Consider the following 112,911-nt stretch of genomic DNA (forward strand, 5'->3'; position numbering starts at 1 on the left):
CATATTTAACATTGCTTAATTTCTCAGTTGCTTACATTTGAATCAATGAACAACAAACTGTACTACAGTTGGCTTTGTATTGAAAAGATGTATAATCTACATGTAAGTACAGAAGTACTATGCAGGTTAAAACTGTGTCTATAAAATGTTCCAGACATGTTTGTTTTGAGGCTCGTTATGTTTTACTTGTCTTCTTATTTCTGTTGCAGAGCGGTGGTTTCTTAACCATGTTGTCACATACTTCCTAGGTTCAAGAAGATTAACAGGAGGCCCATTTATACTGATCATCATGAGATGACTTATATTCAACAACAACAGAGAAGATCTTTTATCTGTACAGATATTGTTCATTAAGCTGAACCCTCTTTCACACTCAGCTGTGCTACATGGAATGGTTTGCATGCAAGTGATCAGTGGTTTAAGGTTTTCAGGCTCCCTGCTTTGGTCCTCGACCAAATCTCTCATGTCATTAACAGCTTGATTTGCACAAATATTAAATCTCTTACAAAGTCTCTTTACCTCTGTCTCACCATATCTTATGGTAGGTTTAGATGGCCAGTTGCTTGTATCAAGTATGCTTAAATCACGTAACATTTCCCCTTTGAATGAGAAACGCTTCTCAATGTTATTTATCAAACTTTGCAGGAACTGATTTGGATTTATTGATATTAGTTTGGGATTTGATTCTAGGGGAACAGTTCCAAAATGTCCTGCAGCCTGTGCTTCAATGGCTTCCACTGATTTTTCTCCTGGAGAATCTTTGAAGGACCTCAGCACACGGATTGTACGTTTTAGGAGCTGTTCTGCTTTTAAAAGCGTGACAGACTGTGCTTGGAGCTGTTGGGACAGGTTTGATAGTTCAGAAAGCGCATCATACATTAGTCCTAGGTCAGAAAGAAATTCTTTGCTTTGCAAACGACGTGCAAGTCCTCTGTAAGTTTGCCTCTCTTTTGTGCTCCTTGTTTTGTCTCCTGCAGCATTTTCAAAGTGTTTGTTCAGGGCACCATAGGATCTCCACACTGCTTTTACAGCACGGAAGCTGCTTGCCACCCATCGTGTGTTCAAAACTCTGCCAATTTGTTGGACATGTGAGCCTACCTCTTGTGCAGCTTCCAAAAGTTCTCTGGAATTTTTGTTGGACTGGCTGTACAGATTATGAATCTTTTCCATGAATGTTTTAAAATGGTTTACAGATGCAACCTGATCTACAGCATCTCCTACAGCAAGCTCTAAACGATGGTTCATACAGTGCCAGGTGAAAATGTTACTTTGCAGTCAGCCTGGTTGCCACACCTGAGTTTCTGCCTAGCATAACACTAGCTCCATCAGAAACAAATGCAATCCAGTTTTTTTTAAGCCACTCGTCACTGAAGCCTGCAGTCTCCAAACAGTTTAACAAAGCTTTTTCTACACTTTCTGCTGTTTGGCTCTCTAACTCAACTAGCTCCAGAAACAAAAATTCAGGAGTAGCTCCATCAATAGAGGCTTTAACACTATCATAGCAGTTTTGTGACACTATCATAGCAGTTTTGTGACTGGCAGATGTAGCCTCATCAATGAGGACAGACAGCTTGCTTGAAGAAAACACTATGCTGTTCACAATTCTTGTCTGCATTTCTTTTGCAATATGTTCGACAATTTTTGTAGAACTGTACCTTGAGTGGAGACTAGTTCCCATGTGAACACCATTTTTTTCTTGAAGTTCAATCAGATCATCATGATCAGTAAAAGGTCTATTCATCTTTGCAATATAGTATGCTGTTCTAAAAACAGCATCTGTCTCAGCCAGCACAGTGTCTGATAGAGATCTCGCCATATGTCCAAGCAAATCTTGACCACATTTTTGTTTGAGCTCCTGGGCTATTTCATGAGCCCTGGACATCTCATGCCGCCGAATCTTGTTCCGAAGGGAAGACAGAGCTGCTTCTCTGTTCTCAATAGAGCCAGATGACTGGATCTTGAAGGAGATCCATTCCTCAGATATGGAAACCCTCTTCTCTGTCAGGACACCAGTCGACTTTATGGTTCTGCAAACAGTACATCCTGCAAGTAAATAAAAAATTATCATACTCATATCACTTTAAAATTTTCCTAAGACCTGTATTACTAATAGCATCTACTGGTGGATCAATACATCCACAATAACATTCATAATTAACTGCTTACACTTTTGCACTATGACTAACTAAAACTTGACAATTAAACTATCAGACTTTAATATGTATTATACTAATAAACTTTTTAATTGATGTTTAATGTAAAATGTTTACCATGCATATATTTTGCTAAACTTTTCTGCACAGATTGATTTGATGAACTAATCTTTATAACTGCTCCAGTGTTTATCTGGCATTTACCTAACTTTATCTCCCTCCATTCTAACCAAGGATGTCCGTTTTTAAATTCCATAGCCTGGCTGTCACTCCACACTGCGGGCCAGGAGGAGCTCACATCTAAAAAAGGAAACAAGCATTTTCACAACAGTACAAAAGAGCATTGCACCTTGTTAAATGTTTAAAGGATAAGTTTCTTTTTTTTTCAACGTGGACCTTATTTCTAGGAGTTTATATGTACACTAATACCCCAGTAACAATGGGTGTTATGCACAGCTCCAGTACTTCCTGAACTTAATACTGCACCTTTGTTTCCGGTCTTTCAAGATTGGATGAACTGATTAATCCAGGTGTGTCTGATTATTTGCTGAGATCAGAAACACCTGGATTAATACTGGCTCGTTTGTTCATTCATTAGTAAGTTTTGATGAAATTAAACGAGTTTTGCGGCAGATAATACCTTATATAGAGGCCCGCTCTGGCTGCCCCGCTTCCTCCCATTATATGGACATAGGCGCTGATCGCGAAAAAAAAAAATCGAAATCTCTCATGTAGGAGTCAGAGTGATACTGTAATGAATCACGGCAGCGGACCCAGAATTCAGCCAGACCAGCAGAGGTTCTTAAAAAAGGGATTTATTTAACAAAAGGCAAAGCAATGCAAAAAGGACTGAATAATCAAAAAGACTAATAAAAAACATCCAGAACTTCATAGGAACAGAAACTGACTGGTAACATGACAAAATAACTCTGGAAGGGAAAAACAAACATCAGATCAGGATTGACTCACCCAAAAACATGACAAGACCAACAAGACGACCTGGCACTGATGTCTGGTCTCAACAGTATATATGGAGGTGGAGGCAGGTGAAACTGGTGAGAGGTGATTGCAGCAGGGGTGGAGTTAGGCAGGTGTGCAGAGTAAGTAATTAGACCAGACATCAATGCTGAGGCTCAAAACAAGAACAGATCAGAAACCAAACCTAAAAAGCTGAGAGGACAAGTGGACAGAAACAAACTACACCAGACCTTATAAGAAACAAAACAATCCCGAAGTATAAAACTAAAACAGAAGATAAAGCCAAGACTAACACGGATGTCCAAAACAGGGTAAACTAACTGTAAACAAGCAAACAGGAACCTAGACAAGACAAAACTCAAAGCAGCCAGAGAACCTAAGGCAGGAGAGTAAACAAACCAAAACAGAACCTAGAATATTACAGATACAGAATTGTTACTGTAAAATTAGTGTACGTATATACTCCTAGAAATAAGGTCCAGGTTGAAAAAAAGAAACTTATCCTTTTAAGCAATGACACACTGACTCAAAGATATTTTTTTAAAATAGTCATTGATTTAATGTTAGTCCTGCAAACTTGCACTCAATAAAATACTGTCCTATTACTGCAAATAGCGGGACTGCCCGATGACGCAGTTGCTGCTTAAGCTAGCTTCGGCTAACTTTTAAACAAACTACTTTCACTTACCAGGGGTAACGCTGTCATGCGCCTTACTGTCGATGATTTCGCTCGTCAAACTGGCAGGTTCCTCTGAGGCTGCCTCTATGACTTCGGTGGCAGCTGATTTATAAAAACATTCGAAAAGTGTAGCTTGTTTTCGCTTAATTTTCGTAACATAACTGCTGCTGCGTCTCTCGACTAGTGGTGTGTCTGTCTAAGCTGCTCCCGCCTACATCCCCAGCCAATCTAAGATGCTCCCGCCTACATCCCCAGCCAATCGTAAAGAAGCAGCGGAATAAGAAACCAATCACAGAGCAGAGAGATTTTGGTAAAGGGAAGTGAATGTCATCAGGTAGCGGCATAGGAGAGGAGCAATGATGAGTTTATAAGCGAATTTAATAAAGAAATTGGCGCAGGATATAGACACGATGTCACGTATTATTGGGCACTTTTAAGTGGTTATACGGAAATTCACAAGCTTTTCTAGTGGGTATACGGCGTATACCCGCGTATCACATAGACTACACCACTGCGTAGGACCAATGAAGCTTTGGACCAATAGTGTCCCTACCAAAGTTCAAATCAAACCTATGCCCTTGATTCCATGTTACATTCATTATAGTATGGGTTGGTACATTTCAACCGGCTGTATAGCAAGGTATGTTCTGTATCGTGTTTTAAAACCTTGCCCCATGTACCCTCTTTTAACTTTGAGCATCTGCCCCTCCAACGATCTCTGCACGGCCCTGCTCTATAAACTGGTCTAAATCTATGGTACTGCCAATTAATTGCTCTTTTCAGAACCCCCTAGATTTACATTTGCAATCAGGAAATATTAAATATTTGGGTATTACTGTGTCGTCTACACTAGCGGATTTGGTCAAATTTAACCACATCCCCCTTTTGAAAAAGATAGAAGAGGACCTTGAAAGATGGAAATCACTTCTAATTTCACTTATGGGTAGGATAGCTTCAATAAAAATCATGGTCTTACCTAGAATTAATGACTTATTTTCAATTAACCCTAATAAACCATCATCCGACTGGTTCAAACCTCTAGACTCTTCTATCTCTAAATTTATTTGGAAAGATAAACCCCCCGTATCAGCTTAAAGACACTACAGAAAACTAAAGACAGAGGGGGCGAGATGGATAAAACATAATCCTTTAGACGAGCCCTGGATAGACATAGAACAGAAAATATGCAATAATATCACAATTTCAGACTTGCCGTTTATTAGCTCAAATATAAAACGGCATGCGTGCTTTAAAAATATTAACATTAGCTCCACTATGACAACATGGTGGGAGTTTCTTAAAATAACTAAGTCGTCACTTATCCCATGCAGTCGTACACCCATCTGGAACAACCCTGACATCCTACAAAATAATAATATGATAAACTTTACATACTGGAAGAATAAAAGTATTGAATACCTGGAACATTTACTTGACGGAACGGAGTTTATCACTTTTTCCAAACTAAATATGCAAAATGGCATTAGTAAAAATAAATTCTTAGAATATGAACAAATTAAATCTATAATTAGAAATAAATTTAAGCATATTAAAGGTGGTTTACAAATCCCAACTAATATATTAGAGTTCCTAGATTTAAACCCCAAAAAACTACTGTCTAAATCATGGTTTCCCAAAGTGTGGTGCGCGAGCTGCCACTAGGGGGTGCGCGAGGCGAAAACTGTAATGGCGTCTGACCGTGTTTTTTCCCTACACACAATAAAGATGTGTAAATAAGCATTTTTTTGTAAAGCTAAAAAAACTTAATTTAATCAATAAATAAAAATGTATTGTAATGATCCTTATTAGAGTTTATTACTATATGCTGTTGCACACTGTTATTGTTTCACCGTGTCCCGTCTACGGTGAAGCACCCTCGGTGGACCCAGCTCGTTTTACCCAGTCAGGCGACCCCCACTTACTTATTACCTTGAATGTAGGACGCATAAAACAGACAAGTATGCTTTTAGTTATATTTTATCTACGTAAAGACAGAGTAATAGTTAGTCACACCAGCGCTGATGGGCTCCTGATCGGCAGGAAGCCTCGATTGCTCATCACACAAACATTATATAGTTATCTAGGTACACACCCATACAAGGGCGGTACACATCCAAACTGTGACATCAGCAGGGAAACTGTCACCTCCGGGGTGGTATCTGATAGATATGTGCCAATCTTTTGGGTCAGTGCCATCTAAGTGTGCCATGCAGTTCTGAGATAAACAGCTCGTTCCACTTGACCTCGTTGATATCCTAACAGACCCCCTGATGATGTGTCATTATGGCACATCACCAAAGATGATCAACCAGTGGAACGACAGCTCTCAGTCTGTCCCTCTCCCAGAACAGTCGGTCATTCCGTCCAGTCCAAGCAATCCAAGCACGTCAGCTTCCGGCTTCCAGAGTCCATCCATCCGTGATCTCCATGGCAGTTGATAGTGCGGCTCAGTCTCTGGGGTCACACAGTCTCTGCTGGTGTGCCCGAAAGGCACTTTGGAAAAAACAGTCCAGTTGTCCGTTAGCCCCCCCCTGTTGGTGTGCCCCAAAGGCACATCACAACGAAAACAGTTCCAAGGAATGGGCCGGACAAACCACAATGGAAACATCTTAGCATCAATCAGCATGAATACTTTATAATTCAGCATTTTTTACTCAACACCACAGTCCAAGCTTTTTAACTACAATTTAGGGTTCAACTATTAGAGCTAGGCCTGTTTTAGGTTCCTATGCGCACATTATTTTAAGTTTACTTTAGACTAGATAAGCTAAAGATGTACCTTAATCAAGGCCAAATTCGTCTACTCTACCCCCACCCCAAGAAACCTCCTACTCGGTCCTCCACTCTCCATTCCTATGGACAAACATCCATCACTTTCAAACCTCACAAATCCAAGAGTACCAGTAGGGGGCATCAGAGGGCAGGCTGAGCCTCCAGCAGAAAAACCCCATCTCTCTAAGAAATGGTAAAAAACCCGATAGAGCCCAGTCTAGGGGAATCCCACTCTGGGCCAATCTGAGCGAGAAGACACCCTGTATTGAATCTAAAAATTAGCCTTACCAAGTAATTTATGGATCTGTGATAGCCATCAGATCCTGGCTCTCTATATAACAAAGGCACAAAGATTGCAAGAACTGCAGGTCTAGGTGTGTGTGTCTGTAACAGAGAGTTCTCATTCTTAATCATAAAACCATAGCAATCAACTTAAGGCAACATCACAGTATAAACGTCATAACAGATAAAATCAAACATGGTGATGGAAGTCAGTGGAGAAGAGAAAGGAAAAAATCAGTTTTGTGATATAAAAAAGAGTCTGTACGTCAATAACGCAAGTAAAAAACCGTCAAGCCAGTCTGAGCACGTGGTAGAGATTAATCTATTCGCGCATAAGTGGTCAGCTCAGAGTTCTCAGGCAACTGCTCCTTCATGGCAAACAGAAAGAAGAAAACATAAAAAAAATCATAGGTCTCTGGCATGTTACTCCCAAACTCCTTAAGTCCTCTTCTTGTTCCTCAGCATGGACAAAAACGATTTAGTTGGATGGTAATGAGTGTTCTGTCCTTTTTCAGGCAATAAGCATTTTATCCCCAGTAAAATGCTCTGTTGAGATGGTTGGCAGACACCAGGCCTTGTTTACTGTTGAATAACAGAAACAAGATGTAATTAAAACCGCAAGCGGTGATGAGCGGCCCTCGCAGCAAAGCGCCGCTCCGGCCTTGGCCACCGCTGGGATTTGCGCACCGCCGGCCGCCTGCCACCGCAGATGCTGTCACGCATTTTGCCCGCCCGTCCACTGGGCGATTTACACGAACGTGTTCGGCAGCGCTCCCCCACGACTCACAAAAAATCTGGTGCAGATTCACCACAACGGACCGGTATAGCGCCCGCTTCACAGCAGACGCCGCACCAATCCGCCTGTCGATCTCCCGCTCCATCTTCCCCTCATTCGTGAACAAGACCCCAAGATACTTGAACTTCTCCACTAGAAGCTGGCCCTTGGGACTTTCCTTTTTTAAAAAGCTTATAGTTAGAGTGGCTCATGTTACCCTGAGCTACCTCTATAGTTATGCTGCTATAGGTTTAGGCTACTGCAGGACATCAGGGTCTATTGTTCTTCAATTTTGAATGACTGTTGTAATTTCAGCTTTTAACTTTTTGATTTTTCTTTTTTCTTCATAGTAGGCACACCTGGTCTGGCGTTCTGTTAGCTGTGGCTTCATCCAGGGAAGACAGATCACCCGCTACTACCATCTAATGTAGAACTTCTGTGCTTTTTTGTCTGTCTTGTTGTGTCTCTGCTCTGTCTTCTGTAACCCCCAGTCTGTCGAGGCAGATGACCGTTCATACTGAGCCCGGTTCTGCTGGAGGTTTTTCCTTCCCGTTAATGGGGAGTTTTTTTCCCGCTGTTGCTTCATGCTTGCTCAGTAGGTAGGATTGCTGCAAAGCCATGGACAATGCAGACGACACTCCCTGTGGCTCTACGCTTCTTCAAGAGAGAGTGCTACTTGTCAAGACTTTGATGCAATGAACTTGTTCCCTTATATAGGAATTCTTTTGACCAATCTGTATAATCTGATTGATTTTGACTTTGTAAAGTGCCTTGAGATGATATATTTCATGAATTGGCGCTATATAAATAACATTGAATTGAATCATCTCTTTAGACCAAGTAAACTATCACATTTTATGAGACAGTTATCTCATTTTAAAGATATAATCATCTAACGTTATTACTCTTAGCAAATTAAAGCTCCATAAAAATTTCAGCTCCAGCCTATTGGCCACCGCAGGGGTTCGCGCACCGCCAGCTGCCAGCCACGGCAGAAGCTGTCACACATTTTCCCCGCCTGTCCACTGGGCAATACACACGAAGGCATTGAGCAGCGCTCCCCCACTACTCGCAAAAAATCTGGTGCAGATCAGTTGATGCAGAGATGCATTTGGCCACCAGAGGCAGTGGCGACCCACCAGCTTAAAATCTATGTATTGAGATCTTAAAAATGGTCTTATAGCTTAAAAGATCATCCTGTTTTGGTTGATTGTGTAGCCGAATAGAAGAGATGTTCTCAAAGCATTAAATAAGCCCTTTGACTTTTAAAAATGTTGTCCTTTTAAGGTAATTTTAAGTTACTTATTATTAAATTTGTCAATATCCTATGGAAGTCTGGACATATGGCAGCGGCGTTTAAGGTGACTTCGCCACGCCACCACGCTGCCCTGCTCCATCAAATCCAGTTGATTTTGTAGCCGAATAGAAGAGATGTTCTCAAAGCATTAAATAAGCCTTTTGACTTTTAAAACTGTTTTCCTTTTAAGGTAATTTGAAGTTACTTTTCATTAAATTTGTCAATATCCTATGGAAGTCTGGACATATGGCATCGGCGTTTCAGGTGACTTCGCCACGTCACCACGCCGCACTGCTACATGGAATCCAGTTGGGCCTGGAATCTACAACACACTAACATGTCTTCTGTTTCTAAACACAGTCTCATGTTGATTAGCTCAGAGGGGTAACATAGCAACTGTTAACAATAAAACATGACACTTCCTGTTGTCAGGGGGCGTGGCCTAAGCAATGTCATCATTTGACCATTGGATATTTTAGGAGACCCGATGATGATCAATCACAGAAAGTTTGGTGCCTCTGTGTGTGTCTGTGTAGGAGATATAACAGTTTTATTTTTTGTGGCGAGTAGGTGAACTTTGACCCCTGCTAACGCCCCTTCAAAATGCTCAAAAACTCACCGTTTTGATAACTTTTAATGCCTTATGATCAGACTGACCGAGTTTCAAGCCGCTTGCTAAAAATCCCTAGGAGGAGTTCGATCAAATACCAATGCTGTAAACGTCAAAAATGGGGTCAAAATACGACCTTCAATCTAAAATGGCCAACTTCCTGTGATACTTGCACTATGACATTAATTGTAAATTCTGAGCGTCTTGTTGAGTTCTACAACTATACCAAATTTCATGTCTCTACGATGAAGTAAGTGAATAGCAAAGGGTCCTTTGAAAATTGCTAGGTGGCGCCGTTGAGGCATTAGGTCACGCCCACCAAAGTTTGTTATGGATTCCTGTTGGGGGCTAGATAAGGACGCATCCAAGTGAGTTTTAAGCAGCTCGGCCCAAAAATCTGGAATTCAGAGCCAAACGTATGGCAGCGGCGTTTGAGGTGACTTCGCCACGCTGCCACGCTCCCCTGCTCCATCAAATCCACTTGGGGCTGGAATCCACAACACAACAACATGTCTTCTGTCTCTGGACACAGTTTCATATTGATTAGTTCAGAGGGGTAACATAGCGACCGTTTACAGCAAAACATGACACTTCCTGTTGTCAGGGGGCGTGGCCTAAGCAATGTCATCATTTGACCATTGGATATTGTAGAAGACCCGATGATGATCAATCACAGAAAGTTTGGTGCCTCTGTGTGTTTCTGTGTAGGAGATAAAACAGTTTTATTTTTTGTGGCGAATAGGTGAACTTTGACCCCTGCTAACGCCCCTTCAAAATGCTCAAAAACTCACCGTTTTGATAACTTTAATTGGCCATGCCTTATGATCAGACTGACCGAGTTTCAAGCCGCTCGCTCGAACTCCCTAGGAGGAGTTAGATCAAATACCAATGCTGTAAACGTCAAAAATGGTGTCAAAATCAGACATTCAGTCTAAAATGGCCAACTTCCTGTGATACTTGTACTATGACATTAATTGTAAATTCTGAGTGTCTTGGTGAGCTCTACAACTGTACCAAATCTCATGTCTCTACGATGAAGTAAGTGAATAGCAAAGGGTCCTTTGAAAATTGCTAGGTGACGCTGTTGAGGCATTTTTCTTTTGATTTTTGTGACGACCTTAAAATACAAAATTTTTAAACAGTCTTCATGCATCTGCCAAGTTTGGTGAGTTTTTGAATATGATAAAGCCCCCAAAAAGGCCCCTCTTTAGGGTGGAAGATTAATAATAATAATAATAATTAACACTACAGATACAATAGGCCTTCGCAGCGCTTCGCTGCTCGGGCCTAATTAACACTACAGATACAATAGGCCTTCGCAGCGCTTCGCTGCTCGGGCCTAATAAGAAACAACACAGAAACAATAGGCCTTCGCAGCGCTTCGCTGCTCGGGCCTAATAATAATTAAACAACACAGATACAATAGGCCTTCGCAGCGCTTCGCTGCTCGGGCCTAATTAAAACCGCAAGCGGTGATGATCGGCCCTCGCAGCAAAGCGCCGCTCTGGCCTATTGGCCACCGCTGGGAATTGCGCACCGCCGGCCGCCCGCCACCGCAGATGCTGTCACGCATTTTGCCCGCCCGTCCACTGGGCGATTCACACGAACGTGTTCGGCAGCGCTCCCCCACGACTCACAAAAAATCTGGTGCAGATCGCTCGATGCAGCGAGGAGATACAGCCGTTGAATAATGATAATGCATTTGGCCACCGGACTGGACTAAATCGTTCGGCGGGCCGAATTCGGCCTGCGGGCCGTAGCTTTGACACCCCTGGTTTAAACATTAGTATACCAATTTAATCAAAGGTATCTTACTAGCTGTTAATCCAGCTTAATGTGAAAAGTTAACAAAACCATTTTAGTTTTTTAAAGTTACTTGCTATTTTATGTGTCTAAGGGTTTTGTTGCTTGCATTAAGACAGCTTTTATGAAAGTTTAACATCTAAATTGGTGGATACACAACCAAAAGTAATGTAAAAGTAACACTTTAGCAATTGGACTATTGCTAAAGGAACACTTTAGCAATATCGCGGGCGTAGCAGCTTTATAAAGGAGGCCCAGACGTCCCTCTCCCCAGCCACTTGGGCCACCTTCTCAAGGGGAATCCCAAGGTGTTCCCAGGCCAGCCTAGAAACATAGTCTCTCCAGCGTGTCCCAGGTCTTCCCCTGGGCCTCTTCCCGGAGGGACGTGCCCAGAACACCTCACCAGGGAGGCGTCCAGGAGGCATCCTAACCAGATGCCCGAGCCACCTCAACTGGCTCCTCTCGACGTGGAGGAGCAGCGGCTCTACTCTGAGTCCTCCCCGGATGACTGAGCTCCTCACCCTATCTCTAAGGGAGAGCCCAGACACACTACGGAGAAAACTCATTTCGGCCGCTTGTATCAGGGATCTCGTTCATTCGGCCACGACCCAAAGCTCGTGACCATAAATGAGGGTAGGAACGTAGATCGGCCGTTAAATGGAGAGCTTCGCCTTTTGGCTCAGCTCTCTCTTCACCACAACGGATCGGTACAGCACCCGCTTCACAGCAGACGTTGCACCAATCCGCCTGTCGATCTCCCGCTCCATCTTCCCCTCATTCATGAACAAGACCCCAAAATACTTGAACTCCTCCACTAGAAGCTGGCTTCTGAGACCTTCCTTTTTGACAAAGCTTATAGTTAGAGTGGCTCATGTTACCCTGAGCTACCTCTATAGTTATGCTGCTATAGGCTTAAGCTACCGGAGGACATCAGGGGCTATATTTCTCACTCTACCTAGTTCTACTGTTCTCCAGTCTACTGTTCTCCAGTTTTGCATCACTGTTGTCATTACAGCTTTTAACTTTTTATTCTCTCTCTTTTTTCTTAATAGTAAGTACACCTGGTCTGGCGTTCTGTTAGCTGTGGTATCATCCAGGGAAGACAGATCACCCGCTACTACCATCTAATGTAGAACAGATTACTGGATCAATGTGTGCTTCTGTGCTTTTTTGTCTCTCTTGTTGTGTCTCTGCTCTGTCTTCTGTAACCCCAGTCGATTGAGGCAGATGACCGTTCATACTGAGCCTGGTTCTGCTGGAGGTTTTTCCTTCCCGTTAATGGGGAGTTTTTTTTTCCCCCGATGTCGCTTCATGCTTGCTCAGTATGAGGGATTGCTGCAAAGCCATGGACAATGCAGACGACTCTCCCTGTGGCTCTACGCTTCTTCAGGAGAGAATGCTGCTTGTCAAGACTTTGATGCAATGAACTTGTTCCCTTATATAGGATTTTTTTTACCAATGTGTATAATCTGACCCAATCTGTACAATCTGATTGATTTTGACTTTGTAAAGCGCCTTGAGATGACATGTTTCATGAATTGGCGCTATATAAATAACATTGAATTGCATCATCTCTTTAGACCAAGTAAACTATCACGTTTTATGAGACAGTTATCTCATTTTAAAGATATAATCATCTAACGTTATTACTCTTAGCAAGTTAAAGCTCCATAATAATTTTAGAACAGGTTTTAGTTCCACTCGTTTATTATGCACATCTAGGCTACCTACAAATATAAAGTATGGTATGCCAAAAAACATTTTCAACAAAAGGCAATTTTAGTAATTGCCTTGCAATTTTATATCTAAGCATTAAAAATGATAATATTTCACCAATTTTCACAGCAAGATGGAAATAACGACTATCCAACATTTTAAGATTTTGTAAAAACTTTTTTCCTTTTTTACCTACCTTTTGAAATGAATACTTGTTTCTACTTCTCCAAAATTATACTTCAAGAAAACTATTGTGCTGTCCTGGGGCCATATGCAGCTAGACAGCTAGGACAAAAGTTCCCCACACAAAGCTTCCTTTTCTTGCGTTGTCTGAATAACCTTTGTTCCCAAATCTGGCTTTAAACATTGTTTTTGTAAAAAGACAAATATTTTTTCAAGGCAGAAGCGTGTAGAACAAATTCAACTTCAACATTAGCAGTTTCCCTAGCTTCATAGCTGAAAAGCAGCTTTTAACCGGAGCAAAACACGTCAAAGATCTTTTTTTAAGGTGAGAGCACTCACTATCTCACGTAATTCACATAGAGATCTAACAAAGTTGTGATGTCTCACTCTGATTAAATATGTTAAATAAAACCCAAAACTTTTCTAACTGTTTTTGCCTTGGATTTCCTCTGACTAAGAATTAATTCATATCTTATTTATGTAATGTATTCACGACATGAATTCCTTGCTGTCTTAACAAAAGGCAGAACAACTATAACGTTACTTTCTATAATTATTACAGGCTCTGCTGAGATGTCAAATTCTGGAGAGTGCTTAGACACCCTGACACACAAATATGGATTAACTTCATTTCATGTGCACCCGTGAACTTGTTTTAGTTGATTTAGTTTTCTTGATGTACTGTAGAGCGTGATGAGGTCTGTTGTGGTATTGTGTGCACTGGATTGAGGGGACAGTTGGTGTTGTCTGTCAAACCCAATCTTCTTAAGCTGCAAATTCAGTATAGTTACAAGATTCCTTCAACCTTACACATGGAACTAGTCTAAAAAATAAATTATGCATTTTATTGTAAATATAAAATACTTAAAAACAAGATAAATATAGAGTATACAAATGTTTACAAATAATTATAAACATTGTTTTGCTTTGAGTCAAGCTCCAGAAAAATATTTTACAATTCTTTTTAAATCTTTATTGTGCTCCGCTCCGGCCTATTGGCCACCGCAGGGGTTCGCGCACCGCCGGCCGCCAGCAACGGCAGAAGCTGTCACGCATTTTCCCCGCCTGTCCACCGGGCAATACACACGAAGGCATTGAGCAGTATTTTTCGCCCCTTCCCAAAATTACTTCAACGGAAGGTTTCCAGATGGATATGCGGAGCAAATCTATCTGGCGGAGTCAGGTAAGCGCTCCCCCACAACTCGCAAAAAATCTGGTGCAGATCAGTTGATGCAGCGATGCATTTGGCCACCGGAGGCAGTGGCGACCCACCAGCTTAAAATCTATGTATTGACATCTTAAAAATGGTCTTATAGCTTAAAAGATCATCCTGTTTTGGTTGATTGTGTAGCCGAATAGAAGAGATGTTCGCAAAGCATTAAATAAGCCTTTTGACATTTAAAAATGTTGTCCTTTTAAGGTAATTTTAAGTTACTTTTCATTAAATTTGTCAATATCCTATGGAAGTCTGGACATATGGCATCGGCGTTTCAGGTGACTTCGCCACGCCACCACGCCGCACTGCTACATGGAATCCAGTTGGGCCTGGAATCCACAATACACTAACATGTCTTCTGTTTCTAAACACAGTCTCATGTTGATTAGCTCAGAGGGGTAACATAGCGACTGTTAACAATAAAACATGACACTTCCTGTTGTCAGGGGGCGTGGCCTAAGCAATGTCATCATTTGACCATTGGAAATTGTAGGAGACCCGATGATGATCGATCACAGAAAGTTTGGTGCCTCTGTGTGTTTCTGTGTAGGAGATATAACAGTTTTATTTTTTGTGGCGAGTAGGTGAACTTTGACCCCTGCTAACGCCCCTTCAACAAGCTCAAAAACTCACCATTTTGATAACTTTTAATTGGCCATGCCTTATGATCAGACTGACCGAGTTGCAAGCTGCTCGCTCAAAATCTCTAGGAGGAGTTCGATCAAATACCAATGCTATAAACGTCAAAAAAGGGGTCAAAATCAGACCTACAATCTAAAATGGCCGACTTCCTGTGATATTTACACTATGACATTAATTGTAAATTCTGAGCGTCTTGGTGAGCTCTACCACTGTACCAAATCTCATGTCTCTACGATGAAGTAAGTGAATAGCAAAGGGTCCTTTGAAAATTGCTAGGTGGCGCCGTTGAGGCATTAGGTCACGCCCACCAAAGTTTGTTATGGATTCCTCTCGGGGGCTAGATAAGGATGCATCCAAGTGAGTTTTAAGCAGCTCGGCCCAAAAATGTGGAATTCAGAGCCAAACATATGGCAGCGGCGTTTGAGGTGACTTCACCACGCCGCCATGCTCCCCTGCTCCATCGAATCCACTTGGGGCTGGAATCCACAATACACCAACATGTCTTCTGTCTCTGGACACAGTTTCATGTTGATTAGCTCAGAGGGGTAACATAGCGACCATTTACAGCAAAACATGACACTTTCTGTTGTCAGGGGGCGTGGCCTAAGTGATGTCCTAATTTGACCATTGGATATTAAAAAAGACCCGATGATGATCAATCACAGAAAGTTTGGTGCCTCTGTGTGTTTCTTTGTAGGAGATATAACAGTTTTATTTTTTGTGGCGAGTAGGTGAACTTTGACCCCTGCTAACGCCCCTTCAGCATGCTCAAAAACTCACCGTTTTAATAACTTTTAATTGGCCATGCCTTATGATCAGACTGACCGAGTTTCAAGCCGCTCGCTCAAAATCTCTAGGAGGAGTTCGATCAAATACCAATGCTGTAAACGTCGAAAATGGGGTCAAAATCAGACCTTCAATCTAAAATGGCTGACTTCCTGTGGGTCAAAATCAGACCTTCAATCTAAAATGGCTGACTTCCTGTGATATTTACACTATGACATTAATTGTAAATTCTGAGCGTCTTGGTGAGCTCTACCACTGTACCAAATCTCATGTCTCTACGATGAAGTAAGTGAATAGCAAAGGGTCCTTTGAAAATTGCTAGGTGGCGCCGTTGAGGCATTTTTCTTTTGATTTTTGTGACGACCTTAAAATACAAAAATTTTAAACAGTCTTCATGCATCTGCCAAGTTTGGTGAGTTTTTGAATATGATAAAGCCCTCAAAAAGGCCCCTCTTTGGGGTGGCAGATTAATAATAATAATTAAACACTACAGATACAATAGGCCTTCGCAGCGCTTCGCTGCGAAGGCCTAATTAGTGTTCTTATCAAGACTCCCAATCCTTCTTTCATTTATCTTCTTCAAACACTTTCACATCCAGATATTTCCGTTCACAATTATTATGCTCTTAGCTTAACCTCCTTTACTGTAATCATTAGATCTTGCATTACTCTTATATAAAAGGAGAAATCTGAAAGTTCAACATTATCTGCAGCAGCATTTCTCTATAATTCTTTCCCATGTGTGTCTCACCTTACAATGTCCAACAGTTGAAAAATCTCTGCAATAGAAATTCATCATCATATGTTTCATGTCAAGGTTCATCTCAATTTATCTAGCACACAGGGAATTGTACTAAAACCTTTCAGAAACTTCGTACTGAACCAGCTCTAAAATACTTCGCATTTTTCTAAAAAGCCCAACAGAAAAACCCTTAAGTTTGTAAAAGAAAGCTCCACTATATATATTTGCAGAATAATGTTGTGATATTAATCAGACGCAGCCCTATGTACTTCTTGTCTTATTTTGAAAAGCTCAGCTAAGAGAGAGGAAGTGTGTGCATGCCCCTCGCCCACACAGAGTTGTGATTGGTTGCTATTCAGGAAGTGGGTGTAGCCCAGGGCGGAGACAGAAAGTAGTTCTGTGAATCAGTTTCAGCTTGACGTGCATCAAACCAAAAGACTTGTAGTTGAATACGTCTTTCCCCCAAAGCGAAGAGCAATTCTATTCCCATTAATTCTTGATTTTTTAATCACTTCTGCTTGTTTTAACAGACAGCTTCTGTAAACACCCCTGGTTGTATTTTATGTCCCCCTGTTTGAATCTTGTTTGAAACAAACCTTTAAACTGTAGTATGCTGTGAGCAGTAACTCATTGTTGCTTATTAAACCCATCGCCCCCTGACCATGTAGGAAGCTCCATACTGCTCTAGATAGATTTTTTATGAGACTTTAAACCTTTGTCAGTCCTCCAACATTAGTTTAATAGATAATACTTCCAAGCATAATTTTATCCCCAAGTAAATCAACCCTTTAACAAGTATCTAGTTCTTGTTCTCATGTGTTTAGTTTACCCTTGAAAAACTTTAAGCAGACATTATTCCGAATGATTTTCTTACATTTTCATACATTATTGATTAAATTCAGTGACTCGGTCCCTATGGATCGCGTTGCGCCTACAAACAGCGCCGCGCTGCTCAGGGTGCCGCGACTTTGAACCGGTGACAAGCTCTGACACGCATGACACGCACACCACTGTCGTTACCGCTGCTCCTGGGGGAAAAAATTAAATAAAACGCTGCTTCTGGGGGGATTTCTTCACTATGCTTGTGCAAAGATCTGTAATATTTATCATTGCGATTCAGACAAGCGCCGACTGCACCGTGCAGTTCATTTTAAAGAGGTAGTTTTAGCGCATAAAACAAAACAGACAGAAACGGGCTGGGGGAGCCGAGGTATGTTGCCGTGGGCGTGTTTACCCGCTGAAGGTAACCGCTGTGAAACAATCAGAAAGATTTCTCTGATTAATAAAATCTTTATGGAGCGCTAGAGTTATTGTCTCTGTGCTGCTTCACCATTTCTCGCTCGCTCGTCATCGGACAAAAATCAAACTGCTTCGTGTTTGTATTTTGCGGCGTAAATTGTGCGTCAGACTCAGATTTAGAAGCTTTGTTACAATTGAGTTGTAACTGCAACCGTTATATATATATATATATATATATATATATATATATATATATATATATATATATATATATATATATATATATATATATATATATTAATCTTGGGGGTGCGTCAACCCGGCTGGGACATGGAGGGGGGTGCGCGGCTAAAAAAGTTTGGGAACCCCTGGTCTAAATCATACAGGACACTGACTAAAATAGATGATTCAATATCTCTTCCTATTATGAAATGGGAAGAGGATTTATCAGTCACCTTTGAACAAAACTTCTGCTCAGATATGTCTAAGAACTTTCAAATTGACTAGAAACACCAACTTACAAGTAATACAATACAAAATCCTTCACAGAGTACACTACACAGGACAAAGATTATTAAAGATGGGTTTGGCACAATCTAATATCTGTCTACACTGCATAGGCAATCATCCTGATAATTGTATTCATGCGTTATGGTTATGCACACCAGTCCAGAGGTTCTGGACACAGATATGTAAGGACTTATCAAAGTGCCTGAGTTATAAAATTTCACCTTCCCCATCAGTTTGCTTGCTGGGTAACTTTGAGGAAAGACCTCTGGAAAAAAAATAGTTTGCATGGGTTTCACTGCATTACGTAACGCAAAGAAAACTATCCTCATGAATTGGAAAAGTAAGGAGATCTTTTGTTGGATCCTATTAATCTTGAGACAGCATCTGCATCCACATCTGATCGATCTCTTTGGGCTCCTTTGATCAGCACCATCACTTAGTGGAATGAGGGCGGTGGGTTGCTTCCTGCAGGGCGCAGTGGCTGGAAAAGGGGGTTCCTGGGGCTCTGGGGTGCACTCAGAGTGGGGCGCCTGGTGGGTCTGACCACGGGGTCTGTTGCCCCCCTCTGGGAGGGGCTTGGGAGGCCTATGGGCGTCCTACAGCGGCCGCTTGCGGTGCTCTTGGGGAGTTCCGCGATGACGAACGTGGGTTACTGACTTGGTAGCTGTGCGGCCGCTGGGTGAGTCCGGGGGTCCCTGGGGTGTGCCGCCCTCAGGCGGGGGCCCCAGCGGGGCCTCGGGGGTTCGGGTTCCGGGGTGTATGCCGCTTTGGATCTGGGCCTGTGCGCGTCCTGGTGTCTGCCCCTGCACGGGGCCTCTGGTGTGCTGGGGGGCCTCGGGGCCTGTTGAGCTGGTATATGGACAATGGACATGAACCACTTAGGGCAGATGCTCTTTCCCTTCTTTGGGTTGGCACTCTGCTAGTGGGGGGGGGGGGGGGGGAGTAGGGACTAACCCAGCCGGGATGTCTATTGTTGTATGTATGGTGAGTTGTTTGAATGTACATCTACGAGTGGGGGGTGGGGGTGGGGGTGTGTGTGGATGTGGACGTTTTGGTGGGCTTTGTGTTTGGCCCCATGTCTCGGTCCTGGTCCGTGCCGTCTCCCGGTGCGGGTTTCGCCTGGGGGGTGGGGTTGTGAATGGCTCGTGAGGGCTGGCTAGCCAGGGTTCCCCCCCCCCCCCCCCATTATTTTTTTTTTTTTTTTTTGGGCAAAGCCAGGAGGCTTGGTGGGTGGGCTGGGGGGAGGGGTGGAGGTGTTGGTCGTGGTGGGTGGTATGGTGGTGCAGCTGGCGGGGCCCCCTTCACCGGGTGGGCTTTCGGGGAGCGGGGGTGCCTATTGGAGTCACTAGGGGAGCTGGCTCCCTGGGACTGCTGTAGGCTCCCCAGTCCTTTTCTCTCTATCCCCGGACTCCTCCCTTTGCCTGCCTGCTCCATCACGCTGCCACACATGTAGGACCTTGGGTAGGGGGGCGTGACTGGAGGTTGCCACTTTCTGATGACGTCCCTCACCCCAAAGACACAAAACTAGGGTTAGGGCACTTGCTTACAAGAGAGACAAATCTAGCAGTTTGTTTATATATATATATATATATATATATATATATATATATATATATATATATATATATATATATATATATATATACAATTAGATATGCACTCTCATGTAAGACATAGATTTCAGATTTAACTTTTCAGACAAGCATTCTGAAGCCACGACTGCATCTACTGAGCTCATGTTAAGAAACAATTAATTAGAACAGCTGAAGCGCTTCAGATTCAGATGCCACATGTCCAGAAAAGAATATAGCTGCAGATGTAAAATGCTTGAATAGAGAATAGAAATAGATCAAAATGGCAAGAAGCTGAGTTCTGTTTGTTTTAGCAACTAAAAATATCTGTGGTCCCATCATGGTCTGATTGTGAAACAAAGATGCAAGGGCGTGGGTTTGATTTGAACTTTGGTAGGGACACCAACAAAGAAACCTTCCCTGGTCTGATGTCATTGGTTCTACGAAATATGCATGCTCTTATCTTTTGATGCTTGACTTGAGCGTCAGGGCGCGTTTCGTCCGTCTAAAGAGAAAATCAGCATTTCCTGCAAAATTTTATAACCGCGACACACACTAGATGCTGTTTGGTAATGTTCAAAGCATCACCGGATCTGATGAATGTCCAATTGGAGCTTTTTTCCATTTGAACAACCAGCATCAGAGACAGACGGCAAATATGTGCCTATTAAACCAAATATAGTCAAAATATGTCTGTTGTCTAGATTTATCCTGTATTTTCTTTAGAATATATAGATATGCACAGAAATAAACCCTGCCCTCATTTTTTTTATCTAAGATACTCTGTCTGAAGTATAAAACAGCAAAATTATACATTCAATTATACATTTGACAGACAAATTTATTGTATTTACTCTGCACTGTAAGTAGAAGTGTAACAATACTAACAGCATTTCAAATATTAAATTCAAATTTCAACAAATGTACAACTGGGCTGTAGTTACTCTCTTTAGCCCATTTCATGTAATTTATCTTAACATGCCAAATACATTTCTTACATCATATATCTGAAAAAGCTTCTCCTTACCTACATCCTCTCAAACAACTAATTATTTCCCTAACAATAGTGAGTTATCAATGTTTAAATGTGCAGTAAATCTTAATACATAAGAAGCATGGAGGATCCATTACTGTATTTTGAGTAAGATTGGTGACACCAAGACTGAATTGTTACATGAGTGGTTGTCCATTTCATCATTGAAATGAGAACATTTTAATATACTATTGGAATATACTAGTACGGCTATTAAAGAACAGCTGATTAAACTTTAAGATATGTAAAGGCCTATCCATCCATCCATCCATCCATATTCCAAACCGCTTAATCCCTCATGGGGTCGCGGGGTTGCTGGTGCCTATCTCCAGCGTTCACCGGGCGAGAGGCAGGGTACACACTGGACAGGTCGCCAGTCTGTCGCAGGGCAACACAGAGAGACAAACAACCATTCACTCACACCTAAGGACAATTTGGAGAAGCCAATTAACCTAACAGTCATGTTTTTGGACTGTGAGAGGAGAACCCACGCATGCACAGGGAGAACATGCAAACTCCATGCAGAAAGACCCAGGGGTGTACTTGAACCCAGGACCTTCTTGCTGCAAGCCAACAGTGCTACCCACTGCGCCACTGTGCAAAGGCCTATATTAAATTAATTTTGCGACCACATCAACAGATTAAATAATTTCTTACTTTTTGGTGTACCACATTATTCTCGTAATGATGTTATATTTTATGGGCTAAACCCCTGATAATGAGAAATGTCTAGCTCCGCCTCTGGTTTGTACTAATTTACTAATGGACAGTGTGGAAATCTATGTACAATAAAACCAATGTAAATAGTGTTCCTCTGTTTTATTTGACTTTATCCTAATTCTAGAAGTAGAAATAGTCAAATAAATAGCACTATTATTTTGTGGAACCCTAATCATAATATTATAACTACGCAAAGGTCTAAACAAGAATAGCAGTTGTTTAGGTGGCATCTAGTGTTCTTATACTGTATATTATGCAAATGAAATTACACCTGCTATTTATGCCTGAACTGCCTCAAATGGTCGGCAATAAATGAAAGCAGTAATAACAATAAAATATTGGTAAAAGGGAAACCCTCACCTTTTCTTTTTCAGATGGCTGTGGCTAAGAATCTGAATTTCTAATAACCTGCAGTCTTTGCTTTTCCATCTCTTCAGCAGTCTTCAGAACTCCTTCCTGGCACAGAATATTTAGTTTTATAAAAAAGATTAGGTTTTTGTTGATAAAATGTATACTTCAGATAATATACTTCAGAATTAAATGCTATTTTGAGATATTAACGTTGGTTACTTACATTTCTCAAGTTCAACAAATCAAAACTCTGTCTTCTTGTTTTGTTCAGAACTGTACTCAGCAGCCTTGCAGATAATATTTAGTTTCTTAACTGGGACTAGTTTCGTAGTGTAGTTTTAATTGTGGTAACTGCAGTGTCCAAGTATGAATCAAAAGTGAAATATCTCGCGCTCCAAGCACGCACGCGCATGCACGCACACACACGCAATAGAAAACAGTCAATTAGGAAGAGGGAACGCGGGATTTAAGGCAGCACAACCAATGACAGTGGAGTTAAAGGGGGGTGTCTACCACAGCAGCGCTTCGGGCGAACATGTGCGTCTGGCACGTCTCTATCTCTCTCTCTCTCTTTATTTTGTAACGAGTAACTAAACCAAACATTGAAAATGTATCGGAGTAAAAGTATGCAATTAAGTTTGGAAATGTAGTAAAAGTAAAAGTTATCAAAAAATGTAATACTCAAAAAAAGTATAAAGTACTCCAAAATATACTTAGGTACAGTAGTGAAGTATTTTTACTTTGTTACTATACAACACTGTAAAAAGTTATAAAAGTTATAAAAAGTTCATTAAAAAAATTGGCATCACTATTATTGGCTATGGTTAAAGTACTTCTTGATTCTGAGATCGACCAACTCGGAAATACATGCATTAGTGACCATATTTTCAAAATAATGTAGCATTAAGATCGTGATTGCGCCGTTAAAAGTTTTTTTTAAGGACTTAAAATAGTCCCTCGGCGATCGCTAGGCTGAAAATCCACACTTTGGGTCGATGACGTAGTTTGTGGGCGTTGCCCAGGCTACGCTACAGAGAGTTCAATGAAGTACACCACGAGAAATTCAGATAGCGATTCACAAAGTGATGATTTTAACACGAAAGACAGCACAAGCGTCTGTTACGACTCGGGTAAGTCTGAGAAAAACATTTTAGGAGAATAAACGGAATGGTTTGCTAATGTATAATTGGAATCGGTGCTCATAATCGCGGTCATGACTGACCGTTCGGATGTAAACACGGAAACAACTCGTTGAAACTCGATTGTCTGGTATCGTTTATGACGGCTGAAATCCGCCAAAACAGCACATAAAAAAGATGTACATTTAGCACAAACCATAGCATTAATTTCAGCATTATGTGTTCCTGGAATTTTACAAAATAATCTAGACGTGAGCGCTCTGAGAGCGGACGCGCATTTATCTGTGCCGCTCATATTCTCCGGGGGGTTCCGAACAGAAAGGGCTGTGGGGATAGACCCATAGCCCTTTCGGTTCGGAACCCCCATGCCGTTCACTACCTCTCAGCACAGCAGCGCCGTGCAGAGAGGTAGTGTAGAGAGCATGTCGCTTCTCAGCAGGCTGCTGTGATGACGGCGAGATTTCTCCGCTTCACTGCGCGATGAGTGAGGAGAGAATATGGACATTTCAGTTGCATGAAGACAGCGTTTATTTATTTTTATTTTACAATTTTGTAAACAACAGCTGCCAATTAAACTGAATGTTACAATCTTGACATGATTTTATGAGTTGTTTTACCGAGAAACCGATCAGAAGCGCCGTGAAACCCCGCCTCTCTGGCTGCAGCTCCCGACACAGAGGGGAACAGATTTTCACAGGGAAACTGAATTTCGCACACCGGGACTTTTTGGGTTGGGAAATGTGTGTAAGGAGACATTATCCTTGTTGGTATTTGACCAACCATAAGCCACACACTTTTTAGCCATGTTTAATCCGTCTATTTGTCTTTGAGAAAGCGAGTTTGCAACCAGGAAGTATCTTGTTACCATGTCAACAGATCAACGCCTACCCACATATTACGTCATCGGTCATGCAACATTTTTTTATGAGCCTTGAGCTAAAAAGCCTTCAAAATCCACTTTTTCATCGAATTAAAAGAAAAAATTCCTCAGGTCATAATAATATGTGAACTTTCTAACATTTAGCAACTTGTTTGATCTCAGAATCAAGAAGTACTTTAATGAATCCTTAGAACATAAGACTTTACCCCCAACATTAACACAGGCTATTATAGCTTTACTTCACAAAAAGGACAAGGACCCAACTGTTTGTGGTTCTTACAGACCATTGTCCTTGTTAAATGCAGATGTAAAGGTGTTAGCTAAGTTGATTGCTTTATGTTTGGAGAAGGCCCTTCCTTTGATTATATCTGAAGAGCAGAATGGCTTTGTCAAAGGGCGTCAATTATTTTTTAATACGCACACCTTTTTAATGTCATCTATTCAAAGCAGTCTTCGGATATTCAATTCAATTCAATTTTATTTATATAGCGCCAATTCATGAAACATGTCATCTCAAGGCACTTTACAAACTCAAATTCAATCATACCATACAGATTGGGTCAGATTATACAGATTGGTCAAAAACTTCCTATATAAGGGAACCAAGTTGATTGCTTCAAAGTCCCGACAACCGGCATTCACTCCTGAAGAAGCGTAGAGCCACAGGGAGAGTCGTCTGCATTGTCCATGGCTTTGCAGCAATCACTCATACTGAGCAAGCATGAAGCGACAGCGGAAAGAAAAACTCCCCATTAACGGGAAGGAAAAACCTCCAGCAGAACAAGGCTCAGTATGAACGGTCATCTACCTCGACCGACTGGGGTTACAGAAGACAGAACAGAGACACAACAAGACAGACAAAAAAGCACCGAAGCACACATTGCTCCAGTAATCTGTTCTACATTAGATGGTAATAGCTGGTGATCTGTCTTCTCTGGATGATGTCACAGTTAACAGAACGTCAGACCAGGTGTACCTGCTATGAAGAAAAAAGAGAGAGAACAAAAAGTTAAAAGCTGAAATGAAAACAGACATTTCAATGTAATACAATGCAAATCTGGAGAACAGTAGACTGGAGAACAGTAGAACTCAGTAGAGTGAGAAAAATAGGCCCTGATGTCCTCCAGTAGCCTAAGCCTATAGCAGCATAACTATAGACCAGTTCATTGTTATTGTTTTGATGCAGGTTTTTCGCGCATGCGCGTCGGACTGGTAGGCAAAAGGCGAACACAATGGCGGACGCAAACAGAGAAACTGAGGAGTTCTCCACATTTTTTTCTTCTTGAGATAACGTATCCCAAGATCGTTTTAAGAGTAAGTTGATGGTTGATGGTATCAGATTGCCAGATCCACAAAGCAAAAGCCTGAAAGGACGGAGCGAGTCTGTGAAATGCTGGCCAAGTGTTCCGTACCGCGACATATACAGCTGCCTACACACGAGAGAGCACGAAGGCCCTTGAAAGCACTGGACGGCTGCAATTATTTTTTATCGGCACATAGGCACCAGCAACCCTCGCTACCCCATGAGGGATTAAGCGGGTCAGAAAATGGATGGATGGATGGGTGAATGTTTACACATGTTTGTGTAACAGCAGAAAGCGGAGTCGGACACAGACCGCGCCTCAGCAGAGAGGAAGACCTGCCCGGTAGGTTAAAAAAAACACATTGTTCACTACGGATTATTTTGGTGTTTTGGTCTTGTTAAAATGGTTGGGGGTGTCGGCGATGTTGCAGCGTAAACACAGATGTACTAGCGCGCGTGAACGGGGGCGTAATGCAGCCGCTGTCTGGTGAACATTATTGCACACTGATTGCACGAAGAAAACTAAAATGATGCGGCGTGCTGCTGCGGCAGCGCATCGACTCCGCTTCTCCCGGCCCCATCTAGCGATCGCCACCTCCCCTCCGCCGCTATTAGAACAAAGACTAGTGCAGAATTAAGTTGTATTTACCGGAGATGAATTGTAGACTGCAAATTCTGTCGTGGTATGATGGCTCCCACAGTCGATTGGGATTGTCCGCCTGCATCCTTTTCATTGAAATGATCCATTTCTTTTTTCTTTCTTTGTCCTTCGGTAAATGACAGAAACGACGATTTGGAATGCCTCTGTGTGCAACCGGGAGCACAAAAAGTCGTAGGCATTGTTTAGATTCCAAAAATAAACTAACTAAAAGTACGTACTAAATCACCCTTTTTGCCATGTAGTAGACAAGAACTGTACTGTTTTTGCCTACCCGCGGGACCCAGATGTAGCGCTGACGTCACGCGTGAACTGGTCTATAAGAGGTAGCTCAGGGTAACATGAGCCACTCTAACTATAAGCTTAAAAAGGAAAGTTTTAAGATTAGTCTTAAAAGTAGACAGGGTGTCTGCCTCATGGACCAAAACTGGGAGTTGGTTCCACAGGAGAGAAGCCTGATAGCTAAAGGATCTGCCTCCCATTCTACTTTTAGAGACTCTAGGAACCACCAGTAGACCTGCAGTCTGAGAGCGAAGTGCTCTGTTAGGAAAATATGGGGTAATCAGAGCTCTGATATATGATGGAGCTTGATTATTAAGGGCTTTATACGTTAGAAGAAGAATTTTAAATTCTATTCTTGATTTAACAGGAAGCCAGTGAAGGGAAGCTAAAATTGGAGAAATATGATCCCTCTTGTTGATTTTCATCAGAACTCTTGCTGCAGCATTTTGGATCAGCTGAAGACTTTAAACTGCATTTTGTGGACTTCCTGATAGTAAAGAATTACAATAGTCCAGCCTTGAAGTAACAAATGCATGGACTAGTTTTTCAGCGTCAACCCTGGACAGAATATTTCTAATTTTGGCGATATTCCTGAGGTGAAAAAAGGAAACCCTGGAAACCTGTTATTTAAATGACCTGTCTTGGTCAAAAATAACACCAAGATTTTTTACTTTATTACCAGAGGCCAAGTTAATGCCATCGAGATTAAGTGAATGATTAAGAACTTTATTTTTTGAGGACTCTGGTCCAAAGTTTATAACTTCTGTCTTGTCAGAATTTAAGTGCAGGAAATTTAAAGTCATCCAGCTTTTGATGTCATCAAGACATGACTGCAGTCAAAGTAACTGATTGGATTCATCAGGATTTATGGATAAATATAGCGTCATCAGCATAACAGTGGAAATGAATCCCATGCTGTCTGATAATTTTGCCAATTGGAAGCATATATATATATATATATATATATATATATATATATATATATATATATATATATATATATATATATATATACATATATATATATGTATATATATATAGTAAAGAGAATTGGTCCAAGGACTGAACCCTGTGGTACTCCAAAAGTGACCCTAGAGTTTGAAGAAGATTTATTATTAACATGAACAAACTGGAATCTGTCCGACAGATAAGATTTAAACCAGCCTAATGCTTTCCCCTTAATCCCTACAGTATACTCAAGTCTTTGTAGGAGAATATTGTGATCAACTGTATCAAATGCAGCACTGAGATCTAACAGGACAAGTACAGACACAAGTCCATTATCTGAGGCCATGAGAATATCATTGGTGACCTTCACCAGAGTTGTTTCAGTGCTATGATGAGCTCTGAAGCCTGACTGAAACTCCTCAAGTAGGTTATTACTTTGTAAATGTTCACAGAGTTGATTAGCAACTACTTTCTCAAGAATTGTAGATAAGAAAAGAAGATTAGATATAGGTCTGTAAGTTACTAACTCATCTTGATCAAGAGAAGGTTTCTTAAGTAAAGGTTTAATAACAGCTACTTTAAAAGTCTGTGGTACATATCCATTTACTAAGGATAGATTAATCATGTCTAAAATAGGACCACTGATCAAAGGGAATACCTCCTTAAACAACTTGGCTGGTATTGGGTCTAACATACAGGTAGAAGGTTTAGATGAAGCTAATATTTTAGATAGCTCAGAAAGCTCTACTGCTTCTAAACAGTTCAGCCACCGTGCAGGTTCTAAAGATTCCTCCAACGCTGCCTCACATATTGAGGATGAGGTAATCATGTTTGGGAGGATGCCAATTATTTTATTTTTAATGGCATCAATTTTATTTATGAAGAATCCCATAAAATCATTACTGCTAAGAGCTAAGGGAATGGATGTATCAACAGAACTATGACTCTGTGTAAGTTTGGCAACTGTACTGAAGAGAAATCCAGGATTATTTTTGTTCTCCTCAATTAATTATGAAAAATATGCTGCTCTAACTCTGTGAAGGGTCTTGTTATACGACAATAGACTGTCCCTCCAGATTAGGTAGGATTCCTCTTGGTGTGTAGAGCGCAATTTTCTCTCCAATTTCCTAACATTGTGCTTCAAGGAACGCAGCTCTGAATTAAACCAGGGAGCCAGCTTCCTGTGAATAATCAGCTTCTTTTCCAAGGGAGCTACATTGTCTAATGCAGAACGCAATGACGAAGTCATACCGTTAACAAAGACATCCATTTGTGAATGGGAAGAAACAACATTGATGCTATCTGCAGGTCATTTCTGCAATACTGACGATATTAAAATGGGGACAGACTCTTTAAAGTTTGATGCAAAAACACTCAGTTTTTGGATCAGCTTTTTCGGTATGTTGTACTTTTAGGAAGTTATGGCTAGGCAGCAGCTATCTGTGGAGGAGAGAAGGAGAAGAAACAGGGAATATCAAAAGAAGCGTAGAGAGAACAAATATAGTGATGCAGAGTTAAAGGAGGAATACCTCAGAACGAAAAGGCAAAGATGGAAGAAGAGGGTAAAGGAAGGGAAGATAAAAAATATCAATGACTTGAAAGAAAGGGAAAAGAGAAGTCACAGAAAGGCTTGGAAACGTAGACACGTATCAAGAGAATGTAAGAGAAAGGGCTCAGATCACCCAGAAACTCCCCCAGACAGTCCAGTGGATCAGGCCATACATGAGCCAGCTCGGAGTAGACAGGCTGTCGCAAGAGAAAGGGAAAGAAAGAAAACAAGAGCAAGATACTCCAGAGAGATGAAAGCTATGAGAAATAAACTTAAAAAGGTAACAAAGGATAGGAACAGAATGAAAAAGCACTGGGTACGAAAACAAGCTTGGAATAAAAAAACACAAGACTCACCAAGAAAAAAAGCAGAACAGCTGCTGCGGGGAAGCCAACTCAAAAACCCCTCCATCAAGAAAACTCTGCTGTTCCACAACGCACTCATTCATGAATTGAAACAAAATAAGTCTGCCCACAAGAACAAGAACTTGACTCTGTCAGGCAAGGTTCTGAAAATATATCGGCTAATTCACCAGACAAGGCAATTTGGCGTAACATATAACACACTGCGGAAGAGAAGGCCTACTGACAAAAAACCTACATACATTCAAGCAATTACTAAGAAGGTTCAGGATTTCTACCATAATGCAGCACGAATGACAACTGACAAACGGGACACAATCACACGCAAGAAAATAAAGCATCAGAGAATGATTCTGACTGATACAGTATTGAACTTCCACAAGGAGTTCAACAAGAAGGAACCAAGAGTGAAGCTCAGTTATTCATCCTTCTGTACCTTACGTCCATTCTATATCACAGCACCAAGACCATCGGATCGTAAGACATGCCAATGTCAGTACCATGAGAATGCTAAGCTGATGTTTGAAGTCCCAAGAGAAAATGGCGTTGTCAAGTCTGGCAAACTGGAGGATAGTTTTGAACTTGTCTGCTGTTCACAGACAAGCGAGGCATGTCTTCTGCGCTCCTGCACCCGGTGTCTCCACAAACATACACTTCCCACACCACAGCAAGACCAGACCAATATTGAATGGCAGCAATGGGAACGAGTTCAGGATCAAACAGCAGATGGGCTCCATATCAACACAAGATTTGTGATGCACAGTGGCACACTGTGAGAGCTTCTTTGACAATATGAAGACAAACTGAAGACAGAAACAACAACACACGTGTGCTCAGTTCAGAACCAGACCAGAGAGTACAGGAGCATCATCGAGAAGTGCAATGTTAGCACAGTAATTGGGCATGTGGATTTTTCTGAAGCGTGGAAATGTAAGTACAGTACTGGGATACAGTCATGCCATTTTGGTCAGAACCTCCCACAGCTCAACCTGCACACTGGCATGTACTATACAAAAGAACAGAAGACAGGCTTTTGCACAGTATCAGAATCCAAGCGACAAGATGCGTCTGCCATTTGGACTCACATGGAACAAGTCCTGACAGACATTCTTTTAAAGTTTCCAAAAGTTGATACTATTCACTTTTGGTCAGATGGCCCCAGCAAGCAATACAAGAACAAGAAGAACCTTTCTCTCCTCTGCAGTGTCCCTCCAACTCTAGGTTTCAAGAGAACAACCTGGAACTTCTTCCCCACCTCACATGGGAAGGGAGCCCCTGACGGCATTGGAGGAACTGTTAAATGGACTGCAGACAACCTTCTACTGTGGGGGAATGACATTGTGAATGGGAATATCTTCTATGAGATGGATGGCAGAAGCCTCTGCAGCACATTACTGAAGCTGATATGCAGCCATATAATGCACTCCTTTCGCAACCACTAAAACCTGTACCTGCAACAAGGAAACTCCATCAGGTCACACCAACATACCGAAACAACTCTGAGATCCATTGCAGATCACTGTCCTGTTTTTGCAGTAAGCCACAGATGTGCAAATGTTTCAGCCCAACAATATTCCAGTTGACTGCCAACACACCCAGGGTATGTTGATGGAGGAAATGGAACAGGAGGAAAGTTAGCAGGAGGAAATGGAATGGGAGAAAAGTGAGCAAGAGCCAATGGAGCAAGAGCCAATGGAGCAAGAACCACTGACCAAGACTGGACCTGACGGGACTGTGACAGATCTATCTGATGATGTAGTTCATTGCGGAGATTGGCTTGCGTTAATTTATGACCAGAACTGGTGGTTAGCAAAGGCTGTCACTGTGGACGCTCATTATCAAGATGTGGAAGTAGAGTTTTTCCACCTTCATGGGCCCAACACACGATTCTATCCAAAAGAAGGGGAAAGGATATGTGCTTCATACCATTTGACCATATTCTGGTCCAACTTGTGGAACCATCATCACCAAGTCGTGTAAGCAGGACGAGGGAGATATACAACCTGTCTGCTGAAGTCATGGACTTCATAGAGGAGAAACATATACAGCATATACTTCCTGATACAGCTACCTGAGTGGTGGAGTGATGTAAAAGTCAGGGAATTCACAAATTATTATTATTCTTGTGCCAGATTTGTGGAATTTACTCAGAATGCTTTCTGTATTTTGAAACATTTCAGTTTATGGAAAAGAGATCGTAAGACGTAGTTATTCATTTATCTGTTCTTCTTGTCCAATATACTGTTTATAGTCTAGTTTACAGAAGAATATGATCTATATTATTTTATGAGTGGGGGGCAGTACATGACAGTTAAATAGGAGGTCAGTGATCATGAATGATCTTATTGCTACTGGTAATGATTTCTTTTTTACTTATGATGATTATTAAGGGGTATTTTTATTAATGATAGCCTATTGCTAATTGAACATGTTTCTTATTGAATGTTTGTCATAGTGCTCACAATTGTAATTACTGTGAATGCAGTAGGCATTCACAGTTATTGAGATCCTCTTTCGCGTTTTTACTGTTTAACGTTTGATTCGCTTCTCCTCCTACAAATTTTCTCCGATTTCAACCATTCAACTTTTAAACTATTCAGCTTCTTCTGGAATGGATGGCTATATCTTTTTGTACTTTTAACTCTTCAACTTTTCAAAATTTTCAGCTTTTTCTGCAAATTTTCAGCTTTTTTTCTCCCATAGGAAATGAATGTAATTCACTAAAATTCCGCTCATTTCAGCTGCTTTTTGACAGCTTACTGCTTCCGCCAACTTTCAGCTAGAAACGCCATTCAACTTTTGAAATGTAGTGATATCTTTCAGCTATTATGGTATATTTCACCTTTTTCATATCTTTTACCATTTTCATATAGTACCTCCTTAAAATAATTTTGGCTTTTCAAGAAATTCAGCAAATAACATGCGTTGCTATAGTCGTCAAGGAGGCAGTTATAGAGTGCGCACTCTAGAAATTCTTCTTCTCTGAACAACTTCTTCTCACTCGCTCAATTTTCAACCTGTCTACATACATTATACATCAAAATGTAGGATTTTTTGTCTGGATTCAGGAAGTGTAACCCTCATTGGTGTAGCTTTTATAGTTTTTTTGCAAATCACCTCAGACCGCCAACAAGTCTAAACCCTCCTCATTCATTTCCTATGGAGCGATTGTGAAAAATTACACCTGAAAATTCCAAACAACACAAGTTTTCAAATCGTCGCTACTCCTAAATCGTTTAATATACAGGCATCAGACTTTCACACATTCAGGTCCAGACCCTTGTGGCACTCACAAAAAAGGAATTTTGTGGATAACTGTTACGGTTTTGCCGCAGGAACAATTTGTTCGGGAGTAGCGAATGTTCAAAATCCTGAAAACGCTTTGGACCTCCTTTCCCCCAAATGATCCACTTTTTTACATCGTCGCCATGCCTACACCGATTTTTGTACAAACATAAAAATGAGCACCATAGTCCTCAAAACCCTGCTGATACTCACAGTGAAAGAATTATTTTGATAAACAGCTAGAGCAATTTGTTCGGGACCATTTTTAGAGGATTTTAGAAATTCCTTAAAAATCCCCTTTAGATCATAATTTTTTACGCCTTTATTAAAATATTTTTAGCAAAAACTGATAGTTTGTCTGGTTCTCCTATCCGTTACGAAATAAACGCAGAAAAAATTACGTCTCTACCATTTACGGTTCCGGAGAAATCGAGTGTTGTTCGAGGCAATGTTCTCCATTCTATTTCAATGAGGCAGAGTCTGACGCAAAGTGTCTGCACTTGAGTAGACGGGTCAGCTGCAGGCGTAAGTGAGTTTCCATGACGACGGAACTCTGCTTGCCAGAGGGAGAGGCTCCATTGGGATAGAATGGCAACTTTCGACGCCCACTGCAGTGGCTGTGATTAATGTAGGATTCTGAAATTCGCACAGTCACTTCCTCTTAACATTTTAAAATTTACATATGATTATCAGCCATGTGTCTCATTTTGGATTTCACATGCTTTCCTATTGGGCCTTCGGACTCCAACAGGACCTGGCATTAGGCCCAGAGACAACCCAATTGGCCAATACAGCACCACGCACCCGTGGGAAATGGCGCTACAAACCATTTTGGTCAAATGTTGAATTCTGGGCCCAGATTTGGTGAGGCTGAGTTGCTAAAGAAGGCCAATCTGACCCATGAACTTTGGTCACGTTTGGTGACATTAGGTATTGGCACCCCTTTTTGAGGCACTTCCCAGTACAGGATTTGGACCTAACTGACAGAGTACAATCAGCTGGTGATACTGAACACAACCATATTAGCGGCTAATGGTTAGCATGTTGCTAACCGGAAGTAGCTCTAGGAAGCTTGTAAAAACGTCTGCTTCACAGAGTCTGTTCTTCCTTTAGAGAGAAAGCTCCACAATAAATTTGGCCTATGTTGCATAAAGCATCTCCAAGCTATGAGGTGTCAAACATCCAATACTTTTCAATGGGGGGTGAAACCCCTTATACTCCTTGAAACGCAGGCCCACATATGGCTACAGTATATTCAAGTTTGAAATTCTACTTCTGCTTTGTTAAACGATTCAGTGTTTAGAATGAGTTAGGAGATGTTTGGTGCCATTCCCTCAGTTTTTTTCTTCTTCTAATCATTCAGCTATTGTTCTTTCATGTTCAAATTCTTCAACTTTTTCAACTTCTTCAACTTCTTCAATGCTTTTCAGCTATTTTTTCTCTTCTTCAAAGAACTTCTGCATCTTTTGCTCAATCATTCAGCTTACTGCATTCACAGTGCATTTTCGCAGGAAATGCAAATTTTTCTAGTTTGTTATCTGTTCTTCACAATACACAGTTCACAGTCAAGTTTACAGAAGAATGTAATGTATTATTTTATGAGTAGGGGACACTAGACGACAGTTTAAGATGATGTCAGTGATGCATTGTACATTATTCCCACTGGTAATTACTTTATTTTTTACTATGATGATATTTGATGATATGGGGTTGGGGTACTTTTAATAATGATATTGCTTAATTGTACCTCATATTCCTTGAAAAAGGTTTGTCACAGTGCTCATGATTGTTATTTTTTGGACCAAATAGTTAAATAAAGTTAACAAGCAAGAAGCCATTGACTTGAGTTGTAAACAGTTTGGAATTTATGAGGCCACTGTCACCACTGTCAGATTAGTATCACCACTGTCAGAGGGCTTTTTATTTGTTTTAAATGAATCTGCTTACAATATGTTTCTTCAGTGCTGTTCTGTCATGAAAGTAATAGTCTGTTTTAATACAAAAATATGTTTGTTAAATAAAAAAACATGACCTTTTCTATTTAGGCTTAAAGTAAACGTTGTATGATGTTAGATCTTTTATAGGACATGTGAAACAGTATAAAAATTTAACAAAAATAAATATTCAACATTTAACAGCATATATGTGTACTAACAATGCCAGATAATGATTTAAAAATTCTAAATACATATTAGACCAAATACATAAAAAAGAATTTGTTTTTTATTGTGTCTGATGGTGTTGACAAAAACAAAGTAATAACTGGAAAAACGCCTTGTCATGCTGCAGCCTTGTCTTCTGCACCATAGACATTTTAGTGGCACGTTTCACCCTCCATACACTCCAGTCTCCTCTCCACCTCAGTAATTATCCACACCTGTCTGTTATCAATCAGCCAGCATTCAGCACACCTGTCAGCCTCACTATTTAAGCTCCAAGTATTCAGTCCTTCATGGTCGGTCCGTCTGCTAATTCCTGTTCACTTCTGCCAACTACAGTTTCTGCTGCTTACCTTATCCAGTTCTCATTCAGCCTGAAGTCCCTTCAACTCTGCCTGCCTGCTGTGGTTCTGGTTCTGATCTCACTCCGGCCCAGCAAGTATTCACCTAGTCGTTCTGTCGTGCCGCTGGTCAGGTCTCTATCCAAGTCTCCATTCTGTCGTGCTGCTGGTCAAGTCTGGTTCCAAGTTTCCATTCTGTCGTGCTGCTGCCTCCGTGCTCTGGTTCCGTCCTGCCTGCTAGTTCCTGCCTTCACCATCCTCCTGCTTCAGCTCAGTACTGACTCTTGGTTCCTTCCGCCACTATCTACAAACTTGAATAAACTGTTAAACTTACTCTGTTGTGTTCGGGTTCAGAAAACAAATCATAACACGCCTATTTTGTGAAAAAAAAAAAATACAAAATGAGGAGGTTGCACCGGTACATTGCTGAACAGCCAAGACCTTGGTCTATAACAATATACCTTCAGATTTTGTAATATAATTAACTTTTTTATTTTCAAAATTAAAACCTGTTTTATCCAAATTCCTAAGAATCAGTGATAAGACAACTATAGTAACAGTTTATTGGCAAAATAAATAAATACATTATTTGTGAAAAGTTGATTTGGAGGTGAGTTACCCTTAAGTTTGAGGTTGAATAGCATCCCATATTCGAAGGAAAATGTATTTTCTTAAAAAACAAACTGTATTTTAAAATTAATTTTAACAAATAGATAAAGAAAAAATCAAATTCCAATGCTTTGACCTGAACTGGGGGAAATAGTACCTATGTGGACCGCTAGCAGTTTTAATTGAAGCCCCCGTTTAAGAGCAACTATGGCATAGTTTGAAGCTCAGTGATGTTTCTTTTTCTGTTGTGCTTTAGATTGCTTAGATTTAAAAAAAGAAAAAAAGCCGTACAAATAAAAGATAGTCCTGAATTGCTTTATGTCCATCTGCAACAGTTGTGTTTAATGCTTATTATGCAAGATTGGACAAGTTTCTGATATCATTTCAGATGCATCCTTATCCAGTTGTGGCCTGAAATGATCGCTGACCAGTGGAAGAAGCAATGGTATGAGAGAAGGAAGAAACGCTACAGCTGAAATATGTTGGCAGGCACAAGCAAACAAAGATCCACTTTCTAAATGTTGTAACGCAGCATAACTGCACGGCTCGCTGTTTAACATTCAATTATTAATGCAAAACTAAAGTCTCGCGGTGTTACGTTTCAGACATCTTGCATTTTAATAAGTCTAGTCTGAGATATTGCTGTTGTTGGAACATTTACTCTTGTTCTCATTTCCTACAAAGAAGCGTTTGTCTAAGGTCCCGATCTTTTTCCTCCGCATCAACGGATGTGAAGTGAGAAGCTGGAACGAGCTTCACGTTCCCATTCCACGGAGTGCAGACGTTTTTTTTTTGCGCGGGGGGGCGGGGGGCTTTCGCGTCGTATTGTGCGTCATCTCCATCGCTTTCATCTATTTTGATCCGGTTTGTGACAACATGGCGACTCCCGCAGCGGTGAACCCGTCCGGTAAGGCTTTTTCTGGGTGTATTTCTGACTGTAAGCGGGACGGGTGAAGCTGGAACGGGGGCGCCGAGAGCGACAGGCCGCTGCAGCCTGGCCCCGTTCAGCATCCACCCCCTTCCCCCACTCAGACACGGTCACGCCGTTAACGTTCCTCACTGCTTCAAAGCGAGAAAAAAGATCGGTGGCGGTGGCTTTGTGAGTTCCTTGTGGTTGTATTCGTCATCCTGCTGGTTTTAGAGAAGCGCAGGCTGAGTGTGTGGTGGTTGCTGCTCGTGTTTTCAGTCCGGCCATACAAAGCTCCGCGTAGCGCTCGAGCTTTGTCCTTCCCACCATCTGCAGGCAGTTACGGGAACACTTGTTTCCATCCGAATCTCAGGGAGAAGGGGCGGCTAGTGTTCCTGTTTGGTTGCTCAAACATTAAGAATCCGGCGATAGGCAACCCACAGAAATGGTCTTTAAACACCAGAGAGTCTGGGATTATCCGCCGGAACAGTTACCAGGGGCGATTCTAACCTTTAGGATCCCCCCCCCCCCCCCCCCTCAGTCAGCAGCTGACAGGGACTCTTGACTGTATTGAAATGCTGTTTAAACCTATTTCATAGATGTTCCAGCTGAACCAGCAATATTGATGTTTACATATCATCAAACTTCCACATGGACTACAGTGGAACTCCTCTGCATTTAAGACCAGCGTGTTTCTCAATCAGAAAATCATCACAGATTAGAATCCACAGATTCGTAGATTCCCTACTCTGCACCTTCTTGTATGAACCGATGTGACGAGTGAATTTCTCCATTGTGAGATCAATAAAGACTATCTTATCTTATCTTATCTTATTATTTTAACCAAAACAGATATTTTCAGCTGTAGAGAAAGAGTCATGGTGTGGTTCACAGCAATGGCAGCAGGAGGGGGCCTAACTCAGGCTCAAGTGAGCAGGAAGACCTGAAAGCTGGTCCAGAATAGGCTGATTGTAAGTTATGGCTAATCACTTAGAAAACATTATTAAAAATGTCATTATGTTTACAAAATGACAATAAAAAATCTTGATTCTTAGATTCACCCAGCAACGAATGAGTTGGAGGTTTACTCTGATAAGCATCAGCAGGGTCCTTTGAGGAACAGCGTAGACTAGAGGGACTCTCACCAGATACACAGGTAGACCTAAAAGCTCTGGCTGTGATAGAAAACCATAGAAACCCTCTCTGGGAGCTTCTAGATTTGCTGGACTTGCATCAAGATGTGAAAATTAGTTGGAGCTTGGTTCGGTGAAAATCAAAGCATTTATTCCTGCAGTAGCTAAAAATATTAAACGGTCATTTAGATCACCACATTATTTTTCATTCCTGCAGCTGGTCCATTTCTCTGCTGACAGAAAAAGGTTTTGTGTAATAAGAAATTGTGAAAATACAATACATCTACACAGTAAGTTCAAAAATGAGCCTCCCTACTTTTTTTGTGCTGATACAAAACATTCAGCTCCGGGTTGATTTTCAATTCAATTCAATTCAATTTTATTTATATAGCGCCAAATCATGAAACATGTCATCTCAAGGCACTTTACAAAGTCAAGTTCAATCATATTATACAGATTGGGTCAGATTATACAGATTGGTCAAAAATGTCCTATGTAAGGAAACCAGTTGATTGCATCAAAGTCCCGACAAGCAGCATTCACTCCTGGGGAACCGTAGAGCCACAGGGAGAGTCATCTGCATTGTACATGGCTTTGCTGCAATCCCTCATACTGAGCAAGCATGAAGCGACAGTGGGAAGAAAAACCACCCATTAACGGGAAAAAAAAAACCTCCGGCAGAACCGGGCTCAGTATGAACGGTCATCTGCCTCGACCGACTGGGGTTACAGAAGACAGAACAGAGACACAACAAGAGAAACAAAAAAGCACAGAAGCACACATTGATCTAGTAATCTGTTCTACATTAGATGGTAGTAGCGGGTGAGCCGTCTTCTCTGGATGATGTCACAGTTAACAGAACGCCAGACCAGGTGTACCTACTATGAAGAGAAAAGAGAGAGAACAGAAAGTTAAAGCAGAAATGACAACACATAATGCATAATTGAAGAACAGTAGAACTCAATATAGTGAGAAAATTAGATCCTGATATACTCCACTAACCTAAGCCTATAGCAGTAAAACTATAAAGGTAGCTGAGAGTAACATGAGCCACTAGTTATAATTTTTGTCAAAAAGAAAAGTTTTAAGCCTAGTCTTAAAAGTAGACAGGGTGTCTGCCTCACGGACCAAAACTGGGAGTTGGTTCCACAGGAGAGGAGCCTGATAGCTAAAGGATCTGCCTCCCATTCTACTTTTAGAGACTCTAGGAACCACCAGCAGACCTGCGGTCTGAGAGCGAAGTGCTCTGTTAGGAACATACGGGGTAATCAGAGCTCTGATATATGATGGAGCTTGATTATTAAGGGCTTTATACGTTAGAAGAAGAATTTTAAATTCTATTCTTGATTTAAGGAGCAGTAATAAAAAGAATGCAAAGAACTATCACAGATTAATTCATTCCTTTATTTTTCTGAACAAAATGTAGTATATAAACTAATTAAACAAAGATTTAGTTTTATTCAAAATAAAACCTAGATACCATTTTATTTATACAGCATTAGTAACTGAAATAGTACTGATAAGACAAAAGATGAGGGTCCAAGGAAGGTCCAGGATGATGTTCTATGTTATATTTTCCGTTTTCTGTGGTTTGTTTCAACTTAGTTTGAGCTTCTTGTTTGATATTTGCTGAATCATCAAATCACTATAATATCTCTGGACAAGCCTTTGAACTGTGACCCCCCCCCCCCCTCCCCACACACCAGGGGTGACAGTAGCTTGATGAATATCCAGTGTGACCGTTTCAGTGCAAAGTGGTCAAATTCTGCTAAAAGTGCAAATTTGGTTATTTAACATGCAGTATGGTACACAATAGTTGCTAATATTTTTTGTAATTATTTGGTGTGTCCCAAAGATGGAACTTGGATTAGCACTGCCCCCAAATGACAAGTTTAAAGTTCAAATAGAAAGGAGTGCATCACGTTTTGGGCAGCCTCTGTTAACGTGGAACATTAGTCCAGAGAATAAGGTGAGCTTAGATTTGTGTACATGTTGTGCACAAACTACTCTTTCCCCTGTAGTTTTAAGTTCAGCTCATTAATCTGTCAAAATATGTCCTCAACAAAAGCAAAGTCACAAAGCCAGTTCTGGCCCCTCAGCTCAGGAAATTTATCGATCGGAAAAATATTTTCAGCATTCATTGTCCACTTTTCTTTTAACTCTTCTTACGTGTGAAGAAGTGTTAATAATACCCCTAACAAAGGCTAATGTGGTTGGCGTGTGCCACTTATTGGAAAACGCGGGCATTGCAGGAAAAATGCTAAATGAATGAGATTTGATCTTTTTTAATCAGACAAGTTGGGCGGGCCGGATAAAAAGCCTTAGGGGCCATCCATGTATGGCCCGAGGACCGTAGTTTGCCCATGCTTGTCTTATTGCCACAAGTATGGCGCAGTACCTTCTGGATCATTCGAATAAATCATCATTCATCAGACAGCCATGACACGCCAAGCGTATTTTTTTATGAATGGAGAAATGCTAATAATAAATCTTTTATTTATTAAAGAGTCCTATTCATGTGCAGTGACTAAAGGCTCAATTCTTGGCCCCTTCTCCTCCCGTCCCATTGGGGCCAGTCATAAGAAAACAGGGTTTTGCCAACTGCCCGGTTCGTCCATCCCAAAAACCACTACTGCCTTTTAAGTCAGTATCTGACACAGATCTGGGTGTAAGACTTGAGAATAATCTTAACTTTGATGCTCATTAAAATCTGTGGTTCGGTCCAGCTTTTTCAAACTGAGACAGATGACTAGAGATTTTAATCTATGCTTTAATGACAACTTGCTTAGATTCCTGCACTGTACTGTACTCTGGGCTAATAAAACTCTATAGGCTTGACTGCAGCTAGACATTCAGTCTAGGTGGAAATTATACACACACACATGATTCTCTGGTGCTGCCACTGGTCCACAGTAGTAAAAGACAGCATTACTGCATGTTACATAGTGTTGGTTTCTGGGTATTGATTCTCTGCTGAAGTGTGTGAACGGTACCATAGTCGGCAGTGCATGAGGTTTGGAAATGACACCTCAGTCATTTTGAATATGTTACAACACATAGAGAGTGTTAAAAGAATAACAAGCAAAAAAATAAAGAGCAAGAGCAAATTGGTGTAGATATTCAATTCAAGGGATGAGGAAAAGTACAAACTTATAGTTCCCCATCCCTTTACCACAATGATCTGTTACAGATTACATGAAGAAACTTTGAAATAATGTCAAACAAGTTATACGTTTACAAATCATTTTTGACTACTCTCATTTAATAATAATATAGATAATGTTTTAAGTATGATTGCCTTTTATATCGTTAGTGTGTTTTAGGTAATCAGCCTCGTTAATTATTCTTACTACTCATTTTTAAATAAGTCTGAAAAAATTAATCAGATTAATTGTAATTAATTGATCATTTAGATAATCATCAACTAATTTAGTAATTGAATAATTGTTAAATGGAGTACACAAATTCTATATCTCGCCCTTTGCTTGAAGAACAACCCACTCAGAGCAGTAGTTAAGCCAAAACTGCACTAATATATTTTAACCCCTTTTCCTTGCAAAGTTTGCCTCATGGAGTTAAAATCTAGAGCTTTATGAGGGTGTTTTTGCCTCAGCCTTGGTGAGAATGATGATGAGGACGTTTGACCACCACAAAATCACAGGTCTACGTTTGATTACAGCAAATGTATTTCTATAGTTTATAGGATATAAACTCTTCCATACCCCCAAAGCACGTAGATGTAATGAACTAGTTAAGTTGCTTAGCAGTGTTCAGTCTCTACTAGGAAGCCACTGCACACCTATCTGTGGCGCAGAGTGACTATGACACTGCGCATCCTCGCTGATCCTAGCTTGGACCAGTATCAGCTCGCCGTCACACATAAAACAGTTAAATGTGCCGAGAAAAATGTAGCAAGTGTGTACAAATGTGTCCCGTGCATGTCCACAGACTCAAGTATGCGTGAGTATGTGGTAGACTTTCAGTAGGAGGCAGCAAGAATCACCTCTGGAATCATTCCAAACACTTGTCATTATCATGGAGTTATTGTGAATGTTTACACTTAATATTCATGCTAACCCCCTTACTGCACTTTAAAAATTTGATAATTGAAAACATGATTTGTTGCTAAACCAGTATATTTAATTTTTGCTGATCACATGAAGCAACCCTTTCAATTTTATTTGGAAAGGGGTAGTGTTTCATAATAATAATAATAATGTATGTTTTTTATAATCCACATTACATCTTGTTTACATATCAAATTGCCACAATTAAGAACGTAAAAAGACAAAGTTTAAATAAATAAAAGTATAATCAGAAGTGGCTGAAATAGTTAGGTTCAAATCTTGAAGTCTGAAATCTTTAAGTTTACCCTTTATGGATATCTCTCCTGGATTTCATAAATGCAGTTAATTAAAAAAAATAGAATTTTTCCTTTGAACTTAACGTCAAGTTGTATTTTCGGATATACATGCTTATATTCTTGCATATCATACTTGCCGGTAGAAAGGAGCTTATCACAGCCGCATAAAAGAAAATCAACAATATGATGAAAACATTAAAGCAAAAAGAGTTCTAGTATCGGAATAGTATTGGTATCGGTAGACACCCACATTCTGGTATTGGAATCGGATCGGAAGTCTAAAAATGTGGATCAGTGCATCTCTACTCATAACCTTGATGAACTGACTGCACAAATGAGATTTGGAGGTGTACTTTCTCAGCTAAAAATATTTTTAAACTACAGCAAACAGGTTTAAATCTGCGGCAACCTGGCTTTCACTTAGCTCATTCAGAAAATATTTCCACACCTACCAGGAGGCTCACACATATGGAAGCTCATCCTTCTAGGCACATTCCAAGTCAGATGCAAATCCATGACCCATCCATCACTGTCCTGAGTCATTAGAGGCTATTGCTTGGTGTGAGTGGAATACTACATTTTGTCATAAATTAGGGGTATAGCTTAGATTTCAGGGATTGTTTTTAACTGTGGTGGTGTAACAAAATTATAATGATCAACTACGTCGCTGTTGTTAAAATGCGATTTAAATGCAACATACCTTAAGATTACCTTATGAAGTAATGTACGAATTATTATTCACTGCCTGGTTCCACAATGCATCAAATTTTACAAAAAAGATTTTAATCAGAGGCACACACATTGAACAAGGTGAATAAGTAATTCAAGCTGTGTGGTAATCGGGGAATTATTTTAGTGTAACTATTTCAGAGAAAAAAAGAGATGTTAGATTGAAAACTATATTTACATAATATTTATATCCCACCAGAAACTTTGAGCAATGCGCTCTACATTTGCAATGGGAAGCGGGAGCAGGTCTCCTCTCTGCTCTCTTTGCTCTGACGGCACGCAGGGCTTTCAGGGTGAGGCAGCTGCCTGTGGCTGTGAGGCAGCGCTGAGGGGGGCTGCAAGTTCTAGCAGCCGTGGATCCCTCGTCAAAGACTGGTGCTTTCATGTGAAGTTGCTAAAGCGCCAAAAACACAGGTCACTAGATTAGCCTCTAGTCGTTTTGTTTTTGGGGGGGGTGTTGCTAGAGGGTTCAGAAAAGTCCCCATATACAGCGACACAGTTGCTAAGTTGACTGTCGTCTCTAGTTTTCCTTCACTACTGAAAGCAGCGCCGTGTAGTAGCCTCCAGTAGCTTCAGACACTGCCAGCTTCACAGACAGACCGGAGCCGGAGGGGCTGGTTTTTCAAAATAAGGTACATTTTAACCTTTCATGATATTGAAGTTCATTTTAAACTGATTATGATTAGAAACAGTAACAACGCTATATCTAGGCATAGAGTTATACTGCGAAAGCAGTAAGGCTCCGCTTGTGAAAGTAAAATCTGTTGGGCTCTTTTTGGCATTAAGACAACAATTCTTATTGCCACATTGCCAGACAGGACACACATAAAAAAAAAATTTAAATAAAAAAATGCAGCCCTTAATGCAATCTTTAAACAAATAAACTTGTTAAAAACAGCAGCTTAAAGCTCTTTCTCAACACTTTAGGAGACTTTATCTTGAACATGTAACGTATATGTATAACTATATTATTTTAAAATTAAAATAAATAAATAAATTGTTAAAACAAATAGCAACTTCTGTTTTAACACTTTTGGAGAGTTTAGTTTGAACATTGACCATAACAAATATGTATTATACTCCCCTTCAGTGTTCGCATCGTACTTGGCATCTAACACAATAAAGCTAGTTAAAGGAGTTAATTGGGGGAGTTTTATGTTGGAAGTGTTCCCTCCTCTGGCCACGACTTGCAGGTCGGGCAACCATCCTCCTCCAACCCGCTTCCAACCGTCTTCTTTGGGTAGCCAAAGTACTCCCGTACAGCCGACTTTATTCTTTTAGAAGGGGGAAATGTTTGGGGCGTTTTCCTCCTCCTGCCAGTATACCTGCAGAATTAGCAGCTAGGGGTGGTTATGTGACCCTGCAGCAGCAGCAGCTGCACGAGAGCCAGGGAATCTTACCAGTTTCTGTCTGACGAGATTTATATTTTTAAAGAGCGCTTATACCACAGGAACGGTATTAAAGAAAATTTCAGCAGTTTTGTAACTGTGACTCTTTAATACCGCAGTATACCTGGAAACAGGTAACCGGCCCAAATCCAGTTATATCATATGCTTTACATTGTTTTAACATATTTTTTTATTCATTCTGAAGGTGTGGCGATGTTTATTTTGGTGTAGCGGGGCACCACGATCAATTACATATAGCAGAAACCCTGGATTTGTAAAATCATCTCAATACTGATCCTTACTCCTCCAAGTGGCGGTCTGTTTAGCCTTGCTGCACACAACCAAGCCCTAGGCTTTTTGAAAAGTCCTACCCTCAGACTATTGGGCACCTTTTCCTACTAATCAGTTAAATGAAAAAATAGTCAACAGATTAACTTACTTGGAGTCTCCGAAAAGAACATTTTGGTCTCTCTTGGTCTTATGTAGATATCTTTATGTTTTGGTCATATTTTCAAGCTGTACAGTTTTGTTAGTTTTCTATAGGGCTGGACGATAATTCAATAACAATGTATATCGATCGGTAGACGTGTGGCGCGATAGAAAAAAAAAGTGTTGATAAAAATTTGATAAACAGTTTTCCTTTCTTCCTTTCAGCCTATCATATTAGTTCATGCTATAGTCACTTCTTCCTCTTGACCAATCGTAATCGCGGACCCAGGCACGCCGTCACAAAGCGCCGCCCTCTCAAAGCACAACACAGAGCACGTGAATATGTCGCAGCAAGTAGCGGCGGAGGAAACGGTCCCAAAACGGGGTTTTACTAGTTCGCCAGTCTGACAGAAATAAACCAGTGATTTGTAAAATTTGCAAGGAACCGGTAAAAACAAAGTCTGGTAATCTCAACCAACTTGTTTCATTACGTAAGCCGCTCAGCCGCTCACTCCCGCAGCAGCGCGAGCTGTGTCAGCCCTGCGTGGCTCTGCGTCCTTGGAGGAATCTTCTGGAAGTTCTTCCAGAACAAAGCAGGTATAGCAGCTAAACTGGGCTCCCTTCTCTGTGATAAAATGAAAAAGCGTCCAAGCAGCATAAGGACATCACGCATGCAGTAAAATGCTTCATAGTGATGGATATGCTGCCGTTGTCTGCAGCTGAAAAACCTGGCTTCAAACAATTACTCGCCACACTTGATCCGCGATATAAAGTTCCGGGACGCAAGTTTTTTCTCTAACAGCGCTCCCTAAATTGTGCAACTAGTGCATGGAATCAGTGCAAAATGAGCTGCAATCTGCGTCCTCCTTACACGCCACAACCTCGGACCTCAGCCCTGCGTCAGCCTCTCAATTATGAAACCTGAGAAGTAACTAGTTTACTATTCCCACCTAAATAGGCTATTTTATTTATTTATTTGGTATATTTATTTTGGTCATGTTAGTGGTCTCTTTAGTTTATTCTTTGTCAGCATTTAATAACATAACTCAGGTCTCTTAAGTTATTTTTCTTTAAAAAAAATTCTGTTATGGTTAAAAAAGTAGGTTAAATAAAGATTTAATTGGAATTTTGTGTTTGTGTTCTTTATTAAAATTAAATCATTTAGCAATATCATAAAATGTCCAGGCAGAGCTGCACATAAAATATGGTTTTAAATATTTTCGATAATTATCGATATCGATCAATATGCTTTTTTTTTTTAATCGATAAGCTTTTTTTCTATATCGTCCAGCCCTAGTTCTCTATTATGTTTTTTGAGCAATGGAATTGCTAAACAAGGTCATGGACTTTTTTTTGCATGGCTTGGAAATTCTGCAAATCTGCCATTGTTTAGTTTTTTGCCATGATTTTGTAGTCCAAGCTCAAGGATACCGAATCTTCAAGTGGATAAGTGAAAATGTTCAGGTTTTTTTGGCGCAAAACCCATACAATTAATTCCACCAACCCCCAGCATACTACAAAAATTACCAAAGGTGTGGAGTGGAATGCTCTGCAACTTGGAGGGGGGCAGGGTGTGAAGTGTCTCCTTTAAATTTAAAGGGACCACACCAAATTGAGTTGCTCTCAGACTCACCTGAGAACAGGGGCAAAATAGGATTTCAGACATGGGCGTAGGTTTGCATAGGGACCATAGGGACATGTCCCTACCAATAATTTGATGTGAATAACATGTTTCTAATTTACAATCCAACTTTGTTGCTGCAGTGGCTTCTTTTCCTCTCGCAGCTCCGCTGCCTGACGGCTGCTGCTGCCGCTCGGTCTGTCCTGTTCCTTTAAATCTGCAGCACATGTGACTGTGCTATGTGCTATTTAACTCCACTCTCATTGGTTGTTCTGCCTTATGTTCCGACTCCCCTCTTCCTGATTGGCTGTTTTCTAGTGCCTGCATGTGCGCGTCTTGGAGCACGAGATTTAAGTTTCATTCGTACTGGGATACTGCCGTTACTACGATTAATACTAGGGTACGAAAATGGTCCCAATTAAAAAAGCTAACTAGTAGCTGCACTAAAATAGGTGAAAGCTGTTGAGCGCAGTTCTGTAAAGAAGCAGGAGAGAGTTTTGATTTGTAGAACTTGAGAAATGTGAGTAACCAACGTTAGCATCTCAAAATAGCATTTAATTCTGAAGTACAGTATAATACATTTTTTCAACAAAAACCTAATGTCTTTTATAAAAGTATTCTGTATCAGGCAGGAGTTCTGAAGACTGCTGGAAAGATGGAAAAGCAAAGACTGCAGGCTATTAAAAATTCAGATTCTTAGTCACAGCCGTCTGAAAAGAAAAGGTGAAGGTTTCCCTTTTACCAATATTTTGTTGCTTTCATTTATTGTCGACCATTTGAGGCAGTTCAGGTATAAAAATCTGTGTATCTTTCGTTCTTTCTATTTTCAATTGCAAATCAAAAAAACGAAAAATAAAAAATGGACTGGTTATGTTGTTTTTTGTTTCTTATGCTTAAACCAAAAACAAAAAAAGAATTGTTTTTTCATATTTCAATTCTAAGCTCAGATCGAAAATACGAAATGGAAAAACGGACAGCAAGGCAGAATTTGATTTTAATATTTAATCGGTACAGTTTACGTGACCCGGAAATAGCTGTTTGCGACTTCAGTAAAGTTAGAAAGATATTCACAGATTCGGCAACATGTGCGCCGCGAGCAGGCTTATTTCATGCAAACAGGATTAGATCGCAGCTTTATAAGTGGAGGAGATAGGGAAGTCTGTTGTAGCCATGTCCATTTTTACGACTGCAACCTGTTGCAGAAGGTGCAAAAATAGTTTTTCGAATTAATCGCGTATTGCGCAATAGACAGGATCCTTTAGCGCAGCGCGACAGTGTAATTGTAGAGAGATTTGTATTGGTGGCTGTTATAAACAGACAAACACACCATTTAACAGTGGCTTTTAAAGAGGAAAAAGTGGTGTTAGAGCCATAAATAGAAAATATTTAAGTTATTTGTATGATAGTTTGCTTTTTATTTTTATCATATTCAGTAAGATTTGTTCAGGCCATTTTATTGTGAAGTAAAATAGTTTCGCTTTGAAAGGCTTGCTTCCTGTCGAGCCGTATATTGTATTAGAAAAGACTATGGATGGATTATCTAGACACAGAGCAATACAGTTTTACCGTGTAAACTTTGTATGACTTGGAAAAGGAAGAACTTCATTTTTTATAGAGAAATAATTGTTTTTGTTAAAAATTCCCATTTTGCACGCGTCCTTTACTTCCAGTGTCTAAGGAATGACACCAAAATTTGGATCTCTTGACATAACAAGTATCGTTTTAAAATAAAGTATAATAATTAAAGGCTACCATTTTGTAGAATATTCTTGTACTTCACTTTTACTTGTCCCCATGTTCTAGTGGGTCCCGTGGAAGCTCTGATATAAAAGAACAAAGTAAATATGAAATTATTAAAAAGCAAAAATTCATACTGTAGAAAGTGATAGAAACATCTACCATGGACAGTATTTACACATTAATTTGTCTGCTGCTGTTTGCCAGCCCTCTCTCCTGGCTTTAGCAGACTTTGAGGTGTTACCTGTCGTTTTAATTAATGACTCAAATTCAGCATAACCTTCCATTAAAAGCTCGTGTTCTGCTTGGGAGAAAAACTGTGGGCGTTCTTTGGCCATGCTGAACAGCCAATCGCAGCGTTGCTGATCATTGTTTCTACTATCGACACATTTCCCCTTTTAAACAAACGCATGAACGCGCAGTTATCTCAGATAACTCAATCCAGCCATACTAATCATAAACAACAGGTGTGTTCGAAGGTGTGTACGGACCCCAGGGGTCCGTTCTTCGTACGTTGCTTAAAACATCCGAGATCATATGAAACATCCAAGAGTATTTCATCCGGCTAATCATGATCCGGCTAATTGGGTTCTTCGAACACACCTGTTCTTTTATTAGTATCGCTGGATTGAGTTATCTGAGATAACTGCGCGTTCATGCGTTTGTTTAAAAGGGGAAATGTGTCGATAGATACAATAGACAAATTAAATGCGTAAATACTGTCCATGGTAGATGTTTCTATCACTTTCTAAAGTATGTATTTTTGCATTTTAATAATTTCATATTTACTTTGTTCTTTTATGTCAGAGCCTCCACGGGAGCCACTAGAACATGGGGAAAAAAGTGAAGTACAAGAATATTCTACAAAATGGTAGCCTTTAAGTATTAAACTGTATTTTAAAAAGCAACTTCTTCCTCTTTTGTTAAAAGCCACTGTTGAATGATGTGTTTGTTTATAACAGCCACCAATAAGAAGGCTGGGGGGAAAAAACTGGTTATTTTTACTTTTGTTGCATGAGGCATGTTTCACCCTTTTTTAAATTTTTTTTTTTTAGTGCCATCCGTTTCCTATATATAAACGGCTTCTTCAACAAAAATTTTGTATTTTGACCTGAAAAAAAAAAACACAAATTAAGTAGAAAAATTGGACTCCACAACGTGAAAAAGAGAAACATTGCACTAGAGATCGAGTTGCTTCAAAAGGACGTTCAGAGTAAGTTCTAATACACCATTTGACAGTATTGCTGACTTTACATAACTATCTCTTATTGCAGACAAAAGATGACTTGCTGGCTTTTCTTTATAAATAATTGTTTAAATAAAATGACAGGAACTAAGCATTATTTGTTTCGTCTTTTATTAAACATTAAAAAATGGTGTTCCACAATTCTGTTCCGTCCTCTGCCACTAGGTGGTCCAAGTGCACTGGCTGGACAGACTTCTCTATCTCCTTCGCTTATACAGCTGTGATCTAACCTTGTTTACATGAACTAAGCCTGCTCACGAGCAGGTTCAAGCTTGCGCACATGTTGCTATGACAACAAGTGCAGGATGAGTTTCGAAGAACCAAATGATCCAAGATCATGCCAAATCGTCAACAATCAAATCCAGCTAACTGAGTTAGCGACGTACGAAGAACGGACCCCAGGGAGTCAAAAATCCAAAAGCAAACAAAAACAGAATATTGCAGGAGGAGACTCACCCATAAACTCAACAGGACGACCTGGCACTGATGTCTGGTCTCAACAGTTTATATGGAGGAGGAAGCAGGTGAAACCGGTGAGAGGTGATTGCAGCAGTGGAGTAGGGCAGGTGTGCAGGGTAAGTAAATAGATCAGACATCAGTGCTGATGCTCAACACAAGAACAGATCAGACAAACCTAAAAAGCTGACAAGACAACTACACCCGATTTGATAAGAAACAAAACAACCCTGAAGTACAAACCTAAAACAGAAAATAAAGCTAAGACTAAAACTGGTGACAAAACAGGATAAACTAACAGTAAACAAGAACCTAGACAAGACAAAACTCGAAGCAACCAGAGAACCTAAAGCAGGAGGGCAAAATAACTTAAACATAAACCAGAACAGGACCCAGAACATTACAAATATAGGCCTTTACATATCTTAAAGTTTAATCTGCTGTTCTTTAATGTTCTTACTAGTATATACCAATAGTATATTAATATGTTCTCATTTGAATGATGAAATGGACAACCACTCATGTAACAATTCAGTCTTGGTGTCACCAATCTTACTCAAAGTACAGTATTGGTACCTCCATGCTCCTTATGTATTAAGATTTACTGCACATTTAAACATTGACAACTTACTATTGTTAGGGAAATAATTAGTTGTCTGAGGGGATGTGGGTAAGGAGAAGCTGTTATCTACACTTCAGATATATGATGTAAGAAATGTGTTTGGAATGTTAAGATAAATAACATGAAATGGGCTACACAGTTACTACAGCCCAGTTGTACATTTGTTGAAATTTGTAGTTAATATTTGAAGTTCTGTCAGTGTAATTTACACTTTTAGTTCCAGTGCAGATACAATACATGCATTTGCAATCTCTTGAATGTATCATTTTGTTCTTTTATGATACAGAGAGAGTATGTTAGATTAAAAAAAATAGGGTGTGGTTTACCTCAGCGCATTTCTATATCTTCAAAAGAAAATACAGGATAAATCTACAGACACCAGACATATTTTGACTATATTGGATTAAATAGGCATATATTTACTGTCTGTCTCTGTCACTGGTGAATTCAAATGCAAACCTTTTCAAAATGGAAAAAAAAGTCGTAATTCGACATTCATCAGAGCCGGTGATGCTTTAAACATAGACAAACAGCATCTAGTGTATTTAGCACTTATAAAATTTGGAGAAATGTAGCAAAAAATGTTACTTTTCTCTTTAGACCATACAAAATGTGCACTGACGCTCAAGTCAAGCATCAAAAAATAGGAGCATGCGTATTGCGTAAGACCAATGAAAATTTGGACCAATTGGTTAGAGTTTTGTTCCTACTCTCACCCATAGACATTATATATATTCACCCCCCTCTGTCCCTCCAGCTCTGGGGGAATCACCTTGTATAAAGGTTGTCCCCACTGATTGGTTGTCCCCCCAAAACAAATGTCCCCACTTTTGTTTTGTGTTTATCTGACTAACTTTTGTTGCTTTGCTAGCCAATTTGTGCCAACCACTGATCTCTATTTATTCACTGGATTGCTGATTGGCCATTTGTAGTACACGTCGCTGTGAAGCCAGTAGCCGCCATATTGGTACTCCCTATTTTCCTCCAGTAACTAGGGAATACGTGCGCTGCAACATTGAACAACAATGATTTTTTCATGTTTGGGGGGGGGGAGCCTTAAAACTTTTAAAATTGTCAAATGCCATATACTTTTATGTTATGTACTAAAAAATTCAAGTACTGAGAAAGTCATGAAATATTTTGCATGTTATTTATATATACACACACACACACATATAAAAACTCTCTCTCCTATCTGTTGCTGGCCCTGTCCTCCTCATTTGAATCGGTTTATATATATAGTCATCCTGAACCGATTCCAGTGAGGAGGACAAGGCCAGCAACAGATAGGAGAGGGAGTTTTCAATCCTCCACAATCCGCCATGGACAACGAGCATTAGGCCACAGAGCCTCATCTGCTGGAAAAATAAGAGAGGCAATGCCCTGCTCCACAGCTGGCATCTGACCCAAGCCGACCCTGTGCACCCCATGCATGGCCGGCAAGGCCCTACCATCCAACGTCAGACGCTAAAAATCCCTGGTATCCAACCAAAAGGCATGCAGCTCCCAAATATATTGCAGCGAAGGAGGAACCACAAAAGCGTTGTTGGACTTACTGCGCCAAAAGAAGGCTCTAGAAACTGCTGACTGGACGTATTGAACATCCAACTGCAAGCGAGCAAGGGCCATCCTGATGGTGGCTGTCACTGACTCCTTTATTACATAAACCATCGGGGAGGACCAAGTCAAGGAAACTGTTGTTCTTGACTCAACAGCTTCTGACCTGGGCACTTTTCCGCCTTTCAGTCTGATCTTTTCACCTCTCCTGAGGGTTCTTTAGGAGGAGCACAGAGTTCTCTTGGTAGCCCTCTTCTGGCCGGCAAGGACTTGGCTTCCTTTGCTATACGTCTCCCTTCTAGCAGAGATCCTCTTTCCCAGATGGGGACCTGGGTTTTTCACCCCAACCCGGTCTGACTCTAGCTCTGGGTTTTTTAAATAAGTAAATCATGATTTATTGTTTCAATGCTCTTTTTCATACCAACATCTATTTTCTTATTTGCAACAGCAAACCCAGTAGTTATTGTTACCCCCAGAAAGTGGGGTAATCCTGGTGGCAGTTGTGTTCGGGGGTGCGGGAGGTGCGTGGGTCAATACCATAACTAGGATTGTCATTTATAAACTACTAATTCTAAGTCATGAGAACACTTTCATTTTTGATGTGATGTTATTAGACTTTGCCACAATATGTAGTTATAAAAGCAATACTTGATTTTTGTTTATTAAAATCCAAATTAGATACACGCTGTCCCTTTAAAAAATAGGTCCTATTTATGCCAAATTTGGTGTTTATACCATGATTATTTTGGTATATTAACTTAATCTGCTGCTAACCAGAGTTGAGCAGGTAGATTACAGTGTTTGACAGATGCGTGAGACACTTCTGCTTTTCCAACTTAAATACACCCATCGAAATCCTGACCAACCACAGAACAATAGTGTCAGGACTCAGCCAGCAGGACCGTGTAGCTTGCTGCCGGTTCTGCTGCACTTGTTTCCTTCCACAGGTGTTTGGTGTTGACCAAGGGGGCGGAGCCCACACACCTGCGGATGGTTGAGCAGCACCAGACAGCTCCATTTAAACAGCTCACAGACAGCAGGAAGATGCCAGAGTGTTACCGTCGTGGTTCCTCTGCGTGTTTCGAAGTCCTCCTCCTGTGTCAGACTCCTCAAGGACATTCACTCGTGCTGGCTCCTGTTCTGGACTCCTCCGTGTTCCTCTCAAGTCAGTTCCTCATCCTCGGACCCCCACCTCCTTCAGACGTCTACTGGTCTCTCCCGCTGTTCTGGACCCTGGATATCCTAGTGCTGCTCGGACCCACCTCTGCCTCCGCTCTCTGGTCTCCCAGACACCTGTGGCTCCACCTAACAAGCGCTGAGCCTCACTGCCTCCTCCCCGGTCTGGTTTCCCTGCTAAGTGGTAAGCTTACGTCCAGCAGCACCCTCCCCTCGTTTCCCTTCTGTAGCTAATCCATCTCTCCTTCCCCTAGATTGATCCGGTTCCCCGTCCTCCTGGTTCTCGTTCCGATCCTGTTCGGCGTAGTCTGGCCGTTTCCAGTTACCTTACTAAATAAACCTTTTTCTATATCTACCTTGTTTGTCGAGTGTATTCTGCATGTGGGCGAAACATCTCAAGCCGAACATGACAGAAGAACACTCTGGCCAAACAACTCCCACAGATACACTCGGGCAAACAGTAACAGCACAACAAGATCAGATTCGGGGGTTAGAAGCCGCGGTAGTGGGCTTACAAGGACAGCTGCAGGGTTTAGCCACCCAGCTTAATCAGCTCGTGGGTTTGGTTAGTACTAACCTTCAACCAGCCCCTTCCGCGTCCTCCAGCTCCTCCCCCGAACCGAGGTCAGCAGATACGTCCCCGCCTGTAAGTGAGTCTTCCTCGCCGTCCCCGGAAAAGTTCTCTGGGGAGGCTGGAGAATGTGGTGGTTTTCTTTTTCAATGTTCCCTTGTGTTTAATCGGTCCCCACGTACTTTTTCACATGACTATGCTAAGATATCATTTATCTTACGGCTTTTAACGGGCCGAGCACTGAGGTGGGCTGAGTCCCGTTTTCCGGACTGTCAGCAGTTCGGTTGCACTTTCGACAATTTTATTACAGAGTTTAAAACAGTCTTTGCTGCTGAATCAGATGAGGCTCAGGATTCCCAACGACTACTTACCTTACGTCAGCGGGGCAGACGAGTAGCGGACTACGCTATTGAGTTCCGTACCGTGGCGGCGGCTGCTGGCTGGGAACAGCGAGCACTTACGTCTGTTTTTCTCCAGTCCTTAGATGAGTCCCTTAAGGACGAACTCGCGCGTGTTGAGCGGCCCGACACTTTGAATGATTTCATCGCTCTGGCGGTCAGATTGGACAACCGTTTACGGGCGCGCAGTAAGAGCCGCCTCGAGCGACCGCCAGTTTTTCGACCGGCTCTTAACGAGCGAACCCCCACCAGATCCGCTGTAGCGCCTCCCTCACCACCGGAGCCTATGCAGTTGGGCCGCGTTCGTCTTACGCCCGACGAGAGGCAACAACGAATGAGCTCTCGGCTCTGCCTGTATTGTGCTTCTCCTGCTCATTTCATTAAAGAGTGCCCCGATCGGCCAAAAGAACAGGTCCGTCGGTTATAGAGGAGAGCCCAACGGACCCACACCAGTTATCTCCTCCACGCCTTTGTTTGCCTGCCGTGGTCGTTTCTGGCCGAGATACGTTTAAGATGTCAGCTTTAATTGATTCAGGTTGTGACTTCAACCTAGTAGATAGAGCATTCGTTCAACAGGCCGGAATCGAAACGGTTGCCCTTAGCTCACCCCTCCAGGTTTCTGCCCTGGATGGGGGAGATCTTCCGAAGATCACTCACAAAACAGTTCCATTAGAACTCGTAGTTTCTGGTAATCACCATGAACGTGTTTCGTTCCTCATTTTTCCTGTTAAGCAGGCACCCGTGGTTCTAGGTTTCCCGTGGCTTCAACATCATAACCCGCAGATCAATTGGGCCGGCCGTAGGGTAGAGACCTGGTCACCTAATTGTCACGCTAATTGTTTACAGTCGGCTGTTCCGTCGCCTCAGACCCCCGCTCTGCCCTGTGCTCAGGTAGACCCCGATGTTTTTAAGTTAGTTCCGAGACAATATCACGACCTGGGGCAGGTCTTTAGTAAGGAGCAGGCTAGTTCTCTTCCCCCGCACCGCCCGTATGACTGTGCAATTGACCTCCTGCCCGGTGCTCCGTTGCCATCCAGCCGCCTGTATAACATTTCCCAGAGCGAACGCCTAGCTTTAGAGAAATATGTTAAGGAGTCCCTAGCCGCAGGGCTTATACGCACCTCGTCTTCTCCGCTAGGGGCAGGATTTTTCTTTGTGGGTAAAAAGGATGGTTCCCTTCGGCCCTGCATAGACTACCGTGGCTTAAATGCCATCACTGTTAAGAATAAGTACCCTCTCCCGCTCCTCTCCTCCGCATTAGAACCAGTTCAATCAGCCACCATCTTTACTAAGCTGGACTTACGTAATGCTTACCACTTAGTGCGGATCCGCCGGGGAGATGAGTGGAAGACTGCATTCAAGACACCACTTGGACATTTTGAGTACCAGGTCATGCCATTCGGCCTGTGCAATGCTCCTGCTGTCTTCCAAGCCCTGGTAAACGATGTTCTGAGAGATTTCCTCAATGTTTTCGTTTTTGTCTATTTGGATGATATTTTGATTTACTCCCGTGACCCATCAGAACATCACAAGCACGTCCGACAAGTCCTCCAGCGTCTCCTCGAAAACAGACTCTTCGTCAAAGCCGAGAAGTGTGAGTTCCATAAATCCTCCGTCACCTTCCTTGGACTCATCCTGGAGGGGGGCCAAGTGCGATCTGACCCCGAGAAGATCCGCGCAGTCCTCGACTGGCCCAAACCCAGATCCAGAAGAGACCTCCAGCGCTTCCTGGGCTTCGCCAATTTTTATAGAAGATTCATTCGCGGGTACAGTCAGATCGCCGCCCCTCTTCACGCACTCACCTCCACCAAGATCCCTTTCATCTGGACTCCTGACGCAGACTTAGCCTTCGTCAGTCTCAAGAACCAGTTCTCCCAAGCACCCGTCCTCATCTACCCCGACCCTTCCAGGCAGTACATTGTCGAGATCGACGCCTCCGACACAGGTGTGGGAGCCGTCCTATCGCAGGTGTCCAAGGCAGACCAGAAGCTCCATCCGTGTGCCTACTTCTCCAGGCGTTTGTCCCCGGCGGAGAGAAATTACGACGTCGGGGACAGAGAGCTACTGGCCATCAAGCTCGCCCTGGAGGAGTGGCGACATTGGTTGGAGGGTTCCGAGCAGCCGGTCCTCATCTGGACGGACCATAAGAACCTGGAATACATCCAGACTGCCAGAAGACTAAATCCCCGTCAAGCCCGCTGGTCTCTGTTTTTCTCCCGTTTCAATCTCACCATCTCCTATCGCCCTGGGTCCAAGAACGTCAAGCCGGACGCCCTGTCCCGTCTGTACACCTCCCCCGACTCCGAGAAGGAACCAGCAGCCATCATACCCCCCTCCTGGGTGCTTGGAGCTCTACAGTGGGAGGTCCAGGATCTCATCACCCGTGCCCTGCCTACAGACCCAGACCCCGGAACCGGTCCACCGAATCGTACCTACGTACCTCTCTCAGTAAGATCTCAAGTTATTCAATGGGCTCACTCTGAGAAGTTCTCTGCACATCCCGGAATCCATCGCACTCAGACTCTCATCGCCCGAAGTTTTTGGTGGCCCACTTTGTTCCAGGACGTTAAGCAGTTTGTTCTCTCCTGTCCCATATGCGCACAAAATAAACCATCTAACAGACCTCCCGCCGGCCTCCTTCAGCCCTTACCAGTTCCCGAACGTCCCTGGTCACACATTGCACTAGATTTCGTTACCGGACTCCCCTCCTCCCAAGGCATGTCAGTCATTCTCACTGTGGTCGACCGATTCTCCAAGGCCTGTCATCTCATTCCACTCCGCAAGCTCCCCTCCGCTCTCCTTACGGCCCAGCTCCTGGTTAAACATGTTTTTCGACTTCACGGAATTCCTCGGGAGATCCTGTCTGACCGTGGTCCCCAGTTTACATCTCGGGTATGGAAGGAGTTTGCCGCGGCCCTTGGGGCCCGGTATACTCTGACCTCAGGTTACCACCCTCAGACCAACGGTCAGACAGAGAGGATGAACCAGGAGCTGGAGACCGCCCTCCGTTGCCTCACATCCAAGAACCCCACTGAATGGAATAAATACCTCCCCTGGATTGAGTATGCTCACAACAGTCACGTTTCCTCTGCCACTGGCCACTCACCCTTCGAGATCTCCTTAGGATACCAACCACCACTCCTTCCCGAGAACAATCACCAGATCACCATTCCATCTGTGCAAGACCACATCACCCGTTGCCGTCAGATCTGGACCCAGGCTAATCAAGCCCTTCAAGTAATCGCTGAGCAGAATCGTCGATTCGCTGACCAGAGGAGGGTTCCAGCCCCCACCTACCACCCTGGTCAGCAAGTCTGGTTGTCCACCCGAGACCTCCCCTCCCGAGCAGCCGCACGAAAGTTATCTCCCCGATTCACCGGTCCATATGAGATCACCTCAGTCATCAGTCCCACCACTGTTCGTCTTCGTCTCCCGTCCCACTCCCGTGTACACCCAACCTTCCATGTCTCACAGATCAAGCCCGTCGTGTCAAGTCCCTTGTGCCCTCCGGCCGAACCCCCTCCACCCACCCAGGACCATCAGGGACGTGTGATCCAAGGGATCGTGGCCTCCCGTCCACGAGGTAGAGGTGTCCAATACCTCGTGGATTGGGTTGGTCGCGGTCCGGAGGATCGTTCCTGGCTCCCTGGCTCCTCCATCCCGGACCAATCACTTATCGACGCCTTCATCGCCTCTCGTCCTTCTACTTCCTCTTCTGGGTCGCCGGGTGGCGACCCTTGAGGGGGGGGTGGTGTCAGGACTCAGCCAGCAGGACCGTGTAGCTTGCTGCCGGTTCTGCTGCACTTGTTTCCTTCCACAGGTGTTTGGTGTTGACCAAGGGGGCGGAGCCCACACACCTGCGGATGGTTGAGCAGCACCAGACAGCTCCATTTAAACAGCTCACAGACAGCAGGAAGATGCCAGAGTGTTACCGTCGTGGTTCCTCTGCGTGTTTCGAAGTCCTCCTCCTGTGTCAGACTCCTCAAGGACATTCACTCGTGCTGGCTCCTGTTCTGGACTCCTCCGTGTTCCTCTCAAGTCAGTTCCTCATCCTCGGACCCCCACCTCCTTCAGACGTCTACTGGTCTCTCCCGCTGTTCTGGACCCTGGATATCCTAGTGCTGCTCGGACCCACCTCTGCCTCCGCTCTCTGGTCTCCCAGACACCTGTGGCTCCACCTAACAAGCGCTGAGCCTCACTGCCTCCTCCCCGGTCTGGTTTCCCTGCTAAGTGGTAAGCTTACGTCCAGCAGCACCCTCCCCTCGTTTCCCTTCTGTAGCTAATCCATCTCTCCTTCCCCTAGATTGATCCGGTTCCCCGTCCTCCTGGTTCTCGTTCCGATCCTGTTCGGCGTAGTCTGGCCATTTCCAGTTACCTTACTAAATAAACCTTTTTCTATATCTACCTTGTTTGTCGAGTGTATTCTGCATGTGGGCGAAACATCTCAAGCCGAACATGACAAATAGTTGGACACCCTGGGAGGAAAACGTCTGACCAGATGTAGGAACTCCCAGAACAGGGCTCTAAGAACAAAATGACGTCATTTTGTTCTTTCAGCTGGTGGAGTAAGAACAAATTTCTCACTTCTGGCAGAGTATGCCTCATCTATTGTCTTCTTTTTCTCCACTGCCCTGTAACTCAGTAGATGAGCTGGTAGTTTGTTTTTACATCATAGGTTTCATTGCTCCAATTTAAAGGAAGGTTGTCTCTGGGAAGAAAAAATGTTCATGGAGAAAACTGGGTCAGCTTTCTGTTACAGCTCTAGATTGGTTTGAATCCTACTTGAAGCACAGGGACCTTTTGTGTCAGCAGATAAGAATCTGTTATATTGGAGAGACCACAATCATCAACTGTGGGGTTCCCCAAAGTTTCATCTTGAGGCCCCTTCTATCCAGTACCTACAGGCTCCCCCTGGCTCAGATTAAAACAAACAACAAGATAAGTTACCATAACTATGCAGACGACACACAGCTATACATTACGGGGTATATGAACCCATTATAAACTCATTCAAGGACTTTATAAATGCATGGAAGAAATCAGTCTGTGCCATGTGCAGTGATGTTCTTCGGTTGAAAATCAATATAGCAAAAAATAAAACCTTAAACAAAAAAAAAACACTTACGTAGTGTCTGTATGGGTCCAAAGCAAATTAATCTTCTTTTGGTACCTGAGTCCTAATGTAGTACTAGGTACTCTGGAGTTAAGAATTTAAGACTTGCTAACACTAAGCAGTTTGTTTAAAAACGATCATGGTTTGTTTGCTAACACTTGAGTTATCCTTCCACAAAATATGTGAGTTAGGAATACTTTAAAACTAAAAACAAAATGTTATTTTGAAAAATTTTATGTTTTGTTTAAAATAAATTTGTTAAAAAATAAGATAAATAAAAAAAAATTCAGCTTTCACCTTTCGGCTCTCAAGAGAAACTGCTTTTGATTGGTCAACATGGTGGACATGCATCATTGGAAATGTAACATATAGAAAATAGAACACTGCTCTGAAGATGTTTTGGTAGAGGATGAAGGATTTTTGTCAGGATTCTTTGTACCATGCTCTGCTAATTCTCTTCCACAGGTGGCTGTTGTTGACAGGTGGGCGTGGCCCGCACCTGCGGCTCGTTGGGGCTGCTTTGGCTGGAGCTTAAAAAGAGCATTCAATCAGCTGAAGGACGCCAGAGTGTTAGACCATTATGTTCTTCGTGCTCTGGATTACTCACCCGTCGTGTCTAGATCCGTGTATAGCCTAAATCAGTGGTTTTCAATAGGTGAGGCGCACCTCCCCTGGGGGGCGCCAAAGAGTCACAGGGGAGGCACAAGAAGACAGAAGACTACTTTCAACGCTCAAAACTGGTCTGGTGTGTGCTCAATTCTGGAAAAATAGTAATAGAAAAAAAAGTAGTGCGCTCGTTTCCATCTCTGCTCGCGCGCTACTTTGCTCGTGCGCACCTGCTCATTCCACACTCAACAGCAGCTGTGTGCTCGCTCGGCTGTTTCTGCGCTCGCTGGACTCTGTCTCTGCGCTCGCAACTTCAAAAACTGTCCACCTCACCAGCCATCATAGCTCTGTTGATCCATCCATTCCCTTAGCTCTTAGCAGTAATGATTTTATGGGATTCTTCATAAATAAAATTGATGCCATTAAAAATAAAATAATTGGCATCCTCCCAAACATGATTACCTCGTCCTCAGTAAGTGAGGCAGCGTTGAAGGAATCTTTAGAACCTGCGCAGTGTCTGAACTGTTTAAAAGCAGTAGAGCTTTCTGAGCTATCTAAAATTTTAGCTTCATCTAAACCTTCTACCTGTATGTTAGACCCAATCCCAACCAAGTTGTTTAAGGAGGTATTCCCTCTGATCAGTGGCACTATTTTAGACATGATTAATCTATCCTTGGTAAATGGATATGTACCACAGGCTTTTAAGGTAGCTGTTATTAAACCTTTACTTAAGAAACCATCTCTTGATTAAGATGACTTAGTAAATTACAGACCTATATCTAATCTTCTTTTCTTATCTAAAATTCTTGAGAAAGTAGTTGCTAATCAACTTTGCGAACATTTACACAGTAGTGACCTACTTGAGGAGTTTCAGTCAGGCTTTGGTGAAAGTCACCAATGATATTCACATGGCCTCAGATAATGGACTTGTGTCTATACTTGTCCTGTTAGATCTCAGTGCTGCATTTGACACAGTTGATCACAATATTCTCCTACAAAGACTTGAGCATACTGTAGGGATTAAGTGGAAAGCATTAGGCTGGTTTAAATCTTATCTGTTGGACAGATTCCAGTTTGTTCATGTTAATAATATCCATCCATCCATCCATTTTCTGACCCGCTTAATCCCTCATGGGGTTGCGGGGGTTGCTGGTGCCTATCTCCAACATTCACCGGACGAGAGGCGGGGTACACCCTGGAAGGTCACCAGTCTGTTGCAGGGCAACATGTCAATAATAAATCTTCCTCAAACTCTAGGGTCACTTGCTATATTTATCCATAAATCCTGATGAATCCAATCAACTACTTTGACTGCAATCATGTCTTGATGACATAAAAAGCTGGATGACTTTAAATTTCCTGCACTTAAATTCTGACAAGACAGAAGTTGTAATCTTTGGGCCAGAGTCCTCAAAAAATAAACTTAATAATCAATCACTTAATCTGGATGGCATTAACTTGGCCTCTGGTAATAAAGTAAAAAATCTTAGTGTTATTTTCGACCAAGACATGTCATTTAAATCCCATATTAAACAGGTTTCCAGAGTTTCCTTTTTTATCTCAGGAATATCGCCAAAATTAGAAACATTCTGTCCAGGGGTGATGCTGAAAAACTGGTCCATGCATTTGTTACTTCAAGGCTGGACTATTGTAATTCCTTACTATCAGGAAGTCCACAAAATGCAGTTCAAAGCCTTCAGCTGATCCAAAATGCTGCAGCAAGAGTTCTGATGAAAATCAACAAGAGGGATCATATTTCTTCAATTTTAGCTTCCCTTCATTGGCTTCCTGATAAATCAAGAATAGAATTTAAAATTCTTCTTCTAACGTATAAAGCCCTTAATAATCAAGCTCCATCATATATCAGAGCTCTGATTACCCCGTATGTTGTGTGTGGCTATCTTTACCTATTCCAAGGGGAGGCTCACATACAATGAATTTGAAAACCCCTGGCCTAAATAAACATTTTTAACTGCTTCTTGTTCTCCAACTGTGTCTGCATGTGGGCCAAACTCCTTAAAACCATGACAATTATTAAATCACTAATTTACTAATTTATTACTAGGAAAACAGTTTGATATGATCCATTCATGTACTCTAGGTAGCAAAAAATAGTTTTAAATCAATAGGCAAGCATGTGTTTTCAGTGATGTACTAATTTTGGAAAAGAGAGTTTTGGGAACCTTCAGGGGAACACTACCAAGCCACTGGTTTAGATATGTGGATGACACCTTTGTCAAAATCCAGTTAAAAGAGGTGGAAGCTTTCATAAGACACATCAACTCTGTGGACAACAACATCAAGTTTACCAGAGAGGATGCCAACAACAACAAGCTACCTTTTCTCGCTTGTTTGGTGAACATGGAAGGAGATGTTGAAGTGTATAGGAAACCCACACACACAAACCAATATCTTCTTTTTGACTCATACCACCCACTGGAGCACAAACTTTCGGTCATCAGAACCTTACAACACCGGACCGAGCATGTCCCAACTAAAACAGAAGAGAAGCACAAGGAACAGAAACACATCAAAGATGCCCTCCAAACCTGTGGGTACCCTAACTGGCCTTTTGTCAAATCAGCAAGAAAATCCAAAAGACCTGCTGCAGACATAATGGTGAGAAGAATAAACATCGTCATACCATATGTTGCTGGAGTCTCTGAAAAACTCAAGAGGATTTTATCCAAACACAAAATCCCAGTACATTTCAAACCAAACAGGATCCTCAGACAGAGGCTGGTGCATCCCAAGGACAAAACCCCCAAACCTAAGATGAGGAATGGTCTGATCTTTATTTTGGATAAACCAAACAACCTCTCCACAGACGCATGGCTCAACACAGGAGAGCTACCTCCTCAGCACAAGACTCTGCTGCCCACCTACACCTAAAGGACAAGGGACACTTTTTTGAGGACCAAAATGTTCATATTTTGGACAAAGAAGACAGATGGTTTGAAAGGGGTGTGAAGGAAGCCATCTACGTTAAGAGAGAAAAACCAACCTTAAACAGAGGAGGAGGCCTTAGGTTCCAACTCCCAAAAACGTACAATACAGCTATAGGATTAATTCCGGCCAATCATTACCTTAACTCTCACCCTCATTCGGGTGATCAAAACATTGTTCCTCCATTGTTCCTCCAAACCAGGCCAATAACAACCCTAACGACTCCCCATTACAGAGGAGTGGCTTAATCTGCTGGCTTAATGGCTTTAACAACCGCCCATTACTAAGGGGTGGACCTGTTTCTGTTGAATTTGCATGTTATCTAAGGCCTTTGTTTGGGCAGTGGTATATAGCTTGGTACTCATCATTACTCTAGACTTTTAGAATTGAGAAGCTTCCTGGAGAGGAAGCGAAACGTCTTCAACTACGGAAAACAAGTCCAGTTGCTTTGTTTTGTACTTTTTTTGGAATTCAGAAGCCTTAAATCCAAAACAAATAAATGTAGAAACAACTTATTTTCAAGAGCTGTGAGGACAATCGCCCCTTGATGGGAGACAGTGATCATACATTTACATGTTAAAGTCATCCACTATTATTGCTGCGGTTTGCAATAGATCTAAGAGTCTGTCCATGAGATGGCCATCACATGTTACAACCATATGTTACAATCCATCTAGTGTTAAATATGTTTAAGTCCATCATATGTTAAAATCACTTAACTGTTGCTGCCAATTTTGCACACTCTTCTCTCAGGAATATCTAAATGCACATTTCTGTAATTGAAGCCTCAAATCGTTGCACAAACGGACCTTATTACCTCATTACTTGTTATTTGTGACTCACGAAGGACAACTTAGCCATGTAACATGGCTCATAACATTCTGATACAAACTTTTGATCTCTTATCTTTTTAATCTTTTGCACGCTATGATTTGAAAAAAACTGTAACCTTTGTTCATTGTCTGCGGTCTGTTATTTGTATACTCTTAGCCGAAGTTTCCAAAAAGAAATTTCACCAAGTTAACACGTGGTGACAATAAAGAATAAAGAACCGTTCTTTTCATTTTATTGATTTATGCTGCGCACAGTGGTACATGTTGGTGAAACACTGGGTAAATCTTAATGCCAAAGGCTTCTTCATGGGCAGAAAGAGTCGTAAAATGGTAATCAGCAATCAGGACACTGACTAAAATAGATGATTCAATATCTCTTCCTATTATGAAATGGGAAGAGGATTTATCAGTCAGCTTTGAACAAAACCTCTGGGCTCAGATATGTCTAAGAACTTTCAAACTGACTAGAAACACCAACTTACAACTAATACAATACAAAATTCTTCATAGAGTACACTATACAGGACAAAGATTATTCAAGATGGGTCTTGCACAATCTAATATCTGTCCACACTGCATAGGCAATCATCCTGATAATTATATTCATGCATTATGGTTATGCACACCAGTCTAGAGGTTCTGGGCACAGATATGTAAGGACTTATCAAAGTGCCTGAGTTGTAAAATTTCACCTTCCCCATCAGTTTGCTTGCTGGGTAACTTTGAGGAAAGCCCTCTGGAAAAATAAATAGTTTGCATGGTTTTCACTGGGGTCCCTGGGGCTCTGGGGTGCACTCGGAGTGGGGCGCCTGGTGGGTCTGACCCCGGGGTCTGTTGCCCCCATCTGGGAGGGGCTTGGGAGGCCTACGGGCGGCCTACGGGCGGCCTACAGCGGCCGCTTGCGCCACTCTTGGGGAGTTTCGCGGTGACGGACGTGGGTTACTGACCTGGTAGCTGTGCTGCCGTGGGGTGGGTCTGGGGGCCTGGGGTCCCTGGGGTGTGCCGCCCTCGGGCGGGGGCCCCAGCGGGGCATCGTGGGTTCGGGTTCCTTGGGATCTGGGCCGGCGCGCACCCAGGTGTCTGCCCCTGCACGGGGCCTCTGGTGTGCTGGGGGGCCTCGGGGCCTGTTGAGCTGGTAGGGGGGAATGGACATTAACATCTCAGGGCAGATGCTCTTCCCTTTCTTTGGGTTGGCACTCTACTAGTGGCTATTGGCTGGTCAGCATGGCCAAAGAACACTCACAGTTTTTCTCCCAAGCAGAACACAAGCTTTTAATGGAAGGTTATGCTGAATTTGAGTCATTAATTAAAACACCTCAAAATCTGTTAAAGCCACGAGTGGGCTGGCAAAAAGTAGCAGACAAATTAATGCGTAAATACTGTCCATAGTAGATGTTTCTATCACTTTCTACAGTATGAATTTTTGCTTTTTAATAATTTCATATTTACTTTGTTCTTTTATATCAGAGCCTCCACAGGACCCACTAGACCATGGGGACAAGTAAAAGTGAAGTACAAGAATATTCTACAAAATGGTAGCCTTTAATTATTATACTTTATTTTAAAACGATACTTGTTATGTCAAGAGATCCAAATTTTGGTGTCATTCCTTAGACACTGGAAGTAAAGGACGCGTGCAAAATGGGAATTTTAACAAAAAGAATTATTTCTCTATAAAAAATGAAGTTCTTCCTTTTCCAAGTCATACACAGTTTACACAGTAAAACTATATTGCTCCGTGTCTAGATAATCCATCCATAGTCTTTTCTAATACATTATATACGGCTCGTCAGGAAGCAAGCCTTTGAAAGTTAAACTATTTTACTTCACAATAAAATGGCCTAAATAAATCTTACTGAATATAATAAAAATATAAAAAGCAAACCATCATACAAATAACTTAAGTATTTTCTATTTATGGCTCTAACACCACTTTTTCCTATATAAAAGCCACTGTTAAATGATGTGCTTGTCTGTTTATAACAGCCACGCTAAAGGATCCCGTCTATTGCGAAATACGCGATTAAGTCGAAAAACTCTGAAAATTATTCTTGCACCTTCCGCAACAGGTTGCAATCGTAAAAATGGACATGGCTACGACAGACTTCCCTATCTCCTCCACTTATAAAGCTGCAATCTAATCCTGTTTACATGAAATAAGTCTGCTCTCGAGCAGGCTTAAGATGGCGGACATGTTGCTATGACAACAAGTCCAAGATGAGTTTCGAAGAACCGGACAATCCAAGATCATGCCAAATCGTCAACAATCAAATCCAGCTAACTGAGTTAGCGACGTACGAAGAACCGGCCCCTGGACCGTGCCGTCTCCCGGTGCGGGTTTCGTCTGGGGGTTGGGGGTTTTGGATGGCTCGTGTGGGCTGGCTAGCCAGGGTCCCCCCTCTTATTTATTTATTTATTATTATTTTTTATTATTATTATTTTGGGAGGGAAAGCCAGTAGGCTTGGTGGGTGGGCTGGGGGGTGGAGGTGTTGGTCCTGGGGGGTGGCTGGCTCGCGGGCCCTGCCGCCTCTCCCTGGGCCCTGGGCTATGGTGGTGCTGCTGGTGGGGCCCCCTTCTCCAGGTGGCCTTTCAGGGAGCGAGGTGCCTATTGGAGTCAGTAGGGGAGCTGGCTCCCTGGGACTGCTGTATGCTCCCCAGTCTTTTCTCCCCATCCCCGGACTCCTCCCTCTGCCTACTCCATCACGCTGCCACACATGTAGGACCTTGGGGAGGGGGGCGTTACTGGAGGTTGCCACTTTCTGATGACGTCTCTCACCGCAATTTTATTATGCATTTTAGACACTTTCACTCCAAACATTTTCACAACGCACAATCGTGTTGGCCATGGTATGGGGGTTTGGTGCTGTGCCGGACACCCCCTTCGGCGCTCTCAGTTTTAAACACATTTGAGAACAACATGCAACAACACAACATCTGAGCGGGCATAGGGAGGATCGGGGTCTTTTCCACACCCCTGTTCTCCGATTGCGGCACGGAGTCTGGGGCTTGGAGGAGGAGTGGGCCACCGGGTCCGGGGTCTTCGCGGGGGGTTGCTGTGGGGCCCATACGGGTCATGTTGGCCCCCTCCCTGGGGTGCCTGGGCCGGGGGGCGTCTGGTCCGGGGGCGGGATCGGGGGTCGGGCACTGGCAGGCGGATGGCTGGATTGTGGTGCCCCCCCACTTGGGATTGTTGGATTTTTTTGTGCCAGGTTAGGGTCCGGTCCGCTCCCTCTCCCAAGAACATCTCAAGTCTCTGCTAGGTGCGGAGCCAGGGTCCCGGCCATGGGCCCCGGGGCCCAGTGGCGTAGCTGGGCCCCGCGGCTCCTGGGGGCTTCGGCATTGCGGTGGCTGGGGGAATTCTTCGGGGTCGTCTCTCCTCTTCCCTTGGGGGGCGGGGGTTGCGGATTTCCTCTGTTTGTCCCTTCTTGGGCGCCCTGCTTTGGGGGCCCCTTTGGGAGTCCGGGGTTATGGGTCCCCTGGCGCCTGCCTCGGTGCTTGGTGAAGGTGGGCCTTTGGTTCTTCACAACCACTATAGAGCAATTTCCTCCTGGATAAATTTCACATACACAAGTGCACCTTCACAAACACCCAAAGGTGCTGGGTTTCAGGTTCTAAGTGTTCACTTATATACAGAAAGCCCGTAATTTATTTATCTATTTATTTATTTTTCACTTTCTTTTCTCAGGTATCACTTTACACATGTCAGCTTAAATAATAATACATAAGAATACATATGATTTAGCAATGGTATCAAGGTGTTACTCTACTGTATTTGTTACACTATGTCTGTTGGTTGTGCTGTTCCTTTTACATCTCTCTTTTCAGGTAATGAAGCAGACAGAAGACGTTTTATCATTATTTCCCTTTTATCTCTTCTTTCTTTCACCTCTTCTCTTTCTTTTTTTTTTCAAAAAGAGAAAATGGTAATCAGCACTTTTATTTGACCTGCTTCCTTTTTATAAGGTGAAAACCCATTTTCAACAGTTTTGGCACGTTTGTGCCGAATCTGTGGTCTGCCTGTCACACTGCCTACCTTTGTGAAACAAATATGCTTCAGCTGATTCAATACAGATGTGCTGCAGCTATTGTCAAGATGTGGATATACAAAGTCTGAGGCTTCTTCTATATTTTCATAAGGGTTTCCATGTAGTTTGCAGTGTTTATTTTGAAAAATATTTAGGCGGCGCTAAGAAACTTTTCCTTGGTTTAATAATCTGTAGATCAGAACTAGAGACATTTGTAATAGTGGTTCCACTTTAAAATATTCTTTAATGCGTTAGTGTCAACCAAAAATTATATTTTACATTTAAAATGTATACATTTGGAGCATAACTTGACTTACATCATATGGAATTTAAGGTGGAAATGGCTCCTAAAACCACCTAGGCTTAAAGTGTGCGAGGTTGGGACAAATCAGCTCGTAGCTCTGCTTAACTGTATGATTTTGATCTGACTGTATGATTCCTGATTGTGGTTGTGAGAGGCTAATCACTCCTCGTTACCCCCTGGATACTACACGACGCAGAATGCAGCTGAACCTCGGCCCGATTAAAAAAATTCTTGCACGGCTGAAGAATTGACCCAAAAAGGGCAAAAGAAAATCGTACAGTGAATGCCCAGCTTAAGCATAATTTGTTTATTTGAAATGTGTTGATGTTTGAGAGCGACATCAAAGTTCCCGCCTGGGACAAAACCTTCCAGTGTAAATAAGATAACGCGCTTGCTGTTATTAGCTCGATGCACACTAAGTTCATGCTGCGCCCCTCCTTCGAACAACTCTCCTCGTGCTTCCTCATTCTGCTAAACACCACCACATACCCACCCCCACTGTTTACACGTGCACCTCCTGCAACCAACCACGACCGCCAGGATTACCCCATTTTCTGGGGGAAACCCTGTTGTGTCTAGACCTGACACTTCTTTAGTCATCTTTTTGTACACCATGGACCATACATTTAATGATCATTTGACAGCTACACAGAAATTACTGAACGAAATCAGTGAATGTCCAGCATAAAATGTTGATAGAAATGAATATTGTTATGAATATTTGCTAATTTTGAGTGAAATACCTGTGTCTTACAACGCTTGCTGCTGTCCTCTGCTACTGTTGCACCTTTTAGAAATGGCCAGCGAGTTGCCAGGTCCAGTAGCAATGTCTGGTGGAGTCGGAACCGGCCAGGTGAGAATGGGAGGTGCTGTGTCAGGCCGCGGTGGAAAGAGGAGATCAGGAGGGTAAGTATGTTTAGTGCTGATGTTCTTTTAAATTAAGTGAAAAAACATTCTTGTTTTTTAACATTTAAGTTAGTTTTTACAAATTTAAAAATAGTAAGGAGATATGTATTCACATCCTTTACTGCGACACTCCTGAATAAAAAACTGTTGAATCAATAGTCCTAAGAATTCACCTAATTAGTAAATAGAGTCCATCTGTCAGTAATTCAATATCAGTATAAATACAGCTGTCCTTTGAAGGCATCAGAAGTTTGTTAGACAATATTAGTGACAAAACAGCATCATGAACACCAAGTAACACAGTAGACAGGTCAAGTAGAAATATGCAGAGAAGTTTTAAATTAGGGTTAGGTTCTAAAAAAAAAATGCTAAGTTTAAAATCTCTGTCAGATCTCTATTCAATCCATCATTTAAACATGAAAAAATATGTGCAACTGCAGACATTACAAAGATAAGGCCCTAAACCCTTAAACTGAACAAGGATAGCATTAACAACAGAAATAACCAAGAGACTTATGGAAACTCTAAAGGAGCTGCAGAGACTCACTGCAAAACAACTGTTAGTTGTGGACTGCAAAAATCAGTCGAGAAAAAAGCCATTGTTGAAACTAAATCATAAGAATACCTGTCTGGAATTTGAAACATGTGGAATAAGACGCTCTGGTCAGATGACAGCAAAACTGAGCTTTTTGGCCTACATAACAAAAACAATTGGTGGAAAACAAACAATGCACATCAACACAGTGGTGGTGATATCATGTTGTGGGGATTGGTGTCATTAGACCTGTGCCCGCTTTACAAACCCTGGCAAGGAGTCAAAACAAAACGTTGATTGATTTTTAAAGAAATCAGCCTATTTGTGTGCAATACTCATAGATGGTACAGTGGTAGAGAATGTCAGAATGTAGAAGTGTCTGGGCACCAATGTGGACAGGACACTAACCGTTGAGACCACTGATGCAGTTTGTGTGAAGGCCACCTAGAGGCTGTTCTTTTTAAGGAAATGGAATGGTTTCAATGTTGATGAATTTCTTATAAAAATGTTTTTTCTTTTCTTGAATCAGTTATAACTTTTAGAATGGTGTGCAGGTTTGTGTAATGAGTAGTGCTGGAGAACCCAATAATCAGCTGAACACAGAGTACGTTTTTAACAGGTTTATTGAGAAGATGAGTTGTGGCAGGCAAACAGAATAGACTTGACAAATGCACAGTGGCCGATGAGGCAGGCATGTAGAACCAGATTTGACCAGACGCTGTAGGCAGCATCTGACTTGGAACAACCGATGTCTCTCCAGCATGAGCAGAGCAAATAATCCTTCCCACAAGGCGATGCTCACAACCTCTACTAAGCAAACTAGTGAGGCTCGCCGAGGGGTGGAATGAAGGGAATTCGCTGGGGAAAACACACATGCAGGCAGGTAGACAAGACAAGACATTCAGGCAGTGAGTGGAAGAAAGAGGCGGGTAAATGTAGGCAGGGTAACAGGTGAGTAGAGTTGTCAGTAATTAGTGCAGCAGATGGATCTGATCAGATGCAGAGTGATGGCTGGTAGGCAAGAAAAAAGCCATCACCAGAGATGACTGAGCTGATTGGATGGAGACTGGTGGCTGTTGGCTGAGAGGAGTGGAAACTAATCAGTTCAGAAAAGTACAAACAAAAACCTAAATCATGGTTTGCTCTTTTACTCCTTTAGCTGTTGGGTTTTTAAATATTCTATATCAATTGTGCTGTCTGGTGTTCTCTAGTATAATTTGTCAAAGTTTTCTTAATGTTTTTCTCTCCTTTCAAAAATTAAGAATCTTCATTTTCATTATGTAACCATAATGACATTTTGGTGAGACAACGGCCCAGAATTCATACAATTCACACATAACACAGAGACACAGAACACCTTGTCACAAGAAAACAAGACATACATAAAAAAAGAAGAGATTTTCGTTCTTGTGAGTGTTGTGTATAGACTTTATGGACTCTGTTGCAAATGAACTGCCCTGCAGGGACACTTATGTTAATCAAGTTTCAAACTAATTTTGGTTCAGGTGCCACATATGCCCCAGTTCAGTCTCGGATACCCCGAACAGTAAAATTATGTCAAAATAATCCAGAGCGAGCGGCTGGAACTCACGAGGAAACAGGCAGACTTGTGAAGCATGCAGATACTGGCAACTTTAACTGAAGAGTCCAGCTGGCTGAGCACACATGAACTGGTAGAGGAAGGGCACATCACAAAAGATGAGATGAGATGAGACGAGAAGAGACGTTCTAGCAGGGATGAGTTGGCTGAGGCAGGTATATGTAGGAGGTGAACAGGTTCATAGTAATTACTGGCAGAAGGTGGACTTGATGTGGGCTAATTGACTGGTGACTGAGCTGATTGGATAGTGGCTGAGAGGTGACAGGCTGATAGGAAAAGTCCAGAAAAGTCCAAAGCAAATAAAAAAAAAAACCTAAATCATGACTGTACCCCTTCCTCAAAGGCGGATACTAGATGCCCTTTAAAAAAGTCTCTCAGAAATCCAAGCAAAAAATAACCCAAACAGGGCGGGCGGTGGGAGGCCTAGGACGGAGGGCTAGAGTCCCAAAACCCAGACAAAAAGAAAGCCTAAAAAAGGCGAACTAAGGGCTCAGTCGGGCGTCCCGTAGGCAGACCTAGGCATGGCAGGATCTCTGTAAGTGGAACGTTCTTCAACCTGGAGGGGGGAGGGGTGTGAAGTGTCTCCTTTAGATTTAAAGACGCAGCACCAAAACGAGAAAAGAGGGAAAGTTGTCGTAAATAACAAGGAATTTAGAAGAAAACATAGTGGTTACTCTTTATATAGCCACAACTGATTGATTTCAATAGGAAAAGGAAGAACTGAAAAGCAACTATGTCCCCTTTATTTGGAATGAATAACTTTTTTTTTCCAGAATGGACTTTGATGACGAGGATGGGGAGGGACCCAGCAAATTTTCAAGGTGAGATCACTGAAATTGAATTTTAGAGGTTACAACAGAAATTTACACACACACACATATACACACAAATGCGCGCACAAACACACACACACACACACAAATATATATATATATATTTATTACAACTGTCAGTTTTAACGCGCTATTAACGCATTAACTTTGTTAGACCATAACGCCGACTTTTTTTTTAACAAGCTTTAATCGCGTTAATGCTTTGTTTCCCCTCGCCGCTTTTCCTAGTTCCCAGAATGCTAGAGACTAGCAAAACAGACCCGCGCTCACTGTTGCCAAGCCCGCTTATTTCATGCGACTTTGGGCTTCTTTTTTCTAAAGTCGCTTGTAAATTTCATGAGTTGCAAGGTTGCAGTTTTTTTGGGCTTGTTTCTGAAAGTGAAGTCGCTTATTTGGGCTCTAAAATAAGTAACGTTGCCGCACTACAGACGCAGTGAGTATAACCAGCTGAAATATCACTCTGCCTCATAACGCGCTGCAGCGCATCCTCCTCTAGACTGACATAGGAGCCGATGGAGTAAAGGCAGGAAGAGCAACTCTACCCGTATTTTCTGTAGTTTACGGTTGCAATAACTGGTGATAACTGCTTAAAGTAGATTACATTTTAGGCAGAGATTGGTTCTGAAGATGATTTTTTCACACGCTGTTAACATTGCAGAAACCCAACCCATAAACCATTCTTTAATTCTTATTAATTTGTTGTCTTATTTTGTCTGTAAACTGTAAAATTAGTATTACTTTATATGTAAATGCTTAATACCATGTCTATCTTTGTTTAAGAGGCAAATAAATATTTCAGCACATTATGTAAACATCAGGGCGTTATAATTAGCAATTTAGCCATTATTGGCCAGAGTTTAACATTTTATGGCACCAGGATGTTTTCATTCCAATTCTGAAAAGTGCTTGAAAATATAAAATGAAAATATTTTTTGTACAAGCATGTTTTTACTATTGTCATTTATTGAAAAATTGCATATTAAAATGCCTAAATAGGCTTTTACACTTTCAGAAATAAAAAGATGAATATGCGATTCATTTGTGATTTTTTTTATTTTTTTATTTCCTTTATTTAACCAGGTAAACCCCGTTGAGATCTGGATCTCATTTTCAAGGGGGACCTGGGCAGAAATCTGCAAAAACACTACAACCTGGTTACAAAAATAAAACCAGTTAATACATATGCACAAATATAAAACAATAAAAACAATTTAAAAGCAGTGACACTTTAATCGCGATTACAATTTTTAATCGTTTGACAGCACTAATATATATATATATATATATATATATATATATATATATATATATATATATATATAATGAACACAGTGTAAATCTTGTTTATAAGCTCTACAATATAGCCTAAATCTCAGAAAAGAATCAAAGTGATTATCATTTAAACTGATCACCTGAGTATTTCGTTTTATAAATTAGGACAAATGTTTGAAACCACCATCAAAACACAAACCCCTAAGTTGAGACTTTAGATTGCAAAAAATTCAAACTGGATTTGACAAGTCAAAGAGCATTTTAGCTCTCTAGTTAGCGTTTACTCATGTTTAAGTTTACTGCCAATTAAAAGTTTGGACTCACCTTCTCATTTTTTTCTTTATTTTTATTACTATCTCTGAGAACTCCTTCAAGACAGTTGGAAAATCATTTCAGGTGACTAACCTCATGAAGCTCATTCAGAGAAGGTCAAGGGGGTATTTAGAAATAGCTAAAATATACATGATGTTTTGAGTCATTTCCCAATATTGTGTTTCATACACAATTCTATATACTTCTGAGTCATAGCTGTGATGTCTTTACTATGCATCTGCAATGCAGAATGTCATAACACTAAGGAAATAACACTGAATAACAAAGGTGCGTCCAAACTTTTGGCTGGGAATGTATGTAAAATAATAACGTTGTGCTAGCAACAAAATCTTCCCAGTTTTAGACCTTAGAGTTGAGTTCATTATGGCTCCATGTGGAAAAAAATATGTGCATATAATAAGTGGTTGATCGAGGCACAGGAAGTCTCAGTGTCTGTGTCAGGTCAGTCAGTGTTGAAGGATATTTATGATATAGGTGTCTATGGATGGTTTAAGAGACAAGCCCGGGGTTTTCCTTTTGCAGAAAAACAATAATAAAGCAGGCTGATGATTAGTGAGAACAGTCTGAGTGCGATCATATTGCTCAGCATGAAAACATGCTGAAGATGGTCAAGTTAAAAACTTTAAAGTAGCAAATTTAAGTTTATTTTGTTTTTTTCTGTAAGCACCAATACCATAGTGTTGAAATAAAAAGTTATGTAAGACACGTAGAAAATATGTTATATGTAATTATTGTAGTTATAATGCGTAGTTCTTCTTTGTCCATCATTAGATCATGACATATTTTTTTTTTTTTTTTTTTTGCTGTGGTGTAAGTCTGTTGGATGTTAAGGAAATGTTTCATATGTGAACAGACAGCAGCAGCAGCAGCAGCAGCAGCAGCAGCAGCAGCAGCAACAGACCAGAGCTGCTCATCACCCTATTCACTGAGCTTTTCATAACCAGTCCCTTTATGGAAGTGAATTATTTAGAACAAGAAAAAACTCTTCATGGAAGATTCAAACTCAGTGGGTCTCAGGGGCTAAACTATGGGAAAACCAGTAAAGATAGAAACATCTTAATTGAACAAGAGGTCACTCTGACATATGAGGCCACAATGCGAAACATCAACGATAAACTTTATTTAAAAGCATTTATGCTTCAAGACCTAAGATCTCCTTAATGATATTGTGGGTCTTGTTGTAAAGGACCTCTAAACCTGTGTTTATGCATTACTGTTCTTACAGTGACCTGCTGCATTTCAATTCAAATTAATTCACAAAATGAAGTGGAGAAAAGCAAACAGCAGACCATAATCCTCCATATAAAAATAGACTCGTAGAAGGAAGAGTGTAAGTTTGGTTTAGCACTAACTCTTTAATGACAATGCATTTTTAAGGATCCTGCTTAAAGGACCATTAAACAAAATGCAATTACTTTAGATAAAAAGAACTAGAAATACTGTTTTGAAGAACTGAAGGTATCTTTATAGATGGAATATGGTATGACGTCACACGGTTACAAAGCCGGGCTGGCTGCGCTTGCATGTGTGTCCACTCGGAGCAAAATGGTGGAAAGAATGTCCAGCGGATCAAAACATTCTCATTATAAAGCATTTTAAAGTTATAAATTACTTACCCTTCCTAGACACGTTTTTCCGAAAGGTGATGCTGTTTTGCTGTGGATTTATCCTTTGCAAATCTGCTCATAGGAGGCAATTTGTGAGAAGGGGAGGGTAAAGGGGGTTGCAGCTGGAGTGGGGGTAGAGAGAGGCGTAGCTTGTTCCACATCTTGTTTTGGTCTACAGGCAGTGCTCAACAGCCCACCTAGTTGTGAAATTTCTATTTGATTAATTACCAGCTGACTCTGTACAGATACCCCTTGCATGTTTACTTCTGATTTTGTAAATAACAAGAAACAATGCAGCAGTCTGTAGGCATGTTACAGAGAATCACAGTGAAATCAATCAGAATACTGTAAATCCAACTTCAGGCTGCATAGACAGTGATCTGTGGGTGCCAGAAAAAGATTCCTTTTGGCTTGACACGTTGAACTGTTATCCCATCTTCTTCCTGATAAGTAGAAACAGGACCTGAAGCGCTTAGGCCATTCTCTATAGATACGGAGTAGGAGAGTAACAGAGAGTGAATACTGCTATGCTCACATCTCTGGGGGCGTTTGAAAAACTCAGACATTTTATCTTGTTCTGTAGTTGGTTGCTACATCTTTTCCACATGTATGTTCACCATGCACACATGGGTCACGTGTGTCTACGCCACAGAGTGGAACTCCACCATTAGTGATACAGAGGACACAAAATTGTAGATGTGCATCACCCTAGAGACAGAAATGACTGTTGTGAAATTTAGCTTTATAAAAGGATATTTTATAGACCTGTTTTATAGAGGAAATATAAGCCTGAATGGCCTCTGCTGTAATCTACATTATTTCAATATTAAATTTAGGGAGCAAAGGGGGTGATTAATGGGGGAGTGCAACCCTCCCAATACAACAACAACTGGACTTGGCTGCAGTGCTCCTGCTCTGCTTCTGTCACAAGAATGGAAACTAGCTTCATTCTCAACCTTTTACGTATGTCTCATTTTATCCATTATCTATCCATCAAATCATATAGTAACATGGGTTTAGTATTTCATGATAAACACGACAATAATAAAGGTTTGATGTATCAGTTGCACAATCATTATGGACAAATGAAAGTTACATGTTATGTTCTTTTTCTCTTTAGGTATGATGATGATCAGATTGCTGGTGTGGATAAGGAGAGATATGCCAGGTAGGCTTAGCCAGCTGTGCTCAGACTGGATTTCCAAGTGACTCAGGGATCAGCAGACTGTATTCCAAAGTCTCATTACCCCTGATTCATTCATTTGTTATCTTTAACTGAAATTACAGATGGTCTTAACAGAAAGAATAGGGACAATTTATGAGAAGTGTGCCAGTTATACTAAAGTAATTCTGATTGGTGGCCAAGTAATTTGTTCACAAAGGGGCACAGTGATATGGATTTGTTAATTAGCAGATTCCTGATCAGGCTACTTCTTTGAGCACAGTGAAAAGCAGATAAAAAATCACAATCTAAGTCGGACAAAATATCACTGACTGATATGTATACTGCAGCACCATTTTGCCCTCTAAAATCTGTGATATAAATCATGAGTATTTATTTCAGGTAAGGTATGTATCAGAAAAAGATGAAAATTCAGTTTTGCTCAGTATCGTATGAAGTATTGACATTAGAGAAAACTGACATGACAGACTTAGTGTCATAACCAGTCATTGTAGGGCCTAATTATGTTTGTTCTTTCATTCAGCTATGGTAGTAGCAGCATTTTCAGACTGATTTGCTGAGGTTACTGTGGACTGGTGAACACTAAAAGCTAAGCATATCTAACTTAGACCACGTCCCCATAATATCCCTCAAACCTTCGATACATGATTGGTTTTGTTTGACATTTTGACTGTTCTCTGGATAAATAAGCAGTTGACCCAAGCGGACACCATCCTGAGGTAATTACGGATTATGTTGAAGAGGTTTTCTTTGCTAATAACTGCTCCAAATGGTTGCCTTTCTCAGTTAAATATTTTATAATTCATAATTCTTTATAATTTGATATGGTATTTTTGATGGATTTGGGCCTCATGATAGTTGATTGTATAATAATAGTTGTTGATGTTTAACATTCTTGTGAGACCTTTAGCTTACCACCTAAAATATAAGATGACATGATGATAAACTGGTGATAATCTGTCATTGAAATTGGATGGTAGGTGACAGTTTGCAGCCTCCAGGTGTATAATAATTTCTTTCCTGTTTTAGAGAGAACCACAGTGAGATTGAACGACGTCGACGCAACAAAATGACCCAGTACATCACTGAACTATCAGACATGGTCCCTACATGTAGTGCCCTGGCCCGAAAACCTGACAAGCTAACCATACTGCGTATGGCTGTCTCCCATATGAAGTCCATGCGGGGCACAGGCAACACTTCTACTGATGGCGCATATAAGCCCTCCTTTCTCACTGAACAGGTAGTGTAATAATACTGGCTGGTCAACAAAAAGTAATTTAAAAAATCTAAAATGAGTGGTTTACCACATCATAAATTTTATAGTAAATTCACAGTTTCACCACGTTAGGCCTAAGACATTTCTGGACATTTGAGCTCTTTTATTTTGCCAGGTTATCAAGTACAACCAACATTTCATGTCATCCTCCATCTCAGACTTTTATACCCAACTAAAAGAAATTTGTTATTTTAATCAAAAAAGAGGTCAATAACTCTCAGGTAAAGTGCAGTCTTGCAGCATAAAGCCTAGTTTATGATGGCCAACAAAATAAGTGGAACATTTTTTTTTTTTAGTTCTTTAAGTTTTAAATAGTTTGGCATCATTTTTTTTTTCAATCAAACTGTTCAAGCCATAGAATCCTAGAAGAGCTCTGGAGTCATCCAGCTGGATGCTTTTAGTGCAGCCTAGGGCAAAACTGAAAAACAGAGGTGATATAGGTGATTTTTCAGTTAATGTGTAATGGCTAAATCAGACAGAAAGAATATGACATTATCTACAAACAGGGAGATCGTGTTCTGTTCCTAAGATATCAATACCTGATGAGCGCTTACCGCCATAGCAAGAGGTCCAAAGGCTTTTATGAAAAGCATTGTAGCTAGAGGTAGCCTGCACATATCTATACATTACAAATGTGGCTTGTTTTGACATATTATGTATCAGGATTTCAACTTTCCAAGAATGAAGAAGAAACAGGAATCTCAATTTTCATTATGTCACCATAAAGTAATTTTGGTGAGACACCGGCTCTGAATTCACAGAATCGCACATAATACAGAGACACAAATAACACATAGGGCCTAATGTTCAAATAGTTGCATGCACCAACAAAACGTCCTGAGAAGCTAAACACGTGCATAGTCATTAGAATCGGATTTAATTAAAAAAGATAGCACTCACATTACACATCAATGTAAATGACTGATGTATCAGACAAAACCCTTTTGAGAGGTTGAAAAGTTTGCAAATAGTCAACAGCAAAAAATGTAATGTTCAAATTAATTTATGCTCAAGTAAAAAAACAAAACAGATAACAGTTATAATAATGAGCAATCGCATGAATGGATTAGACAGACTTTTCTGGAGAAGTTAATGCCGCAAATAGCCATTAGCAAAAATGTGAACCTTCAGTTAAAGAAATGTGCAATTTGTATGGATATCCAGACAGGAAAGAAGCTGTTTTTAAGTCTATTAGTTTTTAATTTAATGTTCCTGAATCGTTTGCCTGATAGAACTGGGACAAACAGTGCAGTGCCTGGGTTGGTGGGATCTGTAGTAATACGCCTCAATCTTCTGTGGACTCACAAAGCATAAACTGTGTTTAGATCTTGTGGACGGCATACCACAATCCCCTATTCTGACCTCACCACCCATGTTAAATCCTTTCTCTCCTGTGCTGTGCAGCTCCCATACCACACTGTGACGCTGGGACAAAAAAAATGCTTTCTATTCTAGCTCTATGAAAGTTTCTGAGCAGCTGAGTAGAAAGTTCAGTCCATTTCAGTTTCTTGAGAAAGAAGAGCCATTGTTGGGTCTTCCCCACCAGTTGGAAAATGTTCTCAGCCCAAGAGAGATCAGAGAAGATGTGAATGCCCAGGAACTTTATGCTCTCCACACTCCCAACCACTTTCCCATGTATGCAGAGAGAAGCATGTTTAGTCTTCCTGGACCTCCTGTAGTCCACTATAACCTCCTCAGGCTTGCTGGTGTTCAGGGTGAGGTCATTCTTAGAGCACCACTGGGTCAGATTGTGGACCTCCTCTCTGTAGTAGGTCTCATCATTGCTGGATATGAGACACACCACCGTAGTGTTGTCCCTAAATTTCACAACCATGTTTGCGGGGTGGATAGCAGAACAGTCATGTGAAGAGGGTGTAGACAGCAGGACTGAGGACACAACCCTGCGGCGTTCCAGTGTTGAGGATCAGTAGGGCAGATGTGAGTTTCCCCATCCTCACCACCTGGGGCCTGTGGTGGGAAATTCGCTGATCCAGGAGCAGAATGGTGGTGATAATCCCAGGTTGTGGAATTTCAGGCTACAGCCAGCATGTCTGGAAGCACGGTGTTGAAGGCTTAGCTGAAGTCCACGAATAGCACTCTAGAGCAGAGGAGTCAGAGCCATGTGAAGTGCCAGCGAGACAGCATCCTCTGTGGAGCGATTCTTCCTGTATGTGAACTGCAGACTGTCTTGGCAAGCAGGGAAGGCATCCTTGATGTATTTCAGGAGGATCCACTCAAAGCACTTCACAATGACTGTGGTAAGAGCAACAGGACTGTAGTCAAAGAAGCAGGTGATGGTAGTTTTTTAGCCGTGGGACCATAATGAAGGATTTCGGGCAGGCAGGGACTGTGGGGAGCCACAGTGATAGGTTAACGATGTCCAGAAACAATCCCTGCAAATTGGTCAGTATATGATTTCAGTGTCCGATCTCACATCATGTCTGGACCTGCAGCCTTGATGGTGTGGATCTTTCTTAAGGTGGAGGTCACGTGGTGCTGCTACAGGCTGGTTTGAGGTTTCGGGAGAGCTGGATCGTTGCTGAACTGCTGGTCGCTGTGCTTGTTGTCTATGATGGTTCTGATGACTTTCCACATGTTATGTGGGTTGTTGCTGTTGAAGTGGTGCTCGATATGCTCCTTGTATCCGTGCTTTGCCTTTTGGATGCCCTTTTTCAGCTCACTTTTAGCCCTGCTGTATACCAGTCTCTCTAGCCATGGTTTCTGGTTTACAAATATCCTGATTGTCTTCGTGGGTAGGACAGTATCAGTGCAAAAGTGAATATAGGACAACCAGATCAGCGTCCTCTTGAAACACCCCGCAGTCTGTGTGTTCAAAACAGTCCTGTAAGGCTGAGCAGGCCTCTGCAGATCAGGGGTTTGTAGGCAGGAATCAGGTCCACAGAGATTTTATCTGATGATTCAGAGTGGGTAGCTGCTGCAGCCTTATAAGTTCCTGGGATGTTGCAATAGACCTGGTCTAATTTATTGGTGTCTCTAATCAGGAACTTTATGAATTTATGCAATTTGGGGTTCTACATGATTAAAGTCCCTAGTTATGATCACAGTTGCATATCAAATGATGTCCATTTGACTGCTGATGAAACAATAGTCCCTCTAGGGCTAATTTGGCATTAGCTCTTGGCTGTATGTGGGCTGTAGTAATCATAACACAAGTGAGCTATGTAACCAATTTTAATGGTCAGCACTTTACTACCAGATATCCCAGTGGGACATGCCGGAAAACCCCCAGATGGAGGTGACTAGGGAGCATCCTGTTTAGATGCCCAAACTACCTCAACTGGCTCTTTTCCATGTGGAGAAGCAGAGGCTCTACTTTGAGCTCCCCCAGATAACAAAGCTGCTCACCCTGTGTTTGAGGCTGGAGGAAGCTCATTAGGCTGGTTGTATATGGGATCTTATTCCTTTGGTCATGATCCATACCTCATGATCATAGGTGACGGTCAGAACGTAGACAGACTGATAAATCAAGAGTTTTGCTTTCTGGCTTGTCTCTCTTTACCACAAAAGACCAGGAGTCTCATTTACAAAGCTTGCGTACGCATTTCCATGCAAAGGTTGGGAGCTATAAAAAAAAACTTGACTGGAAAATGTGCTGTCCTCACGAAAACATAAGCTCATTTTGAAAACGGATGAAATTGGCAATGCAGATGGTAAAGTGGTATTTTGCAGTCAGACTGCATGATGATTCATTTTTGGTGTGGGCACTTCCTGTTTTCAGTGAGGCGTATTGCGCCTAAACACTTTCTGTTGCTGCGGTTTGGATTGTGGTTTGGTTTTCCAGACTCTTTTGTTTTTATCTTTTAATCTCTTTGCTGTGACATCTATCTGTTTCTAACACATAAGCACATTTAAAAACATTCTCTGTTGCTGCACTTCACGTTTGGGAAGTCCTCGTGTTTCACACAGTTTGCTTTTCACAGTGTGGTAAGACGTCTTTAGCCTAGTCTAGCTTTAGCCTCACAATGGCTTCCTTCTCTAGTCTTCCATCAGCTTCTCCGTCTCTGTCTAAGTCTCTCCCTCTCTCCTGCTCTCTGTGTCAGATGTTTAGTTATTCCTCTGCCTCCTTTAGTGATAATAGTACATGTAATAAATTTAGTCTTTTTGTAGCTTTGGAGGCGAGGGTGTCAGAATTGGAGACCCGGCTCCTTGCTGTTGAAAAGCCAGCTGATAGCCGCCCCTTTGCTTGTGCTGAGCCACATAGAGTTACTTCACGTAGCGGTCTTCCAGAAGCAGCACCCGAGCAGCCGGGTAACCAGGCTGGCTGGGTGACGGTTCGTAGGAGGCATAGCTCTAGATTTCAGCCCCCAGGTCACCACCAGCCCGTCTGCATTTCTAACAAATTTTCCCCACTCAGCGACGCATCCGCTGCGTAGCCGACCCTGATCACTGGAAGCTCAATAGTAAGAAACGTGGCACTAGAGACACCAGGGACCATAGTCAAATGCCTTCCGGGGGCCAGTTTCAGGTAGGAACATCAAATCCTACTTGAAACTGCTGGCTAAGAATAAGTGTAAATACAGTAAGATTGTAATTCACGCTGGCGGTAATGACACCTGGTTACGCTGATCGGAGGTCACTAAAGTTAGTGTTGAATGGTAAGTTTCCTAAAACAATGTCAGACTCCGTAATTTTCTCTGGTCCCCTGCCTGATCTGACCAGTGATGACATGTTTAGCCGCATGTCATCATTCAACCGTTGGTTGTCTAGGTGGTGTCCTGAAAACGACGTGGGCTACACTGATACCTGGCGAACTTTCTGGGGAAAACATGGTCTGATCCGAAGAAACGGCATCCATCCCACTTTTGATGATGCAGCTCTTCTTTCTAGGAATCTGGCCAGATTTATTAGTTCTCCTAAATACTGACAGCCTAGGGTCCAGACCAGGAAGCAGAGCCATAGTTTAACACACCTCTCTGCAGCTTCTGTATTGTTACCCACCCATTACCCTATTGAGACGGTGTCTTCCCCACAGCCAAAACTGAATAGATCAAAAACGGATCTAAAAGGAACAAATCATAAAAATCTGTAAAAATCAATACGACTCACCTTGAACCAAAAAAATAAAACAATTAAATGTGGTCTATTAAATATAAGGTCTCTCCCTCCAAAGACTTTGTTAGTTAATGAATTGATTTCTGATAATCTGATTTATTTTGTCTCACAGAAACCTGGCTGCAGGAGGACTACATTAGTATAAAAGAGTCAACTCCCTCCAATCATTTAAATTTCAATATCCCCAGAAGAGGGGGAGAAGTAGCAACTATCTTTTAGATTGATTTAATAATTAGCCCCAGGCCAATTAATAACTACAGCTCTTTTGAATATTTAACTCTCAGTTTCCCTCATACAAACTGCAAAGTAATAAAACCTCTTCTATTTGTTTTGTATCGTCCACCAGGCCCTTACACTCAGTTTTTGGATCAGATCTTTTGTGCAATTGCACACTGTTTTAAAGTTAATTCAATTAAATTTCATTTATATAGCGCCAATTCATGAAACATGTCATCTCAAGGCACTTTACAAAGTCAAATTCAATCATATTATACAGATTGGTCAAAACTTTCCTATATAAGGGAACCAGTTGATTGCTTCAAAGTCCCGACAAGCAGAATTCACTCCTTGAGAAGCGTAGAGCTACAGTGAGAGTAGTCTGCTTTTTGTCCATGGCTTTGCAGCAATCCCTCATACTGAGCAAGCATGGAGCGACAGCGGAAAGAAAAACTCCCCATTAACGGGAAGGAAAACCTCCAGCAGAACCGGGCTCAGTATGAACGGTCATCTGCCTTGACCGACTGGGGGTTCCAGAAGACAGAGCAGAGACACAACAAGAGAGACAAAAAAGCACAGAAGCACACATTGATCTAGTAATCTGTTCTACATTAGATGGTAATAGCGGGTGAGCCGTCTTCTCTGGATAATGTCACAGTTAACAGAACGCCAGACCAGGTGTACCTACTATGAAGAAAAAGAGAGAGAGCAAAAAGTTAAAAGCTGAAATGACAACAGTCATTTTAAAGTAATACAATGCAAAACTACAGAACAATAGACTGGAGAACAGTAGAAATCAGTAGAGTGAGAAAATTAGACCCTGATGTCCTCCAGTAGTCTAAGCCTATCACAGCACAACTATAGAGATAGCTCAGGGTAACATGAGCCACTCTAACTATAAGCTTTGTCAAAAAGGAAAGTTTTAAGATTAGTCTTAAAAGTAGACAGGGTGTCTGCCTCACGGACCAAAGCTGGGAGTTGGTTCCAAAGGAGAGGAGCCTGATACCTAAATGATATGCCTCCCATTCTACTTTTGAACCACCAGCACACCTGCAGTATGGGAGCGAAGTGCTCTGTTAGGAATATACGGGGTAATCAGAGCTCTGATATATGATGGAGCTTGATTATTAAGGGCTTTATACGTTAGAAGAAGAATTTTAAATTCTATTCTTGATTTATCAGGAACCCAATGAAGGGAAGCTAAAATTGAAGAAATATGATCCCTCTTGTTGATTTTCATCAGAACTCTTGCTGCAGCATTTTAGATCAGCTGAAGACTTTGAACTGCATTTTGTGGACTTCCTGATAGTAAGGAATTACAATAGTCCAGCCTTGAAGTAACAAATGCATGGACTAGTTTTTCAGCATCACCCCTGGACAGAATGTTTCAAATTTTGGCGATATTCCTGAGGTAAAAAAAGAAAACTCTGGAAACCTGTTTAATATGGGATTTAAATGACATGTCTTGGTCGAAAATAACACTAAGATTTTTTACTTTATTACCAGAGGCCAAGTTAATGCCATCCAGATTAAGTGATTGATTAAGAAGTTTATTTTTTGAGGACTCTGGTCCAAAGATTACAACTTTTGTCTTGTCAGAATTTAAGTGCAGGAAATTTAAAGTCATCCAGCTTTTGATGTCATCAAGACATGATTGCAGTCAAAGTAGTTGATTGGATTCTTCAGGATTTATGGATAAATATAGCTGAGTGTCATCAGCATAACAGTAGAAATTAATCCCATGCTGTCTTATAATTTTGCCAATCAGAAGCATATATATATAGTAAAGAGAATTGGTCCAAGGACTGAACCCTGTGGTACTCCACAAGTGACCCTAGAGTTTGAGGAAGATTTATTATTGACATGTTGCCCTGCAACAGACTGGCGACCTTCCAGGGTGTACCCCGCCTCTCGTCCGGTGAATGTTGGAGATAGGCACCAGCAACCCCCGCGACCCCATGAGGGATTAAGCGGGTCAGAAAATGTATGGATGGATGGATATTATTAACATGAACAAACAGGAATCTGTCCAACAGATAAGATTTAAATCAGCCTAATGCTTTCCACTTAATCCCTACAGTATGCTCAAGTCTTTGTAGGAGAATATTGTGATCAACTGTGTCAAATGCAGCACTGAGATCTAACAGGACAAGTATAGACACAAGTCCATTATCTGAGGCCATGAGAATATCATTGGTGACCTTCACCAAAGCCTGACTGAAACTCCTCAAGTAGGTCATTACTGTGTAAATGTTCGCAAAGTTGATTAGCAACTACTTTCTCAAGAATTTTAGATAAGAAAAGAAGATTAGATATAGGTCTGTAATTTACTAAGTCATCTTAATCAAGAGATGGTTTCTTAAGTAAAGGTTTAATAACAGCTACCTTAAAAGCCTGTGGTACATATCCATTTACCAAGGATAGATTAATCATGTCTAAAATAGTGCCACTGATCAGAGGGAATATCTCTTTAAATAACTTGATTGGGATCGGGTCTAACATACAGATGAAGCTAGCATTTTAGATAGCTCAGAAAGCTCTACTGCTTCTAAACAGTTCAGATACTGCGCAGGTTCTAAAGATTCCTCCAACGCTGCCTCACTTACTGAGGACGAGGTAATCATGTTTGGGAGGATGCCATTTATTTTATTTTTAATGGAATAAATTTTATTTATGAAGAATCCCATAAAATCATTAAAACTAAGAGCTAAGGGAATGGATGGATCAACAGAGCTGTGACTCTGAGTAAGTTTGGCAACTGTACTGAAGAGAAATCTAGGATTATTTTTATTCTCCTCAATTAATGATGAGAAATATGCTGCTCTAACTCTGCGAAGGGTCTTTTTATACAACAATAGACTGTCTTTCCAGATTAGGTAGGATTCCTCTTGGTGTGTAGAGCGCCATTTTCTCTCCAATTTCCTAACATTGTGCTTCAAGGAACGCAGCTCTGAATTAAACCAGGGAGCCAGCTTCCTGTGAATAATCAGCTTCTTTTTCAAGGGAGCTACATTGTCTAATGCAGAACGCAATGACAAAGCCATACCGTTAACAAAGACATCTATTTGTGAATGGGAAGAAACAACATTGCTGCTATCTGCAGGGTATTTCTGCAATACTGACAATATTAAGAGGGGGACAGACTCTTTAAAGTTTGATGCATCATTGTCTGATAAAGATCTACTATAATGGAACCCTCTTTTGGGGGTGGAGAACTCAGTTAGATTAAACTCAAATGTTATTAAAAAATGATCAGATAGGACAGGGTTGCGAAGAAATACTGTTAATTCTTCACAATCAATGCCATATGTCAGCACAAGGTCTAAAGTATGGAGCCAAGAGTGTGTCGGTTTATGCACATTTTGAGCAAAACCAATTGAATCTAGGATAGTTTTAAAGGCTACGCTAAGGTTATCACATTCTGTGTCTACATGAATGTTGAAATCCCCCACTATAATAACCTTGTCAGTGTTTATCACCAAATCAGATAAGAAGTCTGACAACTGATCCAAAGACTGAGAGTAAGGGCCCGGTGTACGATACAAAACAACAAACAGAAGAGGTTTTACTGCTTTGCAGTTTGGATGAGGGAAACTGAGGGTTAAATGTTCAAAAGAACTGTAGTTATTAATTGGCCTGGGACTAATTAATAAATCAGACTGAAAGATGGTTGCCACTTCTCCTCCTCTTCCCACAGATCTGGGAATGTGGAAATTTGAATAATTGGAGGGAGTTGACTCATTTATACTAACGTAGTCCTCTTGTAGCCAGGTTTCTCTGAGACAAAATAAATCTATCTGTTTATCAGAAATCAGTTCATTAACTAACAAAATCTTTGGAGAGGGAGACCTTATATTTAATAAACCACATTTAATAGTTTTCTTTTTTGGTTCAAGGTGAGCCGTATTGATTTTTTATGATTTGTTCCTTTTAGATCAGTTTTTGATCTGTTTAGTTTTGGCCGTGGGAAAGACACCGTCTCAATAGGGTAATGGGTGGGTAACAGTACAGATGCTGCAGAGAGGTGTGTTAAACTACGGCTCTGCTTCCTGGTCTGGACCCTGGGTTGTCAGCATTTAGGAGAACTAATAAATCTGGCCAGATTCCTAGAAAGAAGAGCTGCACCATCCAAAGTGGAATGGATGCCGTTTCTCCGGATCAGACCAGGTTTTCCCCTGAAAGTTCGCCAGGTATCAATGTAGCCCACGTCGTTTTCAGGACACCACCTAGACAACCAACGGTTGAATGATGAATTGTGGCTAAACATGTCATCACTGGTCAGATCAGACAGGGGACCGAAGAAAATTACGGAGTCTGACATTGTTTTAGCAAACTTTCACACCGAAGCAACACCAACTTTAGTGACCTCCGATCGGCGTGACCGGGTATCATTATCGCCAGCGTGAATAACAATCTTACTGTATTTATGCTTATCCTTAGCCAGCAGTTTCAGGTAAGATTCGATGTCGCCTGTTCTGGCCCCTGGCAGGATTTTAACTATGGTCCCTGGTGCCTCTAGTGCCACGTTTCTGACTATTGACCTGCTAATCACTAGGGTCGGCTACTCAGCGGGTGTGTCGCTGAGTGGGGAAAATTTGTTAGAAACGCAGACAGGTTGGTGGTGACCTTGGGGCTGAAATCTAGAGCTATGCTTACTACGAACCGTCACCCAGCTGGCCTGGTTACCCGGCTGCTCGGGTGCTTCAGAAGGACCGCTACATAAAGTAACTCTATGTGGCTCAGCACAAGCAAAGGGGCGCCTATCAGCTGGTTTTTCCATAGCACGGAGCCTGGTCTCCAATTCTGACACCCTCGCCTCCAAATTTACAAAAACACTACATTTATTACAAGTACCATTATCACTAGGAAATAAAACATATCAGATTAGGTGAGGTCTATTCATCTTATTATTATTATTCAGAGTTCTGTTCTAAAAACGATCGTAACATTTCTTCACGAACAAAGTCGAATTTTTATGATAAAAATACAGGGTTGGAATTTGAAATTGAATTCACATGTTGAATTTATTTAAGTCATATCGCTCTTTCGAAATCTCCTATGTCAGTTTAATTTCGCTTGCACTCATCACAAACAATATCATATCATCGGCGAGGATTCTAGAGACAAACACAAAATGCATCCCCTGAAAAATGTTGATAATTTGCTGCTGTAATATTATATTATATGTAATATTATAGATTTTTCAGAATAAAAAGCTAACAGATGTGCATAATCAAAACATATCAGAAATACAATTATAGAGCATTCAGTATTGTAAGAAAGCCCACACTTTCTGGATAAATACGTTACTGTATGAGTTAAGTTCTATTCTGTTTTAGCCTCTTTCCTTGTAAGTTTGAAATGTCCCATGCTCCTGAATGCACCATAGCTTTCTGACGCTCGCAAATGCATCACACTGGTCTATGAACGCTGTGCTGTGTAGATGCACGTTTGATCTTCAGCTTAAGACAAAGCTTTGCAGTTTCAAAACTCACGTCAGCTCTCACAGTTTATTGTTGTGTGTGAATGACAAGAGACCACAACAAATATATCAGCCGTACCTCGGATAAAAACTTTGGATTTAATGTTGTTCATAACACCCGTACTTTTGTAAACGAATCTGCCAAATAACAACAGTTTTTTTTCCCCACAAGAGGTATATTAAAACGTTTTGATATCATTAATTTAAGAACAAGTAACTGCGTTGGTCACATTTTAATCCGTTTTCTTCGTCGATATTCAGTTGTACAGAGCGAGGCGCACTCCCGCGACAGGGGATGCATATCTCGGCAGGCATGCACTTTTCGGCATAACACCGGTCTGTGTTTTGATCGGAAAAGTAGGATCTCGGTTGGAACAAGTAACCCAATCACTCGTTAATGTTGCTGTCAATGGAGACAGATGCAAAGATGATTTTTGGGATGTATAATCGAGGAAATGTAGGCGGCGGCAAGAGCTGCTATAGACGGCGATTTGCAGCCGTTGACCGGCTACTTTTGACTGCCCTGCATTGTGGAGCTAAAGCTAGGCTAGGCTAAAGACCTTTTACCACGCCAAAAAAGCAAACCGTGTGAAACACGAGGAGTTCCCAAGCGCGATGTGCAGCAACAGAGAATGTTTTAAAATTGCTTATGTGTTAGAAACAGATGTTACAGTAAAGAGATTAAAGATAAAAGCAAGTGAGTCTGGAGCAAAAGACCGTAGTTCACACCGTGAAAACAGGAAGTGACACAATACGCCTTACCGCAAACAGGAAGTGGCGAGCTCTTTTAAAGTTATTTAATGTTCAATAAATAACTCTCTGTGTGTTAGGTATTGTCCAGTGAATATCAGCTCTAGAGCTGATAACAGGACAATAGTTGAAACTTAACTAAAACTACTAAGCAAAATGAAGATAAAAAGAAGCTAAGGAACTATTTACACACAAAAAGAAACAAAATGCATAACAAAGTGGTCGATCATCATCATCAGCATCATCAGAATATTTCAGTGAATCCTGGTTCACTGCAGATCTGAGTTGAAGAACCAAAGTTCATCTTAAAGAATGTGAATTGAGGTAAAATTAGCTTAACTAATTCAGAACAACATTTGGTATGTGTTTGAACCCATTCACAATGCAAATCCTGAGTTGAACAAAACATTATTTGATGAAATAACATTTTATTGAAGGATTTTCTGAGTAAACATCAGTTCAATCTGAAAACGTCACACGGAAAGAAAAAGACAATTAGAAGAATTTTATTGATACAATTATTTTAAGACTTTGGCGCTCAGACTTTGGCAGAAAACATTAGAGCGTTGAATTATACTTTAATATGCATAAGTAGGTGTATGAGAACAGGGATGTCCCCCCCCCCCCCCGGGCCTGGAACTGGTGGTGGAGTGGAGAGAGACGAAGTTGGTTCAGTCCCTAGACTGCTGGTTGGCGAGACGATCTGCTTGAGCTGTATTGGTGAGATTCTGTAGACTGCGTGAGCTGGTACCAGTGCTTCACTCAGGGACCCAGAAAGATAGATGTCCAGCTTAGATAAACACAGGTTTGCGTGAACCTATCCAAGATGAGCAAGCTTGAAACGACAGTGGAGAGGAAAAACTCCCCTTTCGGAAGAAACCTCTGGCAGAACCAGGCTCAACATGGTGGTCTTCTGCCGGACCGATTGAGATGTAACAGGGAATGCAGTAAGAGTCCGGGGGGAACTACACTTTGATAGGGACAAGGTTGAAGGAGTACCATGGGAAAGCCAGATGGAGCTTGGCTACAGTGGTGGAGAAGGGGATGGAGATGGGTTGAATCAGTGTAATCTGAGTCCAAATGAGACATTGCGCAACCACTGCTTGCTCTTTGACTGGGTAGCAGGCTGAGACGTAAAGATTAACTCTGGATGCTGGTGGGCTTTGTGGAAGCAGATTGACTTGCATCAGAGACGGATGAGCCTCTAATTGGATGAATGTAAGTAATTCAGTTTCTTCAGTTGAATTTCCGCCTAGGCTTCATTAAACTTTAGGGAAGCTTGATTTTATTAATGCGATTATAACTCTAGGGGTCGCTGCAGCGATCAGTTGCTAAAATCGGTTACTTCTAAAGTTATACAAAACACCTTTCAATCAACATTAATATTCTATATTAATGCGGTAATAACGCTCATAGCACTATTGAACAATGGTGGAGCAAAACGAGACACCTTGTGCTTGTAACGAACCGTAGTCGCGTCCGAGAAAAGCAAATGTTATCTGAAGCTAATAGCATTAGGCTAGCGGACATTCGGCACTAATTTTAAAAAGCTTCGGCTTTACTTTCGTTGTAATGGGCGGACCAGATAACAGTGTATGAAACCCTTGTAGAGAGTCCGTTTGTTATAACCATAAAAACACACTCGATTTACATCAGACATGACATGACCCGAAGAATGCTAGCGGGAGCTACGTCGATTAGCTCCTTGTGTTTAAAAACACAAGGTAACCGCATCACACAAAACTTTCCAAATAAACCCTTCAACTTTCCCTGTGGTTTTTCTGCCAAACCTGTTGGTGCCTTGTGTGAGTTCAGTTCACTTTGGCCATCCAAGGAAGAGAGCAGTGGTCCAGGTAAAACGTTTATTTCAGCAGCAGACATGCGGCTCTGCGGCTATGAGCTAGCCGAAACGTGCTCGGGGTCGGCCGGCCCGAAGTCCTGCCTGCAGTGTCTGACCCGGATTTCAGCTCCAATTTCCATTCGGAAGTTGGTAAAGGAGGCCGATCCGCACAGTCTCAAGTCAGCTTTTCCTGTAACAGCTGAGAAGAATAAACAAAGCTGGTTTTGGCATTCTTTACTTCAGCAGCTGGTTGTGCAGAAGTTGGACTGCAAACTTAGTTCTGATTGTAGTCAGCAGTTTCTCCGATGCCAGTCAGGCCTGTTCTGTGCAGCTTGTGAGCATTCAAGCCCCGTGAGGCCCGCATGGTGGCTGGTCTGGTCCCAGCCCCCTTTCCTCGAGGGCTCCAGCAAGAACAATGTAAAGAGTCTGAGGAGTGGTCTAGGCTCATTAGCTGGGAATCTCTGCTGTGACGGGCTGTCTCAGCGTGGGTGTGAACTTCCTTGCTCACAATCCATTTTGATTCCTTCCCCATGTCACATGTTGCCAATTCAATCTGACTAATTTTTTTCATCTTGGCTTTAATGACACTACATTCCTAACAGAGCACTTCGCTCTTAGACTGCAGGTCTGCTGGTGGTTCCTAGAGTTTCTACAAGTAGAATAGGAGGCAGATCCTTTAGCTATCAGGCTCCTCTCCTGTGGAACCAACTCCCAGTTTTGGTCCGTGAGGCAGACACCCTGTCTACTTTTAAGACTAATCTTAAAACTTTCCTTTTTGACGAAGCTTATAGTTAGAGTGGCTCATGTTACCCTGAGCTAACTCTATAGTCATGGACCGCGGAACGCATTTCAAATTGGTCGGGCCCATCAGTCCGGCGCGCATGCGCGAAAAACCCGGATGAAAGTGAACTACCCATTTATTTAACTTTTTTTCTGACGTTCCAGCACACACGCCCCGGATTTATATCCACTTACAATCATTATATTACAGCTAACACAATATTTACAGAATAAAAATACTTTAAAAAGAAAAGTCAAACTCACCCCTGCTCTAAATATTCCCGAAAATGTGTCTCCGTCTGCCATTATGCTGAATGAAGTCCTATCCTCAAAGCATCCACTATGGTCAAAAGATCCCTGTGTGTGTGTGTGGGCGCACATCAAGCTATTTAGTCTTTTCTGGGTCATTGTTGATCTCAGATAGGTCTTGATACGACGGAGGGACGAGAAACACCTCTCAGCACTTGCAGTGGACACAGCCTTAAAGCTAGCTAAGCTAACGAAGCAAACGAAGTAGCGGTCATTTTGTTTACATCACATGACACAATCAGCCAATAGGGTAGTTAATGCGTGACGTCAGCGCTACGTCCAGGTCCGGCGTGTAGACACAAACAGTACTGTTCTCGTCTACTACATGACAAAACGGGTGATTTAGAGCGTACTTTTAGTTTGTTTATTTTTGGAATCTAAACAATGCCTACGACTTGTTGCGCTACCGGTTGCACAGAGAGGCATTCCAAATCGTTGGATGTACGTTTCTGTCGTTTACCGAAGGAGGAAGGACGAAGAAAGAAATGGATATTTTCAATGAAAAGAGCGCAGGGAGACACTCCCAATGGACTGGGGGAGCCAACATACTACGACAGAATTTGCAGTCTACACTTCATCTCCGGTAAATACAACTTAATTCTGCTCTAGTCATTGTTCTACTTAAATAGCGGCGGAGGGGAGGTGGCGATCGCTACACGGGCCGGCTGTCTGGAGCAGTTTCTCTGTTTGCGTCCGCCATTGTGTTCGCCTTTTGCCTACCAGTCGCGCATGCGCGAAAAACCCGGATGAAAACAATAGCAGTGTTTTCATCACTGCTATTGTGTTCATCACTGCCCTACCGGCCCTACCGGTTCCGCGGTCCTTGTCTATAGTTATTCTACTATAGGCTTAGGCTACTGGAGGACATCAGGGTCTATTTTTCTCACTCTGCTGAGTTTTCCTACTGTTCTCCAATTTGCATTGCTTGTCGTCATTTCAGCTTTTAACTTTTTGCTCTCCCTCTTTTGTTCTTCATAGTAGGTACACCTGGTCTGGCGTTCTGTTAGCTGTGACATCATCCAGGGAAGACAGATCACCCGCTATTACCATCTAATGTAGAACAGATTACTGGATCAATGTGTGCTTCTGTGCTTTTTGTCTGTCTTGTTGTGTCTATGCTCTGTCTTCTGTAACCCCCAGTCGGTCGAGGCAGATGACCGTTCATACTGAGCCCGGTTCTGCTGGAGATTTTTCCTTCCCGTTAATGGGGAGTTTTTCTTTCCGCTGTCGCTCCATGCTTGCTCAGTATGAGGGATTGCTGCAAAGCTGTGGACAATGCAGACTGTCCACTGTGGCTCTATGCTCCTTCAGGAGGAGTGAATGCTGCTTGTCAAGACTTGATGCAACCTACTGGGTTTCCTTAGATTGGACATTTTTTTTATCAATTTGTATAATCTGACCCAATCTGTACAATCTGATTGAATTTTACTTTGGAAAATGCCTTGAGATGACATGTTTCATGAATTGCCACTTTATAAATAAAATGTTATTGAATTGAATTGATTCTTCTCAGATGTACTATTTCACTCAATCTCAGACTATGATCATAGATCGACTTCATCATAAGCATTCAAAACCCCAGTGTTATTCATGCTTGTGCTGGTGACACATAACTACACATAAGCACCCTTCAAACGAGTAAAAGAATGCCTAAGCCATCTGAAATCTGAAATCAAAGTCTGCATGTTTCATCAGGGTTTTCTACCGTCACATTCTACTCCCCTATGATCACGAGGGTGATCTGTTCCATATATTTTTGTGACAAGGTGTGAGGCAATTACTTTAATTGCTGTAAACAGTAAACAGTAATGACAGGCTATTATGCCGCTTTAATTTCCGAGCATTGCATTCAGCTATAACTTACAGTGGACTGTGGTTACACAACCCCCTAACCCAGGTACTGGGTCCTAACCTGCTTTCCAAACACCAGAGCGCAGAGAAGGTGTGTGTTCATAATCCTCCTGATCCCCCTCCCCCTTAGGCCGTGGGCCAGAATCTGTAGGACGCTTCCTTAAGAAGTTTCGTATGAACTGTCAGGGGGCAACTTTCTTCCACCAGGATAAGTTGCTACACATAGCAGTGATCTCAAAACACCAATGTTCCCACGTTTTCGCTTGCACATTAATAAGTTATAGCCGATAAAAAATCTAAACTGTGGCGCTCCGGTCCAAGAGGTCACGTGATTCGATTTTTGCTGCTCAGCCAATCAGATCGCTGTATTGTCAGCTGTGCGCGTTCATCAGTTCATCATGGCTGCGCTCGTAAGATGTTTGTATGCATTTGTTTCCAGATGAAGAAAGCCCAATAATAGCATTTTCTGGCGCCAGCTGGCAGAGATCTTGATGGCAAGAAAAAAATAAATAGCCCAGACCATCTGTCCATCCATCCATCCATCCATCCATTTTCTAACAGGCTTATCCCCGCTGGGTTTGCGAGGTGCTGGTGCCGAGCTCCAGCTGTCAATGGGTGAGACGCGTTGTATAAACTCGTTGTGCCAAACGAGTTATCCCCTTCGGAATTTGTAGAATTTTGTATTGTATTTTTGAAATCAATAAAAGTTTTAACCTCCAGCTTTGTGAAGTCTAAATATTTTAAACATCACATTCTAGTAAAATGAAATTTATTTTTTTTAAACTCCTAATACGTTGTTCTATTTTTAAAAGAGACATATCTCGTTTTCTTAATACGGTTAATATCTCGATAAGGTTCTTGGTTGAATTAAAATCTTATTAAATCTGATAATTTTGGCTGTGCCTTTATTCAGTGTTCATTTGATCACACGTGAAATCCGCTTTATATAATCTATTCATGCGGGTTTAGCTACCAAAAAAGAAAAAAAGAGAACCAGCAGACAGCTGTGATGGACTTAGGAAGGTGGATTTTGGTTTCAGCAGACAGACATTCGACAATCTAATAACATAAAGCTAATATTTTCGTGACACATCTGGAAATGACCGTTTTCTTTCTCATAACGTATTATACTGGATGGATGGATGAACGATAATGTAACGACACCATTGCTATATTTCGTTAAGAAAAGTAAAACATCCTCATTTCCACGCCTAATAGGTTGGAAATGAGGCGGAGTTGACTAGATTCATTCTTCCAGCTGAATGCGCTCTTGGCGCAGGGAATACAAATTCTGGCGGGGATAAGTCGTTTGGCACAACGACACCTGTGCTATCCTAGCGCAGCAGGTCTTGGTGATATCACAGTAAATTGGGCAAAAGTCTGGACTATTTCTGCCCTGCGATGGACTGGTGACCTGTCCAGTTTATACAACGCCTCTCGCCCATTGACAGCTGGAGATAGGGACCGGCACCTCGCGAACGCAGGGATAAGCGTGTTAGAAAATGAATGAATGGATGGATGGATGGATGAATGGATGGATGGATGGATGAATGGATGGATGGTCTGGGCTATTTATTTTTTTCTTGCCATCAAGATCTCTGCCAGGTGGCGCCACAAAATGCTATTATTGGGCTTTCTTCGTCTGGAAACAGACACAACAGAAACAACCATCTTACGGGCGCAGCCATGATGACGTGGTAAACTCGCTCAGCTGACAATACAGCGATCGGATTGGCTGAGCAGCAAAAATCGAATCACGTGACTTATTGGACTGGAGCGCCACAGTTTAGATTTTTTATCGGCTATAACTTCTTAATGTGCAAGTGAAAACGTGGGAACATTGGTGTTTTGAGATCACTGCTATGTGTAGCAACTTATCCCGGTGCAAGAAAGTTGCCCCCTGACAGTTCATACGAAAAGTCACCGTACAGATTCTGGCCCACGGCCTACCTCTGTAGAATGTCGATTAGAATAAGGACTGTGAATAGAGGACTGTGGGCAACAAATGGGATTTTACCTCTGATTCACACCTTTAAACTCTGCTGTGAGTAATTTTTTCAGGTTAGCTGGTTACCATTTCACCATAAACAATAATCAGCTGATTAATTTAAATAAACATTCATGAGGTGCTTTGCATTTACCATTGAAAGTTGAATCTGGGTATGTAGAGGGCAGACAATGAGGCAGTCCCTGGTGCGCAAAAGTTCAGGTACAGCTGTGATATATAAAGGAAAAGTGCTTGCTGGTATGTATGTGCATTTTTTATAAATCTGATTTTTTTTTTTTTGCCATATGCCATTTTCAATGTTTTATAAGTGAGACCACTGGACTTTCTACTTAGCTGCTCATAAACTTTATAAAGTTACAATCAGAAGCATCTTGTGTCTCAGCTTGACAGTGTGGTATGGGAGCTGCTTGGCACAGGGAAGGAGAGGTCAGCACAGAGGATTGTGGTATGATGTTTAAAAGATCTAGACACGGCTTATGTTACAAGAGTCCAGAAAAGGGCCAAACATATTGCCATTGATCCCACCCACCACAGTACGTTTGTCCCAATTTCATTAGGTAAACAATTTAGGTAAATTAAACTTAAAAATAATAGATTTCAAAACAGCTTCTTTCCCAAAGCTGTGAGGACTATTTGCCCCTGCTGAGAATAATAGAGAGGTGTGGCTTGTCATACCTCTTGTTTTGGTCTACAAAAACACCCCACCTAGTGGTAAAATTTTGCTAATTGCTCCTTTAACTTGAATATTAACATTTTTGTAAACTTTAACTTCTCTGGAAAGGTCTGTAAAAACAGTCTTGCAATTGCAGAGTATGTTTTACATCATCCTGTAAACTGACTGCTACCTATCTTTTTGACTTGAGCATCAATTAACTTTTAAATTAACATTAAAATTTTTGCTAATGACTATTTGCACACTTTTAACCTCTCAGAGAGTGTCTTGTCTGATACATTTATGCAATTGCACAGTAATTGACATTGTCTGTAAAGTTGCTGCTGTCTTTTTTGGCATAGGGGGACGGTAGATCATGGTAATAACGACAGATGAGGAACTTGGGAGGATGCAAGCAGTGCACTCCATTGAGCTGATGAGATGAAGAGAAACTGGAACTCTTTTTCCATAGACCACTTTCACTACTACTGGAGTCGCGTGGCCATGAACATAGCCATGTCGAGTGCCATCATTGAGTTATTTGGCTAATTCGTCATTATATGCTATATCATTATGTGCTATTCTGCAGCAACTGGGTGTAATACAGAACTTTACCCAGACATCCCCTCCAGCCCCCACTGAAGATCAAGCCCAAAAGAGCTCATGAAGTGCAGGATTTTCTGGACACAACGAGCTGTGTCAAAAACATGGCAGAAATTTTAGGTTTAGCTTGCTATATTTCTCCTTGTCAATATGCACTTGACAATATGCAACAGAAAGTTCTGTCTGAAAATCATTTCCACAACCTAGGGACAAGAGAACGCCCAGAGAGCCAGTATGTGCAAGAGGAGTACCCCATGGAAATGTGAGGTGTGCAGAGTGGAGTGGTACTGCTTTATGACTGACCACAGCAGATAGAAATGCCTGTACTTTTATTATTAAAAACAGGCAGAAAAACAAAAATTAAAGACCATCATTGACATTTGTTTTTATATTAATGCATTTTAGTTCAGTTTAAATTCCTCATTCAAAATAGTTTGCTCATGTCATTTTAAAGTTCCTATTATTTTAAAAACTTGAAAAATCCTAATATTTTTTTTCTCTTTAACTGTTACTCCACAGTCTTTAATAGACAGCAATATAAATAACTGCCAGACAAGAAAAGCTGAGGTTGTCCTGCAACAAGCCATAGCATTTAAATAATACAAGGTCCCGTACTTATAATCATGGTCATAAGAGGTTAAAAGTGTTGTAAAACAGCATAAGAAATAACACTTGCAGAAAAGTTTATATCATTATAATAATACTGACACTATAGAAAATTAAACCTTTCTTTCTATTACTAACCAGCTTTTTGTTTTCATTGGTATTTTCTTTTTTGCAATGAGCTCCAGGTCTTGAAAGGCCTCTTTGCCATCACTTATGGTCTGCTTTGACCCTATAGGAACTGAAGCACCTGATTCTGGAAGCAGCAGATGGCTTCTTGTTTGTGGTGGCGGCAGAGACGGGCCGAGTCATCTACGTGTCGGACTCTGTGACACCAGTGCTTAACCATCCCCAGTCAGAGTGGCTCGGCAGCACCCTGTATGAGCAGGTTCACCCAGATGATGTGGACAAGCTGAGAGAACAACTCAGCACTTCAGAGAACTCCATGACAGGTAGATGTAGCAGTGAGACTAGGAGTGAACATGTTCTTTGCCTGTATTCACAAAGAATCCTGAGACTAAAAGTAGCTCTTAGTGACCTCATCTTAAAAAAAAATCTTAGAATTTCCCGAACTTTAAGATTCTTCTTCTAAGTTTGGTGTGTGTGTGTGTGGGGTGGGGGGGGGGGGGGGTCACAGACAGCCGAGCACATGGAGAGCTAAAAGTTGAGAAGTACACACACAATAGCGCACAGTGTGCTATGCCGCTATTTTTAAGACTGACGATCCGACACAGTCCTAAAAATATATGTCCCTATATCCGACTGCCCCGCTTGGATAATTTGTAGAGTAAGTGCCCAAGTGAGCGGAATAGGCATGTTCAAGCGCCTATAGGACCAGAGTTGACCTGCGGGACTGCAGTTCTACCGATGTGTGAGACAGTTCCACTTCTCAAACCTAAACACGCCCATCTAATCCCGTCCAATCACAGTACAGTAGTCGGACACCCCTTGGGAAAAAAGTTCTGCCCGGATGTGTCAAGAATAAAAAGGGAGACCCTTAAAGACGGGGCTGTGAGGACAAAATGATGTCATTCGCTGCAGGAGTGAGAACAACTGTCTCATTTCTCATGGAGTATGTAGCAGCCTTAAGAGTGTCTTAAGCAGGAAAACAGAGAACAGATTGGCTGACCCAGTATAGAAAATGAGGACATAAACTTCTATAACAATCATACAATTATTAATATGTAGATAAGATAAACTTTGTCATCGCCATAGAAGGAAATTAATTAGCTTCAGCAGCCCGACGTATTAAAGGCGGCTCTAGTAACAGAATTTTACTGCATATAAATAAATAACAGGAAAAATATGGAATATTGATGAAGAAAAAGTGAAGAAATTTACAAAGAATACATGTAAAAGAGGTGAGAAAGTATTTTCTATATTGTGCTTGTTAAAGTCAGTAGTAAATGGTAATGTAGAAGTTTGCTTGTGTGATGCCATTTCCTCTCTGGCTTTTGATCGCAGCATGGAGCGCTTCTCACTTTCCAGGCTCATGTATAAAAGCGCCAAGACGTGCAAGGAAAAAGATATATCGATCTTCGGGAATAAGGCTTCCAAGTCCATGTATTTGTGCCATGATCCAGGGACCAATTTACCTTTCAACACGAATTCTAAGATTTTTCCTAGAATTTTACCTCGTACAATAAAAGTTATTCACAAAGCATCTTTGTCCTTAAGAAAACTCGTAAAGTTAAATAAAAAAAATAGGAGTAGTGAGGAGGACTTTTAGTGTGTTTCTGAAGCAGGAAGATGGTGGAGACAGATAGCTGATTGGCTGATCCTCCACCTAAACAGTGGAAGAAATGGGCAGGAACACTTCTTTAATAGTCACACAATTAATAATAATAATGTAGATAAGACAAATGTTGTCATCCCCATAGTGGAAAATTCATTTGTTTCAGCAGCCTGACTGGTCAAAAGTGCGGCTCCAGTAATGTAATTCTATTGAGGATAAATAAATAATAGGAATAATATTGAATAATCATGAATAAAATTGGATAAATGTACAAAGAATATAGTTCTGGGGTATTTCTGTATTATTTACAGAGATGCTCACAATAATAAACATTTTAAAAGATTTGGAAAAAGTCACAGAAAAGTATATACATAGCTACACTCTAGAAAAGATAAAGGGGTGGTTTCTTGATCCACTGTTTATTAGGATAGTGCATATAAAAAATACATTTATTGGCATCTACAAATACATTAGAGAAACTTGTACTCTGGGTAAATTTGATGATAAAAAATAGTAACTTTTTATCTACTTTAGATCTCAGATGCACTGACATTTTCATAGTTAAAGTTACGCCCAGAAATATTTGGACTGTGGCTCAATCTTCATGATTTGGGCTCTGCAAGCCACCACATTGGATTTGAAATGAAACTACAATGTAATCAAAGTTCAGACTTTAAGGTTTAATTCAAGGGGTTGAACAAAAATATATGATTAAACATGCAGCAATTGTAGCGATTTTTATACAAGCGCTCCTCATTTCAGGAGCTCAAAAGTAATTGGACAAATAAACATAACCTGAAGTAAAATGTTACTTTTCAATATTTTGTTGAGAATCCTTTGCAGGCAATGAAATCTGGAACCCATTAACATCATCAAAAGCTGGGTTCCTCCTTAGTGATGCTTTGCCAGGCCTTTACTGCAGCCGTCTTCAGTTGGTGCTTGTTTGTGGGTATTTCTGCCTTAAGTTTTATCTTGAGCAAATTAAATGCAAGCTTGATTGGGTTGAGATCTGGTGATTGACTCGCCTGTTGCAGAATATTCCACTTCTTTGCTTTAAAAAACTCTGGGGTTGCTTTTGCAGTATGTTTTGGATCATTGTCCATCTGTACTGTGAAGCACCATCCAATCAACTTTGCTGCATTTGGCTGAATCTGAGCAGAAAATATATACCTATACACTTCAGGATTCATCCAGCTGCTTCTGTCTTTTGTCATCATCAATAAACACAAGTAACCCAGTGCCATTAGAAGCCATGCATGCCCGTGCCATCATACTGCCTCCACCATGTTTTACAGAAGATGTGGAGGGTTTTGGATCATGAGCTGTTCCATTTCTCCTCCAAACTTTCTTCTTCCCATCATTTTGGTACAGGTTGATCTTAGTCTCATCCAGTGTGCGATTTGCAAAAAAAACAGAGGGGGGGATCATTTCAAAAGTTAGCTAGCAGCTGCCTTTCTCTGGTCTCACGCAGTTAGAACTCGTTCTCCAGTCCATGTTGTAGCTGCAGTTTATTTGTTTATTTTTGATGTAGTTTCCTTAATAATCTGTATGCATCAAAATCCTTGTCATTTTATTTAACGAGTGTCCTGGTTCAGCTCCTCATGAGGTGGAGCTGCTGCTTATTGAGTGAGAGCCGCTCTGACTGCAGCTCTGCCTTCTTTGTTACAGAAAAGCGTGTCATGCTAAATTAGCCGAGCTAAAGCGTTACTCTTACAGTTTTAAATAAAACATAGCAGTGAATCATGAGGAGATCCCTGGTTAGTCGCTGCGTTTATCAGCTAAATAACTGGAAGCGAGGGAATAAACACTGACAGGCGACATGGCCACAGGTGGAAATAACTCATTAATTAGCTGGAGGAGCAGCAACAGACACACTTACCGAGGGAAGTTGTTGTCAGCTGTTCTATCCGCAGACCTTTCTGACCTGCTGGTTCACATAAATCCAAAGAAAATCTTTGACCACCGCTACTTTCATTCATAGCATCTGTGGTCAGTTTGAGATGTTCTTCTAAAAGTTAAAATGATTAAACACCGATAAAACTCAGATGGGAGATCTCCGCTTTGCAAAGACCCGTCCTACTCTCTTTCTGATTGGCTAATGTCCTGGCTCTGCCAGATTTCATTGGTTAAGTTTCTGTTTAAAATCTTGAATAAAAAGTCTACACATAACATTTTGCGCTCATTTTCCAAATGACGGAAATCTGTCGCAGCGACGGAGAACTTTAACCCCTGATGATATTACTCATTCAGATCAGAGGGGGGAGGAATGTATCCACCCCAGGGATAAAACATGAATGAACAGAGGGGGGGACATCACAACCAGAGGGGGGGGACATCACAACCAGAGGGGGGGGAAATCCCCCCCATCCCCCCCAGCAAATCTCACCCTGGTCTCATCTGTCCAAAGAATGCTCTTCCAGAACTGGGCTGGCTTCTTCAGGTGTTTTCTGGCAAAGTCAACTCTGGCCTTTCTGTTTTTGAGGCTGATTAATGGTTGGCACCTTGTGGTGAATCCTTTGTATTTACTCCCATGAAGTCTTGTTTTTATGGTAGACTTAGATACTGATACACCTACTTCATGAAGAGCGTTATTCTCTTTAGGGAATGTTATGAATATTCTTCACCATGGAAAGAATTCTGTGATCATCCACCACTATTGTCTTCTGTGGATGTCCAGGCCTTTTTGAGTTCCCAAGCTCACCAGTGGACTCTTTTTTTTCCAAATTTACCAAACTGTTGATTTGGCCACTCCTAACATTTCTGCTATCTCTCTGATGGGTTTCTTCTTTTTTCAGCTTCAGGATGGTCTGTTTCACTTACACTGAGAGCTCCTTTGACTGCATGTTGTGTCCTCCAATTGATAAATGCCACACCTGGAATCATCTCCAGACCTTTTAACTGCTTAATTAATGACAGGTTAATCAGGGAAGAGCCCATGCAGCCTTGTTATTTATTTTGCAGTCTTCTAAGTCAATTGTCCAATTACTTTTGGTCCCATGAAAAAGAGGCAGCTACGTATTAAGGAGCTTTATTTCTTAAACCCGTGCTCCAACTTCGATGTGAATGCTCTCAAATTACAGCTGAGAGCCAGCACCGATTATATAAATGTATCCGGAATATGTTTTCATAAACAACTAAAATAACAAAACTTGTGTCACTGTCTAAATATATCTGGGCCTAACTATATATCTGATTGTCTTTCTGACAAAAACATGAAACACGGAAAATGTTATCCTATTATCTCATAAATTCAAGTTATACACAGTGTCAGGCATCGGCATTCTTTTGCCACTGAGCACAAAGAGTAAAGAACTGTATGTTTCTTTATTTTTTTACACCAGTAAAAATAGATCTGTTTTATAGATCAGTTGTTGTTCATGTGAACACACAGCTCATCCCCTCTGGATTTACCGCTTAGTTCGCTGTTTCTGTCGGCTCAAAAGTAGCGAGCCCCTCCAGGCTAACGGCGTTGTCCGGTATCGATGAGTTAAGCCATGTCTCCGTCAGGATGAGAACGCAGCAGTTTCTAAACTCCCTCTTTGAAGACAGTTCAAATTGTAGATGATGTATTTTATTGTCCAGAGAAAGCAATATGGATGGAAGCGGCGGATTGTAGGGGTTAGCTTAGCAGTTAGCACACCTCAACAGGTGGTGTGAAAGCCGCCGGTCACACCACCTACCCTTGCTCCTCCTCCGGCGTGTGCTTCTCGGCGAGTCCGCTGCATTGTGAGCCTCTGGGACTTGTGCCCGAAGTACTCCGAAGCAACATAAAGAGTAGTTGTAGTTACGAGTCCAAAAACACTTGATGACTGTAACTCCAGCAGGTGCTGGCAGTCATATACTAACCTACTGCAAGGATAAACTGATCTGCTGGGTCGATGTATAGTTTGTAGCATGCTAAGCAAAATATTTTGTAGAAATGCTCACAGGTTGTCAAGAGCCGTAACAGCCGCAGCCGCTCAGGGCGCCGCCATTGTCCTCCTTTTCTTCGTCTTTATGCCCCACTTAACTTATCATGCCAGAGACGCCACTGATTATTGTTATTAATTAACATTTTAAGCCAAAAACCACGTCTGTCTCGAATATCGGGTTCTCTGCCTGTCAGCGCAACCCAGAAAAATCTAGCGATAGGTGTCTGTGAAGCTCCTGAATATAAAGGGGCAGAAACAGGTGTTTGGAATGAGGCCAATAGTGTTGCCACAGCCGCTCAGAGTAGTTGGGAGAGGCAGAGTGAGATACAGTCAGCCGGCCAAAATAAAAACAAATACAGTGCATCCCTAGGTGCAAACCACATACTCAGCTTTGCTACAAGTGCAATTTGCGTACAAATGGGGCACAACTTAAGGTGAACTAAACAGGCCTTTCAAAGTTATAAGATTTATTGACGAGAGGTATTGTTACAACAAGAAATATTTAGCTATGCTTTCCTTAGCTGGCTTTCCTTGCCTTTTGCAAGGCCTTTATCTTTAGTTTCGGAAAAGTACGAAAAAATACAGATGTTTTTAAAAAAAGCAGAAAAACAACTGCAATAAAGTGTTTTGTTTCAAACAATGCATTATTACATATAGCAGGTCTTTTCTCCTCATTCTTAAACTATACATTAAATAATCTGAATTAAAACAAAAACTAAATAAATTGGTAACGTAAATGTGACAAAAGTAATGAGGCAGCCATTTATATTCATTTAAGACACTGACTGGTAGTGCAAACTGCTTTTCTTAGAAATAACATATTTTCACTGGGGGGGTCGTGGCCGAGTGGTTAGAGCAGCGCGCTTGCACTCAGAGAAGGATGCAAGTACCCGGTTCGATCCCCAGTGCCGGCACTCTGGGTCCCTGAGCAAGAGCCTTAACCCCTGATTACTCCCCGTGCGCCGCACATGGCAGCCCACTGCTCTCCAAGGGGATGGGTTAAATGCAGAAAGCAAATTTCATTGTAATGTATGTTTCAATGACAATGAAGACGATATTACTATTACTATCTGATGGCTAACAGACAACCCTCTCAACATATTTGTGCCTTTTGTAACTTTAAAGTTTAAATGCTTTTAGCTGTTGAACAACATTTTTAATCTTAAATTGCTGAATAAACTTAATATTTTGTAATGCATATATTAACACATTTGCTCCTTAAAAATAATGAACAGAAATGTTTTCTCTTCAGAAGTAATTTAAACCTTGCAAACACAAAAAAGACTAAAGTATATATCGTCTATTGCTGGACACTGCAGCCGTACACAGGACATACATTCAACAACTCTTCCGTTACCTCAAATGCTTTATCCCGCAGTTGTATAAATGTGATAATTATATTGTATAAACGTGATAACTATATTTTATAAACATGATTATTATATTGTATAAACATGATAACTATATTGTACAAATGTACAAAATGGCCGACTACCTGTTTGTTGTAGGGAATGGTTGCAAGAGAGTTTTTTAGGCAATTTCATACCTGTACGCAGTGTCCGAAATTAACTTCCTGATTCACCGGCCAAGTTGGCCGGTAGATGTAAAAATCAACCCGCCAGGCATATTTTTTACCGGCCAAAATATTAATCCTCACCAGACCTCTCAATTTTTACCAAAAATTAAGATTTATATTATGTTAATTTGGTGTGTGTGTGGGGAGGGGAGGGGGGAGGGGGACGTGGCTGACTGGACCCTGGAAGAGACATCTTTGATTTATACCTTTGATAGGAAAATATTAAGTTTATTATAAAAGGCACAATATGAATTATCAGATTCACATCCAGGCATTAAGAAAACACTACAGATTATCATTATTCTATCCATGTTGGTCTCATTTGTGAATGAGGCAGAGTTTCATCAAGCCTATGGTCCAACATTTTTCCCTCAGCTGCCACACTTAAAGCACGCTGGGGTTCACGCTGCGTCTTTACGCTGATCCAGCTGCTGGATAAACAGTGGGGAAAATGCATAAATGAAGACTAAAGGGCTCCTTTAGAGGGGAGAGAAGGAAAAATGATTCTGAGCTAAAGCCCCTGATGTTACAAGTTCCTTAAAATGACCCTTAAAAGTGCGCACCTAAATTATATGTAACGTAATTTTGCGCACCTGAATTGAAGCGCAAGGAACCACGCCCAAGGAGCACCGCTGGTTCTGTGTCGTTGAAAAAAAAGAGCATGAAAAACAGCTACTGACTCTCTTACTGACTTTAACTGGGACATTTTGGTACGAGTGTAAGGACATTAAACGCAGTGTTTCACGTTTTGAAGGCTGGCCGCTGATAAAAGCACCTGGCTCCGAGAGGGGGGGCGCAGAAACACAGCGCACATAGTTAAAAAAAATGCAGAATAAATAAGAACGAAACTTATAAACAGACTAATTGGTGTTTTAGACTGTATCTGGTTAGCAGATCTGTTTTCTGATCCAGCGTGCAGCCATGACTGGTTCTGAATAAAGGATTCATCTGGGAGCCGCTCTCCCCCTTGCCTCCTGCTCCGCAGAATGCGGAGTTTAGACTGAGCTCTGGATGGACAGAGCTGTGAACGGGTCATCCGCAGCCCAGATGGGTTTTGTAATTTATTTGGTGCAAACATTTACTCGCCATGTTGCAGCTAGCCCTCTGAAATTCACTCGCCAAACGGGAAATTTACTCGCATTTGGCGACTGGCGAGTGTTAATTCGGACCCTGCCTGTACGCCAAAGTAAACTAAATGCAGAGATTGCTGTGAAAATTTCAAAGGGGCGCTGTGGAAGCACTTTTGGACAACTTTTGCAAAATCCTTAAAATACATAATTTTACACCAGGCCTGATGCATGTGCAAAAGATGGTGAGTTTTAATATATGTTTAGGTATCAAAAAAGCCAATTCATTTGGGGGGAGAATAAGACTTGTATGATTACAATTGCAGCGCTTTCACTGCTCGGGCCTAAATATAGAATTTCTGAAAAGTTAACTTATATGGTTAACCTTGAATACATACAAAAAATATAAGACCCAGAAATCCAATAGTGGTGTAATTTCTTCCTACTGTGACTGTATTGCAAAATATGGACTGTGCCTCCAATACATATGCAAACTACAAACTTTGAAAAAGCTGTTGCCACTAAGAAGCACTGATTGTTCTTTTGCTCTCTCATTTTAAACTCTATTTCTGTTTATGGTTTTGTCAGGACGAATTCTGGACCTGAAAACAGGAACAGTAAAGAAGGAAGGACAGCAGTCTTCCATGAGGATGTGCATGGGTTCCAGGCGCTCCTTTATTTGCCGCATGAGGTCTGTTGGTTATGATGAAGTATTACTTTGGTGATTTTAGTTCTTTTACTAACTTTACAGCCTGGTGAAAGGGAGGTCCCTAGCCCAATAAAGTGCTGCTAAGGTGCTGGTAAAATATGAAAAATCTGTTCTCACTCAGCTGCAAGTACACACACAATTGGAGGCAAACACATTATAGGTGAGGATGAGTACCTTTAGTTGCCATTTAAAGCTATGTGTATCAGCTTGTGAGAATATCATGAGGCCACAACTCCAAGGTTACATAAAATTTTGATCAGGGTCTTTTTCCAGTTTCTGTTTTCATTTAATTAAAAAGAGCATACATACTTGTTTGATATTAAATGGCTTTATGCAACCGCTATTGCACATACTCTTCAAAAAATTGTCTACAAGTAAAGATTCTGCCTGGAGATGTAAAATTATGAGCAAAACTGACAAGATGCCTGTGCAAATTCTCAGTTATCATTGCAGCAGCAAACAGGCTTAAATCATCGGCAACCGGACTTTGCTTCAGTTCTTTCTGAAAACGTTTTGACACCTATCCAGGAGTCTTTGTCATTCTGGTGCCTCACACTTGAGCAACTGGCAGTTGGTGCACAGCTGTGTTTAAAGGACATGGAGGTCCATCCTCCTAGGCGCATTCTAAGTCACATGTAAATCAATGACCCAGCCGTCACTGTCCTGGGTCGTTAGAAGCTATTGCTTGGTGTGAGTGGAGCAATGGCGTACCGCGCACGTAATGTCACCATCTCAAGAGCAACGCCCCTTTTGCCGCTTTGGTAGGACAAACAGGTAGAGAGCGCCCGTAGCCACCAGCCATTACACGCGCAACAGAAACAACGATATGACCGACTTTATAGCCGTTAAACTTTCGCAAGACGATGTCCCAGGCTGGTCAAACTGTCGAAGAATGCACCAACCTTCAGCTCAAACGATGGCTTGAGTGTCGAGGGCTTAAAAAGACGGGAAAACGGGCCGAGTTGATCGAACGGTAAGTCGTTGTTTTTTTTCCCTGCTCGGCGTTCATGGCGTCGTCGTTTGTAATCACCGTCCAGGAATCGGTATATGTTGCCAATAGGTAGCTACAAAACAACTGTTTGCATCTCAGCTACCATGATAGCCTATATGCTATCATGGTAGCAGGCGCTTCATTCGATTGCTCGGTTGACAAAGGTAAATGGTATTCAAAAAACTCTTTCCTGTTCACTACTTGATGTCGCTGGAATTGGGTCAGGATGTTCTTATGTTGGGCCCTTTCCTCCAACAAAATGCTTGCTACATATGTACGTGAATTTGGTAACTTTTTCCGGGTTGAACTGTTGTGTAGGCCGACCGCACCGGTGTACCTAGCGCACACATTTCTCCTTGGCAGTCTTGAATTTCGGGAAATTAATGAAGAAAACATCCTTCATATGCGGCCGATCAGCGTACCTCGAGTCGCTGTTGCACGTTCCATAGCAACAATATTTAAAAACCATGGTCTTAGACTTGGAAAAAGCAGTCGTTTTACCGAGTAAAACCAAGGGTAACGCACAGCTCTTTTACAGCAAAACAGCGGAGGACACAGCAAGCTTGCCCTACTGCGTACCACGTGATATGACGTCTCGTGACGTCACGTTCTAAAAATAGCTCACTCGCGGTGCGCCATTGGTCACCTGAATGATGAGACTGCTGATGTGATCTCTTTGGAATGTGTTGGAGGACCGAGCTGTAAACACTGGGCAGTTGGAAATGCAATACTCCCCCTCTGTTCAGTGATGGCTTTTCTCTTGACCAGAATGACTTTTTTCACTCCTCTTTCAGACTATGTGTTCTCCCTGTCCAAAATCTGGACATCATTGACATCAATAGAGTGCCCTTTGTTCTTCAGGTACAAGTGGACTGCTAAATCTTGCCCTGAGCTGCTGGCCCTCCGGTGCTGTGCCATGTGTTTATGTAGCTGTTTTTTAGTTTCTCCAATGTAGGAGCCTGAGCAGTTCTTGCTGCATTGGACTGCATACACAAGCTGTGGTTTGGGTGTTCTGTCTTTTGGCATGAACCAGTATTTGTCTGAGAGTGTTATTAGGTTTGAAATTTATGGGTATATTGTGTTTGGAGAACAGTCTCCTGAGTTTCTCAGAAATTCCTGACACATATGGAATGACAATATTTTTGCGTCTCTCTGTTCTCTCTCTGTTCGACGCTGTGTTGTTTTTTCTGCCAGCTTGTGTTGGCTGACTTGACAAAGGCCCATTTTGGGTAATCACAAGCTTGCAGTGATTTCCTGACATGATTGTGTTTTTTTTGTTTCTCCTCTATGGTAGAGGGAATGTTGTCGGCCCGGTAACTCAGCGTTCTGATAACGGACAGTTTATGCTCCAGTGGTTGATGTGAATCAAAATGCAAATATTGGTGTATGTGGGCATCCGGTAAACCTCAGTTTTGACATGCCCATCTTCCTCAAAGTGTACCGTACAATTGAGAAAAGGCAACATGTTGTTCTTGGCATCCTTTCTGGTAAAACCTATGTTGCGGTCCAATGAGTTGAGGTGGTTGGTGAATGTCTCAACTTCTTTGGTTTGGATTGTGACCCAAGTGTCATCCACATATCTAAACCAGTGAGTTGGTAGTGTTCCCTTGTAAGCACTGAGAGGCCTGCTCTCCACCTCCTCCATGTATAAATTGGCCACAATGGGTGACACTGGGGAGCCCATGGCACACCCATGTTTCTGTCTGTAAAAGCTATATCTGTACTTCAAAGACGTGGTTGTGACAGAAAGAACAGATGGTTTGAAATTGGGATGAAATAAGCTACTTTGCTCAAAAGAGAAAACCCCTCACTAAACAGAGGGGATGATTGCATTTCCAACTGCCCAGTGTTTACAGCTCGGCCCCCAACACATTCCAAAGAGATTACATCAGCAGTCTCATCATAATTCAGGTGACCAAGTACTCCACTCACGCCAAGCAGTAATTTATAATGACCCAGGACTGTGATTTGCAACTGACTTAGAATGCGCTTAGGAGGAAAGGCCTCCATGTCCTTTAACAATAGTCAGAATTGGGTGTTAGATTTAGGGTTAGGTATATGCTGGTAAAGGTTAGGGTGAGGGTCAGAGTCATGGTAAGGCCATAGAAAGGCTGGAAAATGAATAGAAGTTAATGGAATTCAAGGCACAGTCCAGCAAAGTTGTCTGGAGTGTTGAATCTAAAGTTGAACATTATGGCCACAACTATCAACAGTTCAATTTTGAGAAAAATTTATGAAAATGTCACCACTGTGAAAGACGGAGATGATGGTTGGATCAATGATCACCCTAGTTTCCTGAACAGAATACTATTGAATACTATTGAGCCACTTAGGTAGATTTCAGACACAATTTATATTATTTTAATTTATTTGCCATTTGGTATTAAAGCAGCACTGTGAAGCTTTTACCCACTAGGGGCACTAGATCTGTGACTTCCATGTTCAGCGACCCTGAAGAAGGCCACTCGCAACACTATAGTGTCGCCAAATTAGTCCCTCCTTGTTTTGGAATCTGATAGCAGACCACTTTTGAGCAGCAGTTTCAGAAGTCATGAAGTTACATGTAAAGACAAAGCCATATTCTCTAGATTAAATCATACGTTACAGAACAAAAAATATGTCTGATCAGATAAGTGTCATATATGTTTTGTTTTGTCACGGCATGTCACCAGCATGGCGGCCATGGGGCCAATAACATTTAGGGAGGATCACACTGTTTAGTGAAAACTGAGAGGAGGGCAGTGTTGGGCACGTTACTTTGAAAAAGTAATTAGTTATAGTTACTAGTTACTTCTCCCAAAAAGTAACTGATATACTAACTGAGTTACTCCACTATAAAAGTAACTAGTTACCAGTAAAAGTAACTATTGCGTTACTTTTTCATTTCCCCCCCCACCTTCTCAGAGCTTGTTTCATAAGCTAGATGTGCACGACAGTGCACGACAACAAAGACAAGTACCTGCACAGAGGTTTGCTGATGAATGCACTCTATTAGTTTTATTATTTGTTCAAACAGGACTGGGAAAAAATATTTTCATCCTTAATTATGCGGTGAATTTTGTTATACATATAATCTTGTACTTAAACATTTGTTTTACTAGAAAGCAAAATTATCGATTGAGATTTTAGCGCCCTCTGGTGTACACATCATAAACTAGAGAAGACCTCGTCATTATAGCAGCCGCATTGTTTATTTTTTACAAAAACCGAACAGGGAATAGAACAAAGAACACACATAAAGCCAAGGCATACCTGATTAAAATACGTTTATTAAGCACAAAATACATACATATGCAAATCAAATAAATTATTAAAAAACCTGGAGAATATTCTAAATCAAATACGTTTATATATGCCTATATGTCTATATGTGTTTATAGCTGGGTTTTTTATGTACTTTAAGAAATGGTTTATATATTTCTATTTCCCTAACCATGACTAGGAAACATTTTTGCTATAAAAATAAATAAATAAACAATGTATTTTTTATGTATTTCTGTTGTTTAATTTTTAGAATATGCAATATTGACGCAAATACAAAGATATACAAAAAGAAACCTCCGCCTCAAAAAAATACAAAAGAATTAAAAAGTAAGAAAAACGAAATATTGCCTACCAGAAGTTATTCTGTTCGCGCACATGCAAATGAGCTGATGGAACGGATCGTGCTACCGGTACGAATCGGGTAGTGACAAGCACTAAACACCCGCCACTGTGAATGCGGAAACACCCACCTACCCAATTTCTCAGATTGACTGAAGACGTAATCTTACTATACATCAGCCAATAATTGCTGAGAGGTTATCTCATCCTCCCTTTTCTCATGACAATGTGCGCACGAGTCCTACCATGAAGTGAAAAAAAAGGGGTTCATTTTGCGACTTGAGTAACGAGCAGTAATCGGGTGCCGGCAATGATAACGGCGTTTATAGTGACAGTCAAAGTAATTAGTTAGTTTACTCGTTACTGAAAACGTAAAGGCGTTAGTAACGCCGTTTATTTCAACGCCATTTATTTCAATGCCGTTATTTCCATCACTGGAGGAGGGCAGATGCAAACAGTGGCCAAAGAAAGTGTGACATTGTGTTATCCTGTAGTATAACTACAGGACTGCGCAACACTACTGAGTGACACCCAAAAGACATGTAGCATCTCGCTGCAGTTTAAATATATTGGGAACAACAAAGCAGACTGCCCAGTGAACGCTGGAGATAGGCACCAGCAACCCCCGCGACCCCATGAGGGATAAAGCGGTTTGGAAAATGGATGGATGGAAAGCAGGACTGCCTGCACTTCAAAAAGAAATAACTTTAAGAACAGATTCCACCACTAACTGCATAGACATTTAAGAACTGTCCATTCTACAATGCAGCTAGAAGAGAATTTGGTCTGGTTCTGTCTGGGTATTTTTCCCAATGCAAAAAAAACAGGCACTTATAAGGCTTCTTATGAAAAAACTCTATGCAAAAGGGTCATTTTTGCAGAGTTAGGGTAAATATAGGGCTACAAAACAGTCTAATTAAACAGTCGTTCGGAAATTGAATGAGCCTGCTCTTTTTGTGAGCTGACCCAAAAGAGTCTACTCTCCCTGGAAATACTGAACTTCCCATCACTGCCTGCAGAACAATAGAAAATTGAAAACAAGATTGAAAACTATAATATGCTTGATTTAAATTAGCTGTTTGCCCTTTTTTGATAGGTAATGTGTAATTATTTTGTATTTCTTGTCTATTTTTGCACTATAAAAATAAGAATAGTGTGTACAATAAACTACTAGAGTTCTATTTGCTATTTGCATTAGGCTTTTTAAAGGTATACTATGCAACCGGGGTTGATTTTCCAACGAGGCTCCCCCCAGAGGGCGAAAGTAAAAGTGCACTGTCGTAAAGATGCTCAGCTGTTCTGGGTTTCTCCGTCAAGCCAGGGCGCGGTTGTTTTGAGCTTAGCAGACAGGCGACGGCAACGAAAAGTGGAAAAACGCAGTACAAACAATGACTAACAGTGAAGGTATGAACATCAAGCTTCCCGCAGCGACCGCGGCCGCCGCCGCCTCTCGCCAGTTTTATTATTATATTATTATTTTTTATTTTTTTATTTTTTATGTTGGCGAGACGCTACCGCCACCGCCTCGCCAAGCCGCAGCCGCCGCGCGCCTCGCCGCCGCGGTAGCGTCGCCAACATAAAAAAAAAAAAAAAAAAAAAAAATAATAATAATAATAATAAAACTCGATATGCTTCCATGTTTATTTTGACGTTAACACGCGGTTCTTTGTTGTTGCTTCGCGCGTGCATATAGTTAATAGGCAGGGCAAAAACACATAGCGTTCTCGCTGTAAAGCGAGACTTCTGTGGGTGCGGGCCGAGAGCTCTTGCAATTGCAAGTGCGGTATTGCCCCCACAGACCCCCAGGGCGGCCGAGAAAAACTTTTGTTTCGACCTGAAATGACTCATTAATCATCCAAAACGGTATGGA

The 112,911-nt window shown here is 41.5% G+C and overlaps 1 protein-coding gene across 2 annotated transcripts; it reads left to right on the forward strand.

Moving 5' to 3' along the window:
- The first annotated feature begins 36,222 nt into the window (after positions 1–36,222).
- On the forward strand, positions 36,223–106,478 carry LOC118559655 (aryl hydrocarbon receptor nuclear translocator 2-like). 2 transcript variants are annotated; one of them, XM_036130303.1, is made up of 7 exons: positions 36,223–36,480; positions 68,529–68,640; positions 71,549–71,596; positions 75,941–75,988; positions 77,033–77,246; positions 97,688–97,901; positions 106,327–106,478. In XM_036130303.1, the coding sequence occupies exons 1-7, from the start codon at positions 36,450–36,452 to the stop codon at positions 106,461–106,463; spliced, it is 804 nt and encodes a 267-aa protein (XP_035986196.1). In that variant the 5' UTR covers positions 36,223–36,449; the 3' UTR covers positions 106,464–106,478. The 2 variants fall into 2 exon arrangements, with proteins under 2 accessions (XP_035986196.1, XP_035986197.1); XM_036130304.1 differs by lacking the exon at positions 75,941–75,988.
- The last annotated feature ends 6,433 nt before the right edge of the window (positions 106,479–112,911 follow it).

Source organism: Fundulus heteroclitus, unplaced genomic scaffold (genome assembly GCF_011125445.2).
Source record: "Fundulus heteroclitus isolate FHET01 unplaced genomic scaffold, MU-UCD_Fhet_4.1 scaffold_330, whole genome shotgun sequence".
NCBI lineage: Eukaryota > Metazoa > Chordata > Actinopteri > Cyprinodontiformes > Fundulidae > Fundulus > Fundulus heteroclitus.

Coding starts and splice junctions, on each gene's coding strand:
- LOC118559655 (XM_036130303.1), top strand. CDS start 36,450: ATGGCGACTCCCGCAGCGGTGAACCCGTCCG. Junction 68,641..71,548: donor GGAAAGAGGAGATCAGGAGG/GTAAGTATGTTT, acceptor TTTTTTTTCCAG/AATGGACTTTGATGACGAGG. Junction 75,989..77,032: donor GATAAGGAGAGATATGCCAG/GTAGGCTTAGCC, acceptor TTCCTGTTTTAG/AGAGAACCACAGTGAGATTG.